The sequence below is a fragment of the Aedes albopictus genome, chromosome 3 (genome assembly GCF_035046485.1).
Source record: "Aedes albopictus strain Foshan chromosome 3, AalbF5, whole genome shotgun sequence".
Classification (NCBI taxonomy): Eukaryota; Metazoa; Arthropoda; class Insecta; order Diptera; family Culicidae; genus Aedes; species Aedes albopictus.
The window spans coordinates 368879340-369023518 of NC_085138.1; the positions used below are offsets into that span (position 1 = coordinate 368879340).

The 144179-nt window shown below is 38.7% G+C and overlaps 2 protein-coding genes across 2 annotated transcripts; one reads left to right on the forward strand and one right to left on the reverse strand.

Moving 5' to 3' along the window:
• Positions 1 to 17601: 17601 nt before the first annotated feature.
• On the reverse strand, positions 17602 to 86424 carry LOC134289566 (transcription factor sox-3-like). The gene is made up of 2 exons (XM_062855553.1): positions 85205 to 86424; positions 17602 to 18937 (listed from the first exon to the last, which is right to left on the reverse strand). Exons 1-2 carry the CDS (start codon positions 85510 to 85512, stop codon positions 18526 to 18528), a joined length of 720 nt encoding a protein of 239 aa, XP_062711537.1. The 5' UTR covers positions 85513 to 86424; the 3' UTR covers positions 17602 to 18525.
• On the forward strand, positions 50114 to 52358 carry LOC109432333 (sodium channel protein Nach-like). Its single transcript, XM_029875158.2, has 2 exons — positions 50114 to 51517; positions 51590 to 52358. The coding sequence occupies exons 1-2, from the start codon at positions 50382 to 50384 to the stop codon at positions 51882 to 51884; spliced, it is 1431 nt and encodes a 476-aa protein (XP_029731018.2). The 5' UTR covers positions 50114 to 50381; the 3' UTR covers positions 51885 to 52358.
• Positions 86425 to 144179: the final 57755 nt, after the last annotated feature.

Sequence of the window (144179 nt, forward strand, 5' to 3'; positions counted from 1 at the left end):
TAACGAGATTTTTAACCCTAGGCTAGTTCATTTCGGGACCCACGCTTTACTTCCCTTCCGAAGGAAGAACCCACATTTTGTGAGTATGTCGGGAGTGGGATTCAATCCCAGGTCCTCGGCATGATAGTCTTGTGTTTTAACCACCACACCAGGTCCGTTCCCCTTGGACAACTTTGGCAAACTTTAATGCTCACTACTTGCTTCAACAGCAGAACTATTAATAAGCAATCAATTATAATTATACTCAACTTGATTTAAAAAAAAACAAGATCATAAAATTATATATAGTGCAAGCCACCGCATTGGAGGATGCCCCATGAATGTGAAGAAGAAGAGAACGCCATTTTCTACATAATGGTTTTAAAGAGAAATTGGCATCTCCACTCTTCCAACCATATATAATGTATCGACTGGCGGCACTGATAAGCCTCCTCTTAACAACTTATGATGTTATATTTATATTGTATTATAGTTATTTTAGCATTTTTTTTGAATGTTATTCTTCTACATATACCAGACTTCAAGTTATTCAGATGAAATGTAATGATCGAAAAAAAAAATAAAAAAAATATACGTGAATAAAAATGATTTACCTGCTTCCGCTTAAATTGAAACTAAAAGTAAAAAATCAGTAATAAAGTTATTTATCATATTTGTTAGTTTGCATTACTCTGGATAATATTACGTTGTAACTAACTCTACTCGGGTTGTACAGTGGGCAAAAACGGACTTAAAAGAAGCATTCAACTTGATAAATATTTAACCAAACAAGTCGAGCATTTGCTCATCAAAATAAAGCAAATCTTGGATTTATCTTGACCTTTTCCGACAAATATTTGTCTGGGTCCCATTTTTGTGAGATGACGTAATTGACATAATTGGAGTAAAAACCTGTTCTAGAATCGAGGGTTGTAAATTGTACGGTACCGACGCCCGCCAAAGTTGCCATTGATTTCGACCACATCTATACCTACTACTACAAAAGGAAATTACTTTTTTAAGTGTGCCTGTTTTAGAAGCGCTAGCAATCAACGATTCGTATCAACTAGGTTAGGTACCCAAACAACCAGAAATCGCATAAGGATATACGCTGTACATCGTATAAAGTACTATTTTAACTCACTATCGCATATATATACGGCTGAATGATAATTTTCATCACATATGATGTTATTTTTTGAACTTAATGCGATGTATCTTGTAAAATCATATAAGAGTGCAAATTAACTTTTATAATGGATAACTACATCGTAGTAGACGATATTCCGATGTTTTATTGCGACGAACTTTTCCTATGCGCAAAAGAGTTCGAGCGGACTCGCAAAGTGTCAATTGAATTCGCATAATTGCGCACTGCGATGATTATACGACTTCGCTTGGTACTTTTCTTATTATGTCAGTGAAACTCGCATTGGTGTGCAAACAAAATCGCATAAAAGTAAATATAAACTCGCTAAAATGTGCATACAAACTCGCATAAGCTAGAATCGTTTACGTTAGTATATTGCGATGTGATATGTGATAACATTGAAAGAGGTGCTGTTTGAGTGCCATAAAGCTACAAGAAAGTTAACAGTCATAATTATTGCTACAAAATAAGTTATAAAGTCATCATTTTTGTTTTAATGACCCAATAATTTATAATGGGTGGTGCTAGCAAGAGAGACGTAGTGATAACTGTGCGGGAAATCACGTTTCGTCATTTTGAGCTCTAGATAGCGCACGGAACCCAAGTGCCTTATTCCAACAATGAGGTGAGTTGGAAAGTCATGACATTTATTCAGTGTGATTCATAAGTAGTGTTTGGTGTTCAGTGTGAAGTGTGGCTCGAAAATCCAAAGGTTTTTAGTTCGATACTGAGGTGTCAAAAATTGTTTTTTTTTCGAATATTATTAAGTCGCATAAGATGATATATTACGTCGCAGTGGGACAGCCTAGTTAACCAGCAATGTGGAAAAATTTATGGAAGCCTCCGATCGCTGTACTGCTGCACTTCTGCTGCACCAGTTGGCACAAAACTGAAACTGTTTAAATCTCTAATTCTTCCTCATCTCCAGTTTGGCGAACTTCTACATGGTAGACCAAGTGCCAGTGCCTTCAGCAGACTACGTGTCGCTTTGAACTCGTGTGTACGATTCGTTTATGGATTGAACCGCTACGCACACGTGAGCCACCTGCAGAAAAACTTGATTGGATGTCCTTTGGAGAATTTTTACGCATATCGCTCATGTCTGTTTCTGCGCAAGTTGATTAAAACGAGTTCCCCTCCAGCACTCCATCAAAAGCTGTTACTGTTTCAAGGACGTCGCTTGCAGAATCTCATAATTCCGCCTAATAACTCTATGTGCTACTCTAATTCGCTGTTCGTTCGAGGTGTGGTTAATTATAACATGTTACCTCCTGTGGTGAAACGCTCGACATCAGAAGCAGTTTTTAAAAGGGGCTGTCTAGAGTTTTGGAACCGTGATTAATGTATAAGAAGTTTTAGTATAATAAGTTTTTATAATAATGATATATTTGTATTATGTTTTATGTTTTTTTGTATAACCCGATAGAATCGTAGGTAGCAAACAAAAAAAGGTTTTCCTTTACGCTACTGGTAAATAAACAAACAAACAAACAAGCAATAGTACACACCGTGCATCGCATAAGATATCGCCTGAAGTCGTATAGCGTTATTATTTTTCCGTCAATGCACGTTTAGCACCTCCACTTTTGTACGCATAAGGCCAAGCATAAGGCACTTTTACTGCATCTTATGCGATGTAACTTTACCGCATAAAAGTACGTATAACATGAACATAAACTTCATTATACGTGTAAATTGGTTGTCTGGGGTGGCCACCGGCTCGAGAGTAGGGGAAAAAAGCCCAAAATGCCAAAATGAGGTAAAATGGCCCAACTCATAAAATCATTCCTGAATGTGATTTGATCATTACTATAGGTGAATGGTGTTAAAATATGTTTACATAAAACATTCTTCTAGAAGCTAGGTCGCCAAACCCACGGATTTTTTTTTTTTTGATTTACCAATGAAAACGGGCAACTTCCGGTTTTTCGTACTTCCAATTAAGTTTTTCTGGTGATTTTATTACAAGCCAAGTGTTTCCAACGAGATTGAGACACACATGTCCAGACTGTGGTGAGACCGCGGAGCATGTGTTCTTTGAATGCCCACGCTTCGTGGAGCAAAGGTCGAGTATGCTGGCCGTACTTGAACTACAGAGAAAATGGCGGGGCGACCAACAGCTAGTTGAGTATCCCCCCTCCCCTTCTCTTTATCCGGTAGCTTGAGTCCAACGGGGGTCTATTGTACTAGCCAGGATCCAAGCTTCCAGGGAAGAGAAGACAACTTAAGGCGTTAGGTTGTGGAAAGCTATAGGTTATAACCAATAGAGAGTACTCGTGTATGGTTCCCCTTTTCGAAGTCATCCCTAATGAGCGTACAGGGAAGGTAAGGAAGAGAGAGAATGATTTTTTGGGGAGCGGACCTGGTGTGGTGGTTAGAACACAAGACTATCACGCCGAGGACCTCACTCCCTACATACTCACAAAATGTGGGTACTTCCTTCGGGAAGTAAAGAGTGGGTCCCGAGATAAACTAGCCTAGGGTTAAAAATCTCGTTAATACAGACAAAAAAAAAATAATGAGTTTTTCGTGGGTTGAAGCCCATATAACCCAACGAACCACCTCTTGGGTATCTGATCAGAGGATTTTCTCATTCTATAAAAAAAACTAATATTTTTGCTCTAAGGTGAAACATTTCAATTTCATTAAAAAAGTTCATTCAACGATGCATACTTTTTGTAATATGATTTTTTGAAATATGGGATGTTTTAGGAATTTTTGAATAGTCGTGTAATTTTATTTAATGATTTCCGGGAAAAAGCCAACTTTTTTTTTTAATTTCATATTTCATGGCCTCAGAAATTTCTCCAAGGATTTTCCTAGGCAATTTTCCACTGAGGTCTTCAGGAAGATTACAACAAAGGTTCTTTTGAAAATTTCCCAGGAGACTCCTTCAAAAATTCCTTTTGAGATCCCTGCATAAATTTGTCCATTGTTTTCAATTCCAAGAAACTCTTCTATAGATCTCCCAATGCTAATCCATGGAAGCCTCAGGAATAAGTCTAGAAATTAGGTGTTAAAATCTATCAAGTTTTGTTTCAAAAACTCCAGGACCGTTTTATTTCAAAAAACTCTTTCAGGAATTCTTAAAAAAACACAAAATTAATTCCAATGAATTTCCTGAAATTCTTTCAGAAATATATTTTAGAGATCTTTGCAGATACTTATCAATTTTTTTCTTCAGGAGTTTTTTTTAAATATTTTTCAAAAACTCGTGCAATTATATTATATTATGCTTCCTATTATATTACATTATATATTCGAAATTTCTTCCTAGGAATCTTCCCAGGGTTTCCTCTTTTTTTAGAAATTACTTCGGTGATTCCTGCAGATTCTTTATTTTTAGAAATTGCTCTTGCAGTTTCATCAGAAATGTCTCCTCGGACGTCTTTAGAGATCCCTGCCGAATTTTTTCGATGTTCCTCCTGAGATTCTTCATAAGTTCTTCCATAAATTGCACAACAATTACTAAAGGATTCTTTAAGGAATCCCTGAAGAATTTTCAAAAACAAACCCTAGATGATGGTTTTAAAAAATCTTTTTAAAAATTCCTGGAGACACATTTGAAACTCTTGGAAAAAAAACCTCACAATATTTTGGAGGAATTCCAGGTCAAAAATTCCTAAAGCAATTTCGGGAGTTATCTTTTGCTTAATATCTGCATTAATTCTTGGGATAATGTATAGTAGAATATCCGAAGGAACACCTTAAAATACCTTTTTACTTCTTCAATAAAAATTAAAATTCAGGAGTAATTCTGCAAGTAATTCCAAAAATAAAATACTGGAGAAATTTCTGGATAATTTCCTGGAATTTCCGTAGTGCAATTTTTGGAGGAATGTCTTTAAAATATCTGCAGAAATCACAGACAAAAGTACTAGTAGAAATTTTTAAGAAATCCTTCCAAGAACTGCTGGAGATAACTTTGAAAAAATGTTATGAAATATCTGAAGGAATTTCCTAGAGCAATTATTTAGAGAATCACTAAAGAAATCAAAAATGATTGTTTGAAGAAATCTTTGAAATAATTTCTGGAATAATTTGAGAGCCTTCAACGTCAACAGGTATTCATAGAAAAATTCTTGAGAAACTCCTTGAACAAATACCAATGAATGAATTCTGGAATAATTTCTGCGGCAGTTATTGAAAGAATCTTAGGTTTTTTTTTTCAAATCGCTGAAGGAAGGCCTGAATAAATCCAAGGTAATGCTTGGAGGAATACCTGACGGAACTTTTGAAGAAATCTGGACTATTTGAGAGACTTCCAGAAAAATCGTTGAAGATTTTCTATAGGAGTTTCCAAATAAATAATCGAGAAAATCCCTGAATTAATGCATTACTCCTTGGAAGCTACCTCTGGAGAAATTTCAGCTACAATTTTTGAAAGTTTCTGGGAAAAATCTGAATTTCTAAAGTAAAACCTTAAAGAATTTTCTGAAGTAATCTCCGGATCTTTATGAACATAATTCCCAATCTTCGAAAGAATTTTCTATACAATCCTTTAAGGAATCGCAAAAGGAATTTCGGAAGCAATTTCTGAGGAAAGCCGTGGACCAAGTTAAGTTGAATCTTTAAAAAAAATCTCTGAGAAACTCCCGAAGAAGTTCTAGGGAAAATTTCTGAAAAAATCTCTGGAGGAGTTCCTGAGAAAAAAAATCCTAATACCTATGGACATTGTAAACATTTCAGATTTTTTGTTTGATAAATTCTGAAAGAATCCTAAAGGATTCACGTCGTTGTTGAATTGTGTGTGCGCGTCGTCGTTACTCGTTATAAGCCGGAGCAGTTCAATCTAATTCTCGGTAGCGTTGGCAGTCAGTGGCCGTTTTCCGCCTTTTCTGGCTAAGGTTAAGTCACGTCGTCATCGTCGTTTAATTATGCGTGCGCATCGTTGTTTCACGTAATTAGCGGGAGCAGTTCAGTGTGATTCATGGTGGTGATGTCGGTCAGTGGCAAGATACCGCTTCTGCCAGCGTCGACTAGGAGCACATAATGTCTGGACACTGATGGATATTTATCGGTGAGTTCGTTTCATATTATTGAAACTAATAGAATAATCAATTTTGTATGATATGTGAAATTAAACAAAACATAATATAAAACTGAGCTATATTTTTCGTATATTACCTTGTGTATTACCATAGAAATATTTAAAGGTTTGTCACTTCAAGTTTAGGCTAAAGTTCCTGAGTCTCCTAATGTCAATAATCATTATGTTTCTTCCATTTGTTTTGCATTTATATAGTAATATGAATTGTTCGTTATCTCTGGTGTCGACATGTGTAATATTTTAGTCAAAATGTAAATAAGTGTTTAATGAAGGTTGCATGAATTACATCACTTAGCAAAGTGAATCCATGTGACTTTTCCCCCTCTTTACTTACACAAACTTCTTCCCGCGACAGTCGTGGAGAAGATGAGATGATCTTGGTCTCTAGTAGCAACGTACGTCACACTAACATTCCTTCCCTTCCTCGACGACCTAAGAAACAGGCCGGCGCCGTATTTGGCTTAATATAGTTTGGAATTCTCGAAAGTGCACATTGAGAGCGTTAAGATTCTCCCAATTTCCGCTTGTTGGTTCCTTGCGCTATTTCAATTGTTCTGACCAATCGAGTCGCAACTACGAATTGTTTGCTTATGATCATGCCCCAAGTCATCCAGAAAGAATCCCTAAAGAAATTTCTGGCAGTGCCCTGGAGGTCATCCTGGAGAATTTTCTAGAAATTGAACTTATGGAAGAAATTCCAGCAATTCAGCGATAATTACAAAAATAATTAAAAATTAAGAATAAAACTAAATAAATGTACCTTCAACCCTTTCACTGCTCAGAATAAAATCAGATTCCGTCAATATTACTTCAAATAAAGTACTGAAACAGAAATGATGGACGTTCAAGTGAATTGAGGGACAAACGTCTTGAAATCCCGCTTCAACAGTGAAACAGAACTTCAGACGCACAAATCTCAAGAAGCAAAGCAGAAGATCCAGTGGAAACGAAGCGATACGAAAAAGAGAAGCAATAGAATGAAATATAATAAGAATGGATGAGGTAGTTGAAATGTAAGAAGCAAAAAGACCAGTAGAAAAAAAAGAAAAAGTTAATGAAGCAGAAGAATTGAAGGAAAAAGTCAAATAACTTGGAGAAATAAAAAAAAAGAAAAATGGCCAATTTAAAAAAGTTTATATATGAAATGTTCAATTATTTTTCTAAATTTTCTACGACCCCAGAAACAGTCCACCCTTCTATAATTTTGACACCCACACCCAGTAGTATCCAGCAACTGGAAGAATGCGAAAGTATGAAAGAACGACCGAGCCAAACACAATTCTGATTTATTGAAACCCTTATTTTCTTATCGGTTTCCTCTTTTCTTTTCCGCGCCGACAACGACAACGGCGACAACAAAATGAAATTTTCCGACACCAACGGAATCGTGAGCTCGCCGGTCCTTTTCCTTGCCAAAGCGCTTTTCTTTTCATTTTATGAGGGTGTAGGAAAAAAAAAAGAAAAACATAACTGGCAGACAATAAGACCAGCGATTGTGAATGGCAAAGAGAAAAGTCCCAAGTTCAGCAATTGGCAGTCCTCTGTAAGTGCTGCTGGAGCTGTATGAGTGTTTCGTTCGGTCGGTTTTTGGCACGCCCCCTCACAAATCAAAGAACAAAATAACAAGAAAAGGAAAAACTGTTGGATAATTAGTTTAAAAATTGATAAATGTCTGCGCGCAAATGAAGCGTCATTCTTTATAGCCCTCCCGTCCGACGACGGTGGTGGTTTGCGGGACTGGCAAAGAAACTCTGTTTGCTGAAATTGGGTGCGTGTTTTCTTTATTGACGCTGCTGGCAAAAGTCAGTTAATTTGAAAGTCTTTCTTGTTAGAGAGAAAAAAAAGTACGGTCGGGGATGAAAAGTCGCGATTTTTTTCATTTCTTTTCCGTTCTTGGAAGCTGAGAAATGGCATTCATTGTGAACTGCTTCTGAAGAAAAATCTCGGAGTTCTAAATGGCTTCATTATCGCGTGATGATTTCTTACGGAGGATAGCTGCCTTCTATTACCACCACTTTGTTATGATGTTAGGTGTTGAGGGTTGCTTTCTTCCTCTTTGACTCTGATTGTGCTAGACATGAGTAAAGTAAAGCTAAATTAAGCACAAACTGGGCTTTATTATGGATCATCATTAGAGACTCATCATGCTTTTATGAAAAGAAGCGGTAAATGGTCGACTGTGCCATGAAGTGGGAGAAAAACTTTTTCTATTCTCAATTGCTTTTAACAATGTGCTGTTAATCAATCGAGTTGTATTTTACGAATATTATTGATAAAGGATTCTTAATTAAGCTATTCGTCTTGAAATCCAATTTTAAATTCTCAAAAAAAAAAGCTTCAGAGAGGCAAACCTACAGTGTGTAGTAATTACAGTAATATACTTACATTAAAAGTTTTTGAGTGTGTGGGGACTTTTGTTCCCTTCTTCTTCTTCTTATTCTTCTTCTTCTTTTTCTGGCCAACCAGCACCGTTCGGCAACAGTTGTTTTTTACGTCGGCTGGGTCTATGAGCCAAGCCAGACGCCCGAACGAGACAGCCATCACCCCTGGGACCGTACATATCGAACCTATCAACAACACATGAGCCGAGACCTATACGGGTTTACTTCCACGGATTTTATGTCTCAGAAAACCCCATCGACGTCGACGGGACTTGAATCTCGACCGACTCGGGTGAGAGGCAACCACGCTTATCACTCAACACTGACGCCGACTGCCTTTGTTCCATTTGATTGATAGTGTAGTCAAATTGATGCGCTTGGTGTTCTTTTCTTTTGTTTTTATTTATGTGATTTTTGGGATTTTTGGTCTTTTCAGTCGGTAAAATCAGCGACTATTTTACCTCTACATCCGATGGTTTCGGATGTTTCAATCAACCTTTTTCAAGGATTCTAGAATTTAGAAAGAGGGAGAGGGGAGGGGGGGGGAGGTCAGCGGTGTTGTTTCAAGAATTGTTTCTCATCGACTTTTAACTCTGAGTGTAGAATTAGCATTTAAGTTAAAATACACAGTACTAAAAACTATTAAAAAAACTTTTAACTCTACCCTACTACTACTACCAATTTTAGGAGCTCTGTTCCGTTGTTAAGAAGACTAATAATAATTCTAGACTTCTAATAATACATAATTCTAACTAAGTTCTAAACTCTACCAATAAAATTTATCAATTCAATGTCTCTGAAGACCCCTTCCCATGAAAACGCATTCGTAACGATTTTGTCAAAGTCTCCATGAAACTCCCTTGGGCCCTAAATGAAGCACCTGAGAACATCCGGAACCCACGAAAATGCCTGCGTAACGCCTCTGGATCCCGTCGAAAATGCTCTGAAGCTTCCTGAAATGCCTCTGAAATCCCCCCAAAACCCTCTGGGATCCCGTGTAACACACCTGAGATCCTCCGAAACTCTTGAAAACGCCTGCGTAACGCCTCTGAATCTCGCAGACAATGCTCTGAAACATCCTGAATTGCCTTAAAGATCCCCCTGAAATCCCCTCGGACCCAACCCACCTCAGACCTTCGAAACCTTCGAAACCTCTTCCGTAAAGCTTTGGTAACGCCTTTTAATCCCACCGAAAATGATCTGAAACGTTTTAGAAGTTTAAATTAAACTGCTCTGAGACTTCCTGAAATACCTCTGAAATCCCCTTAAGACCCACTCGGACCTCATGTCACGCACGTTATTTCCTCGGAAACCCCTGAAAACGTACCCATAACGCCTCCAAAACCCGTCCAAAATCCTCTGAAACTCCCTGCAATGCTTTCGAATACCCCCTCAAATCCCCTGTGGTGTACAGTTCCACACTCTGCGAAGGGTCTGCAAATCATCCTCCACTTGATCGACCCACCTAGCTTGCTGCGCACCACGTCTTCTTGTACCGATCGGATTGCTCTCGGAAACCATTTTCATCGGGTCGCTATCCGACATCCTACGTGACACAATTTTCTCGGTGTGAACGATGGTAGCGTCTCTCAGCATCTGATGCTGCTCGTTATTCATTCGCCTTTCGTCTTCCATCTGCACTCCGCCGTAGATGGTACGAAACACCATTCGTTCGAAAAATCCAAAAGGCGCGTTGGTCCTCTGCACACATAGTTCATGTTTCGTGCCCATAGTGGACCGTCGTTTTTAGATCTAGTTAACTTCGTGTGTCGTGTTCGATCGTAGAGTTCCGCGGAGTTCAAAGTAAGCTTGATTTACTGCCACAATGCGTCTCTGAATTTCTCTGCTGCTGTCGTTGTCGGCGGTCACCAGTGAGCCCAAGTACACGAATTCAGCAACTGCCTCGATCTCATCACTGTCGATAGAAATTCGGGGTGGCGAGCGCGGTGAGTCCTCACTGGAGCCCTTTTCCATCATGTGCTTTGTCTTCGGCACATTAATGACTTACCTCGATAGTACGTATCCTCGATAGTGCGTACCCTCGATAGTACGTACATTTTGCCTCGATAGTACGTACACCAAAATTTAGTTAAATTTTAATCTACAGAAATGAGTTCGAATCATTAGTAACCGTATAATAGAGACTCCGATACTATGAATTTGTGATTGCAGACTCCTATAACACGGATTTTCATAAAACAGATTTGAAATGTAGCGAAATGAAAGGTATGAACCAATACGTTTGATGTAATGATTGCAGTATTCTTCGCTTTGCAGAGATATTTTCTGCCAGTCATAATATCTGGCATCATCATTCTGGCGTTACATCCCAACTGGCGAGGACTGCTTCTCAGCTTAGTTGGTCTATAAGCATACGTATACGTTGTAATAAAATAAAAAGGCACATGATAGTTCTATTTTGTGTGGTAATAAAAAAGCCATATTCCTCGGCGAAGAATGCTCTCCAAAACATGAATCAAACCCATCAAGTTACTTATCCAAACCATTGATTTTAGTTCACTTACTTGTTATTTTTTTCGTTTTCCAACAATTAACGTTTTTTTTTGGTATACGTATAAAATATTTGACAGTTTTCCATGAGTTTGGAAATTTAAATAAACTACTTTGAGTAGCGTAGGGCATCGCAAGCCGCGGTTACTAAGGAATTTTTTTTTTCTGAGATTCTGAGGTTCCGTCGGAGTTCCGTCAAAAGCTCCTGCCAGGATTGTTCCAGGAAGTTCCTCGAGATTCTTCCTGACATTGTTGGATTTCTATAGAAATTAATTCCGAGATTCCTTTAGCATTACTCCTTCTTGGATTACCTTAGTCATTTTTTCCTGAAACTCTTCCAGGTATTCCTTCCGTGGTTTCCCCACAAGCTTATTCCAGAATCCCTCTAGGATTTATGTGGTTCTTCAGGAAGCTATAGCTAAGTTGCTTTTTCCTGTGTTTATTCAAGTAAATCCTACAGGAACTACATGAGGATTTCCATACACAAAATACTCTAAAAAAATCATAATAAACTCCATGAGGATTTCCATTACAAACATCTAAAAAAATCCAGAAGAGTCTGTCGGAATTCCTGACGGAGCTCTTGGTAGAAACCAAAAAAGAGTCCCTAGATGATTCCTGGATAGAGTTCTCGAAGAATTCCCGGAATCAGTTCTGAAAGATTTCCTAGAAGAAGCTCTTAGAGGAATCTCGGAAGAAGTTCCTGAAAAGTAATTACTGACAGTCACATAGAAGAAATTCCCGGAGGAATCCCGGAAGGAATTTCCGAAAGAATCCTCGAAAAATCCCAGAAAGATTACCTGGTGAAATTATTGTAGGAATCCCAGAAGGAATATTGTGGATTGAGCACCAAATTGGTGTCGGAAATAACTTCATTGACTTCCGCTGCCTTCCTTATGCGTTAAACATAACGTCGGAAGTAGTACGCTATACAGCGTACTATCTGATGCTCTATTCAGCGCACTACTTCCGACGTTATGTTTAATGCACAGGAAAAGCAGCGGAAGTCATTGCAGTTACTTCCGACACCAATTTGGTGCTAAATCCACAATACTTGAATCAGAAGTAGCTTCCGAAAAAAACCGGAAGAAGTTCCTGGAGGGATCTCGGAGAAGCTTTAAGAGGAATACTGAATGAAGTTCTTGTCAGGGATCTTGTAGGATTTTTGGAAGGGTTTCAGAAGGAATTCCTGAATAATTCACAGAACATACTTCGGGAAGAATCTCGGATGAAATTCCAGGAATAAATCCTTACGGATTGTTGCAAGTTGTTTTTGAAGGAATATCGGTAAAAATTTCTGATACAATTTCCGAAAGAACTCCTAAAGAAATTCTGGATAAAGTTGCTAGAATTTCTAGGATTACCATCTGGAAGCCCAAAAAAATAAATCTAGAGACATCCTGAAAGAAACTATTCGGAGAATCTCGGATGGAGGAGACTTCTTGAGAAATTCTGGAAGAAATCTCTTGAAGTCCGAAACGTAAACAAGAAGGCCACAAAGCGTCAGAAACTTAGAAAAAAAATCTTTAGCGACCGCGGCTTGCATTGCCCTATAGGCTGTACTAATTCAATTGTTTCTGGGTGATTACTTCAAGTTTCAAGTTTCTTTCAGTTCCTCTAGGTGTTGGTTACAGAGATTTCTCCAGAGATTCTTTCCGAAACTTCACCAAGAATTTCTTCTGTAATATTTCAGGACTTCCAGGATTTTTTTCCAGACTACCTGCAGGATTTTCATTCCGGGATTTCTCCATGAATTCATTCCAAGATTCCTCCAGAAATTCATTCCGAGATTCCTACAGGAATTCTTTCTAAGATTCATCAAGTAAGTTTTCCTTGAATTCCTCCAAGATCTCCGGGATACTTCTAGGAATCTCTTCTCGTAAAAAACTTAAACTCTTGGAGGAGTCCTTGTTTAGAAGATTTTTAAAATATCACGGCAATTTATATTGCAGGAGAAAATACATCTAGAATGTTTTTATAACAAGATATAACTGATCTAGACCGATTTAATTATATCTAGACCAGTTTGGATGGTTCACAAAGATAACTCAAATAAAATCAATATAAGTTCCCAGAGACGAGATGCCTCTACGAAGCATCCCCAGAGCACAAGAAGATTTTTCCAATAAAGATAGGATCCCAAACAAGCAAAATTACGTAATTAATAAACGGACCCTTAGGCCACATGTATTTTTTTGGCAATCCTGACGTTCTAGAAATAACATTCTTTGTTTTTAAAATAAAATTTGAAATTAAAATCTGTGATTCGATAGTACGTACGTTTCGATAGTACGTACACTAAGCGAAGCGGTGGTGTACGTACTATCGAGGTATGCCTGTAATACGAGTCATTTGACTTCACTCTTTAGTCGGATGTACGTTCCTGCCATCGTCTCAAATTTGTGAGCTATAATATCAATATCATCAGCGAAACCAAGCAGGACAACGGGCTTCGTGAAAATCGTTCCATCCGTGTTTATCCCCGCTCTCCTTATTACACCCTTCAAAGCAATGTTCTACAGCAAGCACGAAAGACCATCACCTTGCCGTAACCCTCAGTGAGATTCGATGGGACTCGAGAGTATCCTGATACTCGAAATACACACATCATTCGATCCATCGTCGCCTTGATAAATCATAACAGTTTATCCGGGAATCCGTAGTCGTGCATAATCTGTCATTGCTGGTCTCGATCGATTGTATCATACGCCGATTTGAAATCGATGAACAAGTGATGTGTGGGCACGTTGTAATCGCGGCATTTCTGCAACACCTGGCGAATGGCAAATATCTGATTCGTTGTAGCGCGTTCACCCATAAATCCAGCCTGATATTGCCCCACGAACTCTCTCTTGCAATCGCTGAAAGACAGCGGCATAAGAGTTGAGAGAGTATCTTGTAGGCAGCGCTCAGTAGTGTGATCGCGCGATAGTTCCCGCAATCCAACTTGTCGCCCTTTTTGTAGATGGGACACACGATACCTTCCATCCATTCCTAAGGTATTAATTCCTCCACCTAAATCCTGGTAATGACCCAGTGTAGTGCTCTCACCAGTTCTTCTCCACCGTATTGTAGAAGCTCGCTTGGTAGTTGATCCGCTCCAGCGGCTTTGCTGTTTTCAACCCGCCAACTTCCTCTTCAACCTTTCAGAGTTAAGGGGCTGGAAATCTTTCGTCCTGCGCATGGACTCCTAGATCTGTTACCACGCACCTGCGGTGCTTGCTACGTCATCATTAAAGTGGTCATCGTAATACTGCTGCCACCTCTCGACCACCTCACGCTCGCTCGTGAGAATATTCCCGTGATTGTCTCGGCAGATGTCGGCTTGTGGCACAAAGCCTCTGCGCGAGTGGTTCAGCTTCTCGTAGAACTTCCGTATGTCCTTAGCATGGTACAGCTCTTCCATCGCTTCGCGATCTCGTTCTTCCTACTGGCGCTTCTTCATCCGGAAGACTGAGTTCTGCCTGATCCACGCCTGTCTATAACGTGCCTCATTCGCTCTCGTACGGTGTTACAGCATTCTCGCCCATGCTGCATTCTTCTCGTTTTTCAACTGTTCACATTCGCCGTCGTACCAGTCGTTTCTGTGATTCGGAGTCGCGAAGCCTTGTGCTGCAGCCGAGGTACTACCTAAGGCGGATCGGATGTCCCTCCAGCCATCTTCAAGTGTAGCTGCGCCAAGCTGCTCTTCCGTTGGTAGAGCCACTGCTAGCTGCTGCGCGTAGTCTTGAGCCATTTCTACGTTGCGCAGCTGCTCGATGTTGAGCCGCGGCGTTCGACTTTCACGCGTGGTGATAACTGTCGAAAGTTCTGAGCGCATGCATACAGCTTCTAAGTAGTGATCCGAATCTATATTCGCACTGCGGTATGTGCGGACATTGCATTGGTTATATCCGAGAAGAATTTACCGTCGATTACAACGTGGTTGATTTGGTTTTCTGTTTGATGGTCGGGTGATCTCCAGGTGGCTTTGTGGATATATTTTCGTGGGAAAAAGGTGCTTCGGACTAGCATACCACGGGACGTTGCAAAGCTTACGCATCGCTGGCCGTTATCATTTGATACGGCATGCAGACTGTTTCGTCTGATTACTGGTCTGTACATTTTGTCCCTTCCTACCTGCGCGTTCATGTCGCCGACAACGATTTTCACGTCACGCGGCGAGCAACCATCGTATGTTTACTCTAACTGCGCGTAGAACGCTGCTTTCTCGTCATCAGGTCTCCCTTCGTTTGGGCAGTGCACTTCGATGATGCTGTAGTTGAAGAAACGGCCCTTAACTCTGAACATGTACATCTTTGCGTTGATTGGCTGCCACTCGATCACACGCTGTCGCATCTTGACCAACACTAAAAATCCTGTCCCCAGTACATTGGTGATGCCGCAGCTTTAGTAGAAGGTAGCCCGATTTTCTACACTTTTTTCGATGTCGAAGTTCAGGGTTTTAACAACTTTTTAAAAATAAGATGCACCCTTATGCACAGGGTCCTGCCGGGCAAAAATTTAAATTATTTGTTTTTAATTCCTTTTATTTTTGTACTTAATTTTATAATATTGATCATGTTCATACTATTCACACACATTCATTGTATCAATACAAATGAGCATACCATTTTTATTTTTCATTACTAAGAAGCTACAAGGTCCCGAATGGCATTCACATTGATTTCTCTAGTCCTTTTGGTGTGTCCTTTTCGGCAATAGCAGAAGTTCAAACGATTCTTTGTTCTCGAGGGGGGAATGGTAATGCAAGATGCTTTTTCAGTTGTTGTGGTATCATTCCACACTGGCAAGCGGGCGATAAGAATGGAAGGCATTACCCCCACTTAAAATGCAACCCAGAGTACCCCACCCTTATGGCACACAGAAAAGTAATGGACCAATGCTAATGGTTTGTTGGTTGGTTGGGAAATTTTGCGGGCGTATAGCGACGACGGTGGGTCACCTTTTGGGTTTTATTTCGTTTGGCTTTTTCGCGGTCGGCCCTCTTTTACGACGGTAAATGCGGGGTGATATTATCATTAGGCGGGCGAAAGAAAGAATTATAATGCTGGAAATTGTGGGTCTGGTTTTGGTTGACTTGGACCTTTTCTTCCACTTTTGTTTCGCAGTATAATGAAACTGTAATAAAAGGGAGAACTTTTTAAGACCATCTTTTTTGCCAAAGAGTACACATAACGTAAATATTAGCATTTTAATCATCAGAGTTTTAAAGACGCTTTAAAGTCTTAACCCGGGTAGAGGCTAATGGCAAACAAAGGACAAAATAATAACTGGTTTTGCCATCATATCTCGTTTTGCCATTCTTCTATTATTATGAAAAACTTAAAATGACAAATCAATAGCAAAATATACAATCATAGCAAATCTTGTCATTGATATGTTATTCATGAATAATGCTAAATAACACATCAATAACAAAAATTACTATCATGGTAAAACTTAGCAATTGCAATTAAGCACCTTTTATAATGAATTGTATAAAATATCAAAACAATTACATAATATACATTCCTAGCTAAATTTGCCATTATTTTGGTATTGTGAGAAATTATTTATAAACATTAGGCCCCATAACATATTTTACTCTAAATATACCATTAACTATTATATTGTATATTTCAAGCATAACTTTTCAATTCGACGTATCTCGCAAAAGTAAACAAATCCGGATTCTCAGCTGTGTGTTTGATTCGCAATGGATTTTATTTGATGCACATCAATTTATGTTAATATAGGACTCAAACAATTAAAGAGTATAATTTGTAAAACGACGTATCTATCTACCCTAACAACCCTACGCTGCGTTCCTAAATAGAAGAAGCCAGTGTAGATCGCGGGACAACGGTGGCTACGTTCATCAAAGTGAATTTGATTTTTAAGTTCGTTTCGTTTTGGGTTTTAAATTTCCACAAAATAACACTGGTTTTACATTGATTGATGAACTTAAATTTTATTGAAGAGAAAAAAAGAAATAGCTCATTTTACCTTTCTTCTGCTACTTTGAAATAATAACTGAATCAACCATTATTTTAAAATTGAATTTGAACAACTAAACCTACCATTATTTTGAACGCCACATGAACAGCTAAATTTGTTCTTATTCTGTTATCAATAACTTAAGAATGTCATATTTTGTTATTCACCGATAACAGTTAATTTGGGTCTTATTTTGTTATCAATATCTCAATAATAACTTATTTTGTTCTTCAATTTTATCCGCATGCTTTGCCATTACTTTGTTATTACAATGGCAAAATAAGTTATTTTTAAGTTTTTCTGCTACCAAAATTTTGTTATTATTTTTGTAATTTTAACTCTTATTTCAAACAAACAAATAACAGATTTTGCCATTCAATTATTCTGTTTTAATGGTGAAATTTGCCATTCTTTTGCCATTAAGCTCTACCCGGGAAGTAGCGTTTAAGTTCAATTGAGAAAAAAATGAAGGAAAAATCAAACTAGATCTTTTGAAGTTTACATGACGTGAACATTTTTCGGATATCTTTCTTATGAATTAAAACGTAAAATAGTGTTGCATTTTTTATTAAAATTAAATTATAATGAGAAGTAGAGCACTAAGTCAAATCTTCATTTAATTTCACAAATACATTCATATAAGTGATCATCCGAAGACGATTATAATATTTTACGTACAATATATAGTGATGAGAAGATCATTCCGTCTTCGACATTTTCTAATGAAGATTGATTAGTAATACAATTGAATTTCTCGCGTACAAGCTGCAGTTTCCTCTTGTTTCAATCTGTACGAACAACTCTATATGTATAAACGTTTTTAATAACGGGGTTTCTCCTTTTTAAAATTTGAGACATTACTTCAGGACCTGTCTTTAATAATTGAAGAAATATGTACACTTGATTCAATCTAACATAAGTCCTAACTTATTCAACTAATCCTAAGTTTACCTATTGCACTCTTACCAATTATGTACGATGAATGAGAAATCGTTTTTTTTGCCGAATCTTAGAACAAAAAACTAAATTCAACTAATTTTCTTAACAATTTTAATTGGTTTCCATTAGTTTTTATTTAATAAACCTAGATCATTGTAAAATCAATGTTTTCTTTATTCACTGGGACTAATTTGCAGCCGTTTGCTCCTGATATGGATAAGATTTAATTTCTCCGTTCGTTGAAGCCTAACAATTCACATAAATATGTCAAGTCTTTTGAACTTTTCGTGAAAAATATATCGACCAAATTTTGGTAAACCAATACCAAACTATGACAATAATGACTGAAGTTCAGTATTCATTTATCAAAGTCCATTGAAGTTTTTCGAAAGTTTTCAAAACTTAATCGATGTCTGCATTCACTCTTTTGAGCTTTTTGAGTTATGCCCTCGCCCGAAGCAGATAGAAGCAATGTTAGCGGAGATTAGGGACGCCTCCTAGACGCTATGTTCGGCACTGTAGCGCAGCGGTGTAGGTCAGATGACGTTACTCGAAGGTATGGGCGAGGGGGGTGCAATTGGGGACGGTGGGGACGATTTGGAGGGTTTGATGTAGGCCAGCGGATGCGGCGAGTGCGGAGGAACGCTGTACGGGGGAACCATCGTGGAGAGTATGTGGGAGCCGTAGAGATTCCAGAATGCTTTCTGGTGCAGATCGTACGCGAAGTGGTAGGAGGGGAAGATGCCCGGTGGGATGGTGATGGGTGTGGCGAGAGGGGAGGGGTTGTAAGGTGATTTGCTTTGCGGTGAATGTGATCGGAGGGGTTCCTTGGAGCTAGCCGGTGTGGATGTGCTGGCTGCATTGGCAGGTGTGGGGGATTTAACCAAGGTTTTGGGCTTCCTCCGGGGGCGGTATTTGTAGTCCGGGTGTTCCTTCATGTGTAGGGCCCTGGAATTAAAAAAGAAAAATCATTTAATGGCATTTTATTTGCTGGTTCAAAATCATAAACTAAATAAAAATGTAGTGCTAATACATGTACTCCCGATCAAAAGTTTGGGCCCATATCTTCGCCAATTCGCGTCCGAATTCAAACCCTAGGACTTGAGATAATAATAAAGAAACTTTGAACACGACTTAGATTATTTTTTTTTAATATTTACATGTAAGCTTAGGTTAAGCTGCAATTTTTTTTCCTATAAAAGTAACTTTAACTTACGGCAGTGTTGCCAAACTTTAAGATGAGAGCGATAATATAACAACCTATAATAATTTTCATTTATAAAAATGCAATGTAAAGTTAAGACATTTCACCACTTATCATAAAATAAATCAATTTAATGTTAAGGTTTAGTATATAAGTTTTGAAACCTGTTTATGGTTCAATGTCTATGCCGTAACTACCATTTATTATGTTTGAAATAATCCCAAAAGAATTATAATTAAATGAAAAATGACTAAAACATCAATAAATCATTTTACATGATCTTGTACCGACTTTTCGAGCCTTCTTAGCAGAATACCCTCTTCAAATGAGTTGATGAGACTGAGGAGGAAGATTACAAGTGATAGTCATAATATGCGTAACTGTCAAAAGATAAGCAAATTAGGGCAGAAATCAAAGGTACAAAACTGGTTACACTCATTCGAAAATTTTTCCATGTTCTACTAAAGTGATCCCAAACTTTTGGGCGATGGCGATGACATCAAGAGTTAATTTAGGTAACTTAATAACTTTTTTCTAGATTTTCTAGCTAAGTTCGGTGTAAAGCAGTTGAAAGCCAATAGAAATTAGTTTATATTATCAAATTCATTTCATTTATTTTGTTAACATCAAATTCATGATAAAACTGAATCAACAATTTGCCGCCATAATACTCGATTTGCAGCTGCAGCTCTCCAACGTCGGTCACGCCCAACACTCGCCAGATCACGCTCCACATGGTCCGCCCATCGTGCTCTCTGCGCTCCACGCCTTCTTGTACCAACCGGATGGTTAGCAAACACCAACTTTGCAGGGTTGTTGTCCGGCATTCTTGCAACATGCCCTGCCCACCGTATCCTTCCGGCTTTGGCTACCTTCTGGATGCTGGGTTCGCCATAAAGTGCAGCGAGCTCGTGGTTCATCCTTCTCCGCCACACACCGTTCTCCTGCACGCCGCCGAAGATCGTCCTTAGCACCCGTCGCTCGAAAACTCCGAGTGCTTGCATGTCCTCCTCGAGCATCGTCCACGTCTCGTGCCCGTAGAGAACCACCGGTCTTATTAACGTCTTGTACATGGTACATTTGGTGCGGGGGTGAATCTTTTTTGACCGCAGTTTCTTCTGGAGCCCATAATAGGCACGACTTCCACTGATGATGCGCCTTCGTATTTCACGGCTCACGTTATTGTCAGCCGTTAGCAAGGAACCGAGGTAGACGAATTCTTCTACCACCTCGAAAGTATCCCCGTCTATCGTACATTGCTGCCAAAGCTTGTCCTGTCTCGCTCAGTCCCACCTACCAGCATGTACTTTGTCTTAGCCGCATTCACCACCAGTCCGACCTTTGCTGCTTCACGTTTCAGGCGGGTGTACTGTTCTGCCACCGTTCCAAATGTCCTAGCAATAATATCCATGTCATCCGCAAAACATACAAATTGGCTGGATTTCGTGAAGATCGTACCCCGGCTGTCGAGCCCGGCTCGTCGCATAACACCTTCCAGGGCGATGTTGAATAGTAGGCAGGAAAGTCCATCACCTTGTCGTAGTCCCCGTCGAGATTCAAATGAACTGGATAGTTCACCCGAAATCCTTACGCCGTTCTGCACACCGTCCATCGTTGCTCTTATCAGTCTAGTCAGCTTCCCGGGAAAGCTGTTCTCGCCCATAATTTTCCATAGCTCTGTGCGGTCGATACTGTCGTATGCCGCTTTGAAGTCGATGAACAGGTGATGCGTTGGGACCTGGTATTCACGGCATTTCTGGAGGATTTGCCGTACGGTGAAGATCTGGTCCGTTGTCGACCGGCCGTCGATGAAACCGGCTTGGTAACTTCCCACGAACTCATTTACTTTAGGTGAAAGACGACGGAAGATGATCTGGGATAGCACTTTGTAGGCGGCATTCAAAATGGTGATCGCTCGAAAGTTCTCACACATTAACTTGTCGCCTTTCTTGTGGATGGGACAGATTATCCCTTCCTTCCACTCCTCCGGTAGCTGTTCGGTTTCCCAGATCTTGACAACTAACTGGTGCAGACAGGTGGCCAACTTTTCCGGGCCCATCTTGATGAGTTCCGCTGCGATACCGTCCTTACCAGCCGCTTTGTTGTTTTTGAGCTGGTGGATGGCATCCTTAACTTCCCTCAGCGTGGGAGGTGGTTCGTTCCCGTCCTCTGCTGCACAAACATAGTCATTTCCTCCGCTGCCTTGGTCCTCCGTGCCTACATTCTCTTGGCCATTCAGGTGCTCGTCGAAGTGCTGCTTCCACCTTTCGATCACCTCACGTTTGTCCGTCAGGAGGCTCCCGTCCTTATCCCTGCAGATTTCGGCTTGCGGCACGTAGCCTTTGCGGGATGCGTTGAGCTTCTGGTAGAACTTGCGTGTTTCCTGTGAACGGCACAGCAGTTCCATTTCCTCGCACTCCGCTTCTTCCAGGCGGCGCTTTTTCTCCCGGAAGAGACGGGTCTGCTGCTTCCGCTTCTGTCTGTATCGCTCCACATTCTGTCGGGTTCCATGCTGCAGCATTACCGCCCGCGCTGCATCCTTCTCCTCCAGAACCGCTCTGCACTCCTCGTTGAACTAATCGTTTCGTCGACTCCGTTCTACGTACCCGATAGTGCTCTCGGCTGCGTTGTTGACGGCTGCTTTGACTGTACTCCAGCAGTCCTCTAGAGGGGCCACATCGAGCACACCCTCGTCCGGCAACGCTGCCTCGAGATTCTGCGCGTATGCGGTGGCGACATCCGGTTGCTTCAGTCGCTTTAGATCATACCGGGGCGGCCGCCGGTACTGTGCATTGTTAATAACGGAGAGTTTTGGGCGCAGTTTAACCATCACCAGGTAGTGATCAGAGTCGATATTAGCGCCACGATAGGTCCTGACGTCGATAATGTCGGAGAAGTGCCGTCCATCAATCAGAACGTGGTCGATTTGCGATTCCGTTTGTTGTGGTGATCTCCAGGTGTAACGATAAGGGAGGCTGTGCTGGAAGAAGGTGCTACGAATGGCCATGTTCTTGGAGGCGGCGAAATCGATGAGGCGTAGGCCATTTTCGTTCGTTCGTCAGCTGGTGGGCGCTGAACTTTCCAATCGTCGGTCTGAATTCCTCTTCCTGGCCTACCTGAGCGTTTAGATCCCCTATGACGATCCTGACGTCGTGGTTTGGGCAGCGGTCGTACTCGCGTTCGAGCTGCGCGTAAAATGCGTCCTTGTCATCATCAGTACTTCCGGAGTGTGGGCTGTGCACGTTTATTATGCTAATGTTGAAGAATCGGCCCTTGATCCTCAACCTGCACATTCTTTCGTCGATCGGCCACCAACCGATCACGCGCCTCTGCATGTCGCCCATCACTATAAAAGCTGTTCCCAGCTCACGTGTGTTGCCGCAACTCTGGTAGATGGTATGATTACCTCTAAACGTTCGCACCATAGATCCTGTCCAACACACCTCCTGCAGCGCTACGATTCCGAACCCGCGGTCCTTCAGTAGATCGGCGGGTATGCGGGTGCTCCCGATGAAGTTGAGAGATCTGCAGTTCCACGTACCGAGCTTCCAATCGCAAGTCCCTTTTCGTCGCTGTGGTCGTCGCCATTGGTATCGGTTCGCATTCTTCTCTTGTTGATTTTCCGGTGCTAGTCTTTTTTACGGCTGGCTCGCAGGGCCTGACACCAACCCACTAACCCAGGGAGCTGGGCTTACCTTCCCGGAAGCTACGGGTTCTGCATTGGCATTTCCTCCAACTACAGTGCTAAATAGCTAGGCTCGAGCGCCAGTCTTCGCCGGGGGTGGTGTTTTTAATGGGCGCCCAGGAGATAATATTTTACCTGAGCTTCCACCCCCATCACCCCCATCAAAATCATCTTGAAATTTGTTCGATCCAATTTCCAGCGACACTATCTTAAGTTTAAATTTATTTTTTAGAAAATGTTAAAAATTTAGGTTAAGTTTACAAATATATTTTTTGTAAACGTTTTACCTAATTAATGTTTCATCATCTTCTGAATGAGATATAGGGCTTTGAAATCGGACGCAAATTGACGGAGATATGGACGTTAAAAGTACATCGGGAGTGTATGTACTCAATGTTTTATGATATCCTCCAGCAATTTTGTGAGACTTCCTCTGGTATTTTTTATTCCATGTCGGGTATCTAAGTCACTGTGACCAGTTGAGAGATCTATTGTGACAACTGTTTCTCTGGTATAGTTGTGTAGATTTTTTTTCAGGAAATATCTCCAGAAAGAATTCTACGATAGTTGCTACCGGAAGTTCACTATTTTTAGGAAATTTTAAAGGAATTTTTTCTCCTACATTTTCTTAAGGAATCTCTTCGGTAGCTTAACTCTATTTTTTGCTTTTATCGTACAGTAAGTGTACTGGAAAGGCTATATCAGGCCAAACATGTCTAAAGGTCCAATCTGCAGAAGAGAGGCTCTCTTTGGTTTCTCTCTCTTTCGTTTATATCTCAGCTGTTTATTTGTAAACTGATTGCCTCCTTGCATTGAACGATGGTCAAACCAATTGTCTTTTGATTTGTACTGCAAAAACAGTTGAAAAGTGTTCCATTACATTGCAATAATTGAAAGAGAAAGTAAACAAAAAGAGTCTCTCAAATGCAGATAGGACCTATTGAAATGTTCGGCCTGATATGTTCACTACATACAAAAATGACTTTTTGATAGAAGGCCACATATACCAATCAACTCAGTTCGACGAATTGAGACAATGTCTGTGTGTGTATGTGTGCGTGTGCGCATGTGTGTATGCTTGAGCTTGAGCTTGAGTTTGATTGACCGCCCGTGGATGCTACTCCAGTATCGCCAGACCAGCTACACTCACACAAGGACCAATGTGATAACTGCCGGGGACTAGCAGGCATCTTCAGTGTGTGAGCGTTGGTGATCTTCTATTTTTAGGCGACAATGGCGCCTGCCACGTCAGGTTGCAGGTAAGGGGAAAGGGGTAAGGGGTAAGGGGTAAGGAAGTGATGATTGCAATCGTTTGTATCCACATCTGGCCGAATATACCTCGGCGCCAGCACAAATTCATGCGGATGTTGGAGTGTTGGTGGGAATTGGTTGGCAGAAGGTTCACACATTGGTGTGTGGATACCAGAGGAAGGTGATAGAATTGTGTGTTTTTATTATTTTGAAGATGTGCGGCACAGCTCGCTTGATTGCATAACTTGTAGGCGTTTTCTAACAGGATTGTGACACTGTGCTGTGAAAGTTTGGAAGGAAAGGAAACGGCTTTTTCAACCCGTTTCTGTTCTAGCGACGGCTATGAACATGTTTATATACATGAGTTGTATATGTAGAGAGCAGAGAGAAAGTATAGAAAGATACAAAGTAGGAGGAAAGGGACGGGCCAGGGATTGAACCCAGGACCTGCTGCATATAAATCAGAAGCGGTAGCCACTAGACCACCAAGCCCGTCGTGCGTGTGCGCATGAGTGTATGTGTACAAAAAAACTCACTTTTTGGCAGTAAACCTCAACCGATTTTAATGACCGACGGTTCATTCGACACGGAATCTGGTCCCACACGGCATAAAGATCACAAGGCAGGCTAGTAACCTATGTAAACATCTATTTTGGATGTAAACATGTGTCGTCGTTCTTATCGTCTTTTACGTTGATCAAATTGGTGTGGAGTACTAGATCGCCTATGAACGATTTGAATTACGTCATCAAAAAACTGTCAGATTTCAGGAGTATATCACCTTCTGTACACCGTGATGGTCCCATTGTTTCTTATTGAAAATGGTTCGGATCGGTCCAGCCGTTCCGGAGTAATGGCCATTCAGATGTTCCGGACCAGTACCCTTGGAAGGGGCCATACATAAAATTTTAACAAACACATACATGCGACACATCAAACTGCGGCATTTTCGATTACCTGATGAACAGTTAGCAAGAAAACAGTCTCAGACCATATCTGAACCGGTAGGGTTCCGGAACAGGTTCCGGATGTCTCGCCGGAAATGGCCAAATATTAAAGTGCCCAAACCATGTATGCGGCATATCAAAGCGCAGCTTTTTTGATAATGAAAGGTTGGCATAAAAAAAGACTCAGCGCATATTTGTACCGTTGGTGTTTCCGAACTAGTTCCGGGTGTCCCACCCGAAGTGGTCGTATATAAAAGTGAACAAAACTTATGCATAAATCACGGCTTTTTCGGTAACTTGATGACCGGTTTCCATGAAAGTAGGCTAAGACCACATTAGGGACTGCCAGTAGTGCCGAAACTAGTTCCTAGTTTTCCTCCAAAAGCGGCTAAATACAAAATTAAACCAAACCCATCCATGCAACACAGCAATGCGTGTTAGCAAACAAATAGGCTCAGACTATTTAAGAGACTACCGGTAGTATTCCGCAACCAGTTCCGGGCCGGAAATGAAACCAAACCCATGCATGCGATACTTCAAATCAAGGTTTTTTTTACGTAACATGATGAACAGCTGCAAGAAACTAGACGCAAGCCATATCAGTGTGTTACAGAACCGATTCCGAGTGTCCCGCCAGAAATGGTCAAATGTAAAACAGAACATGTATTGCGAATATGTGTTATATGAACATGTATTGTGTTATATATGAACATGTGTTGAGAACATGTATTGCAAATATTGCGAGAACATATAATACATGTCGCATGTATTACGACATATCAATGACTTATTCAATTACTTGGTAAACATTTGAGAAAGGTTAGCCGATGTCAATCTCATATCTTTCGATTTTGGCAGATTTGCGTGAGGTAAAACAGCCTATTACGATGAGAAATTGCAAAAAAAGTTTTCTAATTTTTTTTGATCGGATCGCTTTCAAATTTTACAGGGTATCAACGAAGATGTGAGAGAACTCTGGTAGAAATTTGAGCCCTGTCGGAAAGACACAGCGATCAGGAGAAAATAATATGTCCAATAAATCATTGGATTCCTTAAGAAATTTCCATATGATTTCCTAAAAGATATGTCAGATTCCTATTTCGTAAAAATATTGTTCCTGACTTTGTTAGAGAAATACCTGATGAATTTAACGCAGATTATCAAAACAAGTTGCGGGAGAACTCTTGAAGAACTACTGAAGAACTACCTGAGAAATTCCTTAAAAAAGCGTGAAATTCTTAAGAGGGATTTTTAAGGAAACATCAAATTAGGAGGAGTTGATGGATTTTTACGGCGGAGTGAAGATAGAAGACGGGAATGGAAGAAGGCAAATGAGCCACGAAGTGCATCAGCTGCTGAGAGAACCAACTATCGTACACACCGCAAAAATCGGGAGGCTACGGTGGGCAGTTCACGTCATCAGGATGTCGGATTGCAACCCAAACCAAATGGTTCTTGTGAGCCATCTAACCGGTACAACCGGTACGACCAGTTATCAGCGCCAGCAACCACTAGGTACGAAGGAACACGCATGGTGCGTGTAGAAAACCCGAACCAACTGCGACTCTTGTTTCTCATCGGTCGGCTGGCTTGTGAAGAAAATCGACTGGTGATCATACATGCTCACTTGCTGCGGCGAGTATGAAGATGCGGATATGATTCAGTGGATTTATTTGTCGCTCAAAACATATAAAAATAATCATTTTTTTTAGATGTGGGAATGTTGTACGTGACTATTATAGTCGATTTAATTTGAGTTTGTTTCATTTGCACTGCAATAACGGGATAAAAGCCAAGTCGAATCAATGCCGAATACGCCGGCAGAGAGCCACTACGGTACACGCAGAGCTCGATGTACACAGAGCAATGAGTAACTTTCACGCAGCGACCGAAAAGACAAAAAAAAATTCACGCAGATTTGTGTACCACCGGATCAGCACATTTTTTGTGTTGATCCAGTCGTACACAAATATGCGTGAAAAATCCTTTGTCTTTTTGCTCGCTGCGTGAAAGTTACTCGTGCGCTGTGTTGTGTTGTTTCAAGGGTGTGAAGCATGTTAGCCAATGAATGTCATATAGTTACCGCTCTGGGTTGAATAGCGTCGATCAAAGAGAAGCAAGAGAAGCTAATTTTTCTGCGCTTAGGGAAAAACGCTTCATTTTTTCAAGCACTGAAGTACATATAAAAACTAAACTGAATGCGTAGTTGTTCAGCCACAGTATTCGCATTTTGTTATGGTCCAGGATCGTTCCCACATGAAAATTACTTTATTTTCCTTGGGAGTAAATAAAATATCTGATTGTTTGTCGCATGATATACGAACAGCGATGCCAGATGGTTTTCTGTATCACTCGTTCAAAAATCTGTATCCCATACAAAATTTATGTGAAAAATCTGTATTCCATACAAATGAAAAATCTGTATTTCATATAAACGCAATCTGTACAGATGCTCAAAAATCTGTATATTACAGATAAATCTGTATATATGGCATCCCTGTATACGAATACAAATATGGTCATTTGATAAAGACTGAAGGTGGCTTTAAATAGTAGAAAGGCTCATCGAACACTAACAACTAAAATCGAAAAATAGCCTTGCTCCTACCTAATCGCAAAGTTTTTAACAAATCTTATCTCAATTGCTATTGATACTTCCCGTGAAAATTCTACAACTTTCCCCCTTTTTCATAATGCCGTTCAGATAGCTATCGCACGCCGACGCTTCTTCTAAGGGTCAGTAGAAAATTACGTCATTTTTGGACATGAAACAATAACATTTAAAAAAAAAAAACGAAAACACTAAATGTTGCGCCGATTGACCAAAGAGCAAACTGACTATTGTTCATAAAAAAAATGACGTTGTGTATGAAACTCCCCCTCTTAACACAACCCACCGTAAAATGCATCGGCAAAAGCCGTGAAAACGGCGATAAACTGAGTTTTATTTTCCGAATCCTCCCACCACCACCACCGCAGTCGTCACTGACGGCCTGGCCTACCCAACCAGCCTCGTCTCGCTTACATCCCCAATTTGTATGTGTAGTAGCAAGCAGCATTTTTCCCTGCAAAGGGGTGTGACTCTGCTTATCAGCCTGACGTCTGATGCCTTTCATGAGTTTCCGTCCCATGGTGATGATCGTGATTAGGGAACAATTTGGACGTTATTGTTGACTACGAACCACCACCGAATCGCGCGAGAACAGCGGAGAAGTAAAAGGGGTGCCACAGTTGATGCAACCGTTGATTGTTTCGGTTGAGGTTTGATTTTTCTCAAATTTACAACCTAATTGAATTAAATCTGGAGGGTGTTTACATTGGATTCAATTTTGAGGAGAAAAAAGTGGAAAGAGTTGGTTGGCGAGTTAGGGAGAACATATTTTAACGAACTTGATTTTATTGTTGAACTAGAAAAGCAGGAGAAACTGTTTCATGTTTCATCGCACCATGATGGCTTGATAGTGCGTGCTGCAGTAATAATGGAGTAGAAACTATCGGTAAAACTAAACACTGAAGTTTTATTGCTGCTCGCGGGTTTGTATACAGTGAGTACCAAACGTATGACGATCAACGTTGGGTAAATAGAGAAAGCAGAATGGGAAGAAAAGAACTTCTGATAAGTGGCTCTGGCTCCATTATTTATTCTACAAAGTGAAGCATTTGTTTTCACAAGAAAGAAGCCGAGATAGGAAAAGTCGTTCGGTTGATGTTGCCACGATATTTTTTTTTCGGTTTCAGTCTGGTTCGTGGTGATGATAGCTGTTAAACAGTTGATTTTGCAATATTTTGTTCTTGGGAGATGATCTCTCAGTAAATAACAAAGGGAAGAAATAATGCAAAGACAAGTGTTTCATTATGTTAGGTACGATATTTCCCATACAAGTCACCCTCCAAAAGTTGCATGCAAGTTTTCATACTAACATTAAATGCCTAAATCTATAAAATGAAATATTTTGCATGAGTCGTTAATTTAGATGTTAATTGACCAATTAACCTTTTGATTGCTTAAAAAAAAATATTTCCATCCTTGCAGTCAAAAAAGCCCAAAATCGCATATTTTGCCCTATAAATTGAGGTATAGCTCAAAATTATGACGTGTTGGAGCAAATCTGAGCCCGGATTCGGATTCAGCGGCCCAAAATCCTTCGGAGACACGTAAGTTTGCTCTTGAGACCCCTAAAAATTTGCATCCGTTGACAGATACGTATTTCGACCTCAATTGTAAGGTCGCCACAAAAAGTCGCCTTCAGTGTCTCGTATTTGACTCGAGACACTGAGGAAGACTTTACAGTTGAGGTTGAATACGTATCTGTCAAAGGATGTCAATTCTTAGTGGAATTAAAAGGAAAAGTAATTAATCTGATTTTCTTTTTTCTCATTGATTTTTTAACTTTATACGAAAGCGCATCCGTTTCTGATTTTTTTTTTCAGATTTTTAGAACTTTATTTTGAGTATTTTTAAAATGATATTTCGATATCACCAATAAACAGCTGAGCAACTGCTTCATAGCTTCGCTCAAAACAAAATGCGAAGTGATTGATTCATCAAACCGCTCCCATACAACTTTCCAATTGATTTTAAATAGGTTCCCGGGTACCAAAATTCATGAAAACACGTATTTAAGCCCAGTTTGGCGCGTAGGTCTAGAATATGGAATAATCACAACAACACTAAAGAAGCAAATTCTAGTATTGGCTAGACCGTTCAAAGTTGAGGCTTATCGTCCTCAAAATACGTTTTTAACCTTAGTAAGGTCTTGGGGTTTTTTTTGACCTTTTCCGAATTTCAATTCGCTATAGCTTTTGTTTCGAAAGGCCTAGAAATCTGAAATTTTCAGACAATTATTTTTTTGTGGAAAACTATCATTTCCATTCATCCAAAACATTGGACGACCCCTAGGGAAGCTCCCATAAAAAAAGTTACAAATAAGACCCTGGGGTCATTTTTGACCCCAAACTTTGAACGGCTCTCAAAAATCAGTGGCTGGGCCGATTTTGATTTTCTTTGGCCCAAATGAAAGCCACACATGTCTAGTTTTCAAAACACCCGGAGAGTTCCGGATTTGGTCACTGTGGCCACCGGGAACCTGCTTCAACTGAAAAATGCCGCTTTAGAGACCCTAACTTTGGCAAGTTATAACTTTGCAACCAAACAAGTAATCAGGATCGTTCAGTAATCGTTGGAAAGGTATTCACGTGAACTTTGATTAAAGACATTAATATTGACTAATTCTTAAGAAACGGTTCCGGAAATCCGGAACATCCGGAAAGTAATGTTTTTCACGATAATGTGCTAGAAAGCACATTCATATTATTTACAGGATAGAAGTTTTTGCATCAAACTCCTTCAGGCCATAATACAATCTGTCGAGAACTATTTCTGTATGTTTCTGGTTATGTCCCGTCCTTCTGGAACCGGTTCCAGGGATCCCACAAGATGGCCAACGAGTTAACTGTAACGAAATTGAACGGTTTTCCGCGCTAAACACATCTGCGTTGGCTAACTCATGATGAAATCTCAATAATTTTACATGCTCCATATTGTTGTGATATGTAAAAACATTGTTGGACATTGTGGTCCTATGTGGCCACCGGAGTGACCACCGGAGAAATCCGTATTCAGGGAGTTTCATGTTTTTGCAACAAAGATAGGCATTCGACGGCTCTAACTTCATGATTTTTCATGGCCATGTGGCTTCTGGCATTGAAAAGAAGAATTGACCGCAATGGTCTGTTTTGGCCACCGGAGTGACCACCGGAGAAACTCGTATTGAGGAAGTTTCATGTTTTTGCAGCAAAGATAGGCATTCGAAGGCTCTAACTTCATGATTTTTCATGGACATGTTGCTTCTGGTATTAAAAAGAACAATTGAATATTCTGGTTCGCTTTGGCCGGAGTGACCACCGGTGAAATCCGTATTGAGGGAGTTTCATGTTTTTGCAATAAATATAGGCATTCGACGGCTCTAACTTCATGATTTTTCATGGCCATGTGGCTTCTGGCATTAAAAAGAAGAATTTCTGGTCCGTTTTGGCACTGGCTCGGTCCACGGCGACGGCGACGACGACGACGATGACGAAGTGATGATGAAGAATAAATTAACGACAGTTTGGTTTGGGGGAGACCACGCAAAGTAGTTGGAACGAAACGAGGATAATGATCGAGCATATGATGATGAGGATCAACAACGGGGCGCTAGAATTTTTTTAGGGGTTACCAATCGTGATGTTGTCTGAGGCGTAGCTGGATGTTCATCATACGTTTTTTATTTATCGGCGCAAATATTGTGTATACGACAGTTGTGGAAATTTTACTATACTGTTGTTGAAAGCTTTATTGAATTAAGGCTCTGATTCATTTGACGGACTTTGTGGTTTAATGTTTAATGTTCCTGATTACTCCTGGGCACTGGATTTTATCCCTGGCCCTGGCCAGTCTCTTTCAACCTATTTTATAACTTTGTAAATACAGTCGAGACTCTTATAAGATCACTGGTCGGGGGGCGCAATAGGAATCCGCTTAATAGGAGACTAAGGGGCGATTTCTTCACCCTGGCTTAAGCGCTAAACCAGGTTTAACTATATGGGTAAGCCTGGCTTGCCGGTTAAGCCGAGGTGAAGAAATCGGCCCTAAGAGCTTATGGGTTTTTGGCCTTTTGGGGGTATGGCCTATTATCTCGGGTGTGTTAAGAGTTAGCGCAATACTTTCTTCGGCAAAGTTTTGGGGCTTGATAAGATCTACCATTTAGAACTTTGGTTCATATGATTAGTTGGCAACTTGGCCGCCAGAGGGACCATCAACAGTTTGATGCTAAATTGCACTACAGAAACCATATCAGGTTGTCAAGCAAACGTTACGATATGCGACAGCTCAAGGCCCTGATAATTTGGAAGGATAGTGTCTTCGGAAAAGTTGTTGGGTACGTCAATAACTTACTGACGATGAGTTGCGAAGTTCAAAATTCCTCCACTGGGCGGCGCTAGTGAATATGCAAATTTTAGAAATTTCATAGCTCAGAATCCTGATAACTTACGAAGTTGGTGTCTTCGGCAAAGTTGATCAGTATGACATAAACTTACATAAAAATTAACACTTGTTTCGCAATTTTGCCACTAGGCGGCGCTAGTGAACATGCAAATTTTAGAAAACTTACAGCTCAGAATCCTGATAACTTAGAAAATTGATGACTTTGGCAAAATTGAGCAGTATGACATAAACTTACATAAAAATAAACACTTGTTTCAAAACTCTGCCACTAGGTGGCGTTGACCGGTTCTTTCGTCTTTTTTCGACTTTTTTGGAGTTTTTCGGCTTGGCAAAACTAGCGTCTCTCCCCCCGATAACTTATTAAGTTGGTGTCTTTGGAAAAATTAATCAGAATGACATAAACTTTCATAACAATAAACACTTGTTTCGCAATTCTGCCACTAGGCGGCGCTAGTGAACATGCAAATTTTAGAAAACTCATAGCTCAGAATCCTGATAACTTACGAAGTTGGTGTCTTCGGCAAAGTTGATCAGTATGACATAAACTTACATAAAAATTAACACTTGTTTCGCAATTTTGCCACTAGGCGGCGCTAGTGAACATGCAAATTTTAGAAAACTTACAGCTCAGAATCCTGATAACTTAGAAAATTGATGACTTTGGCAAAGTTGATCAGTATGACATAAACTTACATAAAAATAAACACTTGTTTCAAAATTCTGCCACTAGGTGGCGTTTACCGGACTTTTTCTGGGGTTTTTCGGCTCAGCAAAACTAGTGTCGCTCCCCCCGATAACTAAGAAAGTTGGTGTCTTCAGCGAAATTGACCAGTATGACACAGACTTACATAACACGGAAACCTTGTTTCGCAATTCTGCCATTAGGTGGCGCTAGTGAACTTGCAAATTTTATAAATTGTATAGCTCAGAATCCTAATAACTTAGGAAGACGGTGTCTTCGGCAAAGTTGATCAGTATGACATAAACTTGCACAAAATGGGACTCTAGGTGGCACCAGTAAACACGCAAATTTTAAAAATCTCATAGCTCAGAATTCTGCAATCTTGGAGAGACTGTATTCTTCATTGATGAGATACTTGGTTTGAAATTCTGCCCCTGGGCAGCATGCACATTTTATTAATTGTATACTTTGATGTCAGTCGGACTCGAAAGGAGTCCTCCGTGGAACTTTTAGGAGTATGCCAGTTGAAACTACTAGACGAATTAATTTAATTAAAAAAAATTAAAGAATTGCGAAATGTTCATTGAATTCACTAAATGGATAATATTTGTGACTGAATTCCTCGATTGCAGAACTTGATAATTCCCTAATTCAAGTGAAACATTGTTTGTCTTCCTCAAGAATGCCCTTCTCCTACCAACTAAGACAACTTTTCATTCTGAAAAAGCTGACTTCACGTAAGTATAAGAAAATAGAGCCAACAAGAAAGGAGAAAGCATATCAAGTACTAACAAATATTGTGGACATATCTAAAAAGATAATGAAAAGAAACGATGTGATTTTCAAGAACAGTGAACATAGACGACCAAAACGTTAAGTGGTGGTAACAAAAATATACGATGAAAGGTTTGTTTGTGAACCGAAGTAAAACTATCCTCAATTCTCGAACTAATCATATTACCATTGACAGTACAGTATCAGACTACAAGAATCGCAGTATATTTTAACATGAATTGCCTCTACTACAGAATAACCTTGTTGAACAATAAGTATAACAACTGAGCATAAAGATAATATGTCGCGTGTCGAAGCATGAAAATTTAGCCGTCGAAAGACTGCTTCTGGTGATAAATCTAGATAATATGAGGGTTTCAAAATAAACATAGAAGTTCCCTAGTATTTGTTTCTGCAGGTGGTCACTCCGATGGCCAAAGCAGACCACAATAGTCAAAATAGTACACAATCATGAAGTTATAGCCGTCGAATGCCCATCTTTGTTGCAAAAACATGGAAGTCCCTCAATGTGATTTTTTCCGGTGGTCACTCCGGTGGCCAAAACGGACCAGAATGGTCAATTCTTCTTTTTAATACCAGAAGCCACATGGCCATGAAAAATCATGAAGTTAGAGCCGTCGAATGCCTATATTTGTTGCAAAAACATGAAACTCCCTCAATACGGATTTCACCAGTAGTCACTCCGGCCAAAGCGAACCAGAATATTCAATTGTTCTTTTTAATACCAGAAGCAACATGTCCATGAAAAATCATGAAGTTACAGCCTTCGAATGCCTATCTCTGTTGCAAAAACATGAAACTCCCTCAATACGAGTTTCTCCGGTGGTCACTCCGGTAGCCAAAACGGACCAGAATGATCAATTTTTCTTTCTAATGCCAGAAGTAACATGGCCATGAAAAATCATGAAGTTAGAGCCGTCGAATGCCTTTCTTTGTTGCAAAAACATGAAACTCCCTCAATACGGATTTCTCCGGTGGTCATTCCGGTGGCCAAAACAGACCAGAATGGTCAATTCTTCTATTTAAGGCCAGAAGCCACATGGCCATGAAAAATCATGAAGTTAGAGCCGTCGAATGCCTATCTTTGTTGCAAAAACATGAAAGTCCCTCAATACGGGTTTCTCCGGTGGTCACTCCGGTGGCCACATAGGACCACAATGTCCAACAATGTTTTTACAAATCACAACAATATGGAGCATGTAAAATTATTGAGATTTCATCATGAGTTAACCAACGCAGATGTGTTTAGCGCGGAAAACCGTTCAATTTCGTTACAGTTAACTCGTTGGCCATCTTGTGGGATCCCTGGAACCGGTTCCAGAAGGACGGGACATAACCAGAAACATACAGAAATAGTTCTTGACAGATTGTATTATGGCCTAAAGAAGTTTGATGCAAAAACTTCTATCCTGTAAATAATATGAATGTGCTTTCTAGCACATTATCGTGAAAAACATTACTTTCCGGATGTTCCGGATTTCTGGAACCGTTTCTTAAGAATTAGTAAATATTAATGTCTTTAATCAAAGTTCACGTGAATACCTTTCCAACGATTACTGAACGATCCTGATTACTTGTTTGGTTGCAACGTTATAGCTTGCCAAAGTTAGGGTCTCTAAAGCGGCATTTTTCAGTTGAAGCAGGTTCCCGGTGGCCACAGTGACCAAATCCGGAACTCTCCGGGGGTTTTGGAAACTAGACATGTGTGGCTTTCATTTGGGCCAAAGAAAATCAAAATCGGCCCAGCCACTGATTTTTGAGAGCCGTTCAAAGTTTGGGGTCAAAAATGACCCCAGGGTCTTATTTGTAACTTTGTTTTAGGGACTAAGGAAGGTTAAAAAGTCTTAAGTTTTCCAAAGTCAGTAATGGTGCCGGTTATTTCGGTCATCGAGTAAGGAAAGAAATAGTATTGCGACATCCGTTACATCAGGAAACCGAAATTTCATCTGCGTCTTCACAGTTTGTGATAAGTGTTCATCAAGAGTAAGATGACATCTTTGGTGACAAACCATACAAATATTTTCCCAAATACGAATCAAACGTATAAAAGAAGAGATGTTCATTATTTCAAAAGCGGTGGTTAAGGAACATACACTGACACCTCATCTGTAACGATAAGAAGGGTAAAAATTAACTCCATCATATACGCTAATTCTCGTCATATCAAATGAAAAAAGCCAATCATTACAGATATTCCGACTTACCTTTCTCAATGCCTAATTGGATGAAAGCAAAAGATGTAGACTATCGATAATTAGCCACTTTAGCCCTGGAAATCGAATAATTACACTAAATTTCACGTTTTGATTTTATTCTACTTACGAGTTTTTTTTGTTTGTATTAACGTGTATTTTAACTTAAATGCTAATTCTACACTTAGCCTTACAACGAGTTGATAAATGTTATTATTTTTCATATTTTTCATATTTTTCGACCAAGGCAACCGCAACTAAGCAGCAGCTAGCCGAATTGTGTTTCATCACCATTCAACTTTCAGTTAGCCAGATTCATTTGTAGAACCAACCTTTAATCCACACCCTACAATAGCTCTGTGTTACTTCAGTGTTGGATTTCCCTGCTATAGAATGCTGCAAAAGCTGTTCAATCATTGAAACCAGCCCCCTTTTCCAGTTGAAAAAATGTTCGTTTACAGTTTTCTCTATCCTACACTGAACTAAATTTTGTTGTAGAAACTACCGATTCCATAGTAAAATTACTAACCGTACCTATGATTCTCAACCGCCAGCTATTTCCTGTTAATTTCACTAAACACTGTCAATTTAACTAGCAGTGCAGTTAACATTACCAAAAATAATCTAAATTTAACAGCTGAGCATTGTATTTTTAAACATACCGTGTTGTAAGATGCGTGACCAGGAAAAATTGACAATGTTTTGTTGTTGAGGCGACTACGCTTTTAGTCAAATTTACTGCAATGCATTGTTACTTCAATCATATTTCGGTGAACCAGATTTTGTTGTCGGTTGAGAATCATAGGTACGGTTAGTAATTTTACTATGGAATCGGTAATTTCCACAACAAAATTTATTTCAGTGTAGGGAGAATGCAAGCAAATGTGTGCGGTGATTTTCTGCGAAGAATTTATATTCCAGACACGTAAAATAACAAGGCGGAAAACTAACCGATCTTTCCGAGCCGACTTATTTACGCTGACTCACGCCGAGATGAACTAACCTAGGGTTAAAAATCTCGTTAATACAGACAAAAAAAATACGCTGACTCACTTTCGTAAAAGTGCTCTTGCAGAAATGCACGAATTGAGACCTCTCTGAAAAAAAAACTCCCTGAATTTCCCGAAGAATTCCTGAAATGCATCTTTTAAACCTACTGTTATGACTTTACCGACACGAATGCATACTAATGTGTAAATTGTCTAAAATAAATTAACTAACTAACTCCTGACATGCCTATCATATCCCTTATGAAGAGGTCTCAAGGAAGTTTCAAGGTAGTTTCAGAGGTGTTTCAGATCAATCGATCGCAAATGCCCAAAAACCCTGGATTCCTCCGAAATATCCCTGAAATCATTTTTAACGTCTGAGACTAAACGATCACCATTCCTACCCTGTCCCCCGAAATTCCCTGAAATCTTTGAATCTGAGGAGGTTTCAGACTCAGATTCTCTAGATCGCTTATAAAAAACACTCCAAATCGTCTTGAGACCCAATAAATCGTATTAGACCGCAACTTAAGACTCCACTAACCCCCGAAGGCCACTCTGAAACCTCCTAAAACGCTCCTGAGAATTTGCCGGAATTCTCCTGAAAACACCTAACCTCTTCTAAGAAAATTGAAGCTCTGCTAAAACCGTTGAAACGTCCTGGTATTTTTTGAGACTTCCTGAAACGCTCCTAAAACAACCTGGATCCCCGGATACCCTCTAAATTCCCCGAAACCCCCTTGAACTCCTCAGATCTCCTGGAGCGCCCTTGAAAACACTACAACTCCCTTTTATACCCCGTGAAACTCCTCTTGAGACCCCATTAATCCCCTTGTGTCCCTTACCAACACTCTAACTCACCCTTGAAATGTCACCTGAACGTCCTTAACCTTCACGTACCCGACCCCCGACAACTGATTTTCAAAATGTTAGCATTTCGTCAATTGCCATCCGATTTCTTGAAGTCGCCCTCAATTGATCATAAACTGGTGCTAGTTTATTATACTCAAGTGGCCATGCAATATCCGGAACCATTCCGGGGATATTCCGGATTGTACTGAGGTCAGGAGGTTGTCAAAATGGCTAAAAGTGATTATTTCGTGTATTATTGTGTTTGAACTATCGATTTTCAGTGAAATATTTGTTGCGAACAGTGAAACACAACTGCGATAACCAGATTTAAATAAGTTCACCCATCCAGATCCCCGTGACAGGTTCCGCGGGACATCATTGAGGACACTTTTGGTTTTCAATCTGAACATATCGTGCGACATATCAATCTCCATGATTTCGAATGACTCAGTCAGAAACGATAGACTGAAATCTGTATCAACTAATGTGGCTACCTCGGAACATCTTGCACAGATTCCACGAGGGTGTTTTAGCCATTTAGCAAAGCAGACTTCTCCCCGCCCCAGTACAATCCGGTATATCTACGGAATAGTTCCGGATATTGCGTGGCCATTTGAGTGTAATAAACTTGCACCAATTTATGAAATTTATGATTGAGGGTGACTTAAAAAAACTGGTGAAAATAACGCAATGCCAGCATTTTGAAAATGAGTTGTTTTGGGTCGGGTACGTGAAGGTTATGAGCATTCAAGAGAGTTTCCGAGGTATTTCTGATGAATCGCCTGCGAACGTCCCAAAAAATCTTGAAATTCCTCAAACTCTGAAATCCTCTGAGATCACACGACTAGCACTCCTACCCCGAAATTTCCAGAAACCTCCTAAACCCCTCAGAGCTTCTGAATCGCTTTTGAAACACCTTAAATCCCGTTCAGACCTTATGATACGTATTGAAACGCATCCAAAGACTCCATCAATCACCTTGTGGCCTGTTCACACGCTCTAAAACTCTCCTAAAATATCACCTGAAACGTTCTGAAACTCCTTTAGATTTCCTGACAAATCCCAGAAAACAGCTTACAACCCCTTCAGGCCCTCCGAAATGCCCTCAGGACCAGACTTGATAGAATCTCCAGTAAATGAGGAGCCAATTTCATCAATTTCCCAAGGAGTAATTTAACTTCAAAAATCACAAAGATAATTATCAACTGTTCCGAGTGGGAGCTCATCACGTAACGCGGAGTTTGACGATGGAGTGTGACGTCTGCCTCTCTTAGTTAGAATTATCTCCACGAAAATAGTATCGCCCAATGCTAATGACGCTGTGTGACGCAAAATGCGAACCAGGTGGCGGTAGTGAGTAAATGTCAAATAAAAAAAGCAAAAATAATGCGAGCGTCGGGAGCGGGTGATTAGCGAACTACAGAGTATTTCAAACTTTCCGTTAAAAAGATGAACGATGGGATGTGAATAGAGTAAAACGTCTGTTTGTCTGTGATTGAATCCCTATTTCATATCCTGTTTCACCTTATGAAATAAAACAGGACCCTTTAAGTTTCATAAATGTGGATCATGAAGATGATACATCAGCATTAGGCTCGCCCTAAATTCACCGAAGCATGCTCCATGAAACGAAGTTTTGTTTTTATTCCATTCAGCTAGAGCAAATAAAAGGTGCGTCCTCGCGCAGAATTCGAAAAGAAATGAAAACAAACCAACATAGGAATCAATTGTTGTTCAAACACCATAAAACTTTATCACCAAAACAAACGAACAAATGCCGAACCGTTCGTGTTATAGTTAACGACATTGATATCGAGTATATACAATGGTTGAAGAGAACATTGCTTCTCTTGGAGATGGCGGTAAAAGGGCTGATAGTGATTGAATGATTTGATAAAGGACCAAACCTATCAATGTTTTCGTTTGTTTGAAAAAAGTAAAGCGATCCATGACGAAGACACTCGACTCGAGTTTTGTTGCGGACCCGGAAAAGTCAACAGATCGAAGACAAATGTTTGCTTTTGAGACTGTCGGTTAGAACCATCTACAGTTCTAGACTATGCTTACAGCTAAGGTACCAGCCAAAGTTCGTAATTATTACTTTCATCGGCTAGGTAAAAAGATGTTATGTTTCACACCAACAAGTTTCGAATAAGATATCTACTCTGGAATCAACGGTTTTTCCAATAAAGCTTTTTCTTACATAATTGCCTGTGTCGAGTTTTTTGTCCCGAGAACAAATGTCCCAGTTTTTTTTTCTTTTCTCTCTCCCAAAACCGTAAAATTGAACGAAACAGATGTCCTTTGTCATACGCGCATCCTTTTCTTATGTCATGTTTTGTTTTCTTTTCTTCGTTCTTATTTTATGGTGTCACAATGCTCGAGAACAAAAATGCGACCCAACAAAACCACAATTCATAAACACTGTGTTCCAGACGAAAACTAGATCAACATCCTCACTCGAGTATAGGCTGCCCACCAGATGCAAATGAGAACGACTTGAAACATAAACGCGCTCTGCTGCACTGCCCATGTACTCCGAGACAGGCCCGGGAAATTTATTGACTTCACACCGAAAGGAAGTCACTACTCGTAAATATCCTTTTTATGAGGAAAACTCAAAAGAAACAGACTCATTTGTTTACTGCACCCGATGCAGTCGGTCCTGGTGGGAACGACCGGCGTAGATCCTCGCTTGAAAGAGGCACTGATTTCCTCTTTTGTACATCATTCAAACACAGTGTTGCCAGCTGAGTGCGTGCATTGTAGAGGCGTTTGGAAAATCCCGCCTCAATTTGTCGCCTACGAGGCGGCTTGTTGTAGGGTGCCTGAATGATTGCATTGTTTTCGCATCGTGGCAACAGTAGACATAACCCCCTTTTGTGTGGAGCTCTGCCGAATCTGTGGTGGAAGCAGGCTTCTCCGGGCCCGGTTCGGGACAATAGGATTAAATTCAAAACTGCAACAAGCGAGCAGCACACGCTAACGCCGCTCAGCACTAAAGTGCATAATTTCCAGACTACACCAAAAATGTGTAACCCTTGCACATTCACAAAATCAGCTCCTGTGTCCGCAAAATCGTTAAATTCGCAAAATTTTTTGCACAGCAATCTAGCTTGGTTTACTAGTGACCTTGGGAAACAAAAAAAATATCGACATTTCGCATCCAGACGAGTGTACGAGCTGTTTTTAAGAATGTGTAACTGTAACACATTTTTGTGTGGTCTGGAAATTATGCACTTATGAGTAGGACTTACACATTCTCTGTGCTGAGTGGTTTTGGCGTGCAGCGCCAGCGTACCCGAAATGAGGATGCCGGTTCAGGATGATAATAGTGAGAAACAATGGCAACAGATGACAATGATGATGCAATTTGTTATCAGCTGTACACGGAACTACAAATGAACCCAAATTTAAGTTGTTTTGACGCAATCCCGGTCTTCCGTGGAATTACTCAAATTTGCGTCAAACAGCGATAGTGGCGAGTGAGTAGCTCTCGTTTGAAAGCGGCAAAAAAATTAACCCAGTGGTAAGTTATTTTCACCCAACGGAGGCCTCAATTGACGCAAATTTGGGTTGACTCAAGGAAACCCAAATTTGGCTTCTTCCACGGAAGAGCAGCGGATGCGTCGGTGCTTCTCTCTTTGTTTTCGAAAACATTGCGGTGGGGCGAGGGAGAAAACAACCCAACTTTGAGTTAAAACTTTAAGCAGTTTAGTCAAATTTGAGTTTTTAAAACTTATTCTTTGGGTTATAATATTTTTCCGTGTAAAATTTTGGGAAATTCTTCGAAGCGACCAGATGAGGTATAATACATTTAACTATCTATCGGTAACAGTACGGGCGTTTCTTTCAGGATGCACTTTTATTATGTCGACATTTGCACCCATTTAGACTCGGCCGAAATTCATTATCAAAACAGTCGAATTTCGAACACGACTTCGCAGCGGCTGGCATACACAAGTTCGGTTGAGTTCAAGACAGGGACGTCGGATGCACAACAGGTAAACAAAATAAGTTTTATTAGTTTGAAATTTCGCTGGGAAATGATGATTCAATGGATTCTCAAATTATCACAGTAGTCAAAACATTAATGAGAAACCCAATAACATTAGTTGCCATTAGTTCTCAAAAACGAAGCGACCGTTGAGTTTTAATATCTCAGCAGAAAGAACATAAATATCGCTGTGCAATCCAGGTAAGTAAAAAGAAGGTAATCCAATATGTCAGATTGCACCATCCGCCATATTGGAAAACCTAACGACCATTGGCGTAACTAGGTCATAGCTCTAGGGGGGGCCAAGGCCATGTCGATATAGATATTTTATACTGAAAAGATACTTTTCGCCTGAATTGCGTGATTTTTTTTCCGAAATGGATTATTCTGGAGGGGGCCAGGCCCCCCCTGGCCACCCCCTATTTACGCCAATGCTAACGACAGCTGGCAAGTGTGTGTTTAATTGTTTTCACTAGTGAGATGACAAACAAACACTTTCAGCCCTAGCAATGTAGCAACCCCACAGAAACCATTCACGTTTAACTTTCGCAGCACTAAAATCGGACAAACTCCATGACACTCATCGAGTGTTTCCTACTTACAATTAGCTCGTACACCCACTTAAGCAAATATTTTGCAATATTTTCGGCAAAGCAATCTCTTTTGGTTAAGAAATCACCATTGTATTCATAATTCACAAAAATGCGGCGGCACGAGCAAATTTTGAACCTGGGGAATATTACTCATTTTATGAGTGTCATAGAAATATGTTAACATCGGTTATCCGTGTTGAGAATGTTGTTGCCGATGCGGCGCAGCAACGCTTCTATGGCGTTCTGCAGCATACACAAACTGGCCGGCTGTCATCTCCATCTCCCCGCAGTGTGCCGCACTCCCCGCACCCACTTACTGCTTATACACTAACACCTTCCTTACAGTGCCGGATTTAGGCCTCGGGGGGCCCGGGGCAAACCCTAAAAAGTGGGCCCCCAGAATCAAAATTTCGAAAAAAAAAAATGAACCATACAATTACGATTTTTTTTCTTAATCTTATGTATAATTTTAGACCTAATATTGAGAGCTTCTGATTTCTGAACTTCTCCAAAACTCCGACAAATAGAAAATTATTCGAACATTTAATTTGATACTTGACTCAAATGTCAAAATGCTAGCGTAAATGACATCTCGTTCAGATCCCGAGTAGAGGAAAAGAGCTCAATAATAGCATATTTTGATAAGGAGATCAAAAAGTGATATGGGTTTGATTGACATAAGAGATAAAAAATCTAAAAATAAAATCAAAAAATTACTCCTGGAACATCATCATCATATCATATTTAGATTTTGCAAGATCTGACCAATAGCAGCGAGCTATTCGTTTGATCTTAAAATATCGAATTTTGATATTGCTCAGATGTTCCAGGAACATTTTTGAGATATTATTTTCAGATCTTTTATCTCTTATATCAATCAAACCAATATCACGATTTGATCGTCAGTATTCCACCTCTACCCGGGATAGATCCAAATTGAAAACATTTATACAAGTTTAAGAACTTAGCGTTCAGTTAAAAATCTACTAAAACATGCAGCAACTTTATTTGAGATTGCACGGGATCGACGAGTATTTCAAAATTCAGATTATATAAAGATTAGTCTCTTGGGAGCAACTGTAGCAATAAATCTTAATATCTTCAGTAAAACCAAACATAAAGATATGGAAAGTTACAGTTTCCAGGACACTCGGTTTTCAAAACTAGCCTCAACTCCCAAACATCTCCAGAATTCATCATCTTCTGTTTTTCATGATAGCAGCGAACTGATGCAAATAAGTATAAGACATTTGTTTCCAAAATATAATCATAATCAACAAACGTATGTATAATTGTATAAGGCTGACACAAATTTCGATTTGCTCTTATGTCACCGCCCCCTCGGAAATTTTTTGTCCGATTTCGACATTTTGAGGGGGGACACAAATAAATTATTTAAGAAATTTAAAAAAAAATCAAGTGAAATTAGAGTTGTCGAGAAAATTTCTTAACAAATCCGATGAGTTTGACTATTTTACCTAATTGTTTGGTTAATTTTCCATCAAATACATTTATTATTTATCATCCCCCCCTTGACGAGTCAACGAGCAAAGTGACAAAAGAAGAAAATGATATTTGTTCCGGCCTAATCAATGTGAAATAATAGATAAATTTGTGAAACTATTGAAATTTATATTGATGTACAATTACTCAAAAGCTTAATCTTTCTTGCACTCTGCTTAGAGACACTTTTTGTAGCAACTTGAAGTCACGGAAAAGTGTTTCCACTCGATTTTTAGGGTTTTTAGAGAAAATCGCATATGTTCAAATACTACACCAAAAATTTTGAAACTTTTGATTTCGAATTATTTTTAAGAGAAAATCCAGATAGATGGCCAGACATAGTTTAGATACCTTTAGGAACCCTATTATAAGTTCTTTTTTTAGTGTGACGTCCTCACTGGGACACTGCTTCTTACCTTAGTGATTTATGAGCACTTCCACAGTAACTGTGGAACTGTTATTAACAAAGAGTTTCCTTTGTCAATGACCATTTCGTATGTGCATACCGTGTGGCAGACACGAAGACACTCTTTTCCTAAGGAAGTCAAGGATTTTCCTTTACGAAAAGTTCTTGGAACGACCGGGAATTGAACGCGTCACCCTTAGTATGGTCATGCTGAATATCCACACCTTAACAGCTGTGGCTATACTGGCTTTGTATAAAATATGAACGCACATTCACGTGAGTTTTATATGGTTTCGTTGAAAAATATAAATTGTATTTCGGATTCTTGGGGGGCCCCCTTCATCGGAGGGCCTGGGGCACTTGCCCCCTTTGCCCCCCCTTAAATCCGGGCCTGCTTCCTTATGAACATCTTGATCCAGACAATCAAGAGTCGCTTATTGATACACGCAGTACATCGTATAAAGAACTATTTTGAGCTACCATCGCATATATGTACAGCGGAAGGATAATTTTCATCGCATATGATGTTATTTTTTGGACTTAAGCCGCATAAGAATACAAATCAACTTTTATGTGGTATAACTACATTGTAGTAAACGATATTCTGATGTTTTATTGTGATCAATTTGGCTTGTTCGCAAAAATATGCAAGCGTACTCGCAAAGTGTCAAACGAATTCGCATAATTGCGTATTACGATGAGATGGTTATAGGATTTCGCTTGGTACTTTCCATATCATACCAGTTTAACTCGCATTGGTGTACGAATGAAATCGCATAAATGTAATTATAAACTCGTTAAAGGATGCATACAAACTCGTATAAGCAAGAATCGTTTACGTTTACGATTTGATATGTAAAAACAATGCTGTTGAACAGATTAGGCATCAGTGATGATGGACAAACTAGTGAGCTCCTGGCATTAGTTGAGGATTTTTTTCAGCGTATTTTTACGGAACGAATTGTTACTCATTCAGTAATAACAGGACTATTTAAATAACGTAAATGAGCATGAGCATGAGCATGAGCATAGATGAACGTACAATTCGTAGTTGCTACTCCGTGATTGACCAGAACAATCGAAATTGCACAAGGTACCAACAAACGGAGCTTGGGAGTAACTACCGCTCTCAATGTGCACAGTTCGAGAATTCCAAATTGTTGTGTAAATGCAAAAAAATGAAAGAATATTTATTATCAACTGAATGTGCATTGGGAACTAGCGCCGACACATGACGTGACGAACTTTTCAATATTTGTTAGATAAATACACAAAAACCAGAGCAGAATTTTATACACTACCCGTCATAAGTACGAACTCACAAAAAGTATTGCAACAACATTGCATCACCCTGACTCACCTCGATATCTCCAAAACCTGAGTAAACCCAATAAGTAATGAACGAATTCAAATGAAATAAACCCCTTATTTTTTATACAAAATCTAGATGAAATGTACATACTGAGTAAACGGGAACCAAGACGGTTATAATTTCGAGAAATTCTGGAATTCCTTTTCTAGAAAATTTCTATTTAACTTTCAAAACACCAAGTATTTCTCCAAGAGAACAAAAAAAAAAATAACAAGCTTGAATGGCTTCATTTTGGATGCTTATTCATTCACGAAATACAAAAATATCATGCCAAATTTTCCAGAGGTGCCGGAACCGGTTCCGGTAAAAAAAAAGACTTTGAAGCCAAATGGGAGCTATAGAGTTAGTAGCACAAAATTCATGAATTTTCACTACACGCTAAAACCACTCAGCACTAAAATGTGTAAGCTCTACTCATAAGTGCATAATTTCCAGACCACACAAAAATGTGTAACAGTTACACATTTTCAAAAACAGCTCGTACACTCGTCTAGATGCGAAATGTCGATATATTTTTTGTTTTCCAAGGTCACTAGAAAACCTAGCTAGATTGCTGTAAAAAAATTTTTGCGAATTTTACGATTTTGCGGACACAGGAGCTGATTTTGTAAATGTGCAAGGGTTACTCATTTTTGGTGTAGTCTGGAAATTATGCACTTTAGTGCTGAGCGGCGTTAGCGTGTAGCATGCAATTCAAACAATTCAGGTATTTCTTTAGGAACTTTTCCAGGGATTCTTTCAGAAATTTCTCAAAGGACTTCTCAAGGAATTCCTCCCTCGTGAATTCTTCCATGGGCAGGGTTCCGATAGTGATAAATTCAGGGTTTGTTCTCAGAAATGCTTCAGGAATTACTCCCACGATTTTTTCAGACATTTTTACAGATAGTTCTACAAGGATACCTTGACGAATTCCTCCAGGATTTTCTTCATAGCTTCCTTTAGTGACTCCATCATGGATTGTTCCAGAGATTTTTTTCAAGAACTTCTCTAGGGGTTTCACCAGACATTCATCCAGTAATTTCTCCTGTAATATCTTAAGTGTTTCCAACAGTGATTGTTAGTGCGGCGAATGCAGCTGGCTACCCTATACATATTTATTGATAAGAAAGGTATTGAGATGAAAGGAGAATCAGAAGATTGCGAGTTAGCTAGTCGAGCGTACAGCAAAAGTGCTTGAAGCGTTTACATTAGGCTTTTAAATTTATTATAAAAGGTTGGAAACCAATTGTGTAGTGCGGATGAATCACTGAAGATTGTAAGTATTAATACTATTGTAAAATTATGAATTCTATTGAATAAAGTATTTCTAGTTTAAGCTGATCACCACAAACAAGTCTTTGGTCTGCTCTAAAAATCAGTGTCAGCACCGCAACAGTGATTTTTTCAGTGCGGTTTTTAGGATTCCTTCAGGAATTTCTCCAGGGATTCCCAAAGGAATGTCAACAGAAATCCTCTTAGCTATTTGTGCATGATTTTTTCAGGGATTTCTCCATATTTTTTTCAAGAATTCCAGTAGAGATTGCTCTAATAATTTAATTTTGAATAATTCGAAGTATTTCAGCAGGTATATCTTCCAGAGACCCTTTCCAAAAATTTAACCAGAAATTGTTTAAAAATTAATCCAGGAATTCCCTAAAACATTGGATAAAACATTCTTTTGGGAGTCCATCCAGTGATTCCAACAATAATTCGACCAGAATTATTTGCAGACATGGATTCTTTAATATATTTTTTCTAGGTATTCCTACAGAAATTCTCCCAAGAATTTGTTAATAAAGCTTTCCTGGGATTCCTAAGGAATTTTTCATAGGATTGCTTCCGGGATTCCTCATGAAATTTCTTCAGGAATTCCTTCAAGTTTTCCTCCAAGAATTTCGAGAATTTCTGTGTTTCTATCAGGAACAATTCCAGGGATTATTTTAAAAATTCCTTCAAGGTTTCCCCCAGGAACTTATTTTAGAATTCTTTCAGGAATTCATCTTGGAATTCTTTGAAGAACTCCTCCAGGAATTAATCCAGTACTGTCCAGGACTGTTTAGAGATTCCCTTAGAGATTGCCTTTTGAAATTGCTTCCAGGATTCCTCCTGGGGTTTCTTTAGGAACTCCTGCAGGAATTTCCTCAGGAACTGCTACAGGGAATGCTCGAGGAGTTCCTCCACGAACTTTTCTTAGGATCCCTTAAGGATTTCTCCAAGAATTCCATCTACGATTTCTTCAAGAATTCTTCCTGTGATTCCTCCAGGAATTCCTCAAATGATTCCTCCACGAATTTATTCAGGGATTCCACAAGGAAATATTCCAGGGATTCCTATGGGAATTGCTGCAGGGATTCCTCTAAAAAATTCTCCAGGGATTCTTACAGAAAAGTATCTAGAGAATCCTTTAGAAATTCCTCCAGAAATTGATCCAAGAATTCTTCTGGAAATTCCTCCAGGAGCTTCTCTAGAGATTCCTCCGGGAATCCCAACAGGCACTTCTCTAGGATATCCTCCAGAAGTTCTTTCAGGAAATCCTCCAGAGAATCCTCCGAAAATTTCTCCAGGGCTTTAATCGGAAATTCTTGCTGTGATTCTTTCTGGAACCACTTATTTTAAAATTTCCTCCAATAATTCCCCCAGGAACTCTTCTTAGGATTCCTTCAGGAATTCTTCCTTATATTATTTAAGGAACTCCTCCAGGAAATAATTCAGTACTTCCACCAGGAATTGTTTCAGGGATTCCTCCAAGAATTCCACCGGGAATATTCCTCCAGGAATTGATTCAGGGACTCCTCCAGGAATTCCTCCAGGAGTTCCCCAGGAGTTCTTCCACGAGTTTCTCCTAGGATTGCTTCAGGAATTCTTCCGGAGATTCCTCCAGGAGTTCATGCAGGTATTCAGGATTTTATCCAGGAATTTCTCCAAGGCCTCCTCGAGGAATACCTTCAGAAATTACCCCAGGAATTTCTTCAAGGATTCCTCCAGGAAGAGAATCTAGGAATACTTTTACAAATTCTGTCAGCAATTCATACAGGGATTCCATCAGAAATTCTTCCAGGATTTTCTCTAGGAATACCTTCTGGAATTTTTCCAGGGATTTCTCCAGAAGTTCTACCAGATTTTCTCTAGGAATTGCTGCAGCAATTCTTCCAGGAATTCTACCAGGATTTTTCCAGGGATTTCTCCAAGGATTCTTTCAGGGATTCCTTCAAAAATTTCTTCGAGGAGTGCTCCAGGAATTTCTCAAGGATTTTTTTTAGAAATCACTCTCAGAGTTCCTCTAGAGATTCCTCTAGAAATTGTTTCACAAATTCCTCTAGAGATTCCTCCAGGAATTCTTTCAGGAACTCTTGCAATTCCTACAGGAATACCTCCAGGCATTCCTCAAGGATTTACCAAGCAATTTCTCCAGGAACCCCTCCATGACTTCTTCAGGAACTGATCCACGAATTTCTCCTGGATAACCCTCAGAAATTATGTAATCAATTTCTCCAGGAATATTTCAAGGGATTTCTCCAGGAAATCCTCTAGAGTTTCCTTCAGAAATTCTTCCATGAAATTCTTGGATATTACTTTCAGGAATTTTTCAGGGATTCCTCCAGGCATTTCTCCAGAAATTCCTCCAGGAATTACTCCAAAAATTCATCCAGGAATTTCTCCAGAAATTCCTGCTGGGTCTCATCCAAGAATTGTTGTTCCTCCAGGCATTCCTCCAGGATTCTCTCTAGAGATTTTTATAGGAATTGCTTCAGGGATTACTCCACGAGTTCTTTCAAATGTTCCTCCAAGGATTCCTGCAGAAAATTTCTCTAAGGTTTCCTCTAGGAATTCTTCAAGAGATTACTTTTTTTTAACTTTAACTTTAACTTTAACTTTAATAAATTTTACTAAGGATTTCTTCCAGAATTGCTCCAGGAATGTTTCCAGAAATTTATATAGGATTTCTTCTAGGAAATTCTTAAGGGATTTATCCATTAATTTCTCTAGGGATTCCTTCCAGAGTTTATTCAAGAAGTCCATCAGATATACTTTCAGAAATTCCTCCAGGGATTGCTCCGGGAATTCTTCCAGGGATTCCTGAGGTCAGGCTTGTCCTCACTGAGCGCATGAAAATTCTGCTCTTTGGATTTACACCATCAAGCACATCATAAATTATAAATCTTTTCATCTTATCAGATAGAAGGATGTTCAAATATTGTATATGCCATTTCGGACTGTAAAAAAACGCACCGCAGAATTTTCATGCGCTCAGTGCGGACAAGCCTGCCTGAGGTGATTTCTTCAGAAATTCCTCTCAGTTTCTCTTCAAAATTTCATTCAGAAGTTCCTTCAGAAATTTCAGAAATCCTTCAATCATCTTATCCAGGAAGGAATTTCTCCAGCGAATACTAGGTAGAAAGATAATTTAAAAGGGATGCATACATGAATCAAGAAATTATTCAGGGATTCTTGCAGGAATCCCTCCAGCAATTTCCTCAGAACTTTACTCAGGGACTCCATTAGGAATTCTTACAATAGGCGAAACAATAAGTCCTTCGGGTATTCTTCCAAGCAACACTCATGCTACAAAATAATCACAACAGCGCAGGTTTTGGTTGCGTAGAAGTCAATGTGACTTACTTTAAACATATAAGTACTTTCATGCTAAAAATTTTTTCAGACATTTTGGACTATTTAAATAACGTAAATCATTAAAAAGATAAAAGGATCATGAAGTTTCTGTTTCATTCTAAGTTTTCCGGCGTATACAACAGTCGTGTGTAGCGATGTTCTACAAAACAAAATTAAATCAAAATGCAAGTGAACATGCAACGGTAAACAAAGCTCCATCGATTGATAACATTAGCAAAATGCGTTCCCATTAGTAGCACAATCACATTAGTTCCACAATCCAGTCGCGATTTCACCCCGCTTTGACGCGCAACTCGGTCAACGCCATCAGCGTCGTCGGTCAAGAATGTTCATTGCATCTCGGCTCGAGCGCTCGATCGATTACGCTCGACTGCAATCCGATGACTTCTTCTCGCATACGTCCGTGCACGGTATGAAGTACCTCGCGTCCGCGTCCGGTCGACGATCGCCGATCGAGCGAACACTTTGGGCTGTAATCTTTCTGGTGTCAATTTCGACGTGTGCACTTTTGGCACGGGAAATCTACCGAAAATGGCAACAAACACCGGTGATTGTCGGAATCAACGAACGCATGACGTCGATCTGGGAGATTCCATTCCCGGGCATGACCATCTGCCCGGATCTTCCGCTGGCCAACTTCAGTGTTAGCTGTGATGGGCACTGTGAAATAACGAAAACCTTCGTTGCGGAGTCCACGTGCCATACAATCAATTCGCTTTCCATGGAGGAAATGTTCCGGTCTGAAGTCCTTGAAGATGCAGTAAACTATCCATATCTTCGTGGAATCAATAAAAGATCCAACTGGGATCTCGATAATGGCTACGATCACAACTTAAGCTTCGAAGACAGTTACTACTCCTACCCTAAACGATTTATCCTAGGAATGGGTGGTCAATTTCTGGACATTGAAATCAAGTATCTCAAAAAAGATTTCGAAAATATCGAAGATCGTCATCAATTCTTCTCCATCATCTTACATCTTCCCAACGAATACCCACAAAAGATCAGTGGATTTCACGCGATACCAGCTGGGCAAGGCTTTGTACTGCACCTGTCTCCTCAAATGATGACTACTTCAGAGGAGCTGCGAGGTTATCCTCCACATAAACGGCAATGCTATTACCAGGATGAAAGGAAACTCAATTACTTCGAACACTACACCGAGGCTAATTGTAAACTTGAATGGTACAACAATCACAGCGAGCAATGCAACTGCACAATGTTTCCTGTTCCAAATCATAGGCATCTCAAGTTGTGCAGCCTTCTCGACGAAAATGCGGACTGTTTGATTGATGCTTGGCACTCTCTAACCAACATAACTTTGGTGAACCAAATGAAGCAACTGCAAAACTACCAACTGGAGAAACTTTCGGAGGAAGCATGCTTGCCACCGTGCACTTCTCTATACTACGATGCCGATATTGCATTACTCACGTCAAATTCCATCAAACCATCGGAGTAGTAAGTTTTGCACTTCTCAATTACTCACTCGTGTATGTCATCGAACTGTATAAACAAAATCCCAATCCACAGTTACGTCACTACTACGCTGAGAGCTCAATTCCGATCGCCGCAGTTTGTGGCGTGGAAGCGTCGCGAGCTGTTCAGTACGACCGATCTCATAGCCAGCATCGGGGGACTGGCGGGACTATTTGTCGGCGCGAGTCTGCTGAGCATCGTGGAGGTGATTTATTTCTTCACCATTCGTCCCATTATCAACGACGGGAGCAAGCGGCGGGGGACCTACGAGGTTCTACCAGGCAGTAGTAGTGGGGAAGATTACCGAAGGGTTGCGCAGGAACAGCTGATCAGCGCGAAAGGAAATTGAACGAAGTCGTTGCTAAGGATTGTCAGTAGGTTAGTGATAAGGTCGAAGATGTACAAAGTAAATCGGGCACAGCTCACGTGCTTACGCTGATGAAACGAAAAAAAAATGCGAATTGAGGTAGGGTTAAAGAGCCATTAGAAACGCTACGCTCCCAAACGGATTCTGATTGAAAACAGGTGATTGCGTGATCGATTGATTACGTTCTATTTATCGTCATACATGTTCACTTAAAAAAATAAAACATTAAAAATCAAAACAAACTGAGCTTTAATATTTTGTTTTGAAAACCCGGAGTAAAAAACCGGAGCACGATCTCCCTATCATGAACAGTTCACTATGGTCGGATTATCATTTAAAAGTATACTGTATAGTTGTATGGGAATACATAAAACAATGATTGTAATACGGCAGTGTAGATATTTTAATAGAAGTTGAAGTCGATAATTTTACAGCAACATATCTAATTTTAGAACTGGAACACCCTCTACGAGTGATCTGCTGCCATATTTACACCTATGAGTAGGGGTTGCATGGAATTACGACGACACATCACTTATTCTCCCCCATGACTAAGTGGAAATGCTTATATTAGTTATAAATTCCCACTATGTTCGGGAGGTGGCCGAGTGATACTCATAGAGATCCTATTCAGGTTTAACATTCACCCTAAAGTTAGTCATGTTTTGTAATCGAACCTGAATGTAGCAGTAAAATCGTAGGTATTCAGCAGGACATATCTAGATCCAATCACGTACAGCTCAATTCAGAACCTGTACCTGAACACATATGGTATATGCAACACCTGTGCGGCTAGACCAGTTCGTCAAGAAAGTCATGGAAAAGCCGCTCTCAAGTGGAAAACATGCGGTCACGCAAAGTGCGAAAACGTGGGCACACGAACGTGTTCCGTGTGTTTTATTTTTCAATTCTCAATCTTTTTCAATTCTTCAATCTTCTTCTTCTTCTTCTTCTTCTTCTTTTGGTAGACATGCAATAACTTTTGTTGTTTTGAAACATGTTACCCTGGAGTCTATTTTGAAGTCAGAGCTATTCCAAGGCCCCCAAAGTAGTCCGAAGTTTGTGTCACAAATCCAACATTCTGAACCAAATTTTATACACGATGAATGAGCCTAGTTTTGGTGTCATGGTCAAAATGTCCTCGAAACAGGTTCCTCCAGGGCACATTGCGGTGGCCACGGGTTGGTCAGGGAGGTCACAGGTCATTTTCATTTTACTAAAATAATAGATATGGAAAATCATGCAGTAGAGCCGTCGCATGCCTAGTTTTGGTGTCATGGTCAAAACGTCCTCGAAACAGGTTCCTCCAGAGCACATTCCGGTGGCCACGGGTTGGCCAGGGAGGTCACTGGTCATTTTCATGGTTACTAAAATAATGGATATGGAAAATCTTGAAGATAGAGCCGTCGCCTGCCTAGTTTTGGTGCCATAACTGAAATGTCCTCGAAACAGGTTCCCGCGAGGGCCATTCCGACACCCGGGACAGGACCAGATCGTGTTGACCGGTTCCACATGTCCACTATCAGACGCGCATTATCCAGTTGGACATTTTTGCTGAAGACACCAACATTGTATCTAGTAAAGCATATAAACCATAATTGAAAGCGTATGCCGTGTACTGAGTACAGTCCCGATTCGTTCGTTGGCGGCTCGTTAGATGGGCTGTCTCGATGGTTGGATGTTCACTGGTTGGGACAAAACCCAACTAAAAAGCACTGTCAATGTCAAAATCGATGTCAAAACGAGTTTGACGTCTGACCGTCGTCGCATCGCAGCTCCTGTATACAGACCGTTTGCGCAAGTATGTGAGTGTTATGTGACGTATTTCTTGTCACTTGCGTGTGTCTAGAGCATTTTGATTAGTTGTCAGTTGCCCCAACGAACGAACACGATTCGCTAATCGGGGCGCAGTCGTGACCCAACGAGCGAATCCTCACTGTACACGACGCGACCGCTCGTGTAACGGTCTGGTTCACAAAAAAGTTACACCAGCGGTCGCGCCGGTGTACTGAGTACACATTTAAAATGTGAGGTTAGAATTACGTATTTTTCGAGTACTTTCCGTGCATTTTTTCATTTTTTTTCTTTCTTACTAACAAGAAGAAGAGTGGATCTTGGAATAGGACCAACACCCGGCTCAATTTGGTGCGAATTTCGATTATTTTTTTGCATTTTTCTGAAACGCGTGTACTCAGTACACGCAAGCGACTGATGGTGGGATAACTTTCAACATTCACTTGGTGATATAGATCATCCACACTATTCTGGAATTAAGGACTTAGCTATTAAGTTTCACTCTTGTATCTCATTACTTAATCTGTATAGTTCCTCTAGAAAATCCTTCAGGAATTCCTCCAAAAATTGTTGCCAATAATTTATATAAGAACTCCTCCAGATTTTCAAGAAACTCCTCGAAAATTCTTCCAGGAGTTCCTCCAAGAATTCTGCCAGAAGTTCCTACAGAATTTCCTCAAGAATTGTTCCAGGGGTTTCTCTCAGGCCTGCACAACCTTTTACGACCGCGTGCCACATCTACCACTCCATACTAGTTGACGGGCCAACATTGAAAATCGACTATGAAACACTTTTTTGCAACTATTGTTTCAACAATTTTCAGTTTCTAATGGAATTTCGATGCTTACTGAATACATGAGAATTCTTGTAAAATTTTGGAGTTCGTTTCAGTATCAACCCTCCCAAGATGTTAGGATAGGCGCACTACGCTGGCGTAGTGCACGTCTCGCTGGAGTTAAGAATAAGAAAAACATAATCATCAAATTTTCTTTGAATTCGGATTAGTTTTCTGTTTTTATTTTGTTATTTTTTTTTTTACACTGTCAAAGTGTTCTTAACACTTTACAACAACTTTCACATTTACAACTGACAAATCATCAGATTTCAGTAAATTAAAATAAGTATTTATACATTTATGAGGTCGCACTAAAATATCAAATTAGATTTTAATACTATTTCACTGTAGAGCGGACCTGGTGTGGTGGTTAGAACTCAGGGGCCTACATCGTCGAAACCAAAACATGACGCTGAAAGCGAGCGCCCATCAGCATCGGACGGACGCCGACGACGGGAACATTCAAAACAACATGCATGCGCTTCGCTTCAGCCGCCCTTCTTGTCACTTTCTTCGACGCAACGACGGGTGGCGGCTCATTTTCACACCGACTGGGATTCAGTTGAAATTTTCAAATTGTCTAAAATGTATGTTTGCTTAATATTTTTATGGGTAATGACCTATTTCAGTAAAATGTGCATATAATACATTAACATTACACAGATTTGCCGGTTGTTACACTCATTAATTGAGTTATAACAGAGAAATTCATTCGATGTCGAACGAGCGTACGTGAGCTTGTGAGTGCGAAACAAAGTGGCGTCTGCGACGACGCAGCGCCGTCGGTTCATCGGTGACGATGACAGTCGGGCTGAGCGACGACGACGGCGCCTTGTTTCCATTGACGATTGAAACCATTGTTTACAAACTTCGCCTGAAAATTTCAATTGAAATTGAAAATGTAGGGCCCTGGTTAGAACACTTGACTATCACACCGAGGTCCTGGGATCGAATCCCACTCCCACATCCCACTCATTAAATGTGAGTTTTTCCTTCGGAAAGGAAGTAAAGCGTTGGTCCCGAGATGAACTAGCCTAAGGCTAAAAATCTCGTTAATACGTTAAAAAAACATTTCACTCGGAAAAGAAAAAAAAAATACTCAAAAATATTATTTGAAAGGCCAAATTGTATTATTTTTCTTCATTCGTGCCACGGGCCGCACAAAATGTCATCGTGGGTTGGATCCGGCCCGCGGGCCGTACGTTGGGCAACCCTGCTCTAAGGCTTTTTCCAAGAATCTGTTCAGAAATTTCACCCGAAATACCTCCAGATATTGTTTCAAGAAATTCCTACGAGAATTCATCTAAACAATTCTCCAGAAATTCCTTCATGAATACCTCAAAGATTCTTCAGGCAATATCCAGAAGTTTCTCAAGAAAATAACACTGAGACAACTCCAGATATTTCTTCGAGAATTTCTTTAGGGATTTCTCAGGGAACTGCTCTCAGACTTCTTCCAAGAATACTTTCAAGAACTTCTCGCAGAATTTCTCCAAAAATTTCTCCAGGAATTACTTCAAGGGTTTTGTTGAGAATTCCTTCAAGAATCTCACCAGGAATTTTTCCAGGAATTTCTCCGAATATTCCTCCCAAACTTCTGCTAAGAATTCATCCAAAAATCCCTCCAGGAATTTGGCCAGGGATTTTTTTTTTAAATCCTCTAGGAATTCCTTCAGGGATTTTTTCAATAAATACCTTCAGGAATTCTTCCAGTAAATCTTCCAGAAATGCCTCCAGAAATGCATACAGAAATCCTCCAGGAATTGCTCCAAGAATTTCTTCCGGAATTCCATTCCAAGAATTCCTTTAGGAATACCTTCAAGACTTCTTTTAAGAATTCCAACAAGAATCTCTCTATGTAATTCTTCAGGAATTCTTTGAAGAATTTTTTCAAGAATTCTTCCAAGATTTCATACAAGAATGCTTCCAGGTATTTCTTCAAGGATTATTTGGAGAGATTTATAGAGAAAATTCTGGAGGAATACCTGGAATACTTTCTACAAGAATTCATGTTAAAATTTAAGAAGGAATTTTCAAAGAATTTCCTGGAGAAATACTTAAACGAATCCCTGAAGGAGGAATTCCTGGAGTAAATCCTGGAAGAATTATGGAAGTTATTTTTAATTTTTATTTTCTGGAGGAATTCTTGATGGATCCCTTGGATCAGTTTCAGTAAGAATTCATTTTCCCGGAACAATTCCTGGCGGATTTCCTGGAGCAACTCCAGGAGGAATTTCTGGAGTATTTCCTGGAGGAATTCCTTTAGTAGTTCCTACTGCAATTCCTATAGACATCCCTGCAGTTGTTCCTGGAGTTATTCCTGAAGGAATTCCTGGAGTATATGCTGGAGGATTTTCTGGAATATTTCCTGCAGTATATTCTGGCCGGACTCCTGAAGGAATTCCTGGAAGAATTCCTGGAGGAACTCCTTTAGGGATTCCTGAAGTAATCCCTGAAGGAATTCCTTGAGGAATTTATTGAGGAACAACTGATACAAAACCTGGAAGAATTTCAGGAGGAATGCCTTTGAGGAATTCCTGGAAGAACCCCTGTTGGAATAGCTGTAGGAATTCTGGGATGAATCTGTGGAGGAATTCCTGAAGAAAACCCTGGAAGAATTTCCGAAGGACACCGTGGAGAAATATCTGGAAGAATTCCTGGAGTAATCCTTCGTTGAATTCCTTAGAGGAAATGAAGTAGAAAACTCTTAAGGCATCCTTGGAGAAATTTATGGAAGAATCCCTTGACAAATTCCTGAAGAAATCCTTGGATTAGTTGTTGGAGGAAATCCTGAATGAATTCCTGAAGAAGCTCTGGAGAAATTCTTGGAGTAATACCTGAATGAATTCCTGGATGAGTCCGTCGAAGAATTTCTGGAGGAATTTATAGAGGAGAGGAATTTCGCTGGAATCATTAGAATCCTGGAGTAATTCCTGGGAAAATTCCTGGAGGAATCCCTGGATTACTTTCTGGAGGAATCCCAGGAGAAATTTTTGTTCGAACTCTTGGGAAAACAACCTGGAGTTGTTTTCAGGGAAGTTCTGGAGAAATCTTTGGGGGACTCTCGAAGAATCCTCGGGATGTCTTGTAAAATGTTTTGATCTTTTTCAAGCCATGGTTCCCTGAAAATAATGGGTAGAAAACAATCGATGGACTATTTTATCCAACTTTTTTGCGTATGGCCTGTCCTACGTACTCTTGCTGCCATACACACTTTTTTATATTCTTAAATCACTAAACCTAATTCTACAGCTCTTTTGACCATTAGGGCACTGCGTGAGCGATTCCAATTGGAAGCTGCACTTACAATTTGTACAGCGCCTAAATGTATTCTGTTCTAATTCTACTATACCCAACTGGCTACCGTTGCGCTGCTTTCACTTTCTACCAGTGAAGAGAATTGTCAGACAAAAGAGGCACTAAACAAGCAACACAGAAGGTGCGACGATTACTCTTTATCCCTACTGGTAACAGATAATGACATGATATCGAATTTTTTTGTTGCAGACAAAATGGAAGCTGAATTTGTTGCGTACTTTTCAACTCGTTTGAGATTCTTGTGAATGAATTTACATCTCTTTTGGATTTCCTGAAATTAATCTCTAAAAAATTCTAGAGATTTCCGAAATGCCTGAAAATATTTTCATAAAAAGAAATCTGCTTAAACATTGAAAGAAATTGCGGGAGAACATTTAAGAAAGAGTTTTTGACAGAAGTGTTACTTTTATAGAAATCTCTTGATCATTTCTAAAAATCCCCAGGAATATCTGTTGACGGGAATCCTGGAGAAAACTTCAAAATGCGTAAAAATTTCTGCAAAAGAATTGCTAGTAAAAATTTGGAGAAAAAATCCTGAGGAATCTTCTTAGGCATTTCTAGATGAATAGCTGGAGGAGTTCTCGAAGAAACCCTTCAAAAAACAGGGAAAGTCCTGTGGAATTTCAAACTATCTTACTTAAGAAAATCTTAGACGGATTTCGCGCCAACTCGAACAAATGTTGGCAGCACCCTCTCAGATTACAACGAAACTTTCTTGCTTTCTTTGCCTTGCCCAGATAAGCCACTTTGCATACTCATTTTTCTAATTTTTTTTCTCGACTGACTTTTGAAAAGGGCTAAACTTTTTTTATGGATTTTTTAAAAATGTTTTTAATCAAAAAATGACTACTCCTACAAAAAAGTGTTGTATGGGTGATTATCACAAAATAAGTCAAATTTTAAGAAAAAAATACTGAAAAAAATCCAAAATGAGCCCTGCACTGAAAAAAATCATTTCTAAAAATTCAAAAATGATTTAAAAAAAAAACACCATTTTTGATTTTGATGAAATTTTGTCTCAAGACAGGTAATTATGTTCCCTACCAACCATCCATACATCACAAGATGGGCACTTTTAAGGAAAAAAAGTTTTTCTAACAAAAACTTTTTCTTGTTCGAATGATTTTTTTTTCAGTGTATTTTGTTATCAACAATAAAACCAGTGAAGGCCATAACAATCCCAGAATCCAATGAAACTCAATTTTCTAGGAGATTTTGTGTTATTTATTCAATAATTTGGAAGGGTTTTCCTATACATAAAAAACTTCAAAATATTACAAATGTATTTCTTAGGAAATGTAATGATTGATCGCAATATGTATTGAAGTGCACTTTTAAATATACAGTTATTTATAATTATGAATTTTTCAAATATATATATATATATATATATATATATATGTGTCTTAGAAGCAATTTCAAACATGTTCTTTTCTATTTTTTTTCGATCATACAAAATATTTTTGGTTCATCTTCTGAATTAGAATACCTGTTTGCCTTTACTTTGTCGCCAGGAATAGGCAAAAAACTATGGAATTTCTGAGTGCCTGGTATTGTTTTGGCGTTATTATACAGGGTGACTGGTAATTCGTGTTACACCCGAAAGGAGGTGAAAGTAGACCATATTTACAGCAAAAAATTGTTCTACAGGTAGGTCCGAAAATCACTGCTAAGTGAGTTATTCAAAAATTAGTGTAATTAAATTACCCCATCTTTAAACATCTCTAACTCAGAAATTACGAACCTTATAATCAATCTTAGCGCATGGATAGAAAGCCTAAAGCTTTGTCTTTTAATGCTCTTTGGACAGGTAATTGATAAAAAGTCATTTAAGTGCTGAAATTTTGACTTTTATGTAAAAAGTGCCTAAAAATGTACCCCTTTTTCACCTTTTTTGATAGTTTACTCGTGAAAAACGTGATAAATGCGAGAAATGTTCTTCTACAAAACATTAATTTTTTGATACGCTACCAAACTGTCTTTTGGTGCAACATTGTATCTTTCATAGTTTTGTCACAATCTTGAATTCAAAATGTTGTGAAATAAATCAATGTTTTTATTGCAATACTGTCTGGCAACCCTACACGTTTGCTTGCTGTTGGTCGTCGTGCGCATGGCAACGAAGTCCAGCGTCGCGGCGGCGGTCATCGTTTGACAGAGGCAACAGTGAACGGCAAATTGCGCGCAATGTTTATGAATCAATCTCAAGGCATCCTTTTCTTTGGGTGGGTGAAGATTCAAACCCACTCACTGGTGGAATTTAGCGAGATCATACCGCTGGGTGGCACCGTTTTAAGGGATATTCAAACCTACGGGCCGGGACTGGGTCCGGACCGGGGCCGCGGCCGAGACTCGATAGGGCTTTTGTCGCTTCGTTCTCACTGCACACAATGCTCACCGGGCTATAGCGCCTGCAATTTATGTTGCGCGAACGCACGTTTTTGTTCCTGCGCACTGTCTCCAGTGTGTTTGATGTACATTCATCCAGAACATTCTTTTGTAATTTCTACAGGAATCTGGGATTCCTCCAGCTTTTTTATGATTTCCCTTGGAGTGCTTTCTGGAAACCTCTAATGAGATTCTTCTAGGAGTCCTTCCTGGTATTTCTCCAGCTACTCCGTCTGGGTTTTTGTCCTGAAGTTCTACTAAAATTTGATTTAGAATTTTTCTCCAGAAATTCCTCCAGCAGTAGCTTCCCACAGTTTTTTTTTTTCAGTTCAACGGGAAGCCCTCCTGAAGTTCCTGAGAGTGAGTCCAGGAGCTCCCCAGGCATTCCTCCAGGGCACCCCCAAAAAATACCAAGGGAATTTCTTTAGAAGTAGCCCAAGAATTCCTCCAGCATTTGTCGTAGAATCCCCCTAGGATTTTACTGAGAATTTCTCCATTATAACTCTGGAAATTAATGCAGGAGCTATTGATCAGCTCTCCAGCAATAATGCATGCTTCTCTTCAGGATTTTTCCCGAAAATTACTGAAGGACTCAAAGGATTTCTCCAGAAATTCCTGCATTAATACCACCAGGACTTCCTCAAGGAATTCCTCCAAAAAATCCTCCACGATTTCAACTAAAAATTCTTCCAGTAGTTCTTCCAGGAATAACTCCAGAAATTCATCTCGAAATTCCTACAGGAATTTTTCCAGGAATTTCTCTTCAAAAATTGTAGAAGGGATTCCATCAGGAACTCTTCCAGGGATTCCACAAGACAATTTTTCAATAAATTGCTCCAAGACTTTCTCTAGGAATTCCTGCAGGGATTCATCTAGGAATTCTTCTGACGATTCCTCTAGATTTTTTTTCCACGGTGTCCCCCATGAATTCTTCCAGTTATACCTCCATGAGTTCCTGCAGGAATTCATCCCAAAATTCTACCAGGAAATCCTGCAGGGATTCCTCCAAGAATTCCTCCAGAAAATCCTCATGGGATTCCTTCAGGAATTCCTTCAAGGAATTCTCCCATAAATCATCCAGAACTGCCTCCAGGGATTCCTTCAAGGTTTCATTCAGGAACTCCTCCTGGGATTCCACCATAAATTCCTCCTGTAATTGCTGCAGGAGATTCTCTAGAGGTTCCTCCAAGGATTCCTCTCGAATTCCTTCCAGAATTTATCCCAGAATATTCCTCTAGGAATTTCTACAGGGAGTTCTTCAAAAATTCTCCAATTTTTTCCAGGAATTCCTCCAGTGATTCCTTCATAAATTTCTCCAGTAAATGCTTCAGAAAATTCTTTAGAGAATCCTTCAGAATTCCTTAATGAATTTCCTTCAGGAAATTGTCTGGAAATTTCTCCAGTGATTTCTTTAATAAATCTTCTAGGGATTCCTCCAGGGATTCCTACAGAATATCCACCAGAAATTTCTCAAGGCATTCCTCCAGAAAACACTCCAGGAATTCCCCTAAGAATTTCGCCAGTGATTTCTTCATTAAATCTTCTAGGGTTTCCTCCAGGAATTTCTACGCAGTATCCACCAGAAATTCCTCCAGGCATTCCTCCAGGAATTCCTACAGAAAATACTTCAGGTACTACTCCAGGAGTTCCTCCAGGAATTTCTCCGGAAATTCCTCAAGGAATACCTCCAGAAATTCCATCAGGCATTTTTCCAGGAAGTCTTCTTGGAAATTCTCCAGGCATAACTCCAAGAATTTCTCCGTGAGTTACTCCAGGTATTCCTACAGGATTCTTATAGGTGTTTATCCAGGAACTACTGCAAGATGTCCTCCAATTTTTTCCAGGAATTCCTCCAGTGATTCCTTCATAAATTTCTCCAGTAAATGCTTCAGAAAATTCTTCAGAGATTTCTTCAAAATTTCTTCATGAAATTCCTCCAGGAAATCGTCTAGAAATTTCTCCAGTGATTCCTTTAATCAATCTTCTATGGATTCCTCCAGGAATTCCTACAGAATATCAACCAGAAATTCCTCCAGGCATTCCTCCAGAAAACACTCCAGGAGTTCCTCTAAAAATTTGGCCAGTGATTCCTTTAATAAATCTTCTAGGATTTCCTCCAGGAATTCCTACAGAATATCCACCAGAAATTCGTCCAGGCATTCCTCCAGGAATTTCTCCAGGAAATACTCCACGAATTCTTCCAGGAATTCCACAAGGAATAACTCCAGGAATTCATCCACAAACTTCTCCAGAAATTCCTCCAACAATTCCTCCAAGAATTCCTTCAGGAATTCTTCCACAAAGTCTTCCAGGAAATACTTCATTAATTACTCCAAGAATTGCATCAGGAATAACTCTAGGAAATCCTCCAGGAATTGCTCCAGGAATCACTTCAGGGATTCCTACGGGAATTTTTCCAGAAACTACTTTAGAATTCCTCAAAAAAAATCCTCCATAAATTCTACAAGGAAATACTTACGGGATTCCTCCAAGAATGATCCAAGGAATTCCTCCCGGAAACAATTCGAAAAATTTACCATAATTTCTCTTTGAATTACTCCAAGAATTCGTCAAAAAAATTCTTCTGGAATTTCTCCAGAATTCCTCACAGAATTCCTTTTAGAAATACCCCAAGGAAATGCTTCAAGAATTTCTTCAGAAATTCTTTAAAGAGCTGCTCCAGAAGTGGCTCCAATCTTTTAGGAATTCCTTCACGAATTATTTCAGGGATTCCTCCAGATATTGCATACGAATATCTCCAGGAATTCGTCCTGCAATTCTTCCCGAAATTTCTTATGGTTTTATTTTAGAAATTCCTCAAGAATTTTTCCAGGAAGGCCCCCACACATTCCTCTCAGGAATACTCTAAGAATTTCTCCATGAATTACTTCAAGGCCTTATGCAAAAATTATTCCAGAACCTACTCTGGGAATTACTCCAGGATTTCCTCAAGAAATGTCTCTAGAACTTCCTCCAAGAATTCCTTCGATTAATCTTCCAAGAATTCCTCCCGGAATTATCTCAGGTACAGGTATTCCTTAAAAAGTTACTCCAGGGATTCCTCTGGGAAGCGCTTCATATTTTTCTCAGAAAAAGCTCCAGAAACTCCGTTAGAACTTACTCCAAGAATTCTTCCAGGAACCACTCCAGTAATTCCTCTAGGAATTCTCCCAGGAATTCTTTCGGAGTTTCTTTCAGGAATTACTCCCTGGAAGAATCCCTGGTGGCATCCTTGGAGGAATTCTTAAAATAATTCCTAGAGGAATTTTTGAAGAAAACCCTGGAGGGAGTCCTGGAAGAATTCCTAGGGGATTCCCTTGAAGAAATTTCATTAGGAATCCCTAGAGGAATACCTGTGGTAGGCCTTGAAGTGGTTTTTGAAAGAGTCACACTTGTTGGAATTTGTGAAGGAATTCCTGGAAGAATTTGTGAAGGAATTCCAGGAGGAGCTTGTAAAGGAATTCCTGAATAAATTTCTTCAAAAATCCCTGGAAGAACTGTTCAAGGGATTTTTGGAGAAATTCCTAGAGGGATTCTTGAAGCAATTCTTGGCGGAAGTGTGGGAGGAATTCCTAAATAAACTCCTCTAGGATTTCCCCCAGGAAATCCTCCAGAAATTCCTACATGATCTTCACCAAAAATCACTCCAGAATTCTCCCTGAAAATCCTCTAGAAATTATTCCAGAAACTGCTACGGGAACTCCCCAAGAATTCTTCCAAGATTTCAATCAAGAATCCGTTCAGGCTTTTTTCTAAGAATTCCTACAGAAATTCCTGGATGACATTCTATCTTGAGAAATTACTGGAGTGATTCCTGCAGGAATTCTTGGAGTAAATTCTAACGGAGTTTCTGGAGCTATTCCTGGAATCCCTGTAGTAACTCTTTAAGGAATTCTGTTTCTGAGATAATTCCGGGAGGAATTCCTGGAAAATTAACCGAAGGAATTCTTGGAGGAAGTTCTAGAGACATTTCTTGAGGAAATCCTGGAGTATTTCCTAGAATAGGTTCTGGAATAATTCTTCAATGCGAATTCCTGGAGATATTCCTAAGCAATATCTGGAGAAGTTCCTGAAAAAAATCATGAAGGAATTCCTGAAAGATTGGCTGGAGGCACTTCTGGAGGAGTTCTTTAAGGATTTTCTGAAGAAATTCTTGGAGAATTCCTGGAGATATTCCTAAGCAATATCTGGAGAAGTTCCTGAAAAAAATCATGAAGGAATTCCTGAAAGGTTGGCTGGAGGCACTTCTGGAGGAGTTCTTTAAGGATTTTCTGAAGAAATTCTTGGAGCATTTCCTTGAGGTATTTCTAAAAGGAATTCTGGGTGGAATTTCTGGAAAAACTCCAGAAGTTTTTTTTTTTTTGACGAATTCCTGGAATAATTCAAAGAGAAATTATGGGAAATCTCGGATTGTTTCCGGGAGGAATTCTTGACGGCTTTCCTGGAGGAGTTCCTGAAATAAATCCCGTAAGTATTTCCTTGTAAAATTCCTGGAGGATTTTTTTGAGGACAGCCTGAAATAGTTCCTGGAAGAATTCTCGTAGGAATCCCTGAAGTCATTTCCGAAGCAATTCGTGGAGTAATTAATGGAGTATTTCCTGGAAGACTTTATGGAAGAATTCCTGAAGGAATTCCTGGAGAAATTTTTGGAGTTATTCCTGAAGCAATTTTTGGAGTAATTTATGGAGTATTTCCTGGAAGACTTTATGGAAGAATTCCTGAAGAAATTCTTGGAGGAATTTTCGAAGGAATTCCTGGAGGAATTTCTGGAAAAGTTCGTGGATGAATTCCTGGAGCAATTCTTGGAGAAATTCCTGGAGGAATTCCTGGAGTATTTTCTGTAGGAATTCCTGGAGGAATGCCTGGAGGAATTTCTGGTGGATATTGCGTAGGAATTCCTGGAGGAAACCCTAGAAGGTTTAATGAAGAAATCACTGGCGAAATTCTTAGAGGAATTCCTGGAGTGTTTTCTGGAGGAATGCCTCGAGAAATTTCTGGTGGATATTCTGTAGGAATTCCTGGAGGAATCCCTAGAAGATTTATTAAAGGAATCACTGGCGAAATTTCTAGACGATTTCCTGAAGGAAATTTATGAAGGAATTCTGAAGGATTCTCTAAAGAATTTTCTGAAGCATTTACTGGAGAAATTTATGAAGGAATCACTGGAGGAATTCCTGGAAAAAAATTGAAGGACATCTTGCAGTAGTTCCTGGATAAACACCTGTAATAATCCTGTAGGAATACCTGGAGTAACTCACGGAGAAATTCTTGGAGTTATGCCTGCACACTCAAAACAGATTCGCGGGCTCGGCAAAATCGCGCACAGCCGTCTGCTCAGCAAAATCTTTATCTGGTATCTCAGCAAAAAGTGGCGATTGTTAGCTGATTCTCAGCAAAACGATTGCCGACTATCAGCAATGAACTGTCAAAATTGCCGAGATCCCGGCAAAATGATTGTTTGCTGATTGCTCGGCTGTGCGAAACTCGGCAAAAGTTTGAAAAAAAAATGCTGATATCTGAATTAAGTGTGTGGAGTATTTCCAAGAAGAATTCCTAGAAAAATACCTGATGGATTTTCTGGAGGTATTCCTTGAGGAATTTCCGGAGAAATTTCTGGAGGGACTCCTGGAGTAGTACCTGAAGTAATTTCTGGAGGAATTCCTGGAATAATTTATGGAGAAATTCATGAAGTAATTCTTGGAGAAATGCCTGAAGTACTTTCTGGGGGAATTTTTGAAGAACTCCCTGTAGAAATTCCTAGAGGAATATTCTGGGATAAATTCTGGAAGGAATTCGAGAGGAATCCTTGGAGGAACCTCTAGAGAATCTCCTGCAGCAATTACAGGAGGAATTTATGGTGGAATCCCAGGAGGAATTCCTGAATGAACCCTTGAAGGAATCCCTGGAGGCAGCTCTGGATGATTTATGGGAGAATTCCTTGAAGGAATTCCTGAAGGAATCCCATGAGGATTTTCTGGAGGAATTCTTGGAGGAATCCCTGCAGGATTTCCTGGTAGAATTTTGGGATGAATTCCTGCAGGAACTCATGGAGGTATAACTGGAAGAATTCATGGGGGACACCGTGGAAAAAAAATCTAGAGGAATCGTCAGAAGAATTCCTAGATGAATCCCTGCAGGAATTCCTAGAGAAAGTCTTGGAGCAATTTATTGAAAAATTGTCTTGTGGAATCCCTGGAAGAGTTCCTGATGGTATCCCTTCTACAATTTTTGAAGAGAAATTCCTGTAGGAATTTCGAGATGAATTTCTGGAGTTATTCCTGGAAGAACTACTGGAAGAATTTTTAGTTGAAATCGTGGAGGATTTTTTGGAGGAATTCCTTGAGGAAGTCCTGGTGGTATTAATGCAGGAATTTCTGGAGAAATCCTTTGAGTCCTTCAGTAATTTTCGGGAAAAATCCTGAAGAGAAGCATGCATTATTGCTGGAGAGCTGATCAATAGCTCCTGCATTAATTTCCAGAGTTATAATGGAGAAATTCCCAGTAAAATCCTAGGGGGATTCTCCGACAAATGCTGGAGGAATTCTTGGGCTACTTCTAAAGAAATTCCCTTGGTATTTTTTGGGGGTGCCCTGGAGGAATGCCTGGGGAGCTCCTGGACTCACTCTCAGGAACTTCAGGAGGGCTTCCCGTTGAACTGAAAAAAAAAACTGTGGGAAGCTACTGCTGGAGGAATTTCTGGAGAAAAATTCTAAACCAAATTTTAGTAGAACTTCAGGACAAAAACCCAGACGGAGTAGCTGGAGAAATACCAGGAAGGACTCCTAGAAGAATCTCATTAGAGGTTTCCAGAAAGCACTCCAAGGGAAATCATAAAAAAGCTGGAGGAATCCCAGATTCCTGTAGAAATTACAAAAGAATGTTCTGGATGAATGTACATCAAACACACTGGAGACAGTGCGCAGGAACAAAAACGTGCGTTCGCGCAACATAAATTGCAGGCGCTATAGCCCGGTGAGCATTGTGTGCAGTGAGAACGAAGCGACAAAAGCCCTATCGAGTCTCGGCCGCGGCCCCGGTCCGGACCCAGTCCCGGCCCGTAGGTTTGAATATCCCTTAAAACGGTGCCACCCAGCGGTATGATCTCGCTAAATTCCACCAGTGAGTGGGTTTAAATCTTCACCCACCCAAAGAAAAGGATGCCTTGAGATTGATTCATAAACATTGCGCGCAATTTGCCGTTCACTGTTGCCTCTGTCAAACGATGACCGCCGCCGCGACGCTGGACTTCGTTGCCATGCGCACGACGACCAACAGCAAGCAAACGTGTAGGGTTGCCAGACAGTATTGCAATAAAAACATTGATTTATTTCACAACATTTTGAATTCAAGATTGTGACAAAACTATGAAAGATACAATGTTGCACCAAAAGACAGTTTGGTAGCGTATCAAAAAATTAATGTTTTGTAGAAGAACATTTCTCGCATTTATCACGTTTTTCACGAGTAAACTATCAAAAAAGGTGAAAAAGGGGTACATTTTTAGGCACTTTTTACATAAAAGTCAAAATTTCAGCACTTAAATGACTTTTTATCAATTACCTGTCCAAAGAGCATTAAAAGACAAAGCTTTAGGCTTTCTATCCATGCGCTAAGATTGATTATAAGGTTCGTAATTTCTGAGTTAGAGATGTTTAAAGATGGGGTAATTTAATTACACTAATTTTTGAATAACTCACTTAGCAGTGATCTTCGGACCTACCTGTAGAACAATTTTTTGCTGCAAATATGGTATACTTTCACCTCCTTTCGGGTGTAACACGAATTACCAGTCACCCTGTATATTTCTTCGAGATCTTCTGACATTTTAATGTACTGTTCAGTGGATACGTAACAGAAATTTAATTTAGTTATATTTTTATCTGTCTGTACAACTGCCCAGTTATATAACTCTCGTGGAGTTGTTATGGTATTTCCATAATCTCGAGCAAGACTTGCTCTCTTTGCCATTCGCTTGAGAGTGCCACCAATAGCATCACATGGACCTTTACCGTGGGACGTTGCAAAAAAAATGCCATTCTGCTCTTAATGCATGCTTTGACTGGAATCTACATAGACTAGCAAAGATCTTCTTATTTTTGTATTGTGATGCTGCCCCATCAGACATAAAATAAATTTTAGAAAAGTTCGTTAATTGTTTCATAAAATCTATCATTTTTGAGATGAACAACTGGACCGCAACTGTATCGTGAGCCATTACTTCCGATATGATAATGAAGCTAACATTTACAAGTTTATTATCTTTCATATAGTAAATTTCAAATGGGTGTATTGTTGCTTGCGAGTTGTTCCAATGATATCCTTGAGCAGCGTTTTGAATTATGAATGAATAGTTTTCAGAGAAATCACAAATCGCAAGAATTTCATCATCCTTTAATGTATCTTTTTTATTTCTGAGAAATGATGATTGTTGTTTATGAATAAAGTCGTGTGTTATAAGTTCGTCAATTTTATCAACAAGATACGGAACAAATTCATCAACAGGTTTAATAATCGTTTCTAAATTACAGCGAACAGTATTCAACTACTGCTGAAATATAATCTCTTCTTTGTCGTTTGATTCTAATATCAATGTAAGTTCCTCTTCAATGTGTTCATTACAAGCACACTTTTCACAAGCACGGAGAAAGCAATTATCTGTTCTGGTGGAAATATCGCAAAGCATTTTTTGTATTATTTCATCTTGTGACACAATTCTTATACTGTTGAACATTAAATTTACATTTTCATGAATAGTACATATGCATACATTATGTATACCAGTAGAATCAAGTAAAATACAATGCTTTGGTCGCAACTGTGTAAATACTGTGAAACCAATATTCAAAGTTTTGTACATATCTACAAAAATCATATAAGCCTCTTTGAGCGACATCATCAAAAGTCGTTTTTGAACTTGTTTGTTTTTTTTTCCATTTCGAACTTCAGAAACAAAATCATTTGTTCCTGGCATTGGCCTGCTGATATCATTATCATCAAAAAATTCTCTTACTATTTGTTTTGTATCGTCATCAATACCATGCCCCCTTCTTTTTTCGGTGGTACAAAGAATACCCTGTTCATAAACAAGATCCTTCACCTGCCTCGCCATATACACTGCGGCCAATTTCTATAGCCGCACCCACGATTTCGCACTTCTAGCAATTTTTACGATTCAATCGATATGTGGAACGATGTGTTTCAACTAGTGTTTGTAGAATATATGATTTACATGAAAAAGTATTGTAAACTATTTGTTTGTTAAGCGAAAAACACGTTATTTCCATAATTTGGGCGACCATTTTCTATAGCCGCACTACGGGTTCTTCTTCGGTAATCTGATTTTTATAAGAAATCATTTGATCAAACTGTCTCAAACGACGAAATTAAGCAAATTGGAAATAAAACTAACGAAAAACAATGAAAAAATCAACCAATTAGTTTTCTTAGTACAAAAAACTAGTTAACTTTCACTATTTTTACTTGAAAGTTCTCTTTAAATCACAAAAACAATATTTTAAGTTGACAAATATATTGTATAGCTTCCTATCGGCAATGTTTATTTGAAACATGATTTCTTGGATGATTTCTATAAGATTTAAGGCTGTAATACCAATTTAACAACCACTTTTCTGGAACTTTAGAATTAAATTTAGCCTAATATTCGCTTTATTTGGATGAATACGCAATATTTATGACATTATATCACTAAAAATTTAACTAAACAGTTGCTAGTGATCCTCATGAATACAGATTTAAATAATCCTAATGGATGCAAGAGCTTAATTTTGCGCCAGCACTTCACTAAATTTAGCCCAATTTTACAATTTATGATATAAAGTCAACCAGAACTACAGGAAGACTACAATCATAACCCCTTTCTTTTCTTTTGCCCCAAAATGAACAGGAACATCTATATTGAAATCTTTTGTTAGAAACACATCATTTTTACTTAACCAAATATCGTCAAATTGATGGAAAGTAGGATAAAAACTGTTATTACAAATCGTCTTCATAATTTAAAATATTGATCTTATTTAAATGGTAGCGAAGACAATGCTGACCTTCCAAGTTGAGATTGATGAATTCCCGAAGTATCTTCATTGTATATTGATGTTGTATACGATGTCTTTTCCAAGTTTCATCAGGATTGATACACAAAAACTTATGAATTTTCCATTTAAAAGCTTACAAAATCGATGTTTTTTACAATTTAATTAGATTAATAAGGGTTATACGCAAAAAATTGAAACCGGAAGTATAATGCAATGATTGTTTTGAGTCAGCAGCATTTATACTTGAGATTTAATTCGATTTTTTTAGTTTTTTTGGGATATTTTTAATAACTTATCCATAAAACACCAGTTTACCCTATTTCTCGTATTAAAAGACCTTGTTAATTAAGTATTTCGTTAAACTTCTTTGGTTTGGTCTTGATAAGCTTTATTTGGTCGTTTAAAGCAGTAATAATGAGCATACTTTATGATAAAGCAGCTGATCTAAGGAAAACCCGAAGTGCGGCTATAGAAAATGGTCGCCCAAATTGTCGAAAAACTGTATTTTTGATATGGAAAATATACACATGAAGAAAGTTATGCTTGCAAACATCATATTTTGTAATAACTATCAGATGCATATTGTTTTCCATATCGATTGTATCTTTGATATTGCTAGACATGTGAAACTGAGGGTGCGGCTATAGAAAGTGGTCGTAGTGTACATTGGTGCGTTAAACTCTCTTGTGATTTTATTTACCGACCAAGACTTAGGAAGTACAGATAGTATTTTAATCTGTTCGCTTCTGTCAGTTGTAGGGTGATTGAACTTATCCTTTAACTGCATAATTATCTCGTCATACGCCTCCACTTTGCCAACATCCGTTGAATCTATTCCGAAGATATTTTTTCGAACTGCTTTCGTAATCTGCAATGATTTGTTTATGCGATATTCCATACTTCTCATGTTTCTAGATGAGATTGGCGATAAACTCAATGTTTCAGCAATGGTATTAAACTTCTTAATATTATGGGGACCCTGTAGTTGATCTGTTGACGGAATTGACTCCAATGATGGAATAGATGGTACCATATCTGTAAGATAAAAGTTAAGGTTAACAATATAATAATGAATGCAGTGGAAAGTTAATGATAGTTATTTATGCAACGAGTTGCAAAAATGATTTTTTTTCGCACAAGTAGTACATTTATCCAACGAGGCTTGCCGGGTTGGATAAATACGAAGAATACTGAAAAATGTAGTTTTGCAACGAGCTGCAAAATGAGTTATATAAAATAGGCTAACACGTTGAAGGCTTACTTACCCAGCTCATGTTCGATTTGTTGACCACTCGTTGACGGTTCTGGTTCTGGAACATCATGATGTTGCTGCCCACTAAATGATGGTTGCATAGTTTCGTCGTTTCCATCCGATCGGCGTTTTTTCGTATTCGGGTTTCTGTTGTGACTTATCAATCCACGACATGACTCACAAATACTCATCGATTCGTCGATTTCATGTGTATATCCCATGGAATGAATTTTATCTATCAATCTTAATGACATGCCCCGTAGATTATGACGGTTGCACTTTGGATTGTTTATTTTTGCACTGCACTTGAATTTGTTGAATTTTGATTTATACGATTGATCCATTACATTTCAGAACTGCCTTTAATAACCAAAGAGAAGTAACACGTTGAATGATACCGATTCATTTTCTTGTTTTGTTCATATTTGCTTTAGGTACAACTCTTGATTTGTTTTTTTTTTTTGATTAGGTAGTTCGAATCTAATAAATAGCCTTACCTAATATTAGGTAAGAACATGGGGTAGAAACGTTTGGGTAGAAATTACAGCAGCACGTATGAAATGCGTGTTCTAATTGTATATTGTTTCGTACTTCTAGAGTGCTGCTGCGTGAATATGGGTGCATTGCATTGTCGCATATGACACAATAAGTTTCATTGCATTTTGAGATTACTAGATAACCTTCACTGGTTTAGTTTGTTTTTAAAAAAAGACACTGAAAAAATAATAATTTGGACATGAAAAAGTTTTTGCTAGAAAAACTTTTTTTCCTTAAAAGTGCCCATCTTGTGATGTATGGACGGTTGGTAGGGAACATAATTACCTGTCTTGAGACAAAATTTCATCAAAATTAAAATGGCGTTTTTTTTAAATCAACTTTGAATTTTTAGAAATGATTTTTTTCAGTGTAGGGCTCATTTTGGATTTTTTTCAGTATTTTTTTCTTAAAATTTGACTTATTTTGTGATAATCACCCATACAACACTTTTTTGTAGGAGTAGTCATTTTTTGATTAAAAATATTTGTAAAAAATCCATAAAAAAAAGTTTAGCCCTTTTCAAAAGTCAGTCCAGATAAATTTTGAAGAAACTAAGTATGCAAAGTGGCTTATCTAGTCTTGGTGTACATACCCAGAAATTTTCATTGTAATCTGAGAGGGTGCTGCCAACTCCGAATACGATTTGGGGCGAAATTCGTCCACTACGCCACGGGCCTTGGCAAACCATACACACTTCTCGTTAAGACTGGAATATAGTCATACAATGAAAAACCATATTCTAATATCATTTATCTAATTAATTTATCTAAATATAAAGGCATGAATTTCGGAAAATGAGTTTCAACATTGAATAAATGACCACAATAGTTATTTTCGCTATTTTCAAGAAAATTCAACACTAGTCGGTACACTTGAGATGATAGGACCTCTGGTAATTCTAAAAAAAAAATCATCCTTGCTTTGCCAATTAACAAAACAGTTGATTTATAAATGTGCGTTGTGAATCATAAGTCCATAGTGCAAGTCACTCGTTTTCTGCAGTTTCGTCATGATTCAAATCCTAATACAGAATAGCAAACAATAGTGCAATACACTACTTTACGACAGAAGGATATTGCGGCCATATCAAATAGCAAAGGCTCCATAGAAAATAAAAAGCAGCATAAAGGAGGAATATATGTGAAATGTTGCCCATAAAATAATTGAAAACATTCCATACTTTGCACCAATAAATAAAATATACTGAAACGCTAAATAGGTAAATACAAATGCTCCATAAAAAAAATGAAAATTGTACCCATAGTTAATTAAGTATTGCTCCATATAAAAATATATTACATCATTAAAACATATGTACAATTCATAGAAAATTTTCCCATACATGAATCGCTTCATACAAAATTGAAAATTCTCCATCGATTAGCATATGGTCATGATTAAAATTCAATTATTCAGCACAGCTTCACATTGTAGTACTATGGAGAACCTTCAAGTTTTTATGGAGCGATTCATATTTTATATGAAGCAGTTTGGTAATACTTATAATGCAATTATCTATTTTCTTTTGTGCAATATTATTTTTTCACGAAACATACCTATGTTTGATTTTTATAGAGCGCTTTTTGATTTTATATGGAGCGTTTCTAGTTTTTTTTTCTGGCTGCAATAAATAGGCTGCCCTGCTTCACTCGCGAGTCCTCCACGAAACGCATCGTGCAAGGCACTTTTGTCGTACCGATGATGCACTTCTGCACTCCGCAACCGAAAACAATAGCCACATTAAATACCGATACAAAACAAACAATCGAATCGTTTTATCGATGCTTCGCAACGATGAAGCCAGCAGCGTCCGAGTTTGGTAGAAAGTTCAAATGATTTTCGGCACAAGTGCGAAATTTGTACCGGTTTAATTGCTCTTTTGATTGGAGCGTTGCTGGTTGCAGTGTGCATGATTGCAGCAGAGACAGTGTCCGGGCCTCCTGCTGGTTGGTCCCAACATCATTGTTTAATCCTTTATTTGGGTGACATGTGAATGGGGGACGTAATTTATCCCAAAATACAATAAAGCAATTGTTCCAATTGTATTCCATTGTTTATGTAGTTTTTCCATACATTATGACAATCCGCACCCTGTGCATAGATTTTCATTCTTCCAACAGATTTTATTCCATTTCGTTTTCCTTTGTGGAGGACTACAGCAGAGCAGTACGATATTTAAATGAAAAGTTGCATCGTCCATTACATGACCGTAATTTCCGTCGGGAAATGACCTCAGGATAAAATAATTAGCATTTTCCGTTTTTGTCGTTGTGCTTGTTCTGGCCAAAGGATGAACCGAACTGAGTAATGAAAGTAGGAAACATTTACAGTTTCATTTTCCGGAATGCTATCTCCAGGAACTCCAGGAATTTTCCTCCATGGTCAAAATGCGGACAAATTGCACACAACGAAATGATTTCGCAAAGGTTTGCGACGTAAAACAGCCAACCTCTCCAAAATGGCAATACGTCACGCAAATTATGCAACACAAGTGGCTGCCGCCGGAAATTTGCCCTTGTCGGGTCTTCTCCACGTTCTCGTCAGATTCGTCGTTCTCAGCTGGAAATCCTCTTCAGATGTTCAATATTGACAAAAGTCATTAGACGACAAACTGCCGCTTTTATGTTTCGCCTTTTGTTTTCCCACTCTTTGTTGCTTACAACCGGTGGTGGTGGTGGCTCATATTTTCCTGGATGTGCACTTTCAAACGAGGCTGCACAGCAGTTCATGCATATAGGAAGAAGGACCACAAAAAAAAAACGACAATCGAAAGCGAAAGTGACGAGGATGAGGATTTACCAGCTGTATGGATGGTTGGAGAAACACATTCAGAACGAACGATTAGCTCCGTCCGTAAACTGTAAATTATTTACACATGTGGCCATTCTGATGAACGAATGTTCAGGCATTGTTGATATAGAATGATACCTTTTTTGTTGAAAGTGTGAACCCGTTATGATGTGATTGCGCCTTGATGACAGCTTCAGAATAAACACAGTAGTTTTTCTTATGAAAACGCATTGCATCTCGAACTATTTACTTGTAATTACATATCACCAGCATAATCTAGCGACAAATACAAAAGAGTACGAATCCAGCGATGATAAAGATTGTATTCGAAGCTCGGGGGTGGCATTGCAGAGATCTTAACTTCATTGGGCTAATGGTCTTGTTCTGAAGTTGTTGGATCAATCAGACCCTATTCCATTGACTTATGTATCGGAAATGTAGATTGTGCCACTAAAACCCCTCAAATGCGTAAGTATCCAAGAGGACATACATTTTACATTCACGTACAATATGCACCTCAAAATAGTTGAATTAATACTTGTAAAAAAATTGAATGTCTTATTGCAATCAGAAATGATCTTTCAACATTCATCTGGAACACTTAAATAGGTGTCGTCCAATATATATTACAGGATTTCTACTGCTCATACATTTTGGTCGGAAAAAAGTTATAATGACCATTGAAAACTAGAAATACTCTATAGAAAATCAAAAAGCGCTCCATAAAGAATGTATGTTCTAGCATCTGGCTGAGACATCGATTTTTGTGAATCGATTCGATTCGGATCAGCAGAATCGATTCACCGATTTAATCAAATGTTTTGAATCGGTGTTTTCACATCGATTCGATATTATAAAATATTACAAAACTTTAAAATGATTCGTTTACTGCATGTAGTTCAAGTTCATGATATGTATGTTCTATTTGCCATAATTAACTCAATATCAACATTTGAGATTGCACATCGAACATTTCAGGACTCCGATTCGAAAATGGAAATAATGTTGAGACAGTGCATTCTAAAAAAAAGAAATTTAATATTTTTGAATCGAAAGAAATATCCGGAGATCCTGGGATTCCCCAGAACTCTGACAGGTATCCGAAAATATTATTTAGATAAATTCCTGCAGACTGCTGATAGAAACTACCCCAGGAACTTTAAAGAGAAACCTCCAGAATTCTGAAAGGAGTTCCTCTAGAATTATGATACACTGCGACCACTTTCTATAGCCGCACCCTCAGTTTCACATGTCTAGCAATATCAAAGATACAATCGATATGGAAAACAATATGCATCTGATAGTTATTGCAAAATATGATGCTTGCAAGCATAACTTTCTTCATGTGTATATTTTCCATATCAAAAATACAATTTTTCGACAATTTGGGCGACCATTTTCTATAGCCGCATTTCGGATTTTCCTTAGATCAGCTGCTTTATTATAAAGTATGCTCATTATTACTGCTTTAAACGACCAAATAAAGCTTATCAAGACCAAACCAAAGAAGTTTAACGAAATACTTAAGTAACAAGGTCTTTTAATATGATAAATAGGGCACAGACTTGGTGAACTGGTGTTTTATGGATAAGTTATTAAAGATATCCCAAAAAACTAAAAAAAAATCGAATTAAATCTCAAGTATAAATGCTGCTGACTTAAAACAATCATTGCATTATACTTCCGGTTTCAATTTTCTGCGTATAACCCTTATTAATCTAATTAAATTGTAAAAAAAATCGTTTTTTCAAGCTTTTAAATGGAAAATTCATAAGTTTTTGTGTATCAATCCTGATGAAACTTGGAAAAGACATCGTATACAACATCAACATACAATGAAGATACTTCGGGAATTCATCAAACTCAACTTGGAAGGTCAGCATTGTCTTCGCTACCATTTAAACATAAGATGAATATTTTAAATTATGAAGACGATTTGTAATAACAGCTTTTATCCAACTTTCCATCAATTTGACGATATTTGGTTAAGTAAAAATGATGTGTTTCTATCGAAAGATTTCAAATAAAGATGTTCCTGTTCATTTTGGGGCAAAAGCAAAGAAAGGGGTTATGACTGTAATCTTCCTTTAGTTCTGGTTGATTTTATATCATAAATTGTAAAATTGGGCTAAATTTAGTGAAGTGCTGGCGCAAAATTAAGCTCTTGCATCCATTAGGATTATTTAAATCTGTATTCATGAGGATCATTAGCAACTGTTTAGTTAAATTTTCAGTGACATAATGTCATAAATATTGCGTATTCATCCAAATAAAGCGAATATTAGGCTAAATTTAATTCTAAAGTTCCAGAAAAGTGGTTGTTAAATTGGTATTACAGCCTTAAATCTTATAGAAATCATCCAAAAAATCATGTTTCAAATAAATATTGCCGATAGGAAGCAATACAATATATTTGTCAACTTAAAATATTGTTTTTGTGATTTAAAGAGAATTTTTAAGTAAAAATAGTGAAAGTTAACTAGTTTTTTGTACTAAGAAAACTAATTGGTTGATTTTTTCATTGCTTTTCGTTAGTTTTATTTCCAATTTGCTTAATTTTGTCATTTGAGACAGTTTAATCAAATGATTTCTTATAAAAAATCAGATTACCGAAGAAGAACCCGTAGTGCGGCTATAGAAAATGGTCGCCCAAATTATGGAAATAACGTGTTTTTCGCTTAACAAACAAATAGTTTACAATACTTATTCATGTAAATCATATATTTTACAAACACTAGTTGATACACATCGTTCCACATATCGATTGAATCGTAAAAATTGCTAGAAGTGCGAAATCGTGGGTGCGGCTATAGAAAGTGACCGCAGTGTAGAGATTTCTTCACAAGTCTGAAAATGATTACAACAAATCCTGGGCGACATTACCTAGAAAAGAGAGTAAGTTGGTAGGTATTCTCTTGTACAATATAATGAAATCTTTTAAGGATTTTCCTAGAATCCTAAGAGAGATTTCTCCATATCTATGAGAAGAATTATCTCAGAGCCCCGAAATGAATTCTCCCAGAAAACTGTGATAGGTTGTCTCAAAACCTCAAGAGAAGCTTTCACTTTGAATTCTCCTGAAATGTTCCATAATCCTGAGAGGGATTATTCCAGAATCCTGAGAGAAATTCCAAGAGCGGTTCTTCCACATACTTGAAATAAATTCATCTAGAATACTGAGAGAGATTCTTATAAAAAAAATAATTTTCGAAATTCTAAGATGAATTCCCCAAAGACCCAGAACCCTGAAAAGGGTAGCTTAGAACCATAAGAAGGATTGCTCCAGAATCCTGAGAGAAGTTCCCTCAACATACTGGGCGGGATTGCCAAAGAAACCTGAGATATACTCTCACAGAACTCTGAGAGATAGGATTCCCCCACAATCCTGAGAAGAATTCCTCCAGAATCCTTTCGAGTATTCTTCCAGAATTTCTTTAAAATCCTGAATGGATTCCTTTAGAATGCTGAGAATAATTCTACCAGAATCCCGAAAGGTATTTCCCAGAATTTAACGAGTGTTCTGAGAGACATCATGAGAGGGGTTCTTCCAGATTCTTGAAAGAATTGTAGCTAGAAAGAGGGGTTTTGTAGAAAATCTGATAAGGATTCTCCCTGGAAGGGGTTACCGGGTTCTTGAATGGACTTCCCCAGTATCCTGAGAAGGATTCTCTGGAATTCTGAGAGGTATTCCCATATAAAATAGAAAAAATACCTCACATTCCTGAAAGTCATTCCCCCCAAAATCTTTGAAAGGACTCCCCTTAAATTTTTTTTTATCTGTATTAACGAGATTTTTAGCCCTAGGGTAGTTCATCTCGGCACCCACGCTTTACTTCCCTTCCGAAGGAAGAACTCACATTTTGCGAGTTTGTCGGGAGTGGGATTCGATCCCAGGTCCTCGGCGTGATAGTCAAGTGTTCTAACCATCACACCAGGTCCGCTCCTCCCCTTAACTCCTGAAAGGGATTGTCCTAGAACTCTGAGAGTGATTCATCAAGAATACTTTAAATTATTACACCAGAACCTCAAGAGAATCTTCCCATAATCACGTCAAGGATTTCCCCTGATTACTAAGAGGAATTCTCCCAGAACCCTAAAAGGATAACTCTGAGAGAAAGATTAGAATCTTGAAAGATATAGCTTAAGAATCCCAAGGATTTCTCCAGAATCATGATGACGATGATTACCCCAGAAAGCCGAATTTTCAGAGAATCTTGGGATCCCGCAGAATATTTATTGATATTCCCCCAGAATGTTAAAAAGATTTCACGCAGAATCTTGAGAAGGATGCCTCTAGAATCTTGTATGGGATTCCAGATTTTTTAGAAATATTCCCCCAGAATTCTGAGAGGAATTTCGCCACAATTCTGAGAATACTGCGTATGATTCTCCAAGAAGTCTGAGATGAGAATGCTGAGAAAGATTTCTTCAGAATTCTGAGTGGGATCCTAAGTGGGGGTCTCCCAGAATCCTCAGAGGAATAAACCCAGATCATCCAGAAATTTCTTAGAATCCTGAAAGGGATTTCACCCTTGTTAGGGAACCCTGGTAGGGAATACCCCAAAATCCTGAAATGAATTAGAATCCCTTAGAATCCAGAGATTCCCTCGAATTTTAATAGGTATTCTCAAGTTATACAGCTGAGAAAAATTCCTCCAGAATTTTTAAAGGGACTCTTTCATAATACTGAGGATGCCTCTAAAATTCTGTGAGAGATTCCTACAAAATGCTGAAAATTATCACACCAGCATCCTGACAAACCTTATCCCAGAAAAGAGAGAAAGACTCTTCCAATAGGAATTCAAACTTAATACTTTTAAGGATTTCCATAGAATCCTGGGAGAGATTGCTCCAGTTTTCTGAGATGGATTCTCTCAGAATCTTTTGGATTGTCTCAGAATCTGGAGAGAAGTTTTTCTTCGGGATTCTCCCAGAATGCTTGGACGGATATCCCCAGAGCCAGAACTCCCTGGTGGATTCTTCTAGAATACTGAGAGAAATTCTCCTGTAGTATAGAAAGACATCCCGTTAGAATCCTGAAAAAGATTGCCCCAGAACCCTGAGATGGGATCCTAAGAGGGGATCTTCCACATTATTAAGAAAAAAAATATCTAGAATCCTGAAAAGGGATTCTCAAAAAAAAAAATGGTTGGAACACAAAGATGGACATCCTGAAAGGGACTCTCCAGACCATAAGAAACATTTCTCCAGAATCCTGAAAAAGATTCGCTTAGAAGGGAACCTGATATATAAAGGTATACCTCGATTTAGCGGACCCTAGATTATATAGACCCTCGATTAATGCTAAAATTCTACAGTGCATTCCTAAAAAAAATAATAAAATTCAAATAAAAATTCAAAAAATCGATTAATCGGAACAAAAACATCGATGTTGCGAACATCGATTCAAAATTGCCCAACGCTAGTATGTTCCATGACAATGTGCAATGCTACCCATTAAAATTGAAAAAGTAGAAAATCATCACCATACCATCTATAGCATATTATTATCACGATGATTGGTCACTCAGAATTTATTTGGAAGTTTTGTAATCAGTTTGCTGATCCCGAAATCCAGTTCCAGAGCCAAGTATTGAAAATAATTCAATACTGTTATGCGGCATTTCAAATATCGCGGTATTTGAAATACACCACTCTGTGCTAGTTTTACGTTGTCCGGAATACTTCTGGCCATTTCGGACCCGATATACAGATTTCCGGCAAACCGGTTCCTGTGATTCCGGGATCCATTTTTCGAAAGTAAACAAATACCGTCAAGCGAAACCTCGAATTTCGTGATTTTTCAAGCTATATTATTCCAAGCTGTTTTTACGTTATCCGAAATATTTGCTCCTGCGATTTATTCAGGGACTCCTCCAAGAATTCTTTTAGGAATATCTCTATCGATTTTTCCAGGGATTTCTCAAGGTATTCTATGGATTCATCGCAATATTTCTTCAATGAACTTCTCTTTGCATTCCTCCAGGCAGTCCTGATGCAGCTTCACTAGAAATTTCTACAGAGATTCATCTAGCGATTCCTCCTAGGATTTCTCTAAAAATTCTTACTATGATACTTCTTGAATTTTTTCTAGTGATTTCTTTAGAAATTGCTATTGAGATTTCTTCAGAAATTCTTAGTGGGAGTATTCAAGATAATCTGTCTGGGATACATCCAGATGTTACTCCGGTGATTTTTCCAGGAATTTCTTCAGAAATTTTATCCAGGGTTTCCTAGAGAAATTCCTCAAGGGATTCCTCCAGGAGCTCCTATTGGCCTTCCCTTGGAAATTCTAGCTGACTTTCCTCAAGCAATTCCTGCTAGAACTCCTCCAGCAATTCCAAAGATCCCATTAGATATGACAAATATTTGGCCAAACAAGCCCAACAAATGACCAACACAACGTAAATTATGGCAACCTCGGATGAATGTCGAACTACAATGGCAAATGGGATTCTTCCAGAAATTTCTCATGGAACTTCTCCGGAAATTCATATTGGCCTTCCTCCATGTATTACAGCTGGGATTCCCCAAGCAATTTCTTTTAGGTCCCCTCAAGAAATTCTAACTGAACATTCTTGGTGGGATTCCTCTAGGGATTTCTCCTGGTATACTTGCAGCAATACTTTCGGGAAATCTTTCTGAGATTCAACCAGAATACTTCTCCCGATGCTTCCATGGAGGACTGTAGGTATTCCTCCAGGTATTTAATCATGGAACTCACCTCAGGATTCCTCCGGAATTCGTGATGGGGTATCTCTAATAATTCCTGTAGAGGTTCCTCCCGGATTTCCTACTAATATTTGTCTAGAAATTAATTCTATGATACCACCCAGAATTCTACGAACTCCTCCAGAAATTCCCCCAAGAGTTCTTGGTGGCATCATTCAAGACAGTCTTATTGGGATTATTCCAGAAGTTCCTCCAGTGATTCCTCCAAGAACATCTGCAGAGGTTATATCCAGAAATTCCAGCTGGGATCCCTCAAGCAATTGCAACTGGGGTTCTACCACTTCTCCTGACATTTCTACTGAAATACCTTCAGGAGTTCTTCTAGGGATTTCTCTAAAGTTTTCTAGTGCGATTCCTTCAAGATTTATTACTGGGATTATTCATGGCAACATTTGTAAGAATCTTCCAGAAGTTCCTCCGTTGATTCCTACAGTAATTTCTCATGGAGCTTTCCAGGCCTTCCTCCAGAAATTCTAACTGTTTTACTTCTGCTAGGGATTCTTTTGAAGCTTTCTCCTGGCTTTCATACTGGGGCTTTCTGGGCAAACTTCCGGGAATCCTTGCAGTAATTCCTTCGGTTGTTCTTCTAGAGATTTCTCCAAGGACTCATCCATGAATTCTTCAAGATTTTATCCAAAAATGCCTCCAGAAATTCCTTTTGGAATTCCTGCAGAAACACATCTTGGCCTTCCTCCAAGGATTCCTCAAACAACTCCTTCTGTGGGTTTTCCAGCAATTCTTTCTCCAGAAATTCTAACTATAGTTCCTTCTTGTAGTGATTCCTATAGGAATTTATCCTAGCATTCTTGCTGGAACTTTTCCATAGATTCCCCCATAAATATATAAATAATGGAGGTATTACTACATAAATCTCTAGTGAAATCCTAACAGAAATGTCTGAAAGAATCCTAAAAGAAGTTTCTTGAATATATTCCAGGGGGAATTCCTGGAGAAATCTCTGGAAGAATCGGTAGAGGTATTTTGAAATCTATGATGGAGCCTCTGTAAAAATCGTAGGAGAAATTTTTGGAGGAACTCCGGTAAGATTGTTAGAAAGAATTCCAGAAAGAATGGCAGAAGCAATCGCAAGAGAAATCCCTAGAAAATTTCATGAAGATACACTAGTAAGATTTGTTGGAGGAGTCCTAGGAGGAATTGCTACGAAATCGTAGCTGGCATTTCTAGATTAAGGCCCAAACGAGTTCCAGGAGGAATCCTATGAAAAAGTTCTCTGAAGGAATTTCTGGAGGAATCACTGAAGAAAATTCTAGATGAATCCCTGGAATCCCATCTAGAATTCTGTAAGAAATCCCAATATAAATCTCTAGTGAAATCACTAAAAAAAATCCGGGAGGTATCATTTGTAGCAATTTGTAGATAAACCCTAGGAGGGATTACTGGAGGAATCTCTGAAGAAATTACTAGTGAAACCCCATCAGGACTGCCTGGAGGAAGCCTAAGAGAAGTTTATTGAAGAAATATCTAAATGGTTTGGTTACGAAGGGGTTAAGATTATTACAATTAATCGGAAAAATTGTAACAAAAATATATGGGTACTAGATAAATCTCTAGTGAAATCCCAACAGGAATGTCTGAAAGAATCCTAAAAGAAGTTTCTTGAATATATTCCAGGAGGAATTCCTAGAAGAATCGGTAGAGGTATTTTGGAGAAATCTATGACGGAGTCCCTGTCAAAATCGCTGGAGAAATTTTTGGAGGAAAGATTGTTCGAAAGGATTCCAGAAAGAATGACAGGAGAAATCCCTAGAAGAATTCATGGAGGTGCACTAGTAAGATTTACTCGAGGAGTCCTAAGAGGAATTGCTGCGGAATCCTAACTGGAGTTTCTGGATGAAGGCCAAAACGAGTTCCGGGAGGAATCCCATGAAAAAGTTCTCTGAAGGAATTTCTGGAGGAATGCACTGGAGTAAATTCTAGAAAAATCCCTGGAAGATTGTTTTAATAATCCTATCAAGAATTCTTTAACAAATCCCAATATAAATCTCTAGTGAAATCAGTAGAAAAATGCCGGGAGATATCATTGTAAGAATTTGTAGATAAACCCTAGGAGGGATTGCTGGTGGAATCTCTGAAGAAATTACTAGTGAAACCCCATCAGGACTGCCTGGAGGAAGCCTAAGAGAAGTTTATTGAAGAAATATCTCGATGAATCCATAAGGGAATACCTTGATATATCCCTGGGGCTGTTTGGTTAAGAATTGGTTAAGATTATTTTTAAGAAAATTAGAAAAAAATACTATTAATAGGAAAATTTGTAACAAACATATATGGGTTACAAAATAAAAAATACAAAAAAACTTTCAAGGGCAAATGGGGTGTCGAAAAATCGTGAAAATACTCTAACGTAATAAATGGACAGCCCTTAGCCTGTTTCATGCCAATCGAATAGTTCGTCCTCACTTGTAGTTAGTGGGCACAAACGCGAGTTTGTTTTGGTTTGGCATCTTAGCCGAAAGAGAGATTATTTTTGAAAAAAAAAAGAGTGTACAGAGAATGGAGTCTTCAATTCCGCAGAATCATTACCTGTTCTGTGGCTTAGTTGGTTAAAGCACCGGTCCAGCGAATACGAAGTCTTGGGTTCGAAACCTATCAGAACACGATTTTTTTTTTTAAAATTCATTGTTTAATTTGTCAATTAGCAACAGTCTATGCCTTCTAATTAACCTTAGTAGGATGTTGGGGTAAATATGACCCAGACAAGCCCGCTGAACGTGCAGTACACCTAATACCCAGAAATACAAATTAGAACATATTATTAAAAAAGTGCACTACGCCATCGTGGTGCGCCTAGCTAGACATCTCAGGAGGGTTTATTTCAAGTTTTTCCAGTACATAACCTCTTAGTAATTCTAAGAATTTGTATTATAAATGAACTTTATATTACAAACAAGCATGTTTTGCACATATGTTTCTGGAGAACGGAGACATAGGTACACAGTGAGAAAAATTCAATGACTTCGGTAATGTTTTACCGAAGTTTTAATAGCTGAGCGTTCGGTAAACATTTTACCGAAAAAAAACAGTAAATACAGACAATTTTACCGATCTTCGTAAATTATGGATAGATTAGCCATTACCATTACCGAAGACAGTGATTTTTTCTAAGTATTATGAAATAAATCATACAAATAGAAATATAACAGAGAAAATTTAATGTGGAAATCTCAGCTTTTACTGATGATTGTATTTGGTTAATGTTAATGGAGAACTTCAAATGATAGGGTACAGAACTATACAATAAATTCCAAAAAAAATACCTTGAAATTTATTGTATGCGGCGTTGCAAAAAATGTGTCCTTTGGTCAAAATAGACTGAGTTATAGAGGAAAAGTGTTCAAAATAGAAGCCCTGCCGAGATGATTCCACTTCCCTACGTGGACATGACTTGCAAGAAAAAAGTTAACCGTCTTTAATGCTAATTTGAATAACTCCCTCAATAATTTGGAAACCTAAGCAAATAATACATTTGGATGTAAGGAAGCCTCCGAGGATTCAGAGTATCTCAAGCAATTTTCAAAAGCCCAAAACAAATTCCCCGGGATATCCTCTCGACACCCGTCGGCAAATCCACACAACCGCTTACCTCAATCGTTTGGCCTCGTCGATGAACGGTCTCTTCTCGCCCTCGGTCAGCAGCTTCCACTGAGCTCCCAGATTCTTCGATATCTCCGAGTTGTGCATCTTGGGGTTATCTTGTGCCATCTTCCGCCGCTGCCCCCGGGACCACACCATAAAAGCATTCATCGGCCGTTTGATGTGTTCACCGGCAGTTGTTCCGCTACTACTGCTACTGCTGCTACTGGTGGTTCCATTTGAATGGGACGTTCCGTTACCACTACTGCTACCCGCACTGCAGGACAGATGAAGTTTCGATGCCATAGTCATGTCCATTGTGAACTTGCGGGAGGTGGGTACTGTTTCCGTTTAAATTTTCTTATTTAGGTCACTACAACTTTGCACGTCACCCAAGTCGCGTCTTCTCTCACAATTCTTTTGTTTTATTTGTCACCTTGTGCTCTGTATATCACGATTATATCACTTCTTAATTGCGAAATCGTCGCGTTTGATATCTCTGCCGGAGCAATTCGTTTACGTTTTTTTTTCTGTCATACACTGCAATCAATTCACACTTCAATTATCTTTGCAACGGAACGACTCCGCGCGCTATCAGAGGACAAAACGCGTGTGCCAAATTAGGCTGCCTCTTATCAGTTGCGGTTTTCTGTGTGCAGTTCAGATGCAATCGATCTCGGTCATTTTTTACTCTTTTCTATGTGTTTTTTGTAGATCTTCTCACATTGAAACATTCACATTGCAACATCATTTCCACAATTTGGCAAATAAACCTTTCATAGATTACACGATTTGAACAGTTTGAACGCAAGGGATCCTGCCCTAAATCCGGCGTTTTCCTCTTATCAAAAACCGTAGAAGCCGTTAGCGTTCCCAAAGCCCGAGTTACCGAGTCAGTAGGCCGTCCAGAACAAGCGAGATATCTCCCGTTCGCGCAACGATGTTTTCACGTCGAATTCTAAACACATAATGGTCCCATCATAATCTGTTCCACTGTTGATATTTTGATAAAAGAGCGACCGAACCAACAAAAAAAAATGGAAAACAGCAAAAAACCCGAACAGAACACCCGACGAGAGATACCATCCAACCCAACCAGCTAACAAATAACAACACCACCAAAGAGCACAAACCTTGTGTAAGAAGGTATCTTGAACGCGCGAGGATGATGGAGGGAGGATCCAGAAGCGAAGCGCGGGGGAAAACGGTTTTGACTCCGTTTCAGGGATAAAGAAGAAAATTCAACATCGAGTGACGCGCCGCCGTCGTACCTCTAGTCTAAACCGAAGCAAACACGCATTCCCACTGTGAAGTGGATGCACCACAACAAATACCTACATACGAACAAAAACTCCCTGATGCTCACAGTTTTCCTCTGAATGTGACGGGGAGAATGGAAAGAAAAACACATAACAACAGTCATCGACGACACAGTGATATCCTTTTTTCCACACGCGAGAGAGCGTATCGCGCGCGCCTACGCGAAGGAAAGAGACCGATAAAGAGAAGATGCGGCGGGCACTTGCGCGCCCACCACGTGGTGTGCAGGAAAAATGCGCGCTTTTCTTCGTCGGTGTTGGATGCAATGTGCACTGTTAGGAGAGAGAGTTGTCGGAGTTCGGAGAAAAATGTTGGACGGAGAGTAGTATGAATGGCGTGGGCGAAGAGAGTTAACGTGTTCGTTTTTATGAGTCGTCGAATGCAGTAGTTTGAACACACAGATTTCTATTATACACTCAGGCAAATAAACCTAAGATTATCATAAGGTCTAACTTATGAAATGGACTTTAAACAATTCATAACGGCTAGAACGATTTTCATAAGGTCGGTCTATGACGCAGAATCGACTCACAGTTTGGCTTTTATACACATTTAGCAACATGATATTCTCAAGCGTCGATAGCCGCGTGGGTTGGGCACGAGCTCAGTGATCTCGACGTTCATGGATCGATTCCAGTCTGCATCATTTTGTGGTTTTTCTGCTCTTTTCATAAGTTTATCTTATGTTATTAGGTCATAATAAGCATGTTCAATTTTCATAAGATATTCTTATAGCATTCATACTTTACAATTATGGCTAAATTTCATAAGGTATTTTGATGAATTTCGGCAGCTTACTTCGCTGAGTGTACTGATTTCTTTTCAACTAATGCAAAGCCAATCATAGTAATTGATGTCACTACAAATGGGCTGTCCATTAATTACGTAAGGGAATTTTTGCGATTTTTCGATACCCCCTCCCCCCCTTGTAAGATTTGTTGTATGGAAAGCCAAATATTTTTGTATGGCGCGTAAGATTTCTCCAACCCCCCTCCCCCTATAAACCCTTACGTAATTAATGGACAGCCCCAAACAATAGTTCGTAATCTCAGCTGATATCCGCCCTGCGTCTTATTCATAAGATAGATAACCCAGTGCGGATAGTACTTTGGAGGTGAATATCTTAAGAATTACACAATATTTCAGCATACTGTATTCGAAGAAGTTGTTCAGAACATCCATACTTCGTACATGGTGAACAATTGTCTTCTGAATCGGCTCACTAGGTGGCGCAAACGTTGCTATGTATTAAGTTTACATATGGCCGTGGTGTAGGAATAAAATAAATCAGTTTTCCTGCTATTTTTTAACCATGATTTGAAGTTGGTGTCTTGGGGCTGTTCATAAACCACGTAGACCAAAATTTGGCCATCTCAGAACCCCCCTCCCCCCTCGTAGACTTTTCTTCATACAAAAATTTTGAAATTTGTATGGAGCGTAGACTTTGGCCAGACCCCCCCCCCCTCCCCCCATAAAGTCTACGTGGTTTATGAACGGCCCCCTTCAGCGGAGTTATTTATAAGGATGTGATTCTTCTATTTAAATTTTAAAACTTAGTCCGGTATGTAATTATTAGTAGGAAATCCTTCGAACAGGTGACATTGGGGAGAAAAAAAAACTGTTTGCTAATATCTCTACTCAATGAAGATGGCGTCTTCAACAAAACCGTTCATGTGTATAAGGGGGCGTCCATAAATGACGTAGCTTTTTTGGGGAGTAAGGGGGTGTTTGTGATTTTGTGACGAAGTGTGACGATAGGGGGTATGGGTTCATGATATGATACGTAGCTTTTCACTGAGACTATTGGAAAAAAAAAGTATATCGTACATAATTAATTAAATTTTTCCTTGCATTATTCAGTAAATCGAAAAAAAATCTAATGCATTTTCATTCAAATTAATGTAAACAACAAATAATGGAAATAAATGCCGGCTTCCTTCCATAAGACATGCAGCTATCGGACGCATAAACTGGATCTGAAAAAATAGTTTTGTCGGCTGTTCGAACCCGTAAGCAGTTGATCATTAATATTAACTTCTTTTCTCGATCAGTCTAGATAGCTGTGTAGTGTCGTAGCAGCAGTTGTCTCAATTGGCTAAGAATAACACTACGGACCGCCTGATCCAGTGGTAAGAGTCCACTAAACAGGTGACCCCTAATTCATGGTATGATGCGGCTATATGCTTACCGTGCCTAGGAATGGAGGGAGTCTAATAAAACCTATCCGCTAACGAAGCAGGGGTTCTACCAGGCCGCCCTTCACAGTATTTTGCTCTTACTGCGCCAACCGGAACAGTAGCGCAGTGGACTTTGTGTTTCTCCGAGACAATCAGCTACCCTTCTTCAGTTTCAAACTTGAAGCTGAATAAGGGTGGGATTATGAAGACGTTATTAATTAGTTTAAATTGTCACCTATATGGTTTCGCATTATGCGATTTAAACAGTGTATTCTTGACGTTTTATAATCGATACCGACCTGGTTTTATTGCTGCTGTTCTTTGTTGTGCTGTGATTGTAAAGAGTTTAATCTTGCCTAGTTTGGGTAGTGGCTACGGTTAGGATAGCTCAGATTATTCTTTTCTTTCTTATCTTATTATTATCTTTGCAGACTTATGCAAAATGGTACAGTCCAAGTGGCCTTTGTCCAAGAACCTTACTTTCGTAAGGGGAATTTCTATCTAGGAAACCTTGTGAATCCGGTGTTTGCTACTTTCAGTAAAAATGAAATGGCAAACTCGCGTGTCATGCCTCGGGCCTGTATGCTTGTCAACAACGCAATAGTTGCTACACTCGTCTCTGAATTAACTACAAGAGTATGTATGTGCTGTTACAGTTGATGTATCCGTTGGAAACCTCAACAGAAATATGTACGTCTATTGTTCGATTTATTTACCGCTTGATGAACCATCCCCTACGGATGCCTTCAAACATGTCATCGCATACTGTACTTCAAAAGGCCTTCCGCTAATTGGGTTTTAAGTTTTCAAAAAATTGTTGATATTTTAATTTTATACGAAAGAGCGTCTTTTTCTGAGCCATCATGCTTTTCAGATTTTTAGAATTTGATTTTGATACCTAAACAATAGAATAAAAACAATAGATCTAAAAACAGGTCGCAGTGACTTATATACCCAACAAGGAATAAAAAAAATTGATACCTAAACTCAATTTCAAAGAGAATTTTTGAAATCACCATTTGACAGCTGGGCAACTGTTTGACAGCTCCGCCCAGTAAAAAAATGGCTGAGGGCTGATTCGACAATTCGCTTCAAATAGTTTCCCAGGCACCAAAATTCACGAAAATTTGGATTTCGGATCAGTTTGAAGCGTAGATTCAGAATATGGAAGCATCCCAATACCGCTAAAGAAGCCAATTGTTGGCAGTGATGCTAATGCTAACCATACCATCTGGGGCAGCTCAGACATTAACCTGAGAGGTTCCAGTTTGATGGGGTTCTTAAGTAGTACAGATCTTGCATTACTTAACATAGGCAACCGCCCAACCTTCATGGTATCTGCTAGAGAGGAAGTGTTAGATATAACGCTTTGCCCTAGTAGAATTAGTCACGAGTTGACCAATTGGCATTTGTCGGGCGAAGAATTCTTATCTGACCATCGCTACATTTTTATTGAACATGTGAATGTTACTTCGCAAACATTGCGTTTCAGGAATCCCCGGTCAACCTACTAGGATCTGTTTACTGATTTGGTTGCGGCCAAATTCCATGGATACTCACCATCCATTGACACTCCAAGTGATTTAGATGATGCCGTTGATACTACAACGACCTTCATCATGGAATCTTTTAAAGAAACATGCCCTCTATGGTCTGTGAAGATCACAAGAGGAACCCCTTGGTGGAACTAGATCTGACAAAGCTCAGGAAACAATGTAGAAAGATCTGGAACCAGTCTTGTTAGCGATCACAGTCATTGACACCTTTTCGTCGATATTCGGCTGCCTTTGTTTCAAACATTCGCAACACAAGCGATCAAACTACTGTACGGAACAAAAATGTCGAATGAATGCGCTTGACCACGATTGCGTCTTCGGGATGGTTCGGTTTTTGTAATTCCTGTCTTTCCCACGAGCTGTTTTGGATAAATGTATGTGTCGTAATCGATTTATCACACACGAATAAACTAATATTATACCAATCCTGATCAAAATTGGCTGAAATCTTGCGAAAAGCTGAAATTAGACAAATGTCATCGTGTCAGACGACGTTGATTTGATCCACTTTTTTGTTTATTGATCTTCCGCTCGTGTTGTGTGTAAGAGGTAGCGGTCGCGCTCGAATGAAACAAAGCAAGCTGACACCCGACCGCGGCAACGATACAAAGGTAGTGAAAAGTGTCGAATGTTTACAAGCCTGTCTGGAACAGACGGCGCACACTGGGGCAGGATTGAAAATACATGGAAGAAACCTCTAGCTCGTCGAGATGTCGAGATCGACACTTGGTGTCTTCAGAGAAAATATTTCTATGAACAAGGTCGATATTCTGAATGGTTGCATATTTTTCTTACGTTATTCGCATAAAAGTCCTATAAGTCATTTTGGCCATCTTTCATTTTAGCGGTATGGTGTCTTCGGCAAAGTTGTTCGGCTATTTATGCTAAAAAAGTTTGCCGAAGACGTCAAATTTCCAAAGCCTACTGTGCTTGAGATATTAATCGTTTTATTAATCGTTTTAATCCGTACCCACCAAACAGGGAACCCCAATCCAAGGTGTCAGGCGACCCGTGCTGATGGATGAATGGTTGAGGGGGTTTAAAATATGCTCGATCTTTAACGGAGCCCGTAACGTAGGTAGATCGCCTTTATGTGTTGCGTTACGGTTCAAGATCTACCAAACCGAACCCTAGTGACATCCGGTTTGTCAAGTTGGGGTAATGTGTTTTGGTAATAAGGATTTATGGTACAAAGTCCTTGTTACTGGTGACAGTTTCTAAAATTGCATTTATTCTGCCTTGCTGATGGTTAAAGAATCGGACTTTGCCCACCCGAGACTACACTTGGTGTTAGGAAAACAAACATGCTTTACTTATCTAACTGCGTACTAATCTATCAAGGACTGTTAAGTTCTGGTGATTCAAGGACTCACGTGCATTCTTAGGCCGGAAGAAATCTCATTTTCTTCTTTTGTCACAATACTCGTTCGCTCGCTAAGGGGGAGGACAATAAATAATAAATGTATTTGGTGAAGAAATACCCAAACAATTCGGCAAAATCTATTAACTCATCGGATTTGTTAACAAATTTTCTGTGCAACTCTAATTTCAACTTAAAATTTTAAAATTTCTTGAATAATTTATTGGTGTCCCCCCTCAAAATGTTGAATTTCGACCAAAATTTTCCGAGGGGGCGGTGACATAAGAGAAAATCGAAATTTGTGTCAGCCTTATTGCAGAACACATTCTCAAGTTTGACAGAGTTTTGCAACTAGCCTAAAGTCCCGGGTTTTTCTTTGTTGTCCTGGGACTAATCTAGAAGCAAGACATGGATGGTGCTAGAGTTCCGATGCATGGATAAATATCAGTACCACCGTTTTGTTTTTCTCAGAATTAAAATAGATTGTGTTTGATTAGGGGCGCTCTTTCACTGGGATTTAAATCTCTATGAAAACGGGACCTTTTCATCGCAATCGATTTCTTGCACCTCTGGGATAACAAAACAGGAACTGTACAGAAATCGATGCTTCATTGCCTCTCAATGACAATGGAGTAGTACGACATGCACTAAATACTAAGGATGCGGGTAATGCCACAAAAGATCTAAATACTAGTCGCAGTGGCTGACCCGAACAAAAAAAAAATGCCCGTTTTCGAGTTATAATAATGAAAAATACTAAAATTAAACATATATCAAAGAAACACGCCATTTAGCCTTGGTTTTATCATTATCTTATATAATCTCATTTAATAGAAATATTTTTTGTGTGTTCAATGATCTAAAAACTCACTTTTATTAGCGTTTCGGACATTTTTGTGTTTTACAATTTGTTTGATGCTCAAAAATAACTAAACTTGTGACTAGATTGTATTTATACTTCTCTTGGTTCACTTGGCATCATACAACATGGTAAAATATCTGCAAAAATGTTGTACTAATTCACACAAAACAGTAAACTTTGAACGCTATTTTAAAAAAAAAATCATCAAATATCATGTCGGTGAAAAAAATTTACATGAAAGCTTACATATTTTTTAGGTGATCGCCGATGAAAAAACTTGCCCGAACTTGCCCGACTGCAAGAACGTCCTATATACATTTTGCGTGATTTTCAGGAACTTTCTATAAAAAATCAATGCATATTTTGTTTTTTCCAACTAATTTCTTCGATATATGTTTTATTTTAGTATTTTTCATTATTATAACTCGAAAACGGACATTAAATTTGTTTACAAACGTAATTTAATGAAAAAAACTCGATTTAAGATAGGTATTTTATAAAACGATTAATATCTCAAGAACAGTAGGCTTTGGAAATTTGACGTCTTCGGCAAACTTTTTTAGCATAAATAGTCGAACAACTTTGCCGAAGACACCATACCGCTAAAATGAAAGATGCCTAAAATGACTTATAGGACTTTTATCCGAATAACGCAAGAAAAATATGCTACCGTTCAGAATATCGACCTTGTTCATAGAAATATTTTCTCTGAAGACACCAGGTGTCGATCTCGACATCTCGACGAGCTAGAGGTTTTTTCCATGTATTTTCAATCCTGCCCCAGTGTGCGGCGTTTGCTGGCTCAGAGGCTTCCAGGTCGGCTCGCTAGGCCTACAAGAAAGCTCCCCGGTCTGCTGAACGATCCGGCTGGAAAAACCTTTGTACAAAAGTTTCCAGTTTGAGTGAAGTCAGTCGGTTAAACAAAATCCTTGTGAAATCTAAGGATTTGCGAGTGAACGAACTTCGTTTGTCAAATGGTGATTTCACTTCCTCTGATGAGGAAGTTGTGGAATGCTTGTTCAGCACACACTTCCCCGGATGTGTGGATTAGACCGGCCCACATTTGTATGAAGTGGAAAAAAAGTTTTCAAAATTCACGGGGCACCCTCTAGAATCGTGTCTTTGGATGAGAAGAACAATCTGTGAAAGATTCAGCTCAACCGGTTGAAAACTGAGCTGGCGCAAATTAGTTGAAGGTTTGTATGGGATATTCAGTCCAAATATATGGGAAATTGGATGACCTCCAGTCTCTCATACATCACGTCGGTTTGGCGAGTTCGATTTGACTCAGAATTGAAAGAACAGCAGTTGATACCCTAATGAACAACTTTGTAGAAGACCATATCATGATAAAACTTAATTTAGTTGCGGTTTTAACCAACGAAACCAGGATTAGGACATCTTCCCCCGTTTACTCTCGGTTGTTACATGCAGCACGTGTTTGCCGTTCGAAACTTGCTCACTACATCATAGGCGGCTATGTTGTCCTTCATTTTCATTGCTCACGCATGTGGGTGAGTATCGAGACAATGTAGAATTACATAGCTGCCTATGATGTAGCGTGCAAGCTACGGCCGACCAACACGTGCTGCATATAACAACCGAGAGTAAACGGGGGAAGATGTCCTCATCCTGGTTTCTTTGACTAAAACCGCAACTAAATTAAGTTTTATCATTATATGGTCTTCTACAAAGTTGTTCATTAGGGTATCAACTGTTATTCTTTCAATTCTGAGCCAAATCGAACTCGCCAAACCGGCGTGCTGTATGAGAGACTGGAGGTCATCCAATTTCCCATATATTTGGACTGAATATCCCATACAAACCTTCAACTCATTTGCGCCAGCTCAGTTCTCATCCGATTGAGCTGAATCTTTCACAGATTGTTCTTCTTATCCGAAAGCACGATTCTAGAGGGTGCCCCGTGGAATTTTTCGACATTTTTGTATTTGGGCCGGTCTAGTGTGGATATTACATCTTCGGATGAACCTGATGTCTTTTCTTGTAGTTATGATTCTCTGGCTTCAGCCCGGAGTATTGTAACTAAAGAATCAATCGAGTGCAAGGATGTTTTCGATCACCTTGTAATCATTTGACTCATTTGTCTACAACTCAGTTCAGAAGCATAATATTGAAATGTGGTGTTCGACAAACTTGTAGATTAGTGTTTTTCCTATAATTATTACCAAGGACTCCAAATTCTAACTCTTATGTATACGCCGTAAATATTAGAGTTAGAATACTGCGTCCTTGGTGATAATTGTAGGAAAAACAATAATCTACAGGTTTGCCGAACACTACATTTCAATATTATGCTTCTGAGCTGAGTTGTAGACAAATGAGTCCAATGATTGCAAGGTGATCGAAAACATCCTTGATCGAGTGGGCACTAAATAGTTTTGCTCCTTTCAAATCTCATGGGGCAGATGGGATTTATCCTATTTTGCTTCAGAAAGGATTTGATAATTTCAAACATGTTTTGGAAAAAAAATCTTGTTTGCAGTTTTGCAACAGAGTATATACCCAAACCATGGCGGGATATTACTGTAAAGATTATTCTGAAAGTGGGTTAAGCGTCGTATGAACAAGCAAAGAGTTTCAAACCTATCAGTTTGACCTTTTTAGACTGCATTGTAGATCATCACATCCGTGATGTTCATCTGGCTAACGTACTTCTTTATGTGAACCAACATGCCTACTAATCTGGTAAGTCCACTGTGACTTTTTACACAAGGTTGTTTACGATTTCGAGAGGCATTCGCTCAAAAGCAATATTGTTTGGGTGTTTTCTTAGATATCGAGGGTGTCTTTGACAACGTGCCTTTCGATGCCATATCTTAAGCCACACGGGGTTATGGCATATCTCCAATGATTTCCAATTGGATTCACCACTGCGTCAGGCAGCGATTAGGAAATTGTGTGTTTGTGGGTGCCCCCAAGGGGGAGTCTTGTCCCCGCTTTTGTGGAATCTCGTAGCAGATACGCTATTGAGACAACTCAATAATAGTGGTTTTCCTACTTATGATTTTGCCGACGACTATCTAACATTGTTAGTTGGTAAGTTCATCAGCACCCTTTCCGACCTGATGCAAAGCGCCCTCCAGGTAGTTGAGGGTTGGTGTCGGCAATAAAGCCTTTCGGTTAATCCGAGTAAAACATCTATTGTTCGTTTCACGGAAAAGCGAAACCGTAATGGTGTTCGACCTTTGCGTCTCTTTGATTCTGAAATCGATGTGACTGAACAGGTAAAGTACGTTGGAGTTATTCTTGATTCCAAGCTTTCCTGGACACCTCACATTGAGTTCAGAATCAAGAAAGCTTGTATGGCATTACCAGCGAACCTTTGGTACAACTTGGGGTCTAAACCCCAACTATATCAAATGGATTTACACAACTGGTGATCTGGTGAGAAGTATTTCAGAAGGCATCGTATGTTACACTGATGGCTCCCTTCTCGAAGGTCGAGCAGGTGTCTATTCTCGTGAGCTAAGGCTATATCAGTCTTACTCACTTGGAAGACACTGCACCGTTTTTCAGGCCGAAATATTTGCTTTTATGTGTGAAGTGCAATCATCACTTCAGCAACACGTAATGGGCTAAGCAATATACTTCTATTCAGATAGCCAGGCTGCTTTTAAACCGCTTGCTTCGGCCAACTCTAGGTCGAAGGTAGTTACCGCTTGTCGAACTCAAATCGAGGAGCTGAATTCAGCACACGCTGTTCACCTTGTAGAATGAACTCCTGGAATAATCTCAGAAGGAGCTATTTGTACTATTTGTTTTGTCTGAATGAATCAAGAAAATATCTTTTTGGGAATCCCGGAAGATGTCCAGCTGACACTCCTGGTGAAATCTAAGAAAAAAAAATCCTGTAGCAATTCCAGAAGGAATTATAGGAAGGGAAGGATTGCTCCCATGATCCTGGAGGAATCCTGGTAGAAGTGAATCGAAGGATGTCGGAAGAAGTTCCTGGAGGAGTCCTGGGGAAGAAATCCTGGATAAATCCCAGAAGGCAGTCCTCGAGGAATCCCAGAAAAAAACACCTAGAAGAATTCAGGAAGGAATTTCTTTAGAAATCCGTAGAAAAAGAACTCTTGGAGGAATCCAAGATGCAACTCCTGGAGGGGGGTTAAAAGAATGCCGGAAGAAATTCTTGCAGAAAACCTGGAATAAATTCAGATGGAATCTCTAAAGAATTGCCAGTTGAAATCCCTGAAGAGATGTGCGAAGAGACTCCTGGGGGAAAGGAGTAGAAGAAAACCTTGAACGACTCCTGAAGGAAACTATGGATGAACTCATGGAACAAAGTTAGAAAAAAACTTCCGGAGAAACCTCAGAAGGCACTTCTACAGGAATCATGGAAGGAACTCCAGAATGATTTTTTTGCATTTCAAACCTGACCCCGTATTATCTTCACAATTGATGCATCAATTATTCTGCAACATATGGGAAACCGCGACATTTCCGGCCGACTGGATGCAAGGCGTCTTAGTGAAGGTACCCAAAAACGGTGACACGACTGTATGCGATAATTGGCGAGGCATTATGTTACAGTGTATCGTTCTCAAAGTCCTCTGCTAAGTGATCCTTAACCGGATACAGGAGAAGATCGACGCAACTCTTCGACGACCGCAAGCAGGATTCCGTGCCGGACGATCCTGTGTGGACCATATTGTCACGCTCCGTATCATTCTGGAGCAAATCAATTAATTCCCAGAGTCCTTCTACCTGGTGTTCATTGATTACGAAAAAGCTTTTTTTGTAATTACGTTGTAAAAAGATCCACTTTTCAATTGCCTGAAGTGTGCTGAAATGGCCTACTTTTCACCACTAATGCAAGTGTGCCGAAACGTATTACTTTTCGGCACTCTTAAGAGTGCTGGGTAGGGTAAGGTAGGGCAGGGAGCCCTCAGGCGCAAAGTTGTCCCTGAGAACATTATTGGCCTCCTTGAAGCATAGTACAGGGCATTTTCGTGCAGAGTACTGCACAACTGTGTTTTGTCCGATCCCATCCGAGCCGTTGACGGAGTTAGGCAAGAATGTATGTATACTATCACCGATACTGTTTCTCATCGTAATTGACGAGATCCTGGTAGGTGCGATTGATCGTGAATCAAATCTTGGGTTGATGTGGCAACCCTTTACCCAGGGAGCACCTAAATGACTTCGAATTGGCTGATGACGTTGCTCTCATAGCTCAACGGCGCTCTAATATATGCAGAGCAAGCTCGATGATCTTGCCAATGCTCCTCAGCGGCAGGTTTTACCATCAACGTTAACAAGACCAAATCAGAGGAGAATGTTGAAAGGCGGTGCACGGATCAAGAAGACGAGGGCTGCTCGTGCGAGTTTGAGAAATATATGGGAAAACAACCAGATGAATCGACGCACCGAAATCCAAATTTTCAACTCGAACGTGAAATCTTTGCTGCTTTTTCCAGTGAAACCTGGTGTGTATCAAAGTATAACACTCAACGGCTGCTGGTCTATAATTCGTGCATGGTGGTCTCACAGTTGGATCTCCAACTTGGAGCTCCATTGTCGATGTCATCAAACGCCTATAGCGACAGAAATTCGTGAGCGAAAGTGAAGGTGGGTCGGCCACACTCTACGCAGAGGCGGAAACGAAATCTGCAAACAAGCGTTAGATTGAAAACCAGCAGGACATCGTAGCAGAGGCAGACCCAGAGACTCATGGCGGCACAGACTCAACAACGATCAAACAAGTCGATAGAAATTCGACCTCAAAGCGATATGGCAGGCAATCGCCCAGGATGGAGATCTTTTATTCGGCCCTCTGCATCACCGTGGGATCCCAGGACTGAAAAACCAAATGTAGGAGATGAATGGGAAAGAAGCCTCAACTATTTGGAGACAACTTTCTCTGGAAAAAGGATGACGATTTTTTATGACTAAAAATAAGGAGGTATAATAAATAATACATGTATCATATGTACGTATATCTGTGCATATTCCTTCGTGAAATCAATATTGCTTTTGTGACTCAGACTGAGCACATCAGAGTGTATTACCAACCACGTGTTGCATTCTTTTACTCTCTCAAAATACAATCACACAATCACTCCAACGAATAAATGCACATTCAATTTGTACCCAGAGAGCGTATACAACCCCCCTTTTCCAGTCAGTGGCAACACCATCACCATAACCTATGGATAAAGCGCCTTCAACAGAAACATCCCAAACAAGCCGCCATTGTTAGTCGAACCGTGCTTGCAGGCAGCCATGAATCGTACACCCCAATCGTTTGCTCAACGTGCGCGCTCCCCCTTTTGTTCCGTTTTGTGGAAGCGTCGAAACATGACGCGGGCGGCGGAAGGACGGAGAGTCGTTTAGAACGCTTGCTCCAAACAACCTTCTCTTTCTTAACCAACACGTGCATGGCGACAATCGGTGCTCCCCTCGCACCCCCGTTTCGTATACGACATGGCGTTATGATGGGGCAAACTAAACATGAATTTTGTATTGTGTGCAGTGTGGACCGCGCGCTCGCTGCTCTCCGCTGGGAACAATGGCGCATTTTTCCGTTTAGTCTCCTTGTAGTCCTCGCCGTTTGGGGAGAAGGAGAAGAGATTAATAGCGGAAAAACCACACCCGCTAATTTTCTTACTGGTTGTTTGGGACGAGGGGGCGAAAATTGAAAGGTTTCCGTCTTTTCTGACTGAGAACAATGAAGAAAAAGATTCGGAGTCTGTGGCCTGGAATGTTGAATGCCAGATCAAGCTGTCTGTCATTGCTTGGTTATGGAGTGCTGCCGCTTGGTTTTATTACCCAGCAATTTTTTGTAAGAGCGATCAGGTTTTCCTCAATTTTCACTTTCCAACCCAAGCTTCAAACGTTGGTTATTCATTGTTTACACATTACCGGTGTAAACATTCACCCCACATTGTTGGTTAATGAGATTGGAAATAATGAAAACCGAACGAAAAGCAAGACAAAAAAAAAAGAGAAAAAGTCACACAATTTGCTTTCTGATAAATGCCAGTCGTTAGTTCTTTATTTAACTGGAATCCAGTAACGGGATAGCAGAAAAAAAAACAAATATGGTTGAAATCCTAAACAAATCGAGATACCTACGAAAGTGCTTCGGTGACTCACGAAAGGAAGTGATTATTCGGTAAACTGGGATATAATTGAAGAATGTTTATTCTTTTATCCAATTCTAATCTTAATGCACTACAAGGCGGTGATTCGTTGGACTCATATTTCCTGCAAAACTATGTATAATAGGATGCGATTACAAACTTATTTAAATTTTCTTGTAATCTGTACTCGTTTAAAAAAAATCTTCTTTTGTTATCCTTGTCATACATTCCACTTCAAAGTCCCATTACCACGTGTTGTTGTTCCTTATGCGCGGGCGCATGAAGAAAACTCCTGGAAACGGAGCAACGATACGGAAAACTCAACAAAGAAGAAATGTTGGAACGAGTACTTATTTTTTTATTTTCTTTATCTTCATACAAACAAAGCATTTCAACGATTGCTGGTGAGCTGCAGTGGAACACTGGAACAGTAAAGGCAGCAATGGTTTCTCTTCATACAAGTAAACAGTATACCCAGGGCAATAATGGTCTCAGAGCTGGTGAAGGAATGGTTTTTCTCTGTTTATTGTCGGTTGACACGTTTTATTGGCGAGGGGGAGATCGGGGTTGGTTTCTACACAGAGAGTGGAGAAACATTTGAATTTCATTGAGAATGGTCTGCGTGATGCTCATGTAGGTGGTAGTGGATGCTATATGGAATACTTATATTTATAACTCCGACACTGGAGAGAATCCTTCGCTCTCAAGAAATGTTCACCCTTGAACGGCAGCCCATAGTTTACGCCGTTATAGTAGTATGTAGAACGTTCCTTGAATAGTTATTTGGGGGAGTGGGTAAGTAAGGGGTGGTAACAGGTATCAGAATTCCGGCTCCAGAGGCACGTTATCCTCCATTTAGGACATTTGTGCCATCGCCGTAATAAAAGCCTATTTCTGCGTTAACTTGTCAAAAGGTTCTAACTCGTTTTGGTAAATAAACATGTTTCTGTCGCTGGAAGGTCTACCTCGATCCACCCACGCATGGCGATACCCTTAAAAGAAAGCGTGAAGATAGATCTTTCTGATAACGGTACCGAAATGTGTGGGTGGATCGAGATAGACCATACAGCCGCAGAAACATGTTTGTTTACCAAAACGAGAAGCCGTTTTTTGCCTCCAATTGGTCATCTCGTGACTTGGGTAATTGATCCAATCATGGAGGAGTTAAGCACTGGGTTCGTGTTTGAACCACAATTGTATCGCCCCAAGCTATTTTTTTACATGGATTGAATTGAAAATAATAAAATCTATCCTTTATCTACGGGAAAATAACGAAATATTGCCACACCGAGGTTGTTATGAGCATTTTATTCGTTTTTATCTGAAAGAACATTGTGTTCCTAATGTTGCGATATTTGTATGTATTTGTATTTGGTTGTAAATTCATCTGACCTTGCTGGTCTTAATGAACTCTTAAAACTAGATCAGAAACATTTCATCATACAGTCATACCTCGATATAACGTAACCTCGATATAAATAACGTAACCTCGATATAACGTAACTTTTACCTCGATATAACGTAACTTTTTTTTGGTTTCAACTTTTCACTATTTTAATAATTGGAGTGATTTATAAAATTTTCTATGTCATATTACACCCCTCCTGGAACCAAGCCTGCTATCCAGTTATGGGTTGTACGACCAATTTCAAAATTTTATAAGAATTTTCGGTGTCACTGTTGATGAGAAATGTTATATAGCTCTTCACGGAACAAACATTACATCTTCTACTCATTATTGACATTACGTCCCTACTGGAACATAGCCTTTAATCTCCAAACGAGATGACAGTAGACAGCATTGGTAGTGAACTCGATTTCGTGTGATACTGTGTGTAAGAACGCCAGTAACGGTCCGCTTTGTCTTAGAGAAAATTTTGCAGAAAATCACTAGAGAAATTTTCTGATCAATCCCTGGAGGAACTTCTTGAGAAATCACTGGAGAAATTCGCGAAGAAATCCTCAGAAGAACTCTTGAAGGAATTTCTAAAGACATTCCTGAATAAATGGTGGAACTCCTGGATGAATGCCTGGAAAAAATCGTGCTTTATCCTCGGAGGAATTTCTACCGCAATAAACACAGTTATTCCTGGTAACATTCAGGGGCAGTCTTTAATTACATATGGAACTTCTGTATAAATCTCAGCTGGAACTTCTGGAGAAATTCGTGCACTGGTGGAATCCTAGTTGGATTTTCAAGAAGGTTCACAGTGAGAATCCATGGAAAAAAACTCAGGTTGAATTCTTGAAGCACTTTAAAAAAATCTTCAATGCATTCCTGGAAAAATCAAGCAATATAAAGGAATATCTGGAGGAATCCTTGAAGAAATTTCTAGTGGAATTCTATCCGTTATGCTTGGAGAAATCCTTACAATATTTTTTTAAATAATTACTTCTGTATCTCAGAAATAAATTTCCAAGGAATCTCTGGAGAAACTTCTGGAGAAATCACAGAAGTTTTTCTAGCGAGATCTGAAGAGGAAATCTTTTGGTAACTCCGTCAAATTGTACTGGATGAGTAGCAGCAAGAATACCTGGGTGAATTTTGACAAATACCCCAAGTAACACACTTGTCATAGAAGAGTCACAGCAGCGCAGGTTTTCATGATGCAGAAGCCACTGCGATTGACTTCTAGCAAGTAAGAATTCATTTGTTAGAAGTAAGTCACAGTGACACTTGCAGATATAATGAATCATAGAAGATTGCAGGATCCTTGGATAAATATCCTTAGAGAACTTCAGGTATTTCATGAGGCACTCAACCTGAATCTCCTGAGTGAATTCCCGAATTATTTCTAGAGGAATCCCGAGAGGAACTCCGAGTTTATAATTTTGCCTGCGTCACATACATGGGATAAACAAAATGATCGGGAGACGCAAAATTTTCACTTTTCAAAAAATAGACATATAGCTGTAACTTTTTGAAAAGTGCATCGAAAAATCTAAATTTTTTACTGTAAGTTGATCAATTAGTTGTGTATCGATGGTCCAATTTTGGGAAAGATCGGACTATTCTGTACGAAGTTATAAAGATTCTAGAAAAAGGTACAATTATCCGATAGTCAACTTTGAGCTGTTATATCTCCGGATTCCAAGAACCGAATGCAATGAAATTTTGATCATTTATGACTTACATAATGAGCTCTGAAGAACGTTTGACTTAACTTGAAATTATTAACAAGAGATAAAGTTATTGCGATTTCATTTATTTTATGATTTTTCCGAAAATTGTTCTATTTTTAATATGCATTCCATTACTTTTTCAATTTATAACCGGTTATGTTGTTACTTTCCATCGAAACATATTTAAATACAAGTCAGTTAGAGGGAATTTAATGAAACTATAATTAGCCTCTCCTTAATTTTGAAACGATGTTGAAATTTTGGAAAATTAAATAAAAAAAATTAAAAAATAAATAGTCTAATCGTTATAATTTTCTTCCGTGTGAGCAATTTTAGCTTATCTCAGTAGTTTTTCAAAGCTTATCATATGAGTCATAATCACTCAAAATGTCATTGCATTTCATTCATTCAATCCGGAGATATAACATTTCAAAGTTAGCTATCAGATAATTTTGGCTTTTTCTAGAATCTTTCTAGCTTCATGCAGACTAGCTCGTTCTTTCCCAAAATTGGACTATTGATACACAACTAGTTAATCAACTTACAGTAAAAAATTTAGATTTTTTTGAGGCACTTTTCAAAAAGTCACAGCTATTTGACCATTTTTTTAAAAGTGAAAATTTTGCCTGTCCCGATCATTTTGTCTATCCCCTGTAGATTTCTTACTTATAATCACACCAATAGATAACGTTTGACGTTTGACCAGTTCTATATGCAAAAAAAGAGAAGAATCTTGATTTATGTGACATTGGCTTAAATAGTTAAATATAAAGAGACATGCTAAGTATTCGACTTATGTTTGATCTTACAAACTTTTAAAAATATATAAAACTAGCTGTCCCGGCAAACGTTGTGTTGCCATTTGTGGTTGTGGTGGTTTGACAACTGTTGGGTTCATTGCAGCACGGCACTCTAGATTGGTTTTAATTCGATCATGTTGAGTTTCTTCCCGGGTAGAGGAAAAGAGTTCAATAATAGCATATTTTGATATTGAGATCAAAATGTGATATTGGTTTGATTGATATAAGAGATAAAAGATCTAAAAATAATATCTAAAATCTACTTCTGGAACATCATCATCAGATCATAATTAGATCTTGTAAGATCTAACCAATAGCAGCAAGCTATTCGTTTGATCTTGAAATATCAAATTTTGATATTGTTCAGATGTTCTAGAAACATATTTCAGATATTATTTTCAGATCTTTTATCTCCTATATCAATCAAACCAATATCACGTTTTGATCGTCAGTATTTCACCTCTACCCGGGTTCCCAGCTCATAAAAAAACAGTAACTTCACTATTTTCATACTTTTCTAAACAATTTTGGTAACTTTTTATACATATAAACACAGCCACCATGAATCAGAGATGCATTTGAACGTGTTCTGTTCATGTTCTGTTCAAAAGCTGTGCTCACGTGAGCCGTGTTCAAGTTCAAACACTAGTGGGTGTTTGAACGCAGTGCACTGTGTAGCTAAGCAACGATTTGCCGATTTCACTTTCATTCGGTCATCACCGCTAAGACGTGGCTGTCGGTCGACGTCAATCGGAGATTTTCATTAGGTTTTCGCATTCATCGTTGGATTGCAGAACCTACGAATCTGATAGCAAATTCCCCGTCCATGAATAGATACATAGATGAATAGATACAGTCAGGTTTGCTGTTACCTAAATAAGGCTTCCTTTCACTATCCTTAAACTTCTAAACGCCTAGGGCTCATTGCACCGGGTCGAGCCCCGGCCCCTTCCTTGACATCAATTTCATCCCAATTATAAAATGTTGGATTAGAAGTGCTATTTGCTAGTCCTGTCGCCCATATGAGCCATGGTACGGCGTGAGGAGCACCACGGTCCGTTTCTGGTGCGGTTTGAATAATGAGGATAGTTTTTGTCTCGGTCACCGTGTACCCGTGCACTCAACATTAAATTCAAAGACACTCAATAGTAATAAGCTTAATAAATTATTACCCATCGGAAAATTTGGTTAGCTGCTGGTTGGAAAATAACCAATAAATCGTGGTGGGTGATAAGTTGCATTAATACACTGATGTGCAAGCTCGTCTCGTCAAACATCTACACTACAGTCTTATCCGTAGACAAATTACTGGCTCTGAGTCTGAACTGTCAGTTTTGAACACCGTTGCGTGAACCATCTAGTTACTTAGATTTTGTTCAAAAGTGTGAACACGTACTTGAGAGCAATCAGGGAACACTTGAGGCACGCTCACCGCTCATGAGCGTTCAAAATGCATCTCTGCCATGAATACGAATCAAATCCTGCAAGAGTCATCCCGATCGGTTCAGCCGTTCGTGAGTTTTGTTGCCTCAAAGGGAACTCAAACTCATTTATATATATATAGATTCAATGATGAAATATATATATATATATATATATATATATATATATATATATATATATATATATATATATATATATATATATATATATATATATATATATATATATATATATATATATATATATATATATAAATTATGATACCCGAGGGGGTTTCGGCGTTTTTAAAAAAACTACGACTGCGCCACTTCAGTTTCAGCTGAAGACTCTTTCTTCTTTATTGTGCGAATCAGTTTTTATAAACTAACACTTCCCGATCGATCATGATTATTCCTGATCTAACCTAACTGAACTTGAACTTGAAAAATATGGTGCGCCACAGCTATGATGATGATTCTACGTCGCACGGTGTCAAAATTTCGATTATTATCGAACATTCATGTACCTCGGATTTTTCTTCGAAAATGATTAGTTTTTGGGCTATATAGTCATAATCGGACAACTAGAAAATATTTCATCGGCGAAAATTTTTCCATACATTTTGTATGTGACGTTTTTTGGACTAAAATAGTGGTTATTGATTTTTAGTATGGAAAATGGCCAAAAACTCACCTAACTCAAATTTTCCCCGATAAAATATTTTCAAATTTTGCATTTATACATTATAGCCGAAATTCTAACATTCTATGAAGAAAAATCAGAGGTACATGAAAGTTCGATAATAATCAAAATTTTGACACCGTGCGTCGTATGATGTGCGTGCGGGTGGATATTTATGTTTGGTGCGATTCGGCTGCAATGGTGCTCCGGCGAATGAATGTTTATGTTGACTCATGATGATTGCGTCTCAGGCTTGGATAGCGAAAGTGGCTTATTGACGAATATCGGCATGATCGGTGGTAACGGTTTAATTGTGGTCAGTGGAAACGGGTTGCTCGTAACTACTCCCCTCCGTGAAGTCGAGACGTCCCGGGTCGACAAAAGTGTTGATTGTATTCTTGGGGATGATGAAATCTCTCGCAATTCTAATGACTCATCTTTGGCTTGGTTGTTTGATACTTCTTCTAAAAATGGTTTTCTGCGGAAATTGATGTTGACGTTTTTGGTTTTGACCTTGTACAAAATGATAAGGGTTATAATTCCCAGAATGCTGAATACCGACAAACTTATTGAGGAATAATGGTGAATTTGATGACTTGTCGATAGGGTTTCCAAATGGTTTCGGTTTTGTATTTGCAGATCTTCAATTGAACTTTCTATAATCTGCTTTTCGATATGTAAACCATCTAATGGTACTATCAATGGTATCTCTGTTTTGAATATTTCGGTATTTTCAATTTTTGTACTGTCTAAAATTATACTGCAATTGCGAAATTCTATTAAATACGAGCCAGTTAGGTTTCTGTTTGTTATTTCGCAATTTGACTTAATATTCACGGGAGATTTCGATTTGACAATAATATGATTATTAGTTATTTGTTTAAATTCTTTTTGTTGATTGTACATTTTAAAAGTGCATTTACCGGTCATACCTCGAAGTAACTGTGTAAAACAAGTGTCATTGCTTAAATCCAATAAATCATTCTGATTGCATATGCGATATTCTTCTATGTTTCGGCATTCCTTCGTAATAAAATATGTCTCGTTGTTGCTGATCATAGCTGTGCTGGCGGGCAAATTTAAAATCTTATTTTTGATTGGCAAAGCTTCTAAAATCAAACGACTGTAAGTATGATTCTTCAAAGATGGAATTTTAACTACAAAAACAAGTTTTGTCATATTGTAAAAAGCTGATATTTCTAAGAAATCATATACCTGTTCAAAATTATGAAATACAATTCCTTTTTCTTCTAATCTATCGATCGAGAATGACAATTCATCGGGATGCAAGATATGTTTCGAAATAATGTTTACCTTTGCTAAATGAATAGATTCAGAGATATCTTTAAAATGAGAGATAAGATGATCCAATTGAATATTAACATTAATAATGCTTTCCAATATTTTAATTTGCTTCTGTAGGCTTCCTGATTGATTATTATTTATAGCGTTCATTATGAGTGATTGCTGATTATTTATCTGTTTAATCAATCTATTGATTCTATCTTGCATATCATAATTTATTTTTCTTTGCTCATTATTTTCTCTGATTAATTGATTACTTTTTGTTGTAAGATCATCTAAATCTCGTGAAATATCGATATAGTCCTGATGGTCCATATTTCCAGTTAAAAATTTGATTCCTGTACCTACAAAATCCATCAATCCTCGTTTTTGTCTAGTTTTCATTTGTAGTCCAAAATAGAGGTTTTTGAGATTGAAGAGCTTTGTAGATAAAACATCGTTCAATTCTGTAAAATTTCCATATTTTCTTAATTCCTTGGTTATTAATTTCAACTTTGTGAAAGTGGGTTCGTATAAATCAAAATCAATAGTATGGTAAATTCTATGTTCACCGACTTTCATAAAGCTTTCTCCTGCTGTCAATGCCAATAATCCTGGGTTTTGATTAAGGTCCATGATTTGTATAGTACTATGAATGGGTTGTATCATATTATTAATAGATATTAACAACAAGAGAAGTATTGTTGTTTCCATGATGTAAACTAAAACGAGAAAGAAAAAGTAATTTGAAAATTATTTTCTGATACGACGCATTTTAGTTTTGTGGAGTTTTCTGTTTTTATCATCCTTGTATGTTTGAAATCTGTCAGATGTAACTTTGACTTTTTCAAACCATTCTTTGGTTTTAGCTTTAATTCCTTGTCGTCTATTAAATGCTTGTTGATCTGGATCTAAAGCTGGTGGATCTTCTCTAGAAGCGTTCCGGTTTTTATGCTGTTCCTGTTGAGTAGAAGTTATTTTAGTAATGGTTTCATCATAAATTTTATCTCGGTACTCTATGAGTTGTGCACGATCGAGTGGTCTTTCTTCACCATCTTTTATTCCGTAAAATACTTCACGTGGTTTTAATTTTGTTGAGGTGTGAATTGCGTTATTGTATAAACTACATGCGATAAGAAACATTTCTTTACTGGAGAGGTTTTCGTATTTATGTTTGTTGCATCGGTAAATTTCACTTAAGGTAGAATGGAACCGCTCAACAATTCCGTTCACTTCACTGTAATTAGTTGGTGTAAAATATTGTTGTATATTGAGATTGTTTAACAAATCTCGAATTTCAATTGATTTGAACGCTGGTTCATTATCTGAAACAATTAACTTTGGTGATCCAAATTGAGAAATGAATTTGATCAAGCCTTTTCGAATGTCTATTGTAGTTCTTGATTTGATGGGAATTAAAAATCCGAATCGTGACAATTTGTCTACAATTGAGAGAAATAAGTTTGGTTGTGATATGAAAATATCTATGTGAATAATGTCAAGAGGCTGTTTTGGTATTGGGGTTTCACCTAGTTTAATTTTATATGGTTTTCGTTCGTATTTCATTTTATTGCAAATTTCACAAAGGATAATGTATTTTCGTATTTTATTTTTCATTTTGGGGAAGAAAAATCTATTCCGTATTTCACAGAGATTCTCTAAAATACCACGATGTGAAGTCTCGTGAGTGTTTTCAATAAGAGTATCTTGTTCAACTTCGGTTCGAACGTCAATACGCATCGTTTGAGATATCTTTACTTTGAAAGTGCGACATCTGCTAAAATAGTTTTTGTAAACAAATTGAATGATATTGATAACATTTTCAGGACAAAGAATACAGTTAGTACGTCTTGTATCCATGTATTCCTTGAATATTTTAATTATGAAAGGTACTCCGAAAATAAATTTGGTGATAGTTCGTCTATAAACTCGTGGAAAAACTTCTTCATAAATATTTGCTTTCTTCATTTCCAATTTTCAAAATAATTTGATTACTGAAATAATTAATCGGAATTTCAGTGCATGGTATAAGTTCTGAATCATCTGTGTCTGCTGAATGCATAGTGTCATTACTAGACGATGTTTCATCTTCATTAATGTTCACTTCTTGGAATATTCTTGATAAACTGTCGGCTACAACATTTTGTTTGCCTGGTTTATATCGAATTTCATAGTCAAATTCTGACAAAGTTAAGCGCCAGTGAATTAATCTTTGGTTTGGTTCTTTCAAATTTAAACTGTATGTTAAAGGTTTGTGATCTGTGTATAAAATGAATTTCCTTCCGTACAAATATGGACGAAAATGTTTGCAAGCCCATACAATAGCTAAAAGTTCCTTTTCTATTGTAGAATAATTTTCTTCGGTTTTATTTAAAGTACGTGACGCAAAGGCTATTGGCTTATCTTTTCCCAATGGTCCTTGTGAGAGTACTGCGCCTATGGCAAAATTTGATGCATCAGTAGTGAGAATGAATGATTTATCAAAATCTGGATATTGCAAAATATCACTGCTTGTCAAAATTGATTTACACTTTTGAAATGCTTTCACGAAATCTTCTGAATGAATTATAGTTTCACCTTTTCGAAGTGAATTTGTCAAAGGTTTTGCAATTTTTGCAAAATCTTTTATAAATTTTCTATAGTACCCTAAAATTCCTAGGAAACCTCTAAGTTCCCGTTCATTTTTAGGTAAAGGCCAATTCTTAATAATTGAAATCTTTTCAGGGTTAGGTTTAACACCATCTGTAGATACGATATGCCCTAAGAAAGCAACTTCTTTGCGTAAAAACTCGCATTTGTCTAATTGTACTTTCATGTTGTATTTAGACAATGTATTAAATATTTTCCGTAAGTTATCAAGGTGTTCTTGTAAGCTTGTGGAAAACACAATAATGTCATCCATATAAATAAAACATCTTACGCCAATATGTTCACGTAAAATATTATCCATTACTCTTTGAAATGTAGACGGCGCATTTTTGAGTCCAAAAGGCATTCTCAAAAATTCATAGTGTCCATTTTCAACGTTAAAAGCTGTTTTAGGAATGTCTGATTCTTCAACTTCAATTTGATGAAATCCAGACGCTAAGTCTAATGTGGTAAAATAATTACATCTTCCAAGCTTATCCAAAATATCAGTAATATTTGGGATAGGATATCTATCATCAATAGTCTTATCGTTCAATTTACGATAATCAATTACTAGTCTCCATTTCTTGAGTCCAGATGCGTCCATTTTCTTAGCAACGATCCAAACTGGTGATGTCCAAGGACTTATAGAATGTCTAATTCCTTGTTCTAACATTTCATTTATTTGCTTCTGTACCTCATCTTTATGACAGAAGGGGTACCGATACGATTTACAATAAATTGGCATTTCATCCTTTGTTTTAATGCTGTGTTTGATAGCATTTGTAAATGTTAAACTTTCTCCGGGTAAGTAGAATACATCTTGGTTGTCTGCAATTAATTTCAAAAGTTTTGGCTTCTCTTCAGAGTTTAGGTGATCCAATCTTAACTGATTAAATAACTGCCGATTGATTGGTCTAACTGAATGTGGGTAAGATTGTGATTCGAAATTATTCAACTCAGAAACAAATGGTTTAAAAATTTCAATTTGAATTGGGTTATTCCGATGATTTGTAATTGCTAGAAAAGCATGATTGTTTTCTGCTTTGTATAATCCTGCGTGTACAAAAATAGAATCATGAATTTGAGTATCATGAGAAACAAAGAAATCACCTTTTTCAAAATTAACAGGGAAATGGATAAATTTTGTCTCATTTGCATTAAGTTGTACCTGTGTAGAACATGGATATTTACGTAGCATTTTAATATTTCCAGAGGGAAGTTGTAGTTCATTTGTACTTGTTATGATATTTGCTTTCAAGTCTTGCAAAGCTTCATAACCGATTAGTCCGTCAAAAAATGGATGAAAATCAAAAACATAAAATTGCAACTTTTGGGTATTTGGAATTTTGTAAAATGGATTGAAATGTACAGACTGATTAATTGTGTGAACTCCATTAATATTATGAACTGTTAATGGATCTGTAAATTTAGCTTGATTTACATGTTTGGGGCTGATGTAATTTTTATTGGCTCCAGTATCTATTAAAAATTTGAGTGGACCTTTAGTAGTGTCAACTTCAACATAGGGAATAAAATTATTCATGTTGGGTGCCCGTCTTCCGTTCGCTCGCGAAAATTTATGTCATCAACTTGAACATTATTTTGTTCACATTCTTTGATTGCTGGTAGAGTAACTTTTGGTAAATTTGTTTTGTTTTGAACTTGAGGTTGATTTGGATCTTCATCAAAATATTCTGAATATTCTGAGTATTCTGGATATTCTGGGTATTGTGGATATGGTGAATATTCTTTGTATTCAGGATAATAATATGGTTCATTGTAATTGGGATAATCAAAACATTCATCAAACTCTTCTACCTGATAATGTGGTCGATTCATGTAATTTACCTGTTTGCTGAGAGAAGGGTCTACTTCCATTGGTGTCGGCTTTGGTTGTGGTTTTGGGAAATTTCTTTGGAATGTGTTTGGCATAAACGGATTTCTTTGGTATTGGAATTGATTTTGTTGAAATGGTCTAAATTGAAAAGGTCTTTGAGGCGTATTAAATTGGAATGGACGTGGTCCATTATTAAATTGAGGTCGAGGTGTTGATTGAAATTGGAAAGGTCTTTGATATTGTGGAGGTTTCTGAAAATTGAATGGTCTTGGTGGTGGGAATTGGAAAGATTTTTGCATTGGTTTTGGTGGTAACAAAATTGGATTCGAAGTTTTCGATGCTGATTGAAATGGATTTTTCACATAATTGTAATTATCCTCTTCAAGACAAAGTCTGAGTGCTTCCTTAAGTGTTTTGGGTGCTTGAGCTCTAATAATTGGTCCAAGAGGCTCTTTAAGTCCCGACAAGAAAACTTTTAAACCTAGATCTTGGTAAAACTGTTTCTTCGCAGCTATGATAACACTTACCTTTTCATTTACCTGTAACAAATTAATAAGTAATGAAATAGAATGTGATACGTCTCTATAAAAATCTTGAACTGAATCCCCTTGCTTCAATTTAAACAAGTCTCTAGTAAGAGAAATTTCATCCCTTTTATCACTGAAATGAGTAATAAGGGTGTTTTTAATATCATCCCAGTTAGTCTCAGTACCATATAATTCAAGTGCGGCATCCGCATCATGCGTAATTTTAGATCGAATAGCATGCATCCAAACATCAAATGCAGGTGTTCCTTTTGCACGCTCCAATGTTGGCATTAACTTGTCAATGGATTTTATAAATGAATGCAATTTAACAGGATCCCCAGTAAAGCATGGAAAATCCCTCAAAATTTGTGGAGTCTGCAAGCTTTTCAAAATAGATTCCACATCACTGAAATTATTCAAAGTAGTGGCTCTCAAATTTGCAATTTGTTGATCTTTCTGATTAATTTGCAATAAAGCATTATCAAGTTGATTCTGCACATCTTGTCCAGCAGCTAATTGATGTTGTAGTTCAATTACCTGACGGTTTTGTTCAACCATGTCTGCAGCGGCTTGTTCCAGTTGTGCTTGTAGCGCCTCATTTTCTGCGGCCAATAAATCACGGTTTCCATCGTATCTGGCCATCGTTGTCACTCACTAAAAATATCTAAACACACTTAAAAATACACTTATGGGTTAAAAGATTAATTTTGGTTATTAACTTTTTCACTTTTAAAAAATTTTGATTCACTTTTTATTTGGTTTCACTTTTATTAATTGTTTCACTTAAAAAAAAAAAAAAAAAAAAAAATCTTCGATAATAATTCTTTGTTAAATTTTCTTCAATAATAATTTTTGATAAATTCTTCAATAATATTTTTTTTCTTTTTCTCTTAAAATTACACTTAACTTACCACAATCCTTTTCGGTCCTCACTTCGGTGTTCGTCCGTCGCGTTTCCGTCTTGGATGTGGGTTCCCGTTGCACTTCGGTATGCGCCCGTTGTGTGTCCGGTGTTTGCCGTGGTCTTCGGTTCCCGCCGTGTCCAGGTGAAATGAAGTTTTCTTCTAATCGACGATATGCACTCGCTGATGGGAATTGTCCCGAAAAAACTCACTAATCACTGATCACTGCAAGCGGTATCCTACCGACACTGCGACAATTATGATACCCGAGGGGGTTTCGGCGTTTTTAAAAAAACTACGACTGCGCCACTTCAGTTTCAGCTGAAGACTCTTTCTTCTTTATTGTGCGAATCAGTTTTTATAAACTAACACTTCCCGATCGATCATGATTATTCCTGATCTAACCTAACTGAACTTGAACTTGAAAAATATGGTGCGCCACAGCTATGATGATGATTCTACGTCGTATGATGTGCGTGCGGGTGGATATTTATGTTTGGTGCGATTCGGCTGCAATGGTGCTCCGGCGAATGAATGTTTATGTTGACTCATGATGATTGCGTCTCAGGCTTGGATAGCGAAAGTGGCTTATTGACGAATATCGGCATGATCGGTGGTAACGGTTTAATTGTGGTCAGTGGAAACGGGTTGCTCGTAACTTATATATATATATATATATATATATATATATATATATATATATATATATATATATATATATATATATATATATATATATATATATATATATATATATATATATATATATATATATATATATATATATATATATATATATATATATATATATATATATATATATATATATATATATATAAGTTATCCGTCCCAAGTTAATTGGGGGATTTAAAAAAAAAGGATAAAAACTAAAATTTACTGACTGATCTAAATTGAAACACTTGAATGCTCCGTCAATTCAAACACTGAATTCAAACACACTAACTGGCCAATGCAAACAAGTAAACTCTCCGGCTGAACTATGCGACTGAACAAACTTTATTGGTGACAAATAGTTTTTATAAACTTAAACTATGCCTTAACCTTGAAAGCATACTCTCACGGTGGTGCTATTCGGCTGATGCAATTTCCCGCACGTAGTCATCATTGGTGCTCTGCTTTCATTTCGAAGAACAATGCTTTCGTTGTCCTCGCTTGTTGATCCATCTGTTGATCCGTTTGCGGTGATGATTCACGGTCACGGTCCTTCTTATGCTGGGATCGATGATTCGATGGTTGGGGAGTTGCGAATGCATAAACAAAGTGTCAATCAATGATGTTGACCATATGGCCTGTTAGGTTTCCGCTAAGTCTTGGATGTTTATCCAAACTATTCCGTATGGCGACTTATTTATGGTTTTGTTTACGTACCCTATCCAGATGGCGAAATTACGCATCTGCTGATAATGCAAAAAGGAACTTTGGTTGGTTGTTTAAGATTTGATGGTTGGATACGTAAGCTTTGGTAATGGGTTACATGAATACGTTGTTAACTTATATATATATAAGAAAGGTTGAAAATCACTGTTGGGTGATTACCATAATCTTTTTGGTAATTTTCTTTTCAAAATATGTATTTAAAACGAAATTTGTGAAAAAAAAATTTTGCTTCGATATAACGTAACTTCGATATAACGTAACGAAAATAAAATTGCAGTTACGTTATATCGAGGTATGACTGTAACAGCATTGGACTTAAATTAGGCACTTATCAACATCGCGACTCATTCATAATCATTACAATTATCACAATAAATACTATCTATTACAGTTCTACAGTTTATAATAGTTCTATAAAGTTAACACAATTTACGAGCGAAGAATGACGAACAAGAAAAAATTTACATTATTTATGGTTTCCATGTATCGTTCTGTCGATTTGCAAATTCGCGGAATTTAACTTTTATTGGCCAAGTGGTTCTGCTCAAAGCTAGCTTTATGTAATGCTCATTCAATACTATTTTGAAAGAAACATAGTCTAGTTTAGAACTATCTTTCTCTTTAGACACCAATTTGTTTACTTCTGAGCTATCGCATGAATTGCTTCCTAGACAACGTGATACCATTAAGCTTATTTCATGCTCAGTTACAACAGGATTGATATTCGTTAGAAACAGATCAAAAGTGTCGTTAACGTCAATCTGCGAATGTTGTTCGTCCACCTCACATAAAACTGCATCAGCACATTCAGGCGAACAGCTTGTTCCTTCATGAAGAAATTGAGATGACACAGGGGTAGAATGACGTAGTTTGCTCTCGTTGCAGGACGGTGGCTCAGGTACGGCAATGACGGCTAACGTTTCCAGTATAGACGCGACTTTGGTTTTCAAATCCATCACCTCTTCATCGGTGGTTCGAGTTGTATTAGTATTTTGAACCGGCTCTTGACGATCGCGATATTTACAAAAATCAGTCTGCCTGTATGACTGATTTTTGTAAATATCGCGATCGTCAAGAGCCAAATAACGTTGTTTGATAACGCATTCCATTGCTCTACATCCAAACCGACACACGAAGCGTGGAAGCGTTTTGAGCATTTCCTTTCACACACTGTGTACATATCGCATTCGTGGATGACTTGCGAACACTTTGCACAATCCATGATGAACAGCGAAACAATGGAGCACTAGCAGTCGAGGATGATGGCAGCAATACTTCGTGTATCAAAAACCCAAAATAATAAGGAGCGGGTCTCGTGTGAATGATGTCGTCCGTCGAATACTTGTAACACGTGTACAAACAGGAGTTCCTTCAGTCTCAAAATGAATAAAAACGCTAAAATTACTGTTGAACTTGCGTTCAACCACGAGCAAACAGCAAGCACGTCAATTCAGTAAACACAACACAAGTGGTACTTTGTTCCTAATGTTGCGGTATTGGTCCCATTGTTGCGGAATCCCTTTGAAATCATATGGGATACCGCAACAATAGGAACACTACCGCAACAATAGAAACACACCACCAAACATATTAAGGATTTTTTTTAATAGGTTTTTGGGCATATCTTAAGCAAACAAATGGTGCAATCTCATAATTTAAGCACAATACATCTATTAAAAATACCTTTTGGTAACATTTCACTCGGAAAAGTGCTCAATTGCCATTACCGCAACATTAGGTACTACCACAACGATGGGAACAATTACCCTAATTATGCTAGAGCAAAGCGTTGTGTCTTTCTAACACTTCCTCTTTAGCAGATGACATAAAAGTTCTGATGCTGCCTATGTTAAGTAATCCAAGATCTGTGTCACTTTAGTATTTCCTCAAACTGGAGCCTCTCAAGGTAATGTCTAAGCTGTCCCAGATGATATGGTGAGCATTAGCATCACTGCCTACAATGATTGAAAGGTTGAAAGCATACATGGGAGATGGTTCACCGGGTCAAGTGACCGACCGCTTGCAATCGACCATCACGGATTTGAATCAAATTTGGCTGAAATATTTGTTTAGATGGTAAAAGAAAAAATCCAAATTTTGGTGCTGATCGGATCACCCCTCGGCCCGTGGCAGCACCCCTCGTTTTGGCCGATATGAAAATTATCCTCTCTTTTATTTTTATCATTGGAACGAATGCACATACACATTTTCGACTTTCGGCTTTTTTAAGGAAATCGTTCAGGGAATCCACAAAAAATATTATTTTTTTGATACAGTGTTGCCAGGTATCATATTTTTCAATTTTAAAACTAAAAATCAATTTTCTCAAAATACGTATATTTTGATTTGAAAAATTTTGATTCCATCGTGTTTATCAGACGTTTTTCGATCGAAAAAGCTTAACTCCCCAAGGTAATTTGCGTCGTTCTTTTTAAGAAAAATATTCATTTTTTTCATATAAAGTATCATATGAAATCAGGTGCAGTTTATAAATTTCGTAAAAAAACATTGTTCGATGCCATATAAAGACGTTTTGTGTTGATTTGAACAATATCGAGTATAAAAAGGATTTAAAAAATTGTGACAGTGTTGCCAGTTTACCTTTTTCATTATACCATGAAACCTAACCTTCCAGTGTTTGACAATGTTCAGGTTATTCTGAAAAATCGCACCATGTGTGTTGCAAGATAAAAACAATAGACATCTTCCCTAACGATCTTGTTGTTGGCCTTTTCTTCACAGACAAACAGACGTAACACCTAGAATAATTTTCGTGAAAATCCATCGCCTAGTTCACACTACCATCAGCTGGTGGAAATGTTTCACGATACACTGCATTGTACAATATCGTTAACATAAGGTACTGTGTGAAACGTCAAACGCTTAGAAAAACGATGCGCGCATCGTTAAAACCGAGGTCGATAAAAATTTCGCCAATGTTACGTCTATTTGTCTGTGTTTTCTTGTTTATGGTCCTATCTGACAAAATGACCAGATATTTGACAGTTATTGTTAGTTTGATAGTTAACAATAAAATAAATGATTTATTGGAAAAGATGAGGATAAATTGTTAAAATATAAAATGTATCTATTGTGAAATTCATTTCAATTGTCATTTTATTCATTTCAACGATGTTGTAGATGGAAGTGTTTCCACACATGTCATTTTTATTGTGACCATCTAATTTACACGAAAGCTTTCGTAAATAGATAACACCAAATACAAACAAATGATTTCTGTTTTTTATACATATTGAGCACATTTGGCAACACTGCATGAGTATGAGCATAGATGGTAACAAAATTCATGATTGCTACTCCATGGTTAATCGCAGCGAACGATTGTCGCTTCAGTAGGGTATATGTACCATTCCTTGGCCTAATTTGTAAGCCGCCTTGATAATTTTGACCAAAACTCATTAATTAATAGCACTAGAAATAATATGTTGACCATATTACACACTCTAGGCAGTGCTTGTTTCACCAATTGGAAGTAAACTAACGTAAATATTCAAGAATTTACTGAATTAAGTTGAAAATATTCGATGCGATGGTATGCAATGTTGGTCTATGGTACAAAATTTGGCCTATTAGTGGATACAACGTTGGCCTATTGCTCTCCATGCACTAGAACCACTTATTATCTCATTTTTCAATATTTCTTCTGAAGTATTATCTCTGTTTGTTCACCAATCTTACTTTTAATTTTCATTTTCGAAGCCAAATTTTCAAAAAACTATAAATATATTACTTAAACTAAAGTTTTTTCTTTCTGGTTCTTACGCAAGCAATGTTGTTGACGTCACTTTATCGGTGTTGTTGACGTCACTTTACTGATGGGCCAAGATTTGGGTACATAGTGAAAAAAAATGTCCTCAATATTCGGCCCACATTCAATTTGTAAAATAGTTACTATTCGTTGAAAACAAATATACAAGTTCAAAATAGCGTCTTTGACCGTCACATCAAATGTTCAGTTATTGAAAAGTCGATTCGAAATGTTCCAGAATCATGCCAATAATGATTATGTGTATTAGAGTGGGTCATCGTTTATATGGAAAAATGAAAAATTTAATGGTATCCCATCAGATCAAAGCTTTTTTGGTCCCATTTCAGGACCCCAATAATTGTGCAAAATTTGGGCACGATCGGTTATGTCCACGTTTTGCGCATCGCGTTTGAAGTTTGTATGGGGTTTTACATGGGAAAACACACTTTTTTGCATTTCCCTTATAACAAGCTCGAATTTTTCTAAAACCGAGTAGCCGATGAAGTGAAAACATAGCCTAGGGTATCCTGAAAAACTCGAAGACCGCGGGATCGCTCCGCGGTCTTCAACAAAGTTTTTCAGAACATCCTAGGCTATCATTTTACAGTATCGGTTAAAAAGTTTCAGACAAACTTTTTTAACTTATGGCTAAAATTCAAAAAAGTATGTTTCCCCATACAAAATCCCATACAAATTTCAACTGCAATGCGCAAAGTGTAGACGCAACCGATCGTGCTCAAATTTTGCACAGATACTCAGGACCCGAAACGGAACCAAAAGAGCTTTGATCTGAGAAAACGGTTCCGATGACCCACACTAATGTGTATAGACTACCCACTAAGCCGAAGAATCATGGCGTCTACAAAACATAAACAAAGCGACATTTTCATTCAATTTCAACACTCCAAAGTGCTAAAATTGAAACGAATGTTACAGTTGTTTGGCGCATAGCATATCCAGTTATGCGTGTTTGTTTGAGTTTTTGGTTTACGTTGAGATAGGCCAAACGTGGGAACTATGCCAACGAAGCATCCCGCTACCCTATGTTTGTTTGCTTGTCAGCGACGACAGCAGTCACTTCGATCACTCACCAGCATTCTTCACCATTCGCCATTCATTCATTCGCTTGCGATTAAAACTGCGATGAACGGCAACGAATATCCATGTCGAGCAACTTGCGCATGGCTTCCCACGGGTTGCGTGCTTGAACACGACAATCCGTTTGCTGCTTGATTCGATTCAGCAAAGAGGAGTGAATATGAATGGAGTGAGGCGAATATACCGATGCTTAATATGATACTATACATTGTCAATCTGGGAGTCACCTATACGGAATTAACCTTCGCGTACAACCGATCTGTTTTCCATGCAAAAAACCTAAGAAAAGTAGTTATCACCCCTCTAGGGAGCAAACGCCACTAATCCATTTCACTCAGAAATCTTAGTTCTTCACCACGAAGAACAAGCAAAAACTCATACCATATGCAATCACATCAATAGACAACACAATACTCAACACTGTTCTTCACTTTTCTGCCCGGGACAATAAAGGACATGATTTATTATTCTGCGATCCCCTCATAGGGGTGATGCATTCACAGTAAGAGTAAACGCATTACTAAGCATCCCCGCACCTATACTAGCATACTTGGCAACACTGCCGTAAAAATCAATCAAAAGATATTTTTAGAGGGATTTTATAGGGAGTTGAACCTTCGAATATAAAATAAAAATACTGAAGTCTGAGCTACCAGTTGCGCAACGATGCGTAGTATCTAATATTATCTAATACCAAAGGATATTATACTTCATAATTTATCATATTCCATATTTTCAGGTTCAGCTTCTGAAATTAGCTGTGGGTCATTGAATGTAGTTATATCGAAATAACATTTTCAGCACTGTTCTTTAGAAATACACTCATCAAATGTTTTCCTGAACATATTTTACGTCGATGTTGCCAAATGTACTAAACCTTAATAAAAAATACTTTTGGCTGGTTAATTAGATTTCATACTAAAGTTCTAGTAAAATTAAGATATCTACAATAAATATTGCATATTTGGCAGCACTTCCGTTCAGATAATGTTAAAATATATGAAATTTGTTTAGAATTTATGATCTCAATAGATACATTTTTTTAGTTCAACAGGTTATGCTAGTCCATTACGATAGACTCATAATTGATGAGCTGGCAACACTGTCACATTTTTTTAAACCTTATTATACTTGATATTGTTCAAATCAACACAAAACGTCTTTATATGGCATCGAACAATGTTTTTTTTTTGCGAAATTTATAAACTGCACCTGATTTTATATGATACTTTATATGAAAAAAATAATATTTTTTCTTAAAAACGCTACATTTCAGGAACGACGCAAATTACCTTGTGGAGTTAAGCTTTTTCGATCGAAAAACGTCTGATAAACACGATGGAATCAAAATTTTTAAAATCAAAATATACGTATTTTGATTTTGAGAAAAATCAATTTTTAGTTTTAAAATTGAAAAATATGATATCTGGCAACACTGTATCAAAAAATAATATTTTTTCTGGATTCCTTGAACGATTTCTTTTAACAAAGCCGAAGGTCGAAAATGTGTATGTGCAATCATTTCAATGATAAAAATAAAAGAGAGGATAATTTTCATATCGGCCAAAACGAGGGGTGCTGCCACGGGCCGAGGGGTGATTCAATCGGCACCAAAATTTGATTTTTTTCTTTCACCATCTGAACAAATGTTTCAGCCAAATTTGGTTCAAATCCGTGATGGTCGATTGGAAGTTTTCACATTTTCTCGGTCACTTTATATGGAATGACACGGCAAATAAACCGAACAATTGAGGTTCCCAACAGATAGGGTAAGTGTACCAATTATGGCACTACCTAAGGAAAGCTATTTATACAAAAATTAAAAGGAGACCAACGAATGTCATCAATATGTTAAAAGATAGCTTAGTTTCCATACTTTACAGGATATATAAAGAAACGGAGCCAAAACTACTTTTAGTATGTATTACAGCGTGTGCCAATGATAGGAACCCTGTACCAGTTATGATTATATTTTTTAACTTCGCACTATTTGCATGCATTCCTTATGGGGTTAGCCATAATTGGTACACTATGGCAAAAAAGGGTGCAAGGAAGCTGAGATTTTAAGGAAAATGATTTATTTCTACCATGATTTGAGCAAAATGTGGAGTATAAATGAGTGCAACCATCTTTTGTGAACGTGATCTGTTGTTCACAATTTTTTTTCCTGTTGATTGACATCGTTAAAGGGTGAAAATCAACTATGGCGAATAATTGGTACTATAGCCATAATTGGTACACTTACCTACCTACCTTGTTGGCTACAAAGTAACTTTACTCCAATGCCGAGCGTATAGTAGAGCTCCATCTTCGTCGGTCTTGGGCGATGTTCCTCCAGTTTCCCCGAACGTGTAGGGATCGTAGATCTTCTTCAACCGCGTGCAGCCAGCGAGTTCGCGGCCGCCCACGAAGTCGCCTACCTCTACCGGGTTCTCTGCTGAATATTGTTTTCGCTATTCTTTCTTCCGACATTCGCACTACGTGTCCAGCCCACTGAAGTCTGCCGTATTTTATACGTTTCACAATATTCGCATCTTCGTACACTTGGTACAACTCGTGATTCATGCGTCTGCGCCACACTCCATTTTCTTGTTTCCCACCTAGAATTGTCCGCAGCACTTTGCGCTCAAAAACTCCAAAAGCTTTTCGGTCTACCTCCTTTAACGTCCACGCTTCGTGACCGTAGAGGGCAACCGGAAGAATCAGCGTCTTATACAGAGCGAATTTTGTTTGCGTTTGCAAGTTACGGGACCTAAGCTGGCTACGCAATCCGTAAAAGGCCCTATTCGCAGCTGCAATACGCCTTTTCACTTCACGTCATTGTCACATGTCACAAGTGTTCCAAGATAAACAAATTCTTCAACAACTTCAAACACTTCCCCATCAATCACTACCTCAGCACTAACACCACTAGGCCTGCTTCTGTCTCTACCCGCTATCATGTACTTCGTCTTGGTAGAGTTAATCGTCAAGCCTATCCTCGCTGTCTCTCTCTTCAGAGGAGCATAAGCTTCCTCCACTGCCCTACGATCGATGCCGATGAGATCAATATCGTCCGCAAAACCGAGGAGCATGTGCGACCGTGTGATGATAGAGCCATTCCTCTGCACGCCTGACCTCCTAATCGCTCCTTCGAGTGCAATGTTGAACAATAAATTTGAAAGAGCATCCCCCTGCTTCAATCCACCCAAGGTCACAAACGACGTAAACACTTCGTCCGCGATCCGAATACTTGATTTTGCTCCATCCAGCGTTGCGCGTATCAGCCTAATTAGTTTCGCCGGAAAACCATGTTCTGACATTATCTGCCAAAGCTCATTTCTTTTCACTGAATCGTACGCTGCTTTAAAATCAATGAACAGATGGTGAGTCTGCAAGTTATATTCCCGAAATTTATCTAGGATCGTCCGCAGGGTAAACATTTGATCCGTCGTTGATCGGCCCTCACGAAAACCAGCCTGGTATTCGCCGACGAAGGACTCCTCAAGAGGTCGCAGTCTGTTGAACAGGACACGCGACAGTATCTTATACGCCGAATTTAAAAGGGTAATCCCTCTGTAATTGGCACACTCCAGTCTGTGCCCTTTCTTGTAGATTGGGCATATGAGGCCATCCAACCAACTGGTGGGCAATTCTTCATCCTCCCAAATCTTTATAATAATCTGATGGATTGATTGATGTAGCTGCTCGCTTCCGTGCTTAAGAAGTTCGACCGGGATCTCGTCCTTCCCAGCAGCCTTGCTGTTTTTCAGCTCCTTAAGGGCCTTTTTAACCTCATCCAGTGTTGGTGGTTCCACTGCTTGACTGTCATCCATTATGTTAATCCTGTTCCTGGGTGCTCCTTCGCTGCTACCATTCAACAAATCTTCGAAGTGCTCCTTCCACCTGGCTGCCACCATTGTTTTGTCTGTCAGCAAATTTCCTTCCCGGTCATTGCACATGGCGGGCACTGGCGCAGGCTGCAAAACGGTGAGTCGATAAGGAGAGCGTCCAACATAGCTCTGGTCCTCACAAGTTCCTACCTCATGCTTCCACGGGTCAAACGATGACAAAGACCGCCAGCTAAGAGTTGTGTGCTTAGCTGGTAGTGCAGCCTGGGCACTGTTGTCCTTCTGACTTCAGCTAGATTGAGGAGGTACGTCCCGAGCGTCTGTTTACCAAGGAGGTGCGGCTCAAACAGCGTCTGTTCTGGCATCCAGCGGCTGAGTATGAAATGCTGTATTGCGTCAGCTATACCTAAGAAGGCAGCCCCTTCAACGCAATGTAGGCAGCGCGGCCCCGGTAAGGTAGCCTGCTGAAAACCTTCAAACACCCAGAAAAGCAATAGTAGAGCAAACGGATTGATTCAACGGCAACAGACCCGGCAACGAATTGGTACACTTACCCTACATCAATTGTGACAGCACATACATCTCTGGTAGTTAATTCAGGGGCAAGTGTAGCAACGATTGCGTTGTTGACAAGCACATAAGCTCGGGGCATGACACGCGAATTTGTCATTTCATTTCTTCTGAAAGTAGCAAACACTGGGCTTACAAGGCTTCCTAGATAGAAATTCTGTTTACGAAAGTAAGGTCCTTGGACTAAAACTACATGGGTTGTACCATTTTGCACAGGTCTGCAAAGATTGATTGTTGCTGTTCTTTGATGCTGAAGATTGATCTGAGTTATCCTAACCGTAGCCACTACCCAAACCAGGCAAGATTAAACTCTTCGCAATAACAGCACAACAAAGAACAGCAGCAACAAAACCAAATCGGTATCGATTGGAAAACGCCAAAGGCGAGGATACGCAGAATACACTGTGTAAATCGCATAATGCGAAATCATATAGATGAAAATTTAAACTAATCAACAACATCTTCATAATCCCGCCCTTAAGTTTGAGAATAAAGAAAGGCAGCAGAAACTCTTCCAGTTTACGCGTCTATCATCAGGGATCAAATCTGCCCCTAGTGCCTTTCAACAGCTGATGGACGCTATGCTGGCTGTGACCAGTCTCGAATACACGGTTGTTTACCTAGACGGCATCATGGCCATGCATGGTGGGCGGCCGCACCGATGAGGAGCACAAGCGCAACTTGCAACGACTCCGAGAGTACGGATTCTTCTTGCGCATCGGAAAGTGCAGTTTTGGTATGCAGCAGGTGAATAACCTAGGATAAACCCTGGACGGGATTCAGCCAGATCCTAAAAAGATGACTGGTCATCGTGAATATGCCACCCACGCACGACGTATCATCGCTTCGTCAACACTTGGGCGCCGTGAATTATCTTTGCCTGCCATTGCATGAATTTGTATATTATGAAGCAAGCAAAATGAAACACTATGCCCAGGAAGTCGAGAAAATTTTCCCGACTGGAACGAAAATCGAACCCACCGTCTTCGGATTGGCGATCCATAGCTTTAACCACTAGACTAACTGGGGACCCTGTTAATTTATCACGAAGAAAAGAGGAGAAATGAATGAATTGTGCACCATTGAGCAATGTTTATAGTAAAACCTTTTTTCTTCTAGTTCATCACCAAGATGAAGTCTTATTCAATTAAAGAGTTAATGATCGAATTCGTCTCACCAATTTGCATCCGCTAATACGAGCCACACTTCTCTCATTGACCCCTGCAGCATCGTTCGTAGTTCTTCCATTTCCCTTTGCATTTGCCACCCGTAGCCTAATTCGAGCTATTCATCGCACCGTGGTATCAGGCGCTTCCTCTCTATAATCTCGCAATAAAGACATATTTATGAATGATAATAAGCGTGCGGCATGCAGTCAGTAAACAATCAACACAAACGCACCTCCCTCCTTCGCAGCGCAGCATCAAGACAATATCTCAATCGGGACAACGACTATACCATTAGCCTGGTACACGGTTTATATGGGAAAATAGAAAAAATGGAAAAACTCCAACTCCTGTATACTTTTTGAGCTCCATTTTGGTCCCATATCAACTGTGCAAAATTTCAGATCGATCGAAGAAACTATATTTTAGCGCCCGCCATTCTTAGTTTTTCATACGATTTACTATGGGGAAAACTTACCTCTTCAAAGAAAAATCGCTTGAGGCCAACCATTGATCCCTAAAAATAAGTCGTTGAATGATTTCTGTAGATAACTTCACGAGGAATCAGACCACCGAAGACCGCAAAGCGATGCGACATTCGTGGAAAAAGTTATTAAGCCTTACCCGATCGATAAAATGACGAGATTTTATTATTTATTGTTATTCCTTACGTGTTAAACAGCGTGGGCATGTCATTCGGTTTTCAGTCAATAACTTTTTCCACATGCCTTCGATCGCTTTGCAGTCTTCAGAGGGTTTGTTCCTCGTAAAATTTACAACAGAAATCATTCATCGATATATTTTTAGGGGTTAAGGGGCAACCTGTGGTGATTTTTCTTTAAAAAATTGATTTTCCCCATAGTAAATCGTATGAAAATTTAAAACGGCTGGCGCTAAAATATAGTTTCTCCGATCGATCTGAAATTTTGCACAGTTGATATGGGGCCAAAATGGAACTCAAAAAGTGTACAGGAGTAAAATGTATTTTGGTGTCCCACACTACTATACCATCTCTGTGCGTAACAACCATAGCTAAGGCACCACTTGATATGAAAAATTGAATACACAATATCAAAATGCAAGTACCATGTCGACGCTCTCGAAGGGGTGACTAACAAATTGGGAGGGGGAAATCCAACGCCAGCTGATTCACACGCGGACGAGAGTCGTGTTATGCTAGGGAGGATCATTTCACTCATTTCGTAGCAATCAACGCCTCAGCATCGACAAGCACCAGCATCCCTATGTCAGGACCTTGCCTAGGCGTTCCATTCATGCATGCGATCCAAACCGATACGGAATTGTGTAATAAAATACGATAATCTTGACTGAAGGACGGATTAAAAATGCCATAACAATAAGTCCTGCGCTTAGAGAGACAAAACTAGAAACGCACACACCACCGGCCAGACCACCCTTCATCCGATTGTTTAGGAACTATATCGGACACGTGCCCACCACGGGCTATTGACTAATTTTTGGTCACATACTCCCAACACGACCACCACCAGGAGCAGCTCCTAGTTGATAATGGACGGAGAGGGAAAGGATTACTGTAAAAAACAATTTTCAAAATTGAACAAATCGAATCCTCCGGAGAGAATCAACGTTTCGCCTACAAAGCTGGACGACCCAAAAGGGAGCTATAAAAGTGACTTACCTTTGGTCACATAAAAAATCCCATTCTTCTGCCCGTTTGTATCCACTGAAAGTGCCATTTTCCCAAATTGCCCAACCGAAGAAAAATCCTTCCCTGTGGTCCCTGTAGAATGGACCATCTCCAGGCAAGATTTTCATCGCATTCTTCCATTCAGCTCGAAGCAGCTAAGAAAATAAACCGATTTGTATACCAATAGGGACACTCACGTGGCTCACGTTTTCTTACTGGGCGCGTGAAACGGGAGGAAGGGCAGGAAGCAAAGTGGTATCGGTGAAATTTATTGCGGTTTATTCGCCGATGGAGGCGGCGGCCGTCTGACCAAGCCTAACCAGTACTACGGTATGTATCCTTTTTGAATGGTGCAAAACACGTGCAAATGAGGATGGTGAACGGGAAATATAAATCATGATCTATTTTTTCGGGATAGCAGGAGCTTTGTGATGCGTGATTTTTGTTATTATAGTGCAGCAGATAAAAAATATATTGATTCTTAGCAAAATGACTGAAAGAAACTGTCCTCTTGTACATGAGAAACATAGTACAGAAACTAATTTCATTGGCAAACGGTGAATAGTACTCTCTTCCACTTGACTTGTTGTACCACTTCAACAAGAAACAATCATCACTTCCATTCATCCACATCAGAACCGCTTCTTTCCCTTCAACAACCACTTCTTCACATCAACAATAACCTCCACCTTCTAGCACTTCCCCCGTGTTTGGGCAACAACAACTCAGATCGTTTTCTCGATTCATGTTTAGACGATCAGCTCCATTGAGAGCGAATCAATAGCCTTTCTCTCGCTTTTCCTATGTGTACGAATAACATCAATATTTTCGAAATAATCTTTTATTTGCAGCCCCGGGTGACAACTATATTAGATTTTCCTATTCTTTGGCTGGCTGGTTGGGTGTGGGCTATTCTATTTGTGCGCGACACCGGTACACAGCAGCAGCTCTTCGAAGCGACGTCACGTAGTGGTGGAAGTCAGCCGACTTTACCCACTGGTTACTGGTGAGAATTGAGGACAATGGAAAGGGATTCTTTGGTAAAAATTATTGTTTTTGATCGGTTTCAATACCACCAGAAAACCAGAGATGAGATTTTTTTTTCTGATTTCTCTAATGACTACCTAATTAGTTGTAATATAATGTTACTTTTGCAGTTTTGAGAAGCTCAAATTGGGTTCAAAATTTGAAATAGGTTAAATTTGTGATTTGTGATCAGCATAGTAACAATGAAGAAAATTTAGCAGGTCTAGGCTCAGTGTACCACAGTTATGGCTATAGTAACTCAAATTCGCCCTTTAACGATGCAAAGTAACAAGAAAAAAATGTGAACAAAAGATCGCGTTCACAAAAGATGATTGCCCTCATTCACAATTTGCTCAAAATTTGATAGAAATAAACATTTTTCCTTAGGTAGTGCGATAATTGGTACAGGCACCCTAACAATCAATGTCAACGTGCTGTTGGATTTTTTCCACTGAAGTGCAATGATGTTTTTCCTGCAGGAGAAGGATTGGGTGAACGCATTTTTTTGAACATGAGGTTAGCAGCCGTTATATACCACGTGGACAGAAATACCTCGATATTGATCCCTTTCCCCCCTCTCGCCTCTGCTTAAATTGAATGATAGCTTGCTGTAAAAAATATCGATTAATTAAAAAGCTCATTTTCCGATTTTTTTTTTAAATTTCTGATTCCTAGTTTTGAAACAGCCGTTCAATGCACAACACATTCGCTTTTATAGCCCTAAACAAATGTTAAGCATTATTTCTATTGTCCACCTTTTCATTAAAGAATGACACATAAGAAATATTGATAGTCGTTGTTATTACTATATCAATATTTCTTATTTTGAGATTGCTTAAAATCTATTAGGATTCAGAGGAAAATACCAGCCATTACAAAATTCAACCAAAATTTAGGAGATTCGACCAGAACCTGCTGTTACAGTAGAAGGTTCAAACATTCTATTTTAATGGTAAAATTTGCCCTTCATTTGCCATTTCGCTCTACCCAGGAATTAGGTGTGCAAAAATATAGGATTTTGTTTTAGAGTGTATTCAACTTCCTTAAACTCTCACTTCAATAGAATGATAGAGGAAAAAATTTAAAATATGTTAATTGTTACGATTCAACAAAAAAAAAAAACAATGACATCTGAAATCATCAATTTTTCAATGATTTTTCAAAAATGTAAATACGCTTCAAAAGATACCAAAACCATTCTCAGATGTACAAAACAGTAATGAATATCAGCATAAAATGGAAAAGTTTTAATTGCCCAGGACAGAAAAATACAAAAATGACCAAAGTATACCCCGTCTTAAGACCAAGCCCACCCGTGGGCTTAATACTACACACGCACGTCGTTAACGATTCTTAATTTCGTTATCCACCCATTTTCGCACCGGTCGTTCGTTTCCATGTGAGTAAAATAATGATCCGTCGCCTTTGCGCACCGGTGGTCTCTATTCTATCCGTACCATCGATTTTTTGCACTTCTGTAAATCATTGCAATATTTTGTGTATTTCTATGCTGTTATTGCAAATCTTATTCAGTATAATAATCTGTGCTCATATTTTGAAAGAAGGGGTTTTGGATAAGACTGAAAACTGTTAGTAAAAAATGAACTCAAATAAATAATTTCCTTGGAGATTTGTACCAGTTATAGTGCGTTTAAAGATATCATTTTCTCAATAATGTATGATTGTATTTAATCCCGGAATTCAAACAATCTTTTTTTAAATTATCTGTTTGTTGCGTACTGTATGACTTGTAGGTTGAATTTTTATCTAAAATAATATCCATCTCTTCAATATCCATGTTGCCTTTCTCGCAAGAATTTTATCTGAGTTTGAGATCTTGAGCACCTTTTTAATAATTAGGTTTATTAATTAATTTCATCCCTTGCATTTCCAACACATTTATAACGTAGTTGTCTCCTTCACAACTTCGCGTAGGTCAAGATTCTTGAATCCTGGTCATAGTAGAAGCTGTCTTCTAACAGTCTGCGATAAGTTTGCGCAACCTTTTTTCATTAATGTGTATTTTAACATCAGCTAATTCTATACTCAGTCACAACCTTTTAGTTACAAAGCATCAATCGGAAATCTTAATATATACCGTCAAGGCGCCATTCACCGTGGGGGCTCCATTCACCGTGTGCCTTCGAATATTTTTTCATTATTTCCTTATTATGATTGAATGATATGACCATTTCTCTTCAATTTCACCAATACAACACAAATGCATTGTTACCATGTCAAACCGCTCATTAGAAACATTTAAAAGTATCATTTTAACACTAAAGTGTGTTTACATGAATCGGGTTTCTGGTCGTTCACTGCATTCATAGTAAAAAAAGAAAACTGCGCTAAGGTGATTTAAGCGATAATCTAAATGTAGTAACGTTTTTATTCCACCAAGAAGCAATTAAATTCACATATCAGGTATGTATTTTGCATTACCGAAGTAAGTTTAACAAGAAAGTACGATTACTCGTACTTTTTAATTGAAACAAAAAGACACGGTAAATGGGTACCCTAAAAATCAATGGTCTCCATTCACCGTGTCCCATATTGTCCCATATATCTAGAAAAAATCGAAAATTTTAACATTCGCTTTTCTAATAAAATCTTGCAAGTTATTACTTGAAATGAATTTAAACGAAGAAAATTCCCTTGGCTGGGTTGTTTTGATCATTTTTAAACAAAGTAGAATAAAATTTCTCATACACGGTGAATGGGTCCCTACTACCACGGTGAATGGTGACCTACCACGGAATTAGGCGAACCTACTACCCTTTACTAATTGTACTGTATCACCAAATTTTGTGAAAAATTTTCTACTTCTGTGGATATTGCTTTGAATTTAACCAATAATGAAGGCAATTAAAAGCGGCACCAACAATGTTTATGAGACTGGTGTCAAATGACAGCCCTTATTTGCCCCGAATTCTCTTAGATCCACGGTGAATGGTGCCTTGACGGTATTGCGATCTTTTGGATGCTGGTACATGAATATTTTGTTGGAAGCAGATTCTATGCGCTTGAAGTAGACTGCGTATTGGTCAAAGTACATAATGAGCTCACTCTCCTTTTTGGCACTTCATAAAACAATTGTTGTATTTTAACATCCAACACCTTGCTTTTTCTATAACGAGGAACCTACAATATGACAGTCCTGCACACCGCCTATTTTAATTGATGAAACTTGGCAGCTCGACTACATTTTTTAAGATTTTTATCGGTATGATTTAAGTTTGTTTTTACAAAAAAAAAAAAAACTGTAGTGTTTCTATGATATCTGAGTTGAGTTAAGTACAGTCAAAGCATCTTTGAAAAATCGTAACTACTCTTATCTAGTCTCATACATACGCGGAATCACCCTGGAAAGCAATCGTGTTACTTTTCTTGTCAATACTGATGCTTGCAGCATATCAGAGATATGACACATGCATCAAAGCGGCCTGGTCTACTGCGTTGTATTTACGCGCAAAGATGATTCTTCGAAATACTTGAAGTACAGAATATTTTATTTCGGCAAGGTACTTCTCGAATTTACAGGGGAGGAAGGATGCGTGGACATATTGTACCAAACGATCCAGATTACATGTTGATGAACATGTTTTGAATGTATGAAAATGTGTATAATAGAGCTATGAATAAATGTGTAATATTGGAAAGATCTTCTCAATAGTTGGGTTGTTTTTATAGATCTAATGTCGAATCTCCTATTCTGTATGATCGGTGTTATTCACATGGGGTCTTCGCAGATTTTTTTTCTGCATTGCCCTATTGTTTCTACAAGGGTGAAGTTACCCATTTCGCACACTTTCTTCCTAATGTCTCATTTATTTAATTTATATTTCTAAATTTATATTTAATAAACCACCCACTGACGACCACCATTTTCAAAAACAGCAATCAAACCAAAACTCCTTTGCCTTTTTGAAATATACACGACAAAACGAAACGCGTGACACAGCTGTTTCAAAGCGGGGGATCGCAGCCTGGAAAGTGAAGAAAAAAAACCTTGTGGTCATTTATTACCGTCAAATGGTATCTTTTCGGGTTGGAAAACACGCACATCTTCTCACCGGAATCTGCGACGGATGACGATAATTTTGGAACTTGTCGGAATGAACTTCGCGAGTTATTTATTTGGACGTTTTTCTAAATGTGCGAAACTAAACTGTACTTGCTGCGTAGAAACTCCGGCTGAAACATGTACGTGTTAAAATAGCAAAACTCTTTGAATCACTATACATTTTTTCAAATATTATTTTCGAAACGATCGGTCGAATCAAAAACTATAAGTGGGATTATGAGCAATCATAACTATTTTTAAGAGAAAATCAATACATTTTCGATATGCATGATCCTAAAATTGGCGAAGAAGGTAAAACTTTATTCATAACATACTTAAGCAGAGCTTGTCAATTTGAACCTATTATTTTTCTGCGTTTGTGTTGTCACTCTATCACAATTGTGTGTCAGACAATTTGTTGTGTTATTCGTGTAACGATCTATGATATTAATTGGTTGAAAATCTCAAATATTTGTTGCAAACTAAAATAAATTCCTACCTATACAAAACAAGAAAGTCATTCTCTAGAAACTATATACCTGGCAACAAATCCATACTCATGTTCTTTCGTCTCCTCTTTACGCTACCCAGAGAGCTAAACGCGAGAGAGCGCACGAGCCTACGGATAGAGACCGTACTTTGCGTGTCTCTATATTCTAAGCCCTGATACGAACCGTACGTAAACTTTTCGCTTTCGAGCCCTACTTAGCAGCGACCGGTGCGGTTCGTTTCTTTGTTCGGGGCTCTACTTACCGTTAAAACGCTTGATTGAGCCCATGAGTGGGCTTGGTCTAAGGCGGGGTTGGGTATTAGATGGTTAAAGACATTTTACCAAATAAGTTGGCATTCGTATCCATTTATCACTATTGAAATGTTATAAAGTATCCGGTATTGTTTCAGTTGTCATCTGTATTAAAATACCAATTTTGCAGGGTTACTGTCCGGCATTCTTGCAGAGTGCCCTGCGCCTGCCGACGGTATCCGTCCAGCTTTGGCCACTTTCAGGATGTTGGGTTCACCATAGAGTTCAGCGAGCTCGTGGTTCATCCTTGACCGTCACATGCAGTTCTTCTGTAGGGGAACAGTGCCCTAAATGCCAAGATGGGGTAAAATGGGCCAACTCATAAAATCATTCCTGTTTGGGACTTGATCATTACTATAGGTAAATGGTGTCAAGATATGTTTGCATTGAACTTTCTTCTAGAAGCTAGGCCGCTAAACCCATGGAAAATCTATTGATTTCCCAATAAAAATTGTCAACTTCCGTTTTTTTTCTTGTACCGACTTTTCGAACCCTATAAGCAGAATACCCTCTTCGAATGAGTGTAATCAGTTTCGTACCTTTTAATTTCGCCCTATGTTGCTTATCCTTTGACAGATACGCGTATTTCGACTACCACTTGCAATCTTCCTCAGTGTCAGTTATCCACTCTCCACTATCCAGTGAATAACTGAAACTGAGGAAGATTACAAGTGGTAGTCGAAATACGCGTATCTGTCAAAGGATAAGCAACATAGTGCAATGCTCCACTGCGCGAATTTATTCTGGCCTACTTGCTCTAACAGGAAATGCCGACACCGCCCAAACGTCAAATTTCGTGTGAGAGTAAGCAGGCCAGTAGAAATTCGTGCAGTAATCCATTAAGGTTTTCGTGTGATTTTATTACTAGCCATGTGTTTCCAAAGAGATTGAGGCACACATGGAGACGCATGGTTGTTGATGTCTACGCTATCCATTTTAGAGGTCATTCTAATATTACGACCATCTTTTAGCGGGGAGAGAGGGAATACCCCAAGTATTGAGTATATGAAAAAAGCAGGACAGAGGAGAGAAAGTAGTCAGAAATGCCCGAAAACTGATGCACGTAATTTTTGAATATTTTCATGAAGTGGTATCTTACCCCATGGCAAATGGCCTTTTTGCACCACTTCCCTTTTACGAACCAGTTTTTTTAATCGCTGAAAATCGATGAAAATGCAATAGTTTAGTGAATATAATAATATACACGATCGTAGACGGCGCTCGTGTTCCACGTGTTTTTCACATATACAGCGGCGCCGCCTGGCACCTATCCACTCGAAACATCATGCGCATCATAGGTGGAAAATGCCAGTCAAGAAAAATGAAGTAAACAGCTTGAAATTTGTATGGTGGTGCAATAAATTCTCTATTACTGCAATGAATCCGAAAAAAAACGCATACACACTCAGATTTGATTACCGAAGTCGGTAAAATTTTACTGAGTTTTTGAACAGCAGAGTTAAGTCAGTAATAATTTGCAAGTACCGAAAACTCGGTAAACTACGAAGCTTTCGAGCTGTCAAATAAAAACTGATTTAGTCAGCAATAGTTGATCCAACTTTTACTGACTTTTCGGTAATCTTTTTTTTTGTTTTTTTTTTCAAAAAAAGTTTCTTTTAGCTATAATTTTCTCATTTTCGATAAATCTTTTAATTCTAATTCAATCATCCTTGCTCTTGAAAGGTATGAAAACCCATAATGCTATGTACCGTTCCCAAAAGTTCCGGCAGAACTAGATCGACTTTTCGACTCCTAAATAGAAAGACCCTTTACTGGAAAATCCTGCTGGTGCTGTGTTTGAGCTAAGTGAATCCGTTTCGCAAACCATGCCCCAGCAGAGTTGTCCGGTCCAGCTATGCTGCTACATAAGTGAAAAGTTTGTCTAAGACCGTTTCTAATTTTGTCTAGGAGTTTCGAATACTTACGGCAAGAGTGAATGAATTTCAATTGAAAAATCATTCTGCATTCTGGAAAGATGGCGTCGGGTTCGAGATCTGATGTTCCGAGTTTCATTTGCGTTTTATTTTTATTTTTATTTTTGACAGCTGGACATATGAGCGATTGATGTTTTTATTGTTTTAACGAAAGCTCAGTAAAAAGTAAGCCATTACTGAAAAGTCGGTACTTCCTTTTCACTGACTTTTGATTCTGTTCAGTAAATCTTCAATTTTGCGGTAATATCAGTACAAATAATTACTGTGTTCAGTAAAGTGTCAAATAATATTGCTGAACATCAGTGATGTTGAATAAAAATGCTGAAAAGTCAGTATTTTTCGCATTTTACGGTCCAAAAACCGTAAAATAAATTACCGAACAGACAATCCCAGATTGAGTGTGTAGGGATAATGATTTTGTTCCTAATTTGCAACTTTTTGCCCCAGGGTACAAATCGCTGCGATGCGGAACAAGTGCAAGCCAGGGCGCCGTAACCAACACCGCCACAGACTTTTGACTATTTAAATTAATTTTTAAAATACTCCAAAATAGAAGGCTGTGAAAGTTTGAATCTAAGAAAGAGTTATTGATTTTGTCAAAATGAACAACTTTGCCGAAGACGCGAAGCCTCTAGGACGTAAAACTAGAAAGTTCAATGATGGCGCCACCTATGCGGATAAGTTGCAAACTACTAATTTTTTGAAAATTAATGCCTCTGATCATAACATAAAAACTTTGTGTCATTATTAATTTTGTCCCGCTAGATTGCGATTTTGGCCCTTAGTGCATTGATGACACGAAGTATTACGTATGAATGAATACCTTTTTGCCTTTCTCGTACACTAGTGTACTGGAAAGGCTATATGTTCACTCCAAAAATGACTTTTCGATAGAAGGCCCGGAGGGTCGAGTCACATATACCAATCAACTCAGCTCGACGAATTGAGGTGATGTCTGTGTGTATGTATGTGTGTGTGTATGTATGTGTGTGTGTATGTGTGTATGTGTGTGTACAAAAAAACTCACATCACTTTTTGGCAGTAAACCTGAACCGATTTTAATGACCGACGGTTCATTTGACGGGGAATCTGGTCCCATTGTTTCCTATTGAAAATGGTTTGGATCGGTCCAGCCGTTCCGGAGTTATGGCCATTTAGGTGTTCCGGATCGGTACCCCAGGAAGGGGCCAGATATGAAAACGCTACAAACCCATCTATGCGACACATCAAACTACGGCATTTTCGATAACTTGATGAACGGTAAGCAGAAAAATGGTCTCAGACCATATCTGAACTGGTAGTGTCCCGGAACCGGTTCCGGGTGTCCCGCCGGAAGTGGCCAAACATAAAAGTGCACTAAACCCATGCATGCGGCATATCAAACCGCAGCTTTTTCGATACCCTGATGAACAGTAAGAAGGAATACATTCTCAGACCATATTGGAACCGGTAGTATTCCGGAACCGGTTCCAGATGTCCCGCTGGAGGTGGCCAAATATAAAAGTTAACCAAACCCATGCATGCGACATATCAAATAGTGGCTTTTTTGACATCCTGATGAAAGGTAAGCAGGAAAATATTCTCAGACCATATTTGAACCGGTTGTGTTCCGGAACCGGTTCCGGGTGTCCCGCCGGAAGTGCCCATATATAAAATTGAACTAAAACCATGCATGCGACATATCAAACCGCGGCTTTTTCGATAACCTGATGAACAGTATGCAGGAAAGCATTCTCAGAACATATCGGAACCAGTAGTGTTCCGGAACCGGTTCCAGATGTCCCGCCAGAGGTGGCCAAGTTTAAAAGTTAACCAAACCCATACATGCGACATATCAAACAGTGGCTTTTTTGATATACTGATGAACAGTCGGCAGAAAAATATTCTCAGACCATATGTATCTGAACCGGTGGTGATCCGGAACCGGTTCCGGGTGTCCCGCCGGAAATGGCCAAACAAAAAGTGAACCAAACTCATGCGACAAATCAAATCGCGGATTTTTAGGTATCTTAATTGGCAAAAAAATAAGTTTCCGGCCATATTAGGAACAACCGGTAGTATTCCTCACCGATTAAGGGTGCCCCATCGGAAGTGATCAAATGTAAAGGAGAACCAACCCCATAAATAGCTATTTTGGTAACCGGATGAACGGTTAACAAGAGAAACAATCATAGACCACAATTAGGAAAACCAATACTGTGCCGAAACCGGTTCCAGGTGCTCCGCCGGAAGTGGTCAAATGTAGAACGGAACCAAACGGATGCACACCGCGCATTAAATGTCGGCTTTTTCGATGACGCGCAGAACGGTCAGCAAGGAAAGTCTCAGGCCACTCTAAGACTACCAGTAGTGTACCGGAACCACTTTCGAGTGTCTCGCCGGAACTGGCGAAATGCACAAATAAGTGTTTGACAGTACATCAAATAGCAGCTTTTTTGAATACACGATGATCGATTCGTAAGAACATAGCCTCAGATTATAGACAACCGGTAGTGTCCCAAAACCAGTTCTGGGTGTCCCACTGGAAGTGGTCAAATGTAAAAGTGATCTATACCCACCCATGCATGACATAAATCAAATCGTGTTATTTTTGGGTAACCTAATGAACGTTAACAATGAAATAGTCTCAGACTATATTTGGGAGACCCGGTGTGCTCCGGAACCTGTTCCGGTACCGCATCGAAAGTAACCAAATGTACCATGCAACATATTACATCAGGGCATTTTCAATAACCCGAGGAACGATTAACTAGAGAAAAGGCTAACACCACATTACAGACTACCGGTAGGGTTGCACAACCAGCGTTTGGTGCTTCGAAAGTAAATAAAATCAATGCAAGCGATAAATATGTGTAAGAGAACAAAATCTTACAAATTAAACCCACATACAAACAAACGTCGCACTATACTCACTACCTATCGCTCTTGTTTTCAACGGTCAATAAGATATAGCTCAAATGTTTAGAATTTTTTTTTGTGATCTGTGATTGTGTAAAGAGTTATAGCTTAGCTTGTTAGTATCGTCTTGATATTGATCAGCCTCCAGTGTTAGTGAAGGTGCTCAACAAAGTGCTCAAGCAGTCAACTGAGAAGTCTGATATTTTTCAGCCCTGCTTATACGTTGAACATAACGTCGGACTATGTGCAATCAATAAGTTTTAAGTCAATTCAAAGATGTCTTTGATAAAATGCTTGCTTTTCTATAAAAATATTCGGATTCAGAAACACTTTGACTAACGTTGTCGGAAAGATTGTGAGAACATGTTCGACGAGAAAGGCACTATCACCACTAGGTGGATTAATGCGGGTTTTTTATTTATATTCGGGTCCGTCACTGCGACCAGTAACACTAGTTTACAGCATTTTTGAACTCGGTAAGCTGATGATCCTTTTTGGTGTAGAATCATGCCCTGAGTTCGAAAACGCGAAGGAAAAAAAATACAGTAGAGAGGATTTTTTTTCGATTTTCCATACAAGGTTGATGATTTGAAATCGATTTTTGTTCTATTTTTAAGCAAAGTCGCTCACTTCACACATTTCGTTCTCCGTAATGAATGCTCCGATTTAGCTGAATTTTTTACTGTAACTCGCCTACGTATGATATGTCAAAAACATGCTGAAAAAGAATTTTTGAATTGTTTTTTTCTTATTGAAAAAAAAAAAAAAATACATTTCTTCAAATATTTTTGGAAATTTTGCTAAAACTTAAGGAGATTGTCCCCAAAACTCGTCAATATCTTGAGTTTCATCAATCTGACGCAAAACTTACATTGAGATGATCGAGTGGTATTATATTCAGCTTTTAATTTATGGAAAAAGATTTAAAATTGGTTGAACAAAACGCAAGATGCTTGAATTTTATTAAATTCTATTTTTTTAAAAGTTGTAAAACTTGATATTGAGCTAATACTCAAAAACTGCTCTACTTCAAATTTTTTGAAGCACGGTTTCAAAATCAGCGCTAAATTGTGCTTAAAATATTTTGGTCGTTGACAGAAGTTCACGATTTTCGTTTTATTTTGTAAACTAGTGTAATTAGACCCATTGTGACATAACCCGTATCCTTAGTGTAGTACATGTTGTACTACTCCATTGCAAATGAAGGGCAAGACAATATCGATTTTACTAAAGCCTGAAGGAATTTCTGCAGGAATTTCTGGTGGATCAAGAACGAGAACCACTCTAAGTGAGTTCCCCGCAAAAACTTCGGAAGAAATCCTTGATTGGAATTTTCGAGGAATTTCAGAAGGAAATCCAGGAAGAATTTCCGAATGAATTCCAAGAGAATTCCCCAAAGCAGGAATTCGAGGAGGAATCTTCAAAGAAATTCTAGCGAGAATTTCTCAAAGATTTCTAGAAGAAATCCCCTATGAATTTCCAGGAATATCCAGGAGGAATATCAAAGAATTTCATGCAGGAATCTCCGAATAATTTTCAGCACGAATTCTCAATTGATTTCCAGTGGGAATTTTCAGCATAAAGTCTACACTCCATACAAAATACAAAAAATAAATAAATGTGTGGACGAATGTCTACGAGAAAGTAGGGTGTCTGAAATGACCAAAATTTGGTCTATGTAGTTTATGAACAGCCCCAAGATTTTTCAAGAGGAAACCCCGAAGCCATTCCAAAACGAATCCCCATAGGAAGTACAGGAGGAATCCCCGAATGAACTCTAGCAAGAATCTCCGAATCCCAGGAGGAATTTCCGAAGGAATTCTAGAAAAAAAATCACCGAAGAAATTCAAGAAGGAAATCCCGAAGAAACTCCAGTAGGAATCCTGAAGAAATTCCTGAATTTCTGAAAAAAAATAGAAGGAATCTCCGAATCACTAAAAGAATTCCAGGTGGAATCCTCGACGGGATATCAAGAGGAGTCTCCGAATAATTTTCAGGAAGAATCCATGAAGGAAGTCCAGGAGGAATCCCCAAAGGAATTCTAGAAAAAAATTGCAAAGGAATTTTTGTGAATTCTAGAATTTCTAGGAGGAACCATCGAAAAATATTCAAGAGTAATCCTCGAAGGAATTCCATGAGAAACCTCTGGATGGATTTCAAGAGGAAATTCAGGAATTTTAGGAGGAATCTCCGCAGATACTCCAAGAGGAAATCTCGAAAGAATTCCAGCACGAAATCCAAAGAAACTCCTGCAGTAATTCACAAAGAAAGTCCAGCAGGAAACTCCAAAAGAATATCAGTGGGGATTGCCAAGGGAATTCAAGAAAAATCCCCAAAGGATTTCTAGGAGGAATCAACGAAAAATATCCATAAAGAATCTCTAAAGGAGTTCCTGGAGAAATTCCTGAGGGGGTTCTAGGAGGAATCGCCGAAGGAATTCCCAGTGGAATCCCCGAAAGAGAATTCCAGAAAAAATTCCCGAAGGACTTCGAGCAGTAATCACTGAGGGAATTCTATAAGGAAATCCTGGAGAAATTCTAGTAGAAACTCCATGAAAGATCAATCGAAAATATCCTGGAGAAATGCCTGATTATAATCCTAAAAAAGAAAATCTCTGATGTATCCTTAGATCCTCCTATAACATTCTCTGAAGGAACTCCTGATGATTTTTCTGAGAGAACTGCTGTAGAAATCACTGAAGAAATTCAGGAGGAATCTCTGAATAAACATCTGAAGAATCTCTGAAATCCCTGGAGGAATCTCTGAAGGAGCTCGTGGGCTAATTTCTGTTAGAACTCCTGTAGGAATTTTTACAGCAACTTCGGAAGGAATCCTTGCAGGAACTCCTAGACTAATTTCATAAGATCTCATGCATGAACTTCTTACGGAATTCTTGATGGATCTCCAGGAGGCATTTATGAATCCCCCTGATAGAAACCTGTTGAAATAGAAAAGGGAACTTGTGTAGGCATTCTTCTAATGAACAGCTTGGGGCATCCCTGAATCTTCCTGGAGCTATTAGTAGGGTAGTGGAGGTATTTTGGACCGGGCAGGTATTTTGGCCCACCTAGGGAGTTTTATGATATTTATCACATAATCTCTACTTAATCTTGGTAAATTTTAATTGGAACACGAAAAGTATTCAATTATGTGATGACCTTTATTTTGGATGTCAGTTAAATATGCTGTTCAGTATCAAAAATAGAGAAAATGTTTTCACTTCCAATGAAACGCACGGAAAAGTACCAAAAACAAAGAAGGTGGCAAATTTGTAGTCGGCTTCGAAGAGGTATTAAATTTTACAAATAAATTTTTATTTCATGTGAATGTAGTTAGAGTCTTGTAAGAACTCAAAATAAACTGTTCTTAACCTCGGTGGAGCGATAATATTCAATAAAATGGTGGTTTAAGGTATGGCCAAAATATGTTCAACATAATCAGATGTGGACATATTTTGGACCACCTGTTAGATCCATCTCTCTAGTTCCTTCTAAAGAGAGAAAATATTAATGAAAATGTAATGTACTCTAAAAGCAGATAAATAGAATAAGTTGGGTCCTCCCGTGATCTGGGTTGTTCTACGTTTATTTTACAATGAGATTGTTGTGGGTTCGATTTGTTCTATCAACTTTTCGCCAAGTTAAAAAATTCGATTCGATTTGTGTCCTAACAACTTGTCGACAAGTTGAAATTTTCAGGTGTTCAGTCATCCAGTTGAGAAAAATTGTCCTTCTCGGCAATCAGTTGATGACTAAGACAATGTGTTATCTAATGTATATTTTACAATTTACGTATTATTCAAATTACTTTATTTGTGATGGCCTTTCCACTCATTACAATATGTGTGGAACGCCTTTATATTTAGCAAAATCACTAGACTTTCACACTTCCTATTAAGCGTTACGTAATTTAAGCATAGTGACTGACGTCATGCAATTGTTAATAAATACACGTTTTGCGTAAAAAAAATTTTATGAAACATCATACTACAATGCGTAAAAACTGGCAATTGCAACAAAATTTTATCCTTTTTTACCGTTACGTAATTTTTAAACGTTCCCTGCCTCAAAAAAAATGAATAGAAATGATGTAAACTTCACGTAGTTCACTATTTTTAAATTTTTGCTGAGGTGGCTTTCATTTCATCAATCAATTGAAGTTTAATTTTGTGGGCCAAAATATGTGCACTTGGTGGTCCAAAATAAAATCAGGTGGTCCAAAATAGAAGCCCGAGATCCTTCAGGAGTTTTGATATTTCTTGCATTTACTACAACAATTTTGAGTTCTGTTTGGCCTTTTTCGACAGAAAACATGTTGCTCTACGTAATGCCTACTGAAATTATCCATATATTGAAGTGGGAACCTTCTTTTTTCGCTGAATTGTTCATTCACTTCCTAAAGGGGTCCAAAATACCTCCCTTACCCTAGGCATTTCTAAAGCAACTTCAGAAAGAATCCCTCAAGAAACTCTCAGACTAATCCCTGAAGGACCTCCTATGGGAATCCCTGACGAATCTTCTGGATGAATCTCTTATGTATCTCTAGGAGGCATACCTTTATCCTCCTGAAAGAATTTCTGAAGGAACTCCTGGAGTTTTCCCTAAAGGTACTCCTGTCGAGATCTTCTGAAATTCAAACTATTAAAACGTACTGTTTTCAATTTCAGTATCATAAGGGCATAACTTTAGTGATTGTTTTTTTTATTGATATTCCTTTAATAGTATTATTTCCAAAATACGATCCGATTTTAGATAATCTCATGTAAATCTGCTAGAGAATGGTTTTGACTAGCGCCTTTAATTGCAAAAGTAACCGAATATGAATCATCGATTTTCTTGATCATTAAATCGGAGGAAATCAGTCGATAACCGAGTATTCTCGCGTGAATGGCTTATGACGTTTTTTTTTATTATTATTGTTTATATATATAAACATGTTGGCTATCGTCATCTACGTCCTAGGCACTGTCCGTGGTTCCTATCTAACTTCTATTCTGAAAACAAGGTTACTTTTTAAACCCAGTTCCAACAATGTTTTGGGCGTTATCAGAATAACACAGAGAAGTCATTTGTTGCCGAATAATGGGCATTATGCCTCTATTATGCTTTTTTATGGCATCTGTCTGTGCCTGTTCATGTCTGTTTGCTCGACTATGTTCTATCTTTTCCATTGTGCCTCGGTGCCTAACCTACCAATGCTCTAGTCTACATACAAACATCCAATCCTATTCGCTTGTTAGAAGCGCATGGGATGGGAACTCGTGGTTCTCGGGGATACGACGCGGTGTGGTGCTGCTTGCTGTATGACAAAATCTTCTTTATGCCTAAAACTTTTCCAGTTTGTGTGAATGAGACTGCTGTGAGCATTGCGTTGGTTGACTGTGCCTGAGATGTTTACCGTGCTTTCGACTGCCAAACAGCATTCAGGCGTGTGTTTGGATAGGTCCTGCTCGGCTTTTATGATTGTGGTTTTGTGCAGCAGAGGTGAGAATGGAGCACAATTATGAGGACAAATTTGAGCAGCTTAGCATTGTTTTATGATTGTCGGTAGATGGTTTGACTGCAGGGTGGGATATAATTGATGCTCTTCTGTTATCTGCTGGGGTACACTCGTGTAGTAAATGGAAAGGTTATTGATGGGATAAAAATGGCTTTATTGTTTTCAAGTTTTTGATTTCTCACTTCTCTTTTGTTTTCTTGGTTATTTTAGTTCTAATATTTCTTCACTTTTCTAATCACTCCTATTCTGTTTCACTTGTTGTTTTTTTTTATTTCTTTGTTGATTTGTTAATTTATTGGATCGTAGATTTTGATTTATTTTTTTATTCCGTTAATATGCTGTGTTTTCATATTTCACTAAGAGGCAATAATGTTTTTATTTTTGTGTTTTAGGACGCATAACTGCCACGAAAAGCATGAATGGATATTTCTTTCTGAAAATACATCAAATCATTAATTCAAATAATCACTTATAATATCGCAAACATTTCCCCGTCAAGCATGTCTAATCCGTTTCGATTTCTCAAATAAACGACATCCTTCTCCAATTTATTCCCTATTGACGAGCTATTTCGTTGCGTATTAAATAATACATCTTTATTGGCATCACAATCAAAACATGTCGACGGCGAAAGGATTTCCTCGCATGGAATGCACCACATCATACATTTATCGCAGGCCATCATCATTCACGCAACGATTCGTGTGCTAAGAATAAGAGAGCGAGCACAGCCCTCTGCGTCAACGTATGAAAGGAATATCGCGCCGCCGCCGCGTCAATTGAGGCGTATTTTAAGCCAATTTCGATAACGACGCCGTCGAATACGTCGTCGATGGTGATGACGGCGGGTGGAAATTGTTATACGGCCATAGAGAACGGGTTTATTATTCCAAACCACGTCACACACTCGATTGGGTTTGATCTCCGGCGACAACGACAACGGCGCGAAAATACTTTACCGTGTGCCATCAAATCTATGAAAGACGTCGCGGTTTCGTGAACCGTGTCCTCGCAGGAGTATACTCCTTGTGTACAATAATGCTGCAAGGGAACCGTGTCTACATTGACAATTTGAATTTCGTTTTGCCTAGACGGTGTTTTGAAATGTTTTGTCGTGTTTAATAGGGAAATTGCAGCAAAACGATTCAAAGTTATCTCTAAAAAATAATATGCAAACAAAAGTATTAGTATGTAGCGTAATTCTGACGCAGATCATGCAATATTCACTATCTAACAGTATGATTTCATTTATTCATATTATTTATTATTATTTTATTTTATCTGTATTAACGAGATTCTTAGCCCTAGGCTACTTCATCTCGGGACCCACGCTTTACTTCCCTTCCGAAGGAAGAACTCACATTTTGCGAGATTGTAGGGAGTGGGATTCGATCCCAGGTCCTCGGCGTGATAGTCAAGTGTTCTAACCATCACACCAGGTCCGCTCCTCTTATTTATTATTAATACAGATCCCATTGTGATCCACCAGCATCTGCCCAGCAACTCCTATCCCTACCTCCTCGCGGTACCGGCCGGAAACTATGAGCAACCTTAGGGAAGATCGGGTAACCAACCCCGGTGGGAACTTTGGTCGTAGGCTAACAGGGAAGGGGGAGGAGTTTGCTTCTGCAAACCTGAGCGTCTGTTCTCCAGGAGGAGCGGCTCACAACAGCAT

Excerpts from the sequence above, each read along its gene's own strand:
- LOC109432333 (XM_029875158.2), top strand. The coding sequence starts at position 50,382 with ATGTTCATTGCATCTCGGCTCGAGCGCTCGATCGATTACGCTCGACTG. Across the intron at positions 51,518-51,589 it reads TCCATCAAACCATCGGAGTA|TTACGTCACTACTACGCTGA; the intron begins GTAAGTTTTGCA and ends CCCAATCCACAG.
- LOC134289566 (XM_062855553.1), bottom strand. The coding sequence starts at position 85,512 with ATGGACATGACTATGGCATCGAAACTTCATCTGTCCTGCAGTGCGGGT. Across the intron at positions 18,938-85,204 it reads GACGAGGCCAAACGATTGAG|GGCCCTACACATGAAGGAAC; the intron begins GTAAGCGGTTGT and ends TTTTAATTCCAG.